The following is a 144179-nucleotide window of genomic DNA, read 5'->3' as shown; positions in this document are numbered from 1 at the left end:
CATCTAAGGGCTTGGACAGTTCTACCCACATATTGTTTGCCACAACAACAATCTAAAAGGTAGATAACATATGATGTCTCACAGGTTAGATGATGTTTGATAGGGTGAGCGTTCCCATAAGTTCGAGATGTGACAGATGTTACTTCGTGGCTTATCTCATGGCAACATAGGCAACGAGTCTTGCCACATCTAAAGCTCCCTTTTCTGGTTCCGGTGGTAATTATATGTTTATGGTGTTTTATCTGGCTCGGTGCTAACAAGTTTTTTAATGTGGGGGCTCTTCTGAACGTCACCAAGGGGGCTGCTGGAAGTATGTCCTTAAGAAATGGATCCATTTTTAGGATGTACCAGTTATTTCTCAAAATGCTTTTGATGTCATTTGCTGATTTATTGTACACAGTGATGAAGTTACATTGATCCCTGAATTTTTTTGGTGAAGGCTTCTTAAGTAGAATCAGACATTCAGCTTGCGTGTGGTTTTTTGCACTTTGGTATGCATGTGTGACCAAGCTGTTAGGATACCCTTTAGCGTAAAACCGTTTTTTTATTTTAGACGCTTGTTGCACAAATGTAGATTCCTCTGTGCAGGTTTCCTAATTCTTTTTAGTTGGCTATAGGGGATATTTTTAATCCACTTGTGATAGTGTCCACTTCTATAGTCCAAATAACTGTTAGTATCCACAGATTTTCGAAAAGTAGAGGTGATGAACTTACTGTCATCATGTGTAATATTGAGATCTAAAAATTCAATTTCTTGATTGCTGGAGGTCATAGTGAAGCTGATCCCCCAGTTCTTATTTAAAGTGCTGAGTAGGATAGATTCTGACCCATCAGGGCCATCCCAAATGAAAATAAGGTCGTCAATATAACGGCGATATAGTATGATGTATTTGGTTAAATCTGTATTTGTCCAGATGTGCTCATCCTCGAAAGCCCCCATAAAGAGGTTGGCATAGAATGGGGCTACATTGGCCCCCATTGCGGTCCCCTTTATTTGTTGGTAAGTATTACCGTTATATAGGAAGAAATTATTATTCAATATGAACCCAAGGCCTTTTAGTAAGAATTCCCTCTGTATTTCAGGGATGGCCTTGTCTTGTGCCAGATACTTCTCTACCGCTTTTAGACCCAGACTGTGGGCAATATTCGTATAAAGCGATGTGATATCACAGGTAATTAGTTTTAAACCTGGAGTCCACGGAATATTCATTAGCAATTGGATAAGTTGGGTGGAGTCTCGCAAGTGACTTGGTAATTTCACTACATAGTCATTCCCTTCACTAATGCACATGAGAAAATAGAAAAAATTTTAAGAAAAATTGGCGTCTACTTTTTAATTATAAGATTCAAGGTGCAACACTTCCCAGCAAACCCCCAATCATATACTCAAGAGCGCCCAACCTCGATATCCAGGTAGCACTATTCATTAAAAACCCAACAAATAGAACAAAAAAGACACATGGATGAGAATAAAAGGTTTCTATTGTTGTGGCACTTGCAGCAATTGCAAGACTACTACCTTCCATAAGAAAACTACAAGAGTGAAGTCCACCTTGACAGATTATGAATGGGAAATCAATGAGCTCCTATCCTTTAATTCAAGTGGAGTGATTTACATAGTTGAATGCCCATGTGGCAAACAATATGTGGGCAGAACAAAACAATTATTGAAAGTGCGCATTGCAGAGCATGTGTACAACATCAAGAAAGCTGTCATGAAACACCCACTGTCAGCTTTACCACATACCACAACAAAGACCCAACTGGCCTGAAGTTCATGGCAATCCAAACCGGAAAAAAGAATTGGAGAGGGGGCAACTATACTACCCAAATGTCTTGTGCCGAAGGTCTTCGATTTGTAAACCACTGATCCTAGGGACCTCAATGCCGGTTGTGAACTGTTTGGCTTTCTCTGATTCCAGGAGGTTCCTGACCCACGGCTGGCACGGTGTCTGGCTGGTTACCACCCGTGCGTTCCCCGGGAGTGCATCTCCCAGAACTTCATCATCTGAACATCACACACCCCTTATATCTATGGACTCTCTGACTCTACATGGTACTTTTATAATTCCATATTTCCCCCACACCTGTTTCTGGGCATTATAACAATTCACATATGAGACACAATTGGCTTTACTATATTTCTTCATGTGTCACTATATTTCATACAAAGCATCCATTCCTTCAGTTATCTGCCATGTCACACAAGCGGTACTTATTCACACAATTTATTTTTATTTCAATTTTATTTCAATTTTATATTGTATTATTTTTTTATATTTATTTTTATATTTATTTTTTTGTTATTCATTTTTTTTATATTTATTTTAATTTTATTTAATTTTTAACTTTTAATTTTATTTTTATTCTTAAATTTTTAACTTTTTTTTCTCATTTTGTGTTTATTATGTTTATTAGTATTTTTACACCCCATCAACATTTATACCACCTTATGTTGTTCACACCTTTATCTCCACCTCCATTCACATATTCACCCCATCCCCACCTTATCTACACATACTATAGAACATTAATTCGCACTCACTTTAATTTATACTGATCACTTTGACTTCATTGTTTGTCTTTATATATACCTAAACACACACATTGCACACTAGCCCCTAATCCTTACATTTACAATACGACTCTTTGATCCCCAGCACATCTGGATGTCCTAAACTAAGAAATATACCATAGGAATAATTCAATGAGTTATATACTATATATAATATATTCCTCCCCCCTCCCCCTTTTTTTTCCTACTTACAATCCCCACTTTCACCCTTGTATTCTACCCTATGTCTATAATCCACTCCGCTTTTCCATGTTACCTATTTTCCATAGTTCTACCGCTGTAGTGCCGCGGATCGAGAAGAAGAGAAGGATGGATCGGACCACACTACAGGACGAGTGAGTGGGTACATTGTCCCCATATGACTATTTCATTACACCTCTCCCATGATCTCCCTACATCTACTACTGAACTATTGGAAATGTTTCTAGTACTTTTTCCATAGGAATACAATAAGTGCCACTTACTGTATTTGGCACCAAATGCCCATTTCCTTTACAAGTTGCCACACAAGCACTGAGCACTTTTTAAAACTGTCTGGATATTTAGAAAATAATATTGTTTTTATACCATGCTTATTTATATTTTTTAAAGGGGACAAGTTTTTACATTTTTATAGTTTTTTATAGTGTGTTATTTGTACTTTGTAACACTCAAGTTTCAGAAGACTGGAACACTCGGACCGTACCAGGGAGTGGAGTCTAAGGTGCCGCTGGTTTTCACCAGAGCCCGCCCCAAAGCGAGGATGGACTTGCTGAGGCCGGCGGCACCTAGGTTGCTACCCCTGGCACAGCTTGACCACACAGGTGGCTGAGGAAATGAGAGGCACAGGAGGGATATGGCAGCTTTTAGTCTGGATAGCAGAAGGTCAGGGCAGTCAGCACAGTAGCATAGTCAACACGTAGCAGGAGTTCAGTAGGTAGGTGGCAGAGGAGCAAGGTCGAAGTCACAAAGCAAGGGATCAGATACATGGCAAGGCAATACTGAGGAACCGGGGCACGTGCGCCGTAGCAGAGAGGCAGAGGCAGGAGAAACGCCCGGAGAGTGACAGACTGGGGCTTGCATGCGGGCGCGTCCTGCGATGCGAGTCCCAGCCCCGTCAGCAGCAGGTAAGGGGACCATGCGATCACGGCCAGTGTGTGTGGCTGGAGTGCATAATGTAACAGCACCCCCCTCTGGTCTCCCCCTCCTTTTACAAGAGAGGAAAGTCCTGAGAAGGTCACGATCCAGGATATTCTCCTCAGGCTCCCAAGATCTCTCCTCAGGACCCTAACCCTCGCATTCGACCCAAAAAAATTGTTTACCTCTTACAGTTTTTGTCGCAAGAATCTGTTTAACTTTGTAGATGTCAGAAGAGCCGGAGACAGGTGTGGGGACAAGATTCTTCTGAGATAATCTGTTTATGACAAGAGGCTTGAGGAGAGAGATGTGGAAGGAATTGGGAAAACGTAACGTAGCAGGTAGACAGAGTTTGTAGGAGACAGGATTGATTTTTTGTAGAATCTGGAAGGGACCAAAGTAGCGGGGACTGAGCTTGTAACAAGGGATCTTGAAGCGGATGTACTTGGATGAAAGCCACACCATGTCACCAGGAGAGAAGGACGGAGGGTGTCTTCTACTTTTATCTGCTTGCGCCTTCATGCCTGAAGAAGCCTGGGATGACGACTGTCGGGTCTGTTGCCAGATGGTGGAGAAGTCACGGACCAGCTCATCAACAGCAGGCACACCAGAGGAGACTGGGAGAGGAAGAGGAGAACGGAGATGGAGTCTGTAGACAACAAAAAAGGGGGACGACCTTGTGGACTCGGAATCCTTATGAGTATATGAGAATTCAGCCCAGGGGAGAAGGTCAACCCAATCATCTTGGCGAGCTGAAACAAAATGCAGAAGATAAGTCTCAAGGATTTGAATAACCCCCTCTACCTGACCATTGGACTGAGGGTGGTAGGCCGAGGAGAAGTCCAGATTGATGTCCAGACTGTTACAATGGGCTCACCAGTACTTAGAGACAAACTGCACACCTCGATCCGAAACGATATGTGGAGGAAGACCATGTAAACGAAAGACATGTAACAAGAAGTACTTTGCCAGCTGCGGGGCAGAAGGAAAATCTGGTAGAGGAATGAAATGAGCCATCTTGGAAAACTGATCTACAACGACCGAGATGACAGTGTTATTATGAGATGGTGGCAAATCAATGATGAAATCCATAGTGATATGGGACCAAGGAGTCTCTGGAATGGGTAAAGGCTGTAAGAGTCCTGAAGGTCTCTGTCGAGGAGTTTTGTCACAAGCACATGTTTCACAGGACCGAACAAAATCAGAAACATCACATTAAGATGGGGCCACCAGTAGTGCAGGGAAATAAGAAGTAGAGTCTTGCATATTCCAGGATGTCCTGAGGTCAAGGAAGAATGACCCCATTTCAGGACCTTGCGTCTCAATCTGGCGGGAACAAAGGATTTTCCCGGAGGAACTTGCTGAATCTTGGCAGAAGCGGCAGGAATGAAATGGTGAGGAGGAATAATATGCCTATTTGTGGAGTCCAAACCAATGACGTCAGAGGACCTGGAGAGAGCATCAGCCCTGAGGTTCTTGTCTGCTGGACGGAAGTGAATGAAGAAGTTGAACCTAGAAAAGAACAGTGACCTTCTTGCCTAGCGGGGGTTCAAACGCTGAGCAGACTGAAGGTATAGAAGATTCTTATGGTCGGCGTAGATGCTGACCGGATGAGAAGAACCTTCCAATAAATGTTGCCATTACTCCAAAGCTAATTTGCTAGCGAACAGTTCACGATCTCCAATGGAGTAATTCCTCTCAGTAGGAGAGAATGTCTTGGAGAAGAACCCACAAGTTACACTCTTGCCCTGGGCGTTTTTCTGAGTGAGAGCGGCACCGGCTCCAATAGATGAGGCATCAATCTCCAAAGCAAAGGGCCTCTCCGGATCTGATCTTGTAAGCACGGGAGCAGAGGCAAAAGCATACTTTAAATGGGAAAAGGCCTCTTCAGCCTTTTGAGGCCAAGATTTTGGATTAGATGCCTTCTTAGTGAGAGCCACAATAGGAGCAACCAAGGATGAAAAATGTGGGATAAACTGACGATAATAGTTAGTGAATCCCAGAAAGCGTTGAATAGCACGCAGGCCCGAAGGACGAGGCCAATCCAATACTGCTGACAACTTATCTGGATCCATCTGCAGGCCCTGATGAGAGACAATGTAGCCAAGAAACGGAAGACTAGATTTCTCGAACAGGCATTTCTTCAGTTTGGCGTAGAGATGATTCTTCAGTAGACGCTGAAGAACCAGACAAACATGAGAACGATGCTCCTCTAGTTTGGAAGAGAAGATCAGGATGTCATCTAGGTATACGACAACACAGGTGTAGAGAAGATCACGGAAGATATCATTGACAAACTCTTCAAAAACGGCTGAAGCATTGCAGAGACCAAAAGGCATTACAAGATACTCAAAATGTCCTTCACGTGTATTGAAGGCCATTTTCCATTCATCTCCCTTGCAGATACGAATGAGATTATACGCACCGCATAAGTCCAACTTGGAGAAGACCTTGGCACCACGTAGACGGTCAAAAAGTTCTGAGATAAGAGGTAGAGGGTAACGGTTCTTGACCGTGATTTTGTTAAGTCCCCTGTAGTCAATACATGGACAGAGTGAGCCATCCTTTTTCCCTACAAAGAAGAAACCTTCTCCAGCAGGAGAATAGGACTTACGGATAAATCCCTTTTGGACATTCTCCTGGATATACTCAGCCATGGCTATGGTCTCAGGAACCGCTAGAGGATATATCCTTCCAAGAGGAGGAGTGGTACCAGGCAGAAGATCAATAGGGCAGTGTTAAGAACGATGTGGAGGCAGAGAATCAGCCTATTTCTTGCAGAAAACGTCAGAGAAATCTTGGTAAGGTGGCAGCAGGCCAGGCAAAGGAGGAAGAAGAGAAACAACTTTACGCAGACCTTGTTAACTTGTTGGAGGCAAAAATTTTGACAGGATTGTCCCCAGCAAATTATTTCTCCAGTTCTCCAATACAGTTGCGGGGAATGGTGTTGCAGCCAATGAAGGCCAAGAAGAATCTCAGAAATACAGTGTGGCAGAACATAGAATTCAATCTTTTCTTTATGCAATACTCCCACTTGCATGACAAGAGATTCAGTACAGGATAGAACACAATGGGATTTTAGGGAAGTAATCCAGCGCTGCCAAACATCCAGGAAAGTAAGAGTTCTTGTATAGAATATATTCATTCATTAAACACACACAACGCGTTTCAAAGCCAAGATGGCTTTTTCATCAGGCCTGATGAAAAAGCCATCTCGGCTTTGAAACGCGTTGTGTGTGTTTAATAAATGAATATATTCTATACAAGAACTCTTACTTTCCTGGAGGTTTGGCAGCGCGGGATTACTTCCCTAAAAGCCCATTGTGTTCTATCCTGCATCGTTACACGCCATCACAGCGTGGGGAGCCTGCAGCAGCCCTGAAGCAATCCATGCGATCTCCATTATCTGTTCTTTGAGCGTTGTGCCTCGTTATTGCACAACTGTGAAAGGTGAGCATAATATTCACCTTCTATATTTATTCATTTGCTGGTGGTCCAGCACATGGAAGCGCTCCTGCCTTCTTTTATTTTCTAAGAGATTCAGTACGGAAGTGAACCTTACAGTCCAGATTTTGTCCATTAACAGAGGAGATGAACAAGGCCTTGGCAAGCCGAGTGACAGGAAGATGATACTTTAGGACTAAAGCTGCATCAATAAAGTCACCTGCTGATCCAGAATCCAAAAAGGCTGTAGCGCTGAAGGAAAACTTGGTTGAAGCGAAGACTTGTACAGGAATAGTTAATCGTGGAGAGGTAGTTTTCACACCCAGTGACGCCTCTCCCACGTACCCTAGGTGCGGGCGAACTCTACAGTCCTTGAGAAAGTGCTCCGGGCTAGCACAATACAAGCACAAATTTTCATTGCGTCTTCGTTATCTCTCCTGTTGCGTAAGACGAGAATGATCTCCTTGTATAGCTCCTTCGGCAAGAGGCGCAGGAAACTGAAGAGATCAGCTGAGCAGGTTCACTCTTATTTATTTATTTTTATTTATAAAACTTTTGTTATTGCTTATTTTTACAGGATATCACACACACACACACACACAAAAAAACATAGACATCCAATATTTTCAGAATGCATACTTTGAATTCCTATTTACCTATAGCGGGCTTCCCCTAAGAAAGAAAAAATCACATAAAGAAAGAGGATAACTACTATAAAAAGAAAATAAGCACTGTTTTAGTAGCCAGTACATTATGCTAAATAAAACACAAAAGGGAAAAGAAAAAGAAGAAAGAAAAAGGGGTAAAAAAAAAAAAAAACTACACCCCCCCCCCCATTTCTCCACACCAAGAACCAACTCAGCCTCTATATGTCCAATTATTCCACATTAACCTGAATTTAACTACTAAGCCCCTTTTTATATAAATTGCTCTCTCCCAGGCTACTAATTTTTTAGCATTAAATAACTATCTACCAACAGCGATTTTTGTGTAAGCTGGTATTGTTAAGCCATCCAAGCATCCCAATATGCAAGTTTTTGATTCCATGGGTATATCAATATCCCATACCTCCCTAATAAAATCTACTATTGATTTCCAGTATCTTTGGATGCATACACACTCCCAAAACATGTGTACAATATACGCGGGCATTTTGCGTCTTCTTACAGAGAAGGGCCGGAGTTCTATATGACCTATACAAAATGTATAATTGAGTTAACCTTGCCCCTTCTCAGAGTGCTTGAGTTGGGGTATTGTCAAGAACGGACTTCCATTGCTCCCCACTGACATTTGTTTCCAATTGCCATTTAAGAAATGCTGGTATCGAATTTGTAACAAGCTTTTCAGCTATTTATTGATATGTTCTAGAAATGTGTCCCTTCTGTTTCTTTGTATTTATTATGGAATTCAAAACTGGATCCTTCCCAACTAACAGAGGGAATTACTTTTGCTGGGCCACAATCGCATGCCGCAGCTGAAAATACTGGAAAAACGCTTCAGCGGGAGCATGGAAGTCCTCTTGAAAATCCACAAACAGCGCATCATCCACATAGAGCGAGATCTTGTTTTGATACTTTCCGTACTGAAACCTCTTACATCAGGGCTCGCTCGAATAAATTCTGCCAATGGCTCCATTACAATAGCGAACAGCAAGGGGGACAAGGGACACCCCTGTCTAGTTCTGCGATGCAAAGGAAAGTCCTTGGAAACCTGCCTGTTAACACTAACCCGTGCAATTGGATCCGTATATAACAACCGGATCCAGGCTATAAACCTCGGGCCGCATTCCATTGCCTCGAGAGTTGCCCAAAGACAGAGTCAGAGGGAACTTGCAAACTGAGAAAAAATTGCCTTATATTTGTTGATGCTGTTCTAGTTAGAATAAATCCAGGTTCCCTCTCTAAGCGCAGTTCCTGTTGTCTCTCAGCAAAACACACATCAATGCGTGTGGCCAAGTGGATAAGTTCTGTCAAAGGAGATGGAGGATCACGTGCTGCTAGGGCATCTTTAATCCTGCTTTTTTGAATGTGGCACACAAGGCCTCATCATTCCAGGCAAGTTCAGAGACTAGAATGAGGAATTGAACCGCGTAGTCAGTGGAGTTGCTAAGGTTGGTGTCATAGAAAATGACCCGGTGCGATAGAAAATGGTGTCACCCCATACCTACCCCCCCCCCCCCCAGTAAGTTTTTAGCCTGTTGTGACAGGCGCCACTGATGTAGAGCAGTGTGAAAAATTCCAGTTTAATAATCAATTATACCAATTACCAAAGAGTGGGAAAGCGCTAAAAAAGGTTTCACCAATTAAAACTACAGCTCCCAGTATGACCTAAGCAGTGGTGAGGTTATGCTGGGAGCAGGCCCGGTGCTGTCATAAGGCAAACCATGCGTCCGCTTGAGGGCGCATGGACTCGCAGCTGATGGGGGCGGAAAAATGAAGACTTTTTTTTATACTAAGACCCCCACCTGTGCGCCCCGCCGCCGCACAGCAGAGGTCACTGCCACCACTCCACCCTCTCTGGTTTTTTTTTGCTGCGGCCCACCGAGATTCCCGAAATGGAGCTTCGCTTGTGTAGGCAGAAATCCTTGCACCAGCCCTGGCTGGCTGTTGTACTTTTACTCATCACAACTGCAGAACTTACAAGTGACTACAGCTCTGATGGGACATAATGAGGAAAATATACAATAATATCAGTGACTACAGGTGACTTCTCTATAGTCTTTCCTTATGCACCCTCATCATACATAAGGAGGATCATCCTCCTGTCAGTGGCACCCCCATCATCCAGGATGGTGGGGGTGCTACTGGCAGAAGGATGATCCTCCCAATGGATTATGAGGGTGCTACGGCCAGGATGATGGGGGTGCTACATTTACAGGAGCATCCTCCTGCCAGTAGCACCCCCATCATCCCGGAGGATGATCTGCTGATGGATGATGGAGGTGCAGCACCCCCATAATTCATCAGTAGCACCCTCATCATACATAAGGAGGATCATCCTCCTGCCAGAGGCACCCCCCATCATCCAGGAGGATGATCCTGCTGATGGATGATGGGGGTGCTACTCACAGGAGGATGATCCTGCTGATGGATGATGGGGGTGCAGCACCCCCATCATACATAAGGAGGATCATCCTCCTGGCAATGGCACCCCCCAGAGCCTCTCAGCACCCCCTTTCTCCCTGTTACATTAAAACATTAAATCAGTGTTTCCCAACCAGGGTGCTTCCAGCTGTTGCAAAACTACAACTCCCAGCATGCCCGGACAGCCAAAGGCGGAGCACATGAGGCAGGGACACGTCGGGGCAGGGAGCAGACGTGCGCACGGCACTTCTGTTCCCAGAGAGCATTGCAGGTCTTAAAGAGGCAGCTTCCTGGGGCTGGGGGATAGGATTGTGTCTGGGGCTGAAACTGGAGTGCGGCAGCCTGCAGGTAATGAAAGAAGCCTCTTCTGTCTGGGGATGCTGCAAATACCGGCTGAGTTGAGTGACGGTGTGCAGATGCGGGGGGGGGGGGGGTGGGTGCTGCCTTCCGTGGTGTCACCCCTCCAGGCTGGTGTCACTCGGTGCGCTCCACACCCCCCGCACCCGGGTCGCAACGCCACTGCGCGTAGTCACCAACGGTAGAATTCCCTTGACAGAGGTTCAGCAACGCCGTCTCAGCTGAAGAGGCACGTGTGGGTTCCTCAAAGACACTGCGAAATTCTGGCAAGAATGCCGACAAATTGGAGGATACTGGATCACCACGGTCCCAACGGGGTGTAGCCCAAGCCAGGGCTTTTCCGGACAGTAGACTAATGACAAAGGCCTCCTTCGCACGTTCTGTCGGAAACAGTTCAGACATGAGCTCCAAGTGCATGGAGCACTGTGTAACAAAGCCTCTTGGACTTGGAATCCCCATCATACTTGGGAGGTAAAGGCAGGCGTTGCTGGGAGCCAGAAGACACTGCAGGAGCTGGAGGTGGGAGTGGGCCAGATTGTGGTACCTGCTGCTTTTGCAAGGCCAAAAGATGTTGCATCATGGCTGAAAGTTAAGAATATTGCTGCGCCTGTCGGGCCAACTGCTGTGACTGACGTACCACAATGGAGGGAAGATCCGCGACTTGAGGCAGGGGTACCTCAGCGGGATCACTCACCTTTCAGAAAACAGGAACACCAGTGGATGTGGATCCGCTGGTCCTGTGTGGCAGATGACTCGGACCGTACCAGGGAGTGGCATCTAAGGTGCCTCTGGTTTTCACCAGAGCCTGCCGCAAAGCAGGGATGGACTTGCTGCGGCAGGCAGCACCCAGGTCGCTACCCCTGGCACTGCTCGACCACACAGGCGTCTGAGGCACAGGAGGGATAAGGCAGCTCATAGTCAGGATAGCAGAAGGTCAGAGCAGGTGGCACAGTAGCGTAGTCAGGACGTAGCAGGAGTTCAGTAGGCAGGCGGCAGAGGAGCAAGGTCAAAGTCAAAGCAGAGAGGCAGGAGAAACACAGAGTGACGGACTGGGGATCTCATGCGTGCGCGTCCCACGATGCAAGACCCAGCCCCGTCGGCTGCAGCAGGTAAGGGGACCGGAGCGGCTAACATAACATACTTGTAGTGTAATATCATTATATATTTACTCCAAGTGTATTTGATAGTGGGAATTTGGCCGCAAGGGCCCTGCGGTCCATATACCCACTAACCCATCCCATAGTTTATAATAAATAATCTTTGCACCCTTTCTTAGTGGTCAAGTGATCTCTTATTTCTATTTCTTTTCTTTCATCTTCCCTCACCTACCCACATCCTTCTACCCATTCCCGCCCCTCCTTTTCCCTTCCCCTCCACCACACACATCCCACAAGAGAGAACTTAAGGACTGTCACCCCTATGGTCATTACACTAATTGTCTGTCTATAGGCACTTGGGGTACAGTGCCCGACAGTTAACCTCAGTACTCTATAGTAGTTGTGAGTTGCACCACCCATCCACTTTGCTCTAAAAATAAATCAAGGCATGAAGATTTTGAAAAAATGTTTGTCAGCGTGGACCCTAAGTATAACTTTAAGAGTAAGTGATGTAGATAAGTCAATTTCATATTTTGATAAGTTTCCTGACCAGTGGCGTCTCCAGCATTCATATTTAGGGGGGGCACATGGGGGGCCAGTGACAAAAGTGGGGGGGGGGCAATTTTAAAACGTGTGTGTGTGTGTGTATGTGTGTATATATATATTTTTATATATATATATATATATATATATATATATATATATATATCATAAATAAATACACACACACTGTGCAGAACATGTTTAATTAAAAAAAAAATGTAAAAAAATGTAATTTAAAATCTTCATACATTCTTGTTGCACAATGATTTATTTTTTTTCCGTTTTTGCCATAGATTTTTGGGTAAAATGACTGATGTCACTACAAAGTAGAATTGGTGGTGCAAAAAATAAGCCATCATATGGATTTTTAGGTACAAAATTTAAAGGGTTAGGATTTTTAAAAGGTGAGTAAAAAACAAAAGTGCAAAAACAGAAAAACGCTATGTCCTTAAGGCGTTAAAACTTTTGGACACTACCATCAACTTTGATAGCGGCATCTAAAGTGTTAATGTCAAACATCAGCCTGATTGGTGATGTCTGGCATTAGCTGAGGGTTCTAGCTAATGATTTATACAACACAGTGGGAGCAGGCACTGTGCGTACACATACGCCTTGTGTCCTTAGGGCTCATTTACACGGATGGATCCCCAGCATATTTTACTCTGGGGATCCCCCGACAATGGACCCTACAGTGCTGCCTCCATCTGTGCCTGCTCATAACGGCAATCCTTGGCTACGAGCAGACACGCTTTGATGTGTATACTCGCACACATCGCGGCTGCTCTCGGCCTAGCTCAGAGAGCAGGAGGAGCGGCCATGATGTGCGCGAGTATACACATCAAAGCATGTCTGATCATAGTGGCGGAGCAGGCAGAGATGGAGGCAGCACTGAAGGGTCACTAAGGGAATTGGATAGATGTTAGTGCAGGTGATGTACTGATGCAGGTGAGAAAATATGGTAAATTACATGTCCAAGGTACAAAACTATTTATTGAAAACTATAGCAGATTACATTTAAAACAATAGATAAAAGTAGATTACAGTTAGAGAGGGTGCACAACCACTGATCAAAGAAGGGGAGCTGAGTAGGGCGTACCTGTACGCCCTACGCCCGATCCCAGTGTTTAAAGCGGGGTCACACTATAAAAATATATCGTTAATTAAATCGCACGGTCAATGGCGTACGCACAAAAAAAATTCCAAAGTCCAAAATAGCGTATTTTTGGTCACTTTTCATATCATGAAAAAAATGAATAAAAAGCTATCAAAAAGTCCGATCAATACAAAAATGGTACCGATAAAAACTTCAGAACACGGCTAAAAAAATTAGTCCTCATACCGGCCCGTACACGGAAAAAAAAAAAAGTTATAGGGGTTAGAAGATGAGTATTTTTAACATATACATTTTCCTGCATGTAGTTATGATTTCTTTCCGAAGTACGACAATGTCCAATCTATATAAGTAGGATATCATTTTAACCGTATGGACCTACAAAATAAAGATAAGGAGTCATTTTTACCGAAAAATGCACTGCGTAGAAACGGAAGCCCCCAAAATTTACAAAATTACATTTAAAAAAAAAAATTTGTCGCACAATCGATTTTTTTCCGTTTCGCCGTGGATTTTTGGGTAAAATGACTGTCACTGCAAAAGTAGAATTGGTGGCGCAAAAAATAAGCCATAATATGGAATTTTATGTGCAAAATTGAAAGCGTTATGATTTTAAGAAGGTGATGAGGAAAAAATGAAAATGCAAAAACGGAAAAACCCTGCGTCCTTAAGAGGTTAAACATTTCTTTTTCTTTCAGTTCTATGTTTATATGTGCAGCTTATTCAATGTTAATGTTTAGGCAGTGCAGCCCTGGGACCGTGATATATGTAGAGTTCCAAGTAGGTGCAAGTGATCGCACTAATCCCCCTTGTCGGCATGGCGGCAACGGTGAATGATAGTAAAACACTGGTACTATGTACCAGTTACCCGTCGATACAATGGTCTCGGGTGAAGAAGTCCTGCGTTATCCTAACAGTGAACTGGTCTTGTCCCGGTTCAGGTAACAGAGTCTGCCTCCCGACAGACAGGTCAGCCAAAATGGGGGTGCCCATTCTGGAGATGGTAATCGCAGGTCCACATGGGAGCGCGTGATCTGATGGTGAAACGGCTTTCAGATTCTAGTTGAATGAGTAAAGAGCACATAAGTACCGTATTTTTCGCCGTATAAGACGCACTTTTTCTTCCCCAAAACTGGGGGGAAAAAGCTGACCGCCGCATCTGAAGGGAAAGTGACACTAACCCGGCTGCTCAGTCGGGCTGTTCGGGACCGCCGTGATTTCACCGCGGCGGTCCCGAACAGCCCGACTGAATAGCCGGGTTAGTGCTTACAGGACACCGGGGGGGACCTTACCTGCCTCCTCGGTGTCTTCTCCGTTCAGGGATCCCCTGTATGGCCGGCGCTCTCCTTCCTCGTCATCACGTCGTCGCGTACGTGCGTCGGAGAGCGAGGATACCCGTCCGGCAGCAGAGACGTTCCAGAGTGACGGGGACACGGCGACAGCGATGGAGCGACATCCAGGGCAGCGGTGATGGGTCCGGAGCGGTGGGGACACGTGAGTATTACCTCCTCCTGCAGTGGTCTTCAATCTGCGGATCTCCAAATGTTGCAAAACTACAACTCCCAGCATGCCCGGACAGCCAATGGCTGTCCGGGCATGCTAGGAGTTGTAGTTTTGCAACATCTGGAGGTCTGCAGGTTGAAGACCACTATTGGGGTCAAAATCTTTATTTTTTAAGATTTTGTCCCTAAAAATTGGGTGCGTCTTATACGCCGGTGCGTCCTATAGGACGAAAAATACGGTATATAGAAATATTCTTGAGATGAATGGGATAATACTGAGTACTACAAAGTAGTGTAAGAAGGTAACATTTATAGATAAATTAGACTGAAATTGATAGAAGAACTAGGCTTTATTCAACTAGAATCTGGTCCAGGTTTTAGTTATGTTCCCAAACAGCATCCATATCCAGGATACATCATCAAGTTTTGAAGAAAAAAAAAACTCCCTGTGTTCCCCCCTCCCCTTTATTATCCGTATTATATAAAAAGAACCTACACAACTAGTCACTAGATCACTGATGAAGGACCAAGAAGGTTCCGAAACACGTCTGATCCAGAGCAGCCACACCTCAAAAACCACTTTACCACCGCTGTGTAACTGCCCAGCAAAAAGGTGCCCAAAATTTACAGGATACAGTATCATCAAAGAAAGCCGTTTCACCATCAGATCACGCACTTTCACATGGACCTGCGGTTACCATCTCCAGAACCGGCATCTCCATTTTGGCTGACCTGTCTGTCGGGAGGCAGACTTCGTCACCTGAACCGGGACAAGACCAGTTCACTGTCAGGATACCGCAGGATTTCTTCACCCGAGACCATTGTATGGACGGGTAACTGGTACATAGTACCAGTGTTTTACTATCATTCACCGTGGCCGCCATGCTGACAAGTGGGATTAGTGCGATCACTTGCACCTACTTGGAACTCTCCATATATCACGGTCCCAGGGCTGCGCTGCCTAAACATTAACACTGAATAAGCTGCACATACAAACATAGAACTGAAAGAAAAAGAAATCTTTAAATTGGCAGAGTGGGCAAAGACTGGGGGACCACAGCGCTTGCTAAACGGGCAGCGCTCTACTCAGCTCCCCTTCTTTGATCAGTGGTTGTATCGTTCATTCAGGAAGACATGCACCCTCTCTAACTGTTATCTACTTTTATCTATTGTTTTAAATATAATCTGCTATAGTTTTCAACAAATAGTTTTGTACCTTGGACATGTAATTTACCATATTTTCTTACCTGCATCAGTACATCACCTGCACTAACATCTATCCAATTCCCATTAATTCACCGAACACTACCAATACATCCTAAAAAACTAAGTCCTTGAGAACCTGACACTTGTTGATAATCATCCCTTGGTTCTTTTGGGTGTATATGAGGATATCACCCACACAGAGTTCTCGGACAAACTGGTAGATTGAGTACCTCCAAGCCCTCCCTTGTTTTCTATTTATTTACAAATCTGTTTAACTTTCTGGCACCAGTTGATAAAGAAAAAAAAATGTTTTCCACCGGAGTACCTAAATTAGCATGGAATCCTATATTTCCTCTGTATCTGCTGCTGACGTGCTTCACCAGAAAGGCTGATCTTTTGTGGCAGTCATATGAAAGGGATCAGATTTACGGCATGTCTGGGACACCTACCTATGGGTGAAATAAGTGTCTGGTTACAGCCAACAGTGGTTGAGGTGGAAAGAGGAAAGTAAACCAGGCCTCTCAGTTACAGAAACAGGTTAGTGGATATGCCATTGAGATGTTTGTAAATTAGGCATTTTGGTGAATGACCCTACTACCGTATTTTTCGCCGTATAAGACGCACTTTTTCTTCCCCAAAACTGGGGGGAAAAAGTTGGTGTGTCTTATACGGCGAATACACCCCTATCGCTGCGGTCCCTGCGGCCATCAATTCCCAGGACCCGCGGCTAATACAGGACATCACCGATCGTGGTGATGCCCTGTATTAACCCTTCAGATGCGGCGATCAAAGCTGACCGCCGCGTCTGAAGGGAAAGTGACACTAACCCGACTGAATAGCCGGGTTAGTGCTTACAGGACACCGGGAGGGACCTTACCTGCCTCCTCGGTGTCTTCTCCGTTCAAGGATCCTCTGTATGGCCGGCGCTCTCCTTCCTTGTCGTCGTGTACGTGCGTCGGCGTGCATAACGACGTGATGGCGGCGACGGAGAGCGAGGATACCCGGCCGGCAGCAGAGACATTCCGGAGCGACGGGGACACGGCAACAGCAATGGAGCGACATCCAGGGCAGCGGTGACGGGTCCGGAGCGGCGGGGACACGTGAGTATTATCTCCTATGCAGTGGTCTTCAATCTGCGGACCTCCAGATGTTGCAAAACTACAACTCACAGCATGCCCGGACAGCCAACGGCTGTCCGGGCATGCTGGGAGTTGTAGTTTTGCAACATCTGGAGGTCCGCAGGTTGAAAACCACTATTGGGTTCAAAATCTTTATTTTTTTACATTTTGCACCTATAAATTGGGTGCATCTTATACGCCGGTGCGTCCTATAGGGCGAAAAATACGGTAAATGTGGTAGCCCTCTGCCATAGAGACTTAAAATAGCCCAAATGTCTCATTCAGTTTGTGACTTAGATTGAGTGTAGGCTGCGGAACCGGCATGGTTATCACTAAGCTGCCACATCTATAATCTTAATTAAACAGAACTTTCCGGAAGCTTTGACTAATGCGTCAATTAATACACTTGGCAGATCCTTCCAGCAACTGAACGCTTCCTGGAGATGGGAAGAGGATATGGGATATGAAATTTCAGGATTGAATATTATGTGTCTGTGCATTGCATTGATTGTTACTCCTAAGACCCTGCAGCAGAAAATAAGTTTTAATAATTCAGCTTAATGGTCTATTCACACGTACAGTATTCTGTGCAGATTTGATGTGCAGGATTTTCTGCTGCAGATTTCAATGCAAACTGAACACAGCTTGAAATCTTGCGCATCAAATCTGCGCAGAATACTGTACGTGTGAATAGACCATAAAGGGGTATTTACTGTAAAATGGAAAGCTCTGCAAATATCTACTGTATATGTCATGATATTAAGTAATTTAATGGAACAGCCTTAGCTTCTTTATATAGAGTGCAAATCTGGCCTGTTTATGGGCTGTTCACATATTAATGTGATATGTCCATAGATAAAACATGGTTGATGAATGGTGGTAAATTGGCACATAGTCATAATTTGAATCTCCTGGGTCCAATTGCAAAATCTTACACCCCATCCCTCTGTTATCATGTGCTTTTTACCATAATGGTATCTTTGTATTGCTCAAAGCATTCCTGCCTGTGTATATAACTGCCACCTCTGTACGCCCTATAGGTATACTGGGAATATTGGTATGAATCTCCAAAAATCAGCAATTTAATAATGTATAATGGATTTCTGGTGATTGCTGTTAGATCGTAGTCACGGTCACTTGGTTAGCAATGCAACCTCATATGACCCATGACTCGTTCGGCTCAACATAATAGTAATATTTGGTCGTGCGACTGTTGTGGCCAAAATCTCTGGAACCCTAAGCCTTATACAGGACAGACAGGTTCTGCAGTGCAACAGGCACTCTTTGTAACCACTCTCATGTCTGACCAAAAGATGATGATCCTAAATATGAGACCTCTCCTTATGCCCTTAATTAAAGGAGTTGTGCCATCTTGTAAAGTTCTCCCCAGCTGATCGAGAGGGTTTTGACCAATGTTTCTCGAGAATTGGGACCCCAGTCTCCCTTTAGAATGGAGCTGCGGGTCGTGCATGCACCCTGCTACTTTATTCATTCTCTATGGGAGTCGTGGAAACAGCTAAGTACAGTGTTTGGCAGTTTCTGGCAGCCCCCATAGAGAATGGGATAGAGGATAACTTTAAAAAATGGCACAACCCCTTTAAACTCATGGATCACTAACACAATGGCCCTCATTTACAAAGACTGGAGTGTCGGTTAGGTTTTTTTTTCAGTGTACTCGTCTTTTTTTCCCCTTCGGGATTTACTAATCTGTCGGCCAATTTCCCTTTCTTTCTGTCGCAGTTTTTTTTTCTGTCCCACAAAATGTATTCTGTGCGACATAAAAAGTCTCTGCAAATTCTGACTACATTAGTGCTTGTACTACTACCCCCATCATGGAACAGGGTCTGTTCCATGTTGGGGGTAGTAGTACAGGGGCTGAGGGATTGATTGCACCGGGTCTCACTTCTGAGACCCGATCCGATTAGATGTTATTAAGCAGGGGAGCGGGCGGCATGTTCCGATCCCCTGCAATGTACTGTAAACTTTCATTTTTAAATTCCCCACCAGAAGCCCTGAGTGGCCGGGGCCGAGGAGCCAATCAGGGCTCCTGGCAGAGTTTTAATATAGAAGCGCTGTGGTGGGCAAAGATGTATAGAATCGCTGGGGGGGGGGTGTATATATCTGGCCCCTCAAACTATATCAAACTTAGTGGCCGCTGCGCTTGAATAAATGTACTGCCCCCCCAGCGCTATTATATAGCTATACTGACCCCCGCTGCGCATTTACTTACCCCCGCTGCGCATATTTATATATATACTGCCTCCCCCAAGCTGCGCATATTAATATTCATCTTCTCCTTCCCCTGGCTGCCAATGAATGAAAACTCTATTAGTGGGGGAGCGGAGGGCTGCTGCCCGTTCTCGCTGCTAAGAGTTTGTCATTCATAGCGGGCAGCAGCTGAAAATCATGTTGTGGGGGTCAGACATATGGATATATGTCTGACCCTCACAGCATCTATATATACAGGTGCCGGCTCACCGCTATGAATGACAAGTAAAGCAGTGCAGGGAGCGGAGGTTCACGCTGCTGCTACCAATAGCTTACTTGTCATTCATAGCGGTGAGCCGGCATTTGTATATGTATGATGTGAGGGTCAGACATATATCCATATGTCTGACCCCCACAGCATGATATGCAGCTGCTGCCCGCTATGAATGACAAACTCTTAGCAGCAAGAGCGGGCAGCAGCCCTCCGCTCCCCCGCTAATAGAGTTTTCATTCATTGGCAGCCAGGGGAGGGAGAAGATGAAGATTAATATGCGCAGCTTGGGGGAGGCAGTATATATATAAATATGCGCAGCGGGGGTCAGTATATGCGCAGCGGGGGTCTGTATAGCTATATAATAACGCTGGGGGGCAGTACATTTATTCAAGTGCATCGGCCACTAAGTTTGATATAGCGCAGCAGGGGGAAATATATATAGAAATGCTGGAGGGGCCAGTTATATAACCCCCCCCCCCCCCCAGCAATTCTATACATCTTTGCCCACCACAGCGATTCTATATTAAAACCCTGCCAGGGGCCCTGATTGGCTCCTCGGCCCCGGCCATTCAGGGCTTCTGGTGGGGAATTTAAAAATGAAAGTTTACAGTACATTGCAGGGGATCGGAACATGCCGCCCGCTCCCCTGCTTAATAACTTTTGATCGGATCGGGTCTCAGAAGTGAGACCCAGTGCGATCAATCCCTCAGCCCCTGTACTACTACCCCCAACATGGAACAGACCCTGTTCCATGCTGGGGGTAGCAGGATTCACTCCTCTTTGAGTAATTTCCCGACAGCTCAGAGCTGTCTGGTTTCTGTGAAGCAAAACTCACAGGTTTTCCTGTGAGTTTTCTTCACACTTGGAGGGTTTTTTCTCTTTTTGTCGGGAACATGCCCCTTTTGTCGGGAAAAACGCCCCTTTTGTAGTTTATTTTTTTTTTCACTCTGAGTGAATTTGATTTTGTCGGGTTGTGCGCCAGATTCTGGTGCAAATTCGGGCGCAGACAGAATTCTGGCGCAAAACCCGACAAAAAGTGTCGGGATCCTGTTAGTAAATGAGGGCCAATATATGAAAATAGGTATTCAAAAATGGACAACCTCTTAAAATGCTTTAAATGGAAGATCTGATTGTGGGTTTGCTGCTGTGGTTCCCTCAAGGGTCTCGGTATGAGCCCCAAGGCATGTCCTGACTGCTCTTACCACCAAAAAAATAAAATGTCAGTACTGTCCCAAATAAGTTGTCTCACAGGTGACGTCTTCTCTGATCAGAGTCCTTCTCTTTCTCTTTTCTTCTATATCCAACTCAGACGGCATGACTATTTCTCCCCAATGTGACTTGTCTCTGCAGAGTATGATGCCCCCATTAGTGTACCATAATAATATAACTACTAATATCCTCACTAATAATGCCCCAAATGTGCCCCCACTTACTAATTATGCCCTGTGCACCCAATCAGTAACAATGCTGCCAGTGCCTGATGTAATGGCCTCACAGTGCCCCATACAGTAATAATGCCTTGTGCCTTAATACAGTAATAATGCATGCCTGATATATTTATAATGCCTCCTGAAGTTCATAATACCTCCTGAAATATGAATAACTTTTCCTAATATTAATAGTGCTCTCTGATATATTTATAATACTCCCTGATATATTAACAGTGCCCCCTAATATAATAATAATAATGCCTCCCTAGCATCAATAATGCCCCCCTAATATTATTAATGCTATATGATATATTAATAATGCCCCCCTGATATTAATGTAGTGTCCCGGTACCGTATTGCATACTGTACCTTGTATGGTGGTCCCCAAAGTCAGAGTAACTACGCTCAGGTAGGGTCCCCCAGGGTGGGACAGCCCCTAGTCGCCTCTCCTCTACTCTAATTTTGTGATGTTTACATGTACATATTTAATAATAGTGTATATTTAATATAATGTATAGTATGCTTTCCTTGTTAGCGTCGCAGGACCTTCGGTCATGTGACCATGTTAATTCCTCTATGGCATGTTAGAGGACCTTTGGGGGGAGGCAAAAATGTATTTGCTGTGGAAATGTGTAAAGTGAGAAGTGAATGTATGCTACGATCCTCTGGTCCGGTCAGCAATGCAAGAGTTAACCCGCTGCCGGAAAAGCTAGCGAAGAAAGCCTGCGCTGCGCCATGAGCCGCCCCTGGGCGTGGCTACCAAGTAAATGTGTCGCAGCCAAAAGGGAACTTAAATTCACTGCTGTTGTTTCTGGGGGACCGGAAGTCGGAGCTGCACCGATGACGTCCTTCCGGTCGGCAGCCATTTTGGAGAAGCCCATTGCAAAAGGAAGAGGAAGAGATGGAGAGTGCGGACATGGCGGGGAGCAGCGTTCCACGTGGTGAAAGTTACAAGATGCCACCGGAACAGGGGAAAGTTGCTGCGGCCGCAGCATGACTTTTCTACGAGCTTCCCGACCGCTTGCAGCAGTTGTCCATCGGCACCTAGGACGACGATTGGCCGGCTACCCCGACAGGGGAATCTTCAGGGACATCCAGAGCGGCATCACCGATGAGATTGTCCTTAGTCACGCCGAGGCTCATCTTAAAGGGCCAGCATACCAAAGTGTCAAGCTGCCTTTAAAGGGCCAGCGCACTCAAGCTCCATTTAAAGGGCCAGCGCACCCAATCAAGGTGACAAGATGTGAGCGTCAACCAGATGTTTCCACACCCTTCAAAGTGCCCAGGTCTACTCTTATCAAAGAGGTGAGGCCTCAACTGCGAGCACCAACCACTGTACCTAGGCCTACTCCCGGCACGGAGGTTTGGCCTGCCCACCAGGCACCAACAAATGTGCTGCGGCCCACTCCCGACGAGGAGGTGGGGCCGACTCAACCAGCACCAACCATCTGTCTTAACCCCACAGTGTCACACTCTACCCTCACTAATGTGGTGTGGGAAAGCCACATCAATTCTTTGCCTGTTGGTGAGCTTGAGAGGGGTAGAGGCTCCAGGAAAGGAGCAGGACGTCATTGCATCGAGTTTCATCTAAGATGTGACACTTATCTTTACTTCAAGTTTTTTTTTTTTGTCTTCACAAACTTTGCTGCAACGTTAAGAAGTGTTCAACTGTAACCTTCAAGCTTTTGTGCATGGTCCTTAGACCAAGAGACTCCTAGCAGTAGGAGATTTGTAAGTGTGTGCCCGGCTAAACTGTGCTAGCTGTGATATTGAGACTCTTAGTGCAGGTGGACTGCTGATCCTTGCACGCTTGTTTATGTGTAAATACCTCGGACTCTTAGTGCAGGTGGACTGCTGATCCTTGCACGTCTGTTTACGTGTAAATACCTCAATAGTAACGTAATATTATTTGGCTCAAATTGCACTTATCAGGTGAATGCACCTGAACCCTGTTGGAGTGTTTAATAAATGTTTATGCTAAGATAACTAAATGTCAATGGTTATTGTACATGAAAGAATTTTGCTTTATGCACGTCTACACAAAAAAAAAAATGTAAATAATAGGTGTTGTAGTAGTTGCTAGTAGGTGGCTCTCTCAGCTCCTCTGAGAGTAACATTTCCATCCCCCATCACTAACACCGTCTCAAAAGGTCTACACAAGTAGTGTTGAGCGGCAAAGGCCATATTCGAATTTGCGATATTTCGCGAATATATGGACGAATATTCGTCATATATTCGCTAAATTCGCATATGCGTAATATTCACGATTTTTTTTCGCATATGCGAAAATTTGCATATGCGAAAATTTGTATATGCAAATTTACACATATGCGAAAATTTGCACGCCACTCTCGCACAGTAGTATTAGAGCATTCTTTACACCACACAAGCTGGAAGCAGAAAGGGATGATCACTGTGATGTGTACTGTGAAAAAAAAAAAAAGAATATTTGTAATTGCGAATATATAGGGCTCTATTCGCAAATTCGAGAATATGCGATATTCGCGAATAAAATTTGCATTGCGAATATTCACGAGCAACACTATACACAAGGGAAACTACCCTTAAGATACCAAGACTGACCTTTCACGTATTACTGTACACATAGTATCTCAAACTAATCCCTCAAGTGTACTTACCTCACTTAAACTTAGTACACCAGACAACAAAAATATCTCACACTCAAGTAAATGCTTTAGGAATTGTAGCCTATGTCATTTTCCAATTCTGCCACTGTTATGTACACTAACTTTCTCTTCTTTCTCCTACGTGTGCGAGATGCCCTGCCCGGCCAGTAGGTGCTCTTGCGAGCTAAAAATAATACACGTAATCAAAAAGGTAACCTAGGTAAGGTTTATCTGTTGTGTTCTAAGGATAAGAGCATGTAGCCAATGGACCCTAGTAGCCAGTTTATTGGTAGAAAGCCTCAGGCAAGCCAGTAAAACCCTCAGTGTACTAAACAGGTAACTAATATGGCAAAAATGTCTGGTGAGATTCAAAAATGTCTAGTGAGATTCAAAAATGTCTAGTGAGATTCAGAAATGTTAAGTAGGATGTATCTCATGTATAATAATATCATCCTGTTACTAAATTCATGGACCAAGTAATCCTGTTCATGAGTTTACCCATGCTTATGTATGTACATCAAAAAAGTTAAATAGCTTTGTAGTGATATACAGCCTGATTAATGGACATTTAAAAAGTTATGCCCAGGACTGTTATAAATCAACCTTCACTTCATCCCTCTGTCTTAGGGGACAGACGTCGATGCCGACTTATTTTAAGTAAGGGGGTTTGTGGTGTCCCGGTACCGTATTGCATACCGTACCTTGTATGGTGGTCCCCAAAGTCAGAGTAACTATGCTCAGGTAGGGTCCCCCAGGTGGGACAGCCCCTAGTCACCTCTCCTCTACTCTAATTTTGTGATGTTTACATGTACATATTTAATAATAGTGTATATTTAATATAATGTATAGTATGCTTACCTTGTTAGCATCGCAGGACCTTCGGTCATGTGACCATGTTAATTCCTCTATGGTATGTTAGAGGACCTTTAGAGGTCCTTGGGTCACATGTTACCCATAACTCTATGTGAATGTGATTGACAGTAGTATTGGACCAATTAGGTCTAGTCTAGCCCCTGCCCATATAAGGGAGCTGTAGCCAATTATCGCTCTCTTGGGTTGCTGCTCTCGTGGATGCCGGACTAGCAGGACGGATCTGCGCAACTTTCAAAGACACGCTAGGCCAGAAAACCTGCCGATCTCAGCACAAAACTAAACCGTGAGTTCTAAACTAATCCCCGCTGAAGCTAGCGTGACTACTGGACCACAACTAATTCCCCTAAATCCAGTGGAACAGCACACATCAGTCTAAGGACTCTAAATTGCTTAAGGTCCCAACCTTTGTCAATCCCTAAGAGAATTTGCATGTACAGAGACTGTTCCTGTTATGAAGCTTGCATAAAATCTTCAGTAAAAGTTCCAACTGTTTTCAGCAAACTCTCCGGTTGTGGACATTCAATTATTCTATACCTCCCTATCGCTCTTGGGAAGGGTGGCAGTAGGACAAGCATTACTACAGAGGAGCCCTCACCCTGGCGTCACGAATAGAAAGGGTTAACTAGACACCCTTTAGTAACCGCACAGCTACACTCCCTACACCCAACTCCCCCAGGCTATCACATTAATAATGCCCTTCCTGATAATATTCATGCTCCCTGATATATTTATAATGCCCCCCCCCCCCCATTATGGCCATACAGAAAAGAAAAAAGTAATACTCACCTAGTCCAAGTTCCCAGAATGAACATAAACAACTCCTTATGTAGTAACCGCAGCAGTCCCATTAAGGTAGTAGTGATAGCAGGAGCCCCCTTTATGTAGTAACAGCAGCAGTCCCCCTTAGGTAGAAGTAGTAATAGCAGCCCCTTAGGTAGGTAAGCAGGCAGGCAGGCAATCTTCCCCTAGCCCATCTCCTCCCCTTTGCTCTCTATTAGCTTAGTAGTTTTCATGTAAAATTAAAACAAAAACAAAAAAACGTACCTTCCTACCGAGCCCACGCAGAGCCATTCATTCCAGTCTGCATCCAGGTCGCACAGGACGTCCATGTCATGGCACCGGTGGCATAATGATATTATGTCATCACGCCGCCAGCGACATGACAAACGTTATGTGCAGCCTCCGGATGTGCAGATACTGGGGTGAGTGCCGGGGCTGGGAGCCTACAGCTCTTAGCTCCACCACTCTGCGGCCACTTCACACAAGGTCCTGGCATCGGCCTACCAGGAATTTTCCCGGTATCAGGGTAGGCCAGTCCGGCCCTGCATATGCCTCAGCAGAGGGTTTCATGACTAACTGATGTTGTCTTTGCAAAGGACTTTTGTAAGATACTTACTTACAAGGGAACTCCAGTGGAAACAAGTGGAAAACAAATGTTTTCAAATCAACTGTTGCCAGAAAGTTAAACAGATTTGTAGATTACTTCTATTAAAAATCTTAACTCTTCCAGTAATTATCAGCTGCTGTATACTACAGAGAAAATTGTGCAGTTCTTTCCAGACTGACAACAGTGCTCTCTGCTGACACCTCTGTCCGTGTCAGGAATTGCCCAGATTAGAAGCATATCCCCATATAAAACCTCTCCTGCTTCAGACAGTTCCTGACACGGACAGAGGTGTCAGCAGAGAGCACTGTTGTCTGACTGGAAAGAACTTCACAAATTTCTCTGTAGTATATCAGTCGTATACAGTAGATGATAAGTACTGGAAGGATTAAGATTTTTAAATAGAAGTCATTTACAAATCTGTTTAACTTTCTGGAACCAGTTGATTTGAAATAATTTTTTCCACCGGAGTACCCCTTTAACCATAGGCTAACATTTTTGCTTCCCCAACGCATGGCAGGGTGTACTGCTAATTTTTGTTTTAACCTGTTGGGGACGAAGGGCGTATGCATACGTCCTTGCGTCCTGGTACTTAAGGACGAAGGGCGTATCCATACGCCCGTGGGAATCTCGGTCCCCGCCGGGCGGGGACCGGGCCGGGGTGGCTGCTGATATCTATAGCCCCCCCCCCCCCATGTCGGCGATCGGCGCAAATCACAAGTGAATTCACACTTGCGATTTGCGCCGATTCCGGGTCATTACAGGTCTATGGTGACCCCGAATAGAAGGGGGATCGCGGGTGTCTAAGACAACTACGATCCCCCTACAGCGATAGGAGTGAGGTGGCAGGGGTGCCACCCGTCCTATCTCTGCTATTGGTGGTCTAGACACGACCACCAATAGCAGATCAGGGGCGGAGGGGTTTACTTTCGTTTTCCCCGTCCTGCCCTCCCACAATAGGCGGGGCAGGACGGGGAAAACGACGGGGACCGAACGCCGAAGGTCCACTTACCCCTCCGGAGGCTGCGGGCGACGGTGATCGGCGGGCGGCGACGGAGATCGGCGCAGGCGGCGTGTGGCAGAAGGACGGCTCCCTGGATCCTACGGAAGTCGGTAAGTTGCCTAGCAACATCTGGAGGGCTACAGTCTGAGACCTCCAGATGTTGCAAAACTACAACTCCCAGCATGCCCAGACAGCTGTTTGCTCTTTGGGCATGCTGGAATATGTAGTTTTGCAACAGCTGGAGGGCTGCAGTTTAGGAACACTATATAGTGGTCTCTAAACTGTATCCCTCTAGATCTTGCAAAACTTCAACTTCTAGCATGTTCAAACAGCTCTTTGCTGTCTGGACATGCTGGGATTTGTAGTTTTGCAACATCTGAAGGGTCACAGTTTGGAAATCACTGGGCAGTGGTCTATAAACTGTAGCCCTCCAGATGTTGCAAAACTGCAAATCCCAGCATGCTGAAACAGCAAACAGCTGTCTCTGCATGCTGGGAGTTGTAGTTGCGTAACCTCCAGCTGTTGCATAACTACATCTCCCAGCATGCCCTTCGGCGATTAGTACATGCTGGGAGTTGTAGTTTTGCAACAGCTGGAGGCACACTGGTTGGAAAATACTGTTAGGTAACAGAACCTAACTAAAGGTTTTTCAACCAGTGTGCCTCCAGCTGTTGCAAAAGTACAACTCCCAGCATGCACGGTATGTTAGTACATGCTGGGAGTTGGTTGTAGTTTTGCAACAGCTGGAGGCACACTGGTTGGAAAATACTGTTAGGTAACAGAACCTAACTGAAGGTTTTCCAACCAGTGTGCCTCCAGCTGTTGCAAAAGTACAACTCCCAGCATGCACTGTCAGCGCATGCTGGGAGTTGTGGTTTTGAAACAGCTGGAGGTTTGTCACCCCATGTGAACGTACAGGATACATTCACACGGGCAGGTTTACAGTAAGTTTCCTGCTTCAAGTTTGGTCTGCGGCAAATTTTTTGCCGCAGCGCAAACTCCTAGCGGGAAACTCACCGTAACCCGCCAGTGCGAATGTACCCTAAAAACACTACACTAGACTACACATAATAAAAAGTAAAACACTACATATACACCCCCTTACACTGACCCCCCCAATAAAAATGAAAAACGTATTGTACGGCAGGGTTTCCAAAACGGAGCCTCCAGCTGTTGCAAAACAACAACTCCCAGCATTTCTGGACTGCCACTGACTGTCCAGGCATCCTAGGAGTTAAGCAACAGCTGGAGGCACCCTGTTTGGGAATCACTGGCGTAGAATACCCCTATGTCCACCCCTTTGCAATTCCTAATAGTCCTCAAATGCGCATGGCGCTCTCTCACTTCAGAGCCCTGTCGTATTTCAAGGAAACAGTTTAGGGCCACATATGGGGTATTTCCGTAATCGGGAGAAATTGCACTACAAATTTTGGGGGGCTTTTTCTCCTTTTACCCCTTATGAAAAGGAAAAGTTGGGGGTTACGCCAGCCTGTTAGTGTAAAAAAAAAAAATGTTTACACGAACATGCTGGTGTTGCCCCATACTTTTTATTTTCACAAGCAGTAAAAGGAAAAAAAGCCCCCCAAAATTAGTAACGCAATTTCTCCTGAGTACGGAATTACCCCATATGTGGGCGTAAAACGCTCTGCGGGCGCACAACAAGGCTCAGGAGTGAGAGCGCACCATGTATATTTGAGGCCTAAATTCGTGATTTGCACAGGGGTGGCTGATTTTACAGTGGTTCTGACATAGACGCAAAAACATAAATTCCCACATGTGACCCCATTTTGGAAACTACACCCCCCACGGAACGTAACAAGGGGTATAGTGAGCATTTACACCCCACAGGTGTTTGACGAATTTTCATTAAAGTTGGATGGGAAAATGAAAAAATGCTGGTGTTACCCTAAATTTTTCATTTTCACAAGGGAAAATAGGAAAAAAGCCCCACAAAATTTGTAACCCCACTTCCTCTGAGTAAGAACATACCTCATATGTGGATGTAAAGTGCTCGGCGGGCGCAATACAATGCTCAGAAGAGAAGGAGCGTCATTGGGATTTTGAAGAGAAAATGTGTCCGGAATTGAAGGCCACATGAGTTTACAAAGCCCCCATAGTGCTAGAACAATAGACCCCCCCCCCCCCCCCACATGTGACCCCATTTTGGAAACTACACCCCTCGTGTAATGTAATAAGGGGTACAGTGAGCATTTACGCCCCACATGTGTCTGACAGATTTTTGGAACAGTGGTAAGTGAAAATGAATAATTTTATTTTTCATTTGCACAGTCCACTGTTCCAAAGATCTGTTAAACGCCAGTGGGGTGTAAATACTCACTGCACCCCTAATTAAATTCTGTGAGGGGTGTAGTTTCCAAAATGGGGGTCACATGTGGGGGGTCCACTGTTCTGGCACCTCAGGGGGCTTTGTAAACGCACATGGCCCCTGACTACCATTCCAAACGAATTCTCTTTCCAAAAGCTCAATGGCGCTCCTCCTCTTCTGAGCATTGTATTTCGCCCACAGAGCATTTTACGTCCTAACATGGGGTATTTCCATACTCAGAAGAGATGGGGTTACAAATTTTGGGGGGCATTCTCTCCCATAACCCTTTGTAAAAATTGAAAATTTGGGGAAGAAACTGCACTTTAGTGAAAAAATTTTTTTTTCATTTACACATCTGATTTTAACGAAAAGTCGTCAAACACCTGCATGATGTTAAGGCTCACTGGACCCCTTGTTACGTGCCTTGAGGGGTGTAGTTTCCAAAATGGTATGCTATGTGGGGTTTTCTGCTGTTCTGGCACCATAGGGGCTTCCTAAATGTGACATGCCCCCCAAAAACCATTTCAGCAAAATTCACTCTCCAAAATCCCATTTTTGCTCCTTCCCTTCTGAGCATTGTACTGCGCCCGCCGAACGCTTGACATACACATATGAGGTATTTCCTTACTTGAGAGAAATTGGGTTACAAATTTTTGGAGGCTTTTTCTCCTATTACCACTTGTAAATATTCAAAAACTGGGTCTACAAGAACATGCGAGTGTAAAAAATGAAGATTTTGAATTTTCTCCTTCACTTTGCTGCTATTCCTGTGAAACACCTAAAGGGTTAACAAACTTACTGAATGGCATTTTGGATACTTTGAGGGGTGCAGTTTTTATAATTGGATCATTTGTGGGGTATTTCTTGCAGGAAGGCCCTTCAAATCCACTTCAAACCTGAACTGGTCCCTGAAAAATTTAGATTTTGAAAATTTTGTGAAAAATTGGAAAATTGCTGCTGAACTTTGAAGCCCTCTGATGTATTCAAAAGTAAAAACATCTCAACTTTATGATGCAAACATAAAGTAGACATATTGGGGGACATTTACTAATCTAGTCTATTCTGGGTATGCTTATAGACCAGCGTATGTGGTAGTCTCCTGTCTATTGTGCTCCTAATTTATCAAAGGTCTCACAGCCCTTGATAAATTCTGTGCTCAGACTTCAGGGTCTACAGCTTAAACTGCATTTAGACCTGCTCCAACATGGTCTGACATTTCAGCGTATTTTGGGCAGATGCGACTTGATAAATTCAGCACCAATGCATTTTCCAATGCATTTCTGTCTAAAATAGACTTGCATGCATCACGTTCTAAAAATTCTCTACAGCAAAAGTCGCAGAAAAGTCGCACATATTTAGACTGCGACTTTCTGTGCGACAAATTTAGACAGGAAAAACCAGTCTAAATCCTTTGATAAATCTCCCCCTTTGTATTTGTGAATCATTATATATATATATATATATATATATATATATATATATATATATATATATAATATATAATTTGGAATGTCTATTTTCCTTACAAGCAGAGAGCTTCAAAGTTAGAAAAATGCATCAAATTTTGAAATCTCGGAATCAAATTTATAAGTAAAAGCATCCCAGAGTTATTAATGCTTAAAGTGACAGTGGTCAGATTTGCAAAAAATGCTCCCGTCCTTAGGGTTATAATGGGCTCCGTCCCCAAGGGGTTAAAGATTTGTTGTATGCGAATCCTCTCATACCACCAAAGTTTTGGTATGCCTCCAAAATAATATCTTAATACTGAAATAGGCGATAATACAAATTAGGCCACTGGTCACCCAGCTCCGGAAGCATAGGTAGAGTAGGCTTGAACCCAGTTCAAAAAGGAACATGGTGCAGAGTGCCGTGTGCAGTATGCACTCCTCTCAGAGAGCCAGGGTCCCACTCAGCAGATTGCGATGGGTCCCAGTGGCCAGACCCCCTACAATCAGACACATACCTCTCCCTGTGGGGGCCCCTTTTCATTCCTTTTAAATCCATTTTAGCTTTGGCTGAAAATGTATAGTGGCAATTTCATAAACAATAACCTCTATGTGTGATAGCAGCATTAGAACAAGGAGAAACATAGTACCTTTTAATATATCTGTCTGTGCTTCCATAACAAATTCTCTGGTACAAAGAGATGTTCTCAAGTCCTTAAAGTGATGCGCCTTACAAGCCCTCCTCACTCCCCCCATCCCTAGCCCTGCTTGATTGAAAGGGTTGGGTAGTTAAGGCACACTCACACTACATATTCGAGGGCAATTTCGCTTGGTAACTCTGGTAAAGCAGCCTCCCATTGTTTTCAATGTGATTCTGCTGCGCCATTCACACTATGGACATTCCGTCAGGGAAATTCTGGATCCCAGACTCCAGTGAAAGAATGAACATGTACATTCTAAGTGTGCCTGTTGTTAACAAAAACTTTGTATATCATATAGATGTAATACCATTATATGTATATATGTAATATACATTGGTTAAAAATGTGTTTATTTTTGTCCCTACAGCTATTGTCTGTGTGTGTCTGTGAGGAGACCAAATACAGGAAGTGTGGGTGGACAAGCGGGGCTCTGTACACTGAGGACAAGCAGGGCTCTGTACACTGAGGACAAGCAGGGCTCTGTACACTGAGGACAAGCAGGACTCTGCACTGAGGACAAGCAGGGCTCTGTACACTGAGGACAAGCAGGGCTCTGTACACTGAGGACAAGCAGGACTCTGCACTGAGGACAAGCAGGACTCTGCGCACTGAGGACAAGCAGGGCTCTGTGCACTGAGGACACGCAGGGCTCTGTGCACTGAGGACAAGCAGGGCTCTGTACACTGAGGACAAGCAGGGCTCTGTACACTGAGGACAAGCAGGGCTCTGTACACTGAGGACAGGCAGGGTTCTGTGCAGTGAGGTTGTCCTCACTGCACAGAACCCTGCCTGTCCTCAGTGTACAGAGCCCTGCTTGTCCTCAGTGTACAGAGCCCTGCTTGTCCTCAGTGTACAGAGCCCTGCTTGTCCTCAGTGTACAGAGCCCTGCTTGTCCTCAGGCTCTGTACACTGAGGACAAGCAGGGCTCTGTACACTGGGGACAGGCAGGGATCTGTGCAGTGAGGACAAGCAGGGCTCTGTACACTGAGGACAAGCAGGGCTCTGTACACTGAGGACAAGCAGGGCTCTGTGCACTGAGGACAAGCAGGGCTCTGTACACTGAGGACAAGCAGGGCTCTCTGCACTGAGGACAAGCAGGTACACTTAAAGCGGAATCTGCTCAGAAATGCATAGGCCCTTATAGGTTTCGTCTATGCCAAAACGGTTGTGCACCATATGCTCCTGATGTATGTACCTAATGTTATCCATGGGGTACAATAAACATTAGCATGGTGTTGTTTTTTTAAGCCCAATATATGCTTTTTGGTTTAAATAAAAACAAAAACAAAAGAAACTTACATTGAACTGAGAGCAATGGTGCTATAACACAATGCGGTTTTACAAACACATTAAAGGGGTATTCCAGGAATTTTTTTTATTTGACTATGCTACAGGGGCTGTAAAGTTTGTGTAGTTCATAATATATTGTCTGTACCTGTGTGTGACAATTTTCTCACAATTCTTCTGTGATTTTAACTCCAATATTTATTTTTTAACAGCATCCAAAATGACTGTTGTCTCAGATTTTTCCCTGCTTGCAATGCGGCCAAGACCTGACACACTAGTCAGCTGATGAGAGGGAGCCTGTCTCCTTCAATGGGTGGAGCGATCGCTTGGTGGGAGAGAGATCAATCTGCAACTAATGCAACAGCTGTAGGCACCCTGATTGAAAACCACAGGTCTTTTGATGTCTTTTGAATGGATGCAGCTCATTTATGTTTCAATGGGTGGGGTGGCTGATGTGTGGGAGGGAGAAAAATGGAATTGTGGGATTTGTAGTCAAAAAGAAAAGTCAAACAGGAAATACCAGTTCACAAAAAGCTAGCCACAGTGTTATGGTAATCTCACAACATAGCCATTTAGCCCCAAGCACGGATCCTTCCTAAGCCTGTCTATTCCTGTTTGCCAAGTAAGTACTAAAATCACCTTATGGCGGATAACCCCTTTAAAAATGCATGTACGTTGAGTTTTTGAGCAATTATCATTGAACAAGCCTCAAAATATTTTATGGAAAAGGCAAAATGAGTGAGTATTCACATAAATTTTACATTTAATGCAGAAGATATATCTTTTAACCTTTTATGTTTTTCCATATAGGTAGGCAGTATGTCTGATATGCATATATGAAGTTAGTACATAATCATTTCATACAATACATACCGTATATGCCGGCGTATAAGACGACTTGACGTATAAGACGACCCCCAACTTTTACAGTTAAAATATAGAGTTTGGGATTTACTCGCCATATAAGACTACCTCTCTACTGCGATGTACGGTACCTTGCAGTTCCCCCCACATTAGGTAGGCATCATGTTCCCCCACATTAGGTAGGCAGTATAGTTCCCCCCACATTAGGTAGTCAGTATAGTTCCCCCCACATTAGGTAGGCAGTATAGTTCCCCCCACATTAAGTTGCCAGTTCCCCCCCCCATTAGGTTGCCAGTTCCTCCACATTAGATTGCCAGTTCTCCCACATTAGATTGCCAGCTCCCCCACATTGGGTCGGCAGTTCCCCCACATTAGGTCGGCAGTTCCCCCACATTAGGTCAGCAGTTCCTCCACAATAGTAGGCAGCTCCTCCACAATAGGTCGGGAGTTACCCCACATTAGGTCAGCAATTACCCCACATTAGTAGGCAGCTCCCCCACATTAGTAGCAGTTCCCCCACAATAGTAGGCAGCTCCCCCACATTTGTAGGCAGCTCCCCCCACATTAGGTCAGCAGTTCCCCCACAATAGCAGGCAGCTCCCCCCACATTTGTAGGCAATCCCCCCACATTTGTAGGCAGCTCCCCCCACATTTGTAGGCAGCTCCCCCCACATTAGGTCAGCAGTTCCCCCACAATAGTAGGCAGCTCCCCCCACATTAGATTGGCAGCTCCCCCCAACAGACATACAGCTTCCAGCCATATACAGTGTATGGCTGCAGGCTATATGTCTGTACTGCCCCCACAGCGTTCCGATCACCGCTTCTCCAGCCCGGGTCACCATCTACTGCTATGGCCTATGGACCATAGCAGTAGGTGGCGGGACCGGGGAGCGGTGACCGGATCACTTAAGATAGCACGGGTGGTCACTCACCAGGCCCCGGTCGGCGCGCGTCCTCTTGCGGTCCTCCTGGTCCTGCGTTCCTCTGCCTCTATGGTTGTAGGCACGTGACGTCACTGACGTCCCGTGCATACAACCAAAGAGACGGAGGACCGGACCGCAGGAAGACCGAAGGAGGATCGCAGGAGGACACTCGCCGCCGGGGAATGGTAAGTGACCGGCGGACATCCTTATGTCCCGAAAAGATTTTTCGGGACACAGGGATGTCCGGCATAGGAATACCTATGATTATCTGCCCGGGCCGGCTCCCGTGTGTGGCTGCAGGCGGCGGCTGGCCAGAGCAGGTAAAAACTAATACTGTATACTAAAAACCAGGGGGCCTCCAGCTGTTGTAAAACTACAACACCCAGCATGCCCGGACAGCCTTTGCCGTGCTGGGAGTTGTAGTTTCACAACAGCTGGAGGCACCCTGGATTTTAGTATACAGTATTAGTTTTTGCCCGCTCTGGCCGGCCCCCGCCTGCAGCCACACACGGGAGCCGGCCTGGGCAGATAATCAGAAGTTTTCCTATCCCGGACCTCAATACCCGGCATATAAGACGACCCCCGACTTTTCAGAAGAAAATTTGGGGTTAAAAAGTCGTCTTATACGCCGGGATATACGGTATATTTAGGAGATTCATATTTTTCAGTACAGTGCCAGCTGTGCCCTGTCCTGCGGTTGGCACTTTGAAGACTGCAGCTGATATGTTGATGAGTGATTTCATAATGGTCAGATGGTTGTGGAATTGTATACTAGGCCTATGGTGATCACAGGTGCAGGCCAGATAATCATAGTCATTCCTATGTTCTGAATGTGTTCCATATTTTAGGTTTGGAAGGAAGCAGATTGGAATTTATGGCAGAGAGGGAGGGTCTGTAAAAAGAATGTTCAAATAGAAGCCGGATTGCTGGCCATAGCAACAAGAATTTATTGGTCTTTTTGTAGGTTACAGGATTAAAACACAGATTTGATTGGTTGATACATGCAACAATGGTGGCTTATTGCTAGGATATAACACTATGTATTTGCTTTGAATGTGCTATCACTGTGGGTCTAGCGGTATGTTAAATGGGGCCATGTTTCAGTTCTCTGTCTGCACAAAACCTGCTACCAAGATACACTTTGAAAAACTGCTATACCATATTTTTCGCCGTATAAGACGCACTTTTTCTTCCCCAAAACTGGGGGGGAAAAGTTGGTGCGTCTTATATGGCGAATACACACCTATCGGGTCGGTCCCTACGGCCATCAACAGCCGGGACCCACGGCTAACACAGGGCATCACCGATTGCGGTGATGCCCTGTATTCACCCTTCAGACGCGGCGATCAAAGCTGACCGCTGCGTCTGAAGAAAAAGTGACAGTAACCCGGCTGCTCAGTCGGGCTGTTCAGGACTTTCACGGTGAAATTGCGGCGTCCCGAACAGCTTACAGGACACCGGGAGGGACCTTACCTGCCTCCTCGGTGTCTGCTCCGTGCCGGGATACCCTGCATGGTGGCGCTCTCCTTCGACGTCATCACGTCGTCGCGCACGCCGTCCCGTCATCCAATTGGAGCGGCATGCTTAGCGACGTGAAGACGGCGACGGAGAGCGTGGATCCCGGGGAAGAAGACGTCCGGAGCGTCAGGGACACCCCGGGGACGTGGCGACAGCGATGGAGCGACATCCAGGGCAGTGGTGACGAGTCCGGAGCGGCGGGGACACGTGAGTATTACCTCCTATCCAGTGGTCTTCAACCTGCGGACCTCCAGATGTTGCAAAACTACAACTCCCAGCATGCCCGGACAGCCAACGGCAGATTGAAGATCACTGTAGAATCTTTTTTTTTTCTAGATTTTGCACCTTTAAAATTGGGTGCGTCTTATATGCCGGTGCGTCCTATAGGGCGAAAAATACGGTAATTGAATAACATTGCATATTTCCCCCTTGGATTAAGCAATACACGAAACACGTGTTGGGGTAATGTAGCGTGGTCTGCTCTGCACAATACTCATTTTGGGGTATGCGTTTCCCATTGTGTTTGCAATGGTTCTTTACTTTTCCAACAGTTGTGCATGGCAACAGGTATAAGTATAGCTATAAGTGGGTGGCTGTCACATATGACATTTGCCAGTGTGAGGCTAGCTTTTCACTTGTTTTTTTCTTTTTACAGATAAAAAAAAAACGCCAGAAAAACTGCCACAGGTTTTTCCTATGTTTTGGCATTTTTTCTGTTGTTTTTTTCTGGTGTTTATAGCCTTTGAGTGAAAATTGCACTTTTGGCCCCTTTGGTGTTTTTTTTCTAAATTTGTTGGGTAACAAAAAAAAATAAACAATTCAGTAGGGATGGAAAAAAATGTATTTAACAAAAATGTTATTTTTTATAGCGAAATTATAATACATTTTTAATAAAGTGTGTGTGTTTCACTTTTTTCTCTCTATTTTTTATTTTTTTTTAGATAGTACTACTACTCCTAGCATGGGACAGACTGTTCCATGATGGGAGTAGTAGTACCTGTACTAATAGAAAGATCGCCCTGGGTGTTGCTCCTGACACCCAATGCAATCGTCCTATCTATTGCAGAGATGCAGAGCAGCTCTATACAGCGCTCGTATCTCTGCACCGACCGGTGATGTGAATAGTTCACATCACTCATTCATATTTTCCGCCCAGAGTGGTGATTGTCCGAATGTTCAGGCAATCGCCGCTCTCAGTGATGTTCTATTCATATCACTGGCCGGCCGGAGTATAGTGCAGAGATGGTGCGCTGTAGAGAGCCGCTCTGCATCTCTGCAATAGATAGGACGATCGCACAGGCGTCAGGAGTGACACCCGCTGTGATCTGCCCTTAACTGCAGGTACAACTACTCCCAACATGGAGCACACTCTGTAGTACCTGCACCTGTTGCTGCAGTACCTGCATTAATAGATAGATAGCACTGAGTGTCACTTCTGACACCCGCTGTGATCCTCCTGTATAATGAATAGATGCGGGTGGCCGCTCTTCTGTGGTCACCTGCACTGACGTATAAATACACATATTCATATTTCCCACAGAGAGCTGTGATTGGCTGGAACCATCTGGCCAATCACAGCTCTCTCCGGGAAATATGAATAGGTGTATAAATACGTCATTGCAGGGGACCACAGAAGAGCGGCCGGCCGCATCTATACATTATACTGGAGGATCGCAATGGACCCCGGGCGATCTGTCAATTAGTACAAGTACTACTACTCCCATCATGGAGCAGTGTGTTCCATGATGAGAGTAGTAGTACTACCTAAAAAAAATTAAAACTAAAAAAAAGGGAAAAACACAAATTTTTATTATTGTCTGCTACATTTTAGTGCCCTGCCCGCACACATAAATTGATCCCTGTTTAACCTCTTAAGGACCCATGACAAATGCATACGTCATCACACCCTGGGTCTTAAGGACCCATGACGTATGCATACGTCATGGTCTTTTCCTGGTCTCTGCCGCTCACCCGGCGGAGATCGGAAGCGGATCCCTGCTGAAATCCTTCAGCAGGGATCCAGGGCAAACGCCGAGGGGGGCCATGTAGGAAATCGCCCTTGCGATCTGCGGCGATACTGGGCTGATCGGGTCTCTGGGACCCGACCTCCCGGTAATTTTGCATGATCCCGGCTGTCACAGACAGCCAGGACCATGCTGAAGGCTAGGAGCGAGATGGCAAGCCTGCCACCTCCTCCGATCCCCTGCGATCCGTTGGTTAGTTAACCGACCAATCGCAGGGGGGGGCAGTTACTTCCTCCCGCCCTGCCCGACCCCTGGAAGTCCGGAGAGGACGGGAGGAAGACCGGAGGACGCGGCGGGGGACGGGGGAGTGCTGGGGACCGGCCCCGGTACTTACCTCATCCCTGTAGACCCGGATCCCGGCGATGAAGACGGCGGCGGCGGCGGTGACAGGTGAGTGGATCTTCAGCCGCGGTCGGGCCCTTTACAGCAATGCACGTCGCCGTAAAGCGACATGCATTGCTGTATTGGGACCCTGTATACTACAACTCCCAGCATGCCCAGACAGCTCTTGGCATCTGGGCATGCTGGGAGTTGTAGTTTTGCAACATCTGGAGGTCCACAGTTTTGAGACCACTGTGCCCTTCCAGATGTTGCAAAACTAAACATCCTCAGCATGCCCTTACTGTCCAGGCATGCTGGAAGTTGTAGTTCTGTAACATCTGGCCCTTCAGAAGTTGCAGAACTACAACTCCCAGCATGCCTGGACAGTTTTAGCATACTGGGAGTTGTAGTTTTGCAACATCTGGAAGGGCACAGATTGGGAACCACTGTATTAGTGGTCTGCAAACTGTAGTCCTCCAGATGTTGCAAACTCCAAGCATGCTGGGAGTTGTAGTTCGGCAACATCTGGCTCTAAAGATGTTGCCGAACTACTACTCCCAGCATGCCTGAGAATGTTTGGGAGTTGTGGTTTTGCAACAACAGGAGGCACACTGGTTGGGAAACATTGTCTGTTTCCTAACTCAGTGTTTCCCAACCCGTGTGCCTCCAGCCGTTGCAAAACTATAACTACCTGCATGCACTCATAGACTGTGCATGCTGGGAGTTGTAGTTTTGCAACAGCTGGAGGTCCCCCCCCTGTGAATGTACAGGGTACATTCACATGGACAGGGGCTTACAGTGAGTATCAGGCTGCAAGTTTGCGATGCAGCAAATTTTGCGCGGCAGCTCAAACTCGCAGCGGGAAAATCGCTGTAACCCCCCATGCCCGTGTGACTGTACCCTAAAAACACTACACTACACTACCACAAAATAAAATAAAAAGTAAAAAACACTACATATACACTTACCCCTACACAGCCCCCCTCCCCTCCCCAATAAAAATGAAAAACGTCTGGTACGCCACTGTTTTCAAAATGGAGCCTCCAGCTGTTGCAAAACAACAACTCCCAGCATGCTTGGACAGTCGATGGCTGTCCGGCAAGCGGCAAACAGCTGGAGGCACCCTGTTTGGGAATCACTGGCGTAGAATACCCCTATGTCCACCCCTATGCAAATCCCTAATTCAGGCCTCAAATGTGCATGGCGCTCTCACTTTGGAGCCCTGTCGTATTTCAAGGCAACAGTTTAGGGCCACATATGGGGTATCGCCGTACTCGGGAGAAATTGCCTAACAAATTTTGGGGGGCTTTTTCTCCTTTCACCCCTTATGAAAAGGTGAAGTTGGGGTCTACACCAGCATGTTAGTGTAAAAAAATAAATTTTTTACACTAACATGCTGGTGTTGCCCTATACTTTTCATTTTGACAAGAGGTAAAAGGGAAAAAAGCCCCCCAAAATTTGTAATGCAACTTCTCCCGAGTACGGAGATACCCCATATGTGGGCGCAAAGTGCTCTGGGGGCGCACAACAAGGCCCAGAAGGGAGAGTGCACCATGTACATTTGAGGTGATTTGCACAGGGGTGGCTGATTGTTACAGTGGTTTTGACAAACGCAAAAAAAAAACACATGTGACCCCATTTCGGAAACTACACCCCTCACGGAATGTAATGAGGGGTGCAGTGAGAATTTACACCCCACTGGTGTCTGACAGATCTTTGGAACAGTGGGCTGCGCAAATAAAAAAATGTGTACAGCCCACTGTTCCAAAGATCTGACAGACACCAGTGGGGGGGTAAATGCTCACTGTACCCCTTGTTACGTTCCTCAAGGGGTCTAGTTTCCAAAATGGTATGCCATGTGGGGGTTAGTTTGCTGTTCTGGCACCATAGGGGCTTCCTAAATGCGACATGCCCCCCAAGCAAAATTTGCTCTGAAAAAGCCAAATATGACTCCTTCTCTTCTGAGCATTGTAGTTCGCCCGTAGTGCGCTTCAGGTCAACTTATGGGGTACCTCCATACTCAGAAGAGATGGGGTTACAAATTTTGAGGGGTATTTTCTGCTATTAACCCTTGCAAAAATGTGAAATTTGGGGGGGAAACACACATTTTAGAGAATTATTATTTTTTTTTTACGTATGCAAAAGTCGTGAAACCCCTGTGGGGTATTAAGGCTCACTTTATTCCTTGTTACGTTCCTCAAGGGGTCTAGTTTCCAAAATGGTATGCCATGTGGGGGTTAGTTTGCTGTCCTGGCACCATAGGGGCTTCCTAAATGCGACATGCCCCCGAGCAAAATTTGCTCTCAAAAAGCCAAACATGACTCCTTCTCTTCTGAGCATTGTAGTTCGCCCGTAGTGCGCTTCAGGTCAACTTATGGGGTACCTCCATACTCAAAAGAGATGGGGTTACAAATTTTGGGGGGTATTTTCTGCTATTAACGCTTGCAAAAATGTGAAATTTGGGGGGAAACACACATTTTATTGAAATTTTTTTTTCATTTTTTTACATATGCAAAAGTCGTGAAACACCTGTGGGGTATTAAGGCTCACTTTATTCCTTGTTACGTTCCTCAAGGGGTATAGTTTCCAAAATGGTATGCCATGTGGGCTTTTTTTTTCCTGTTCTGGCACCATAGGGGCTTCCTAAATGCAACATGCCCCCCAAAAACCATTTCAGAAAAACGTACGCTCCAAAATCCCCTTGTCGCTCCTTCCCTTCTGAGCCCTCTACTGTGCCCGCCGAACACTTTACATAGACATATGAGGTATGTGCTTACTCAAGAGCAATTGGGCTACAAATATAAGTATACATTTTCTCCTTTTCCCCCTTGTAAAAATTCAAAAATTAGGTCTACAAGAACATGCGAGTGTAAAAAATGAAGATTGTGAATTTTCTCCTTCACTTTGCTGCTATTCCTGTGAAACACCTAAAGGGTTAAAATGGTGACTGAATGTCATTTTGAATACTTTGGGGGGTGCAGTTTTTATAATGGGGTCATTTGTGGGGTATTTCTAAGATGAAGACCCTTCAAATTCACTTCAAACCTTAACTGGTCCCTGAAAAATTTTGATTTTGGAAATTTTGTGAAAAATTGGAAAATTGCTGCTGAACTTTGAAGCCCTCTGGTGTCTTCCAAAAGTAAAAACTTGTCAATTTTATGATGCAAATATAAAGTAGACATATTGTATATGTGAATAAAAAAAAATAATATTTGGAATATCCATTTTCATTACAAGCAGAGAGCTTCAAAGTTAGAAAAATGCAAAATTTTCAAATATTTCATCAAATTTTGGGATTTTTCACCAAGAAAGGATGCAAGTTACCAAAAAATTTTACCACTAAGTTAAAGTAGAATATGTCACAAAAAAACAATCTCGGAATCAGAATGATAACTAAAAGATTTCCAGAGTTATTAATGTTTAAAGTGACAGTGGTCAGATGTGCAAAAAATGGCCGGGTCCTAAGGTGTAAAATGGCTGGGTCCTTAAGGGGTTAAAAATGAATACAAATTATGTTATAAAAAGATAAATTTAGTTAAATACAATTTTTTCCTTCACTACTGTATCTTTTGTATTATTTATTTTAAGGGTATCCTATGAAATGTTATTAAAAAAGGTATCTCCATCACTTTTTTGGATCGCTAAAGTCCAAAAAAGAATAAAAAAACGCCGGCAAAAAGATTTTCCTTAAAAAATGCCGAAGTTTCAACAAGAAGTCGTTTTTGAAAAACTGCCAAGGAGCCAAAAATAGCTTAAAAACGAAGGATAAAAAAAAAAGCCAAACTGAAAAACGCCAAGTGGATATGGCATTTTGGAGTTCCCTTGCAGCTAACATCTGGCCGCAGCATTTTTTACAAAAAAAAAAAGCCATGCGGTAGAATGGGCGTTTTTATTGGCATTTTTGCAAAAAAACAAAAAACAAGTAGAAACCTAGCCTGAGGCTGGTTTTACACATAAGCATTTTGATCAGTTGTATCCAAAACAACAGGAAAAGGTGCACAATTTTTATTCAAGTTTTTTTTTTCTCAGTGTGGGTCCTATTTCTGGCTACAAATAATGACAAACAATTATGGGGATTTATCAAGGTTGGTGTGGATGAAGTTGTGTTTTTTGTTTTTGTGTATTTGTGCCAAATTTATCAAAAAAGGCACACACTGTATTATTAATAAGGCGCAAGTGTACACACCTTCGCTAAAGCATGTTTAAGTGTCGTTAAAAGCACTTTTTTTCTGAACCATGCAAAATGATGGTGTCTTGCATTTGTAAAAAGGCACAGTTCTTAAAGGGGTTCTCCGGTGCTTAGACATCTTATCCCCTATCCAAAGGATAGGGGATAAGATGCCCGATCGCGGGAGTCTCGCCGCTGGGGACCACCGGGATCTTGCACGCGGCACCCCGTTTGTAATCAGTCCCCGGAGCATGTTCGCTCCGGGACTGATTACCGCCGGCCACAGGGCGGGCGGCGTGTTATGACACGCCTGCACCCCTGTGTGACGTCGCGCTCCGCCCCCCAATGCAAGCATATGGGAGGGGGCGTGATAGCTATCACGCCCCCTCCCGTAGGCTTGCATTGAGGGGCGGAGCGCTACGTCACACAGGGGCGCAGGCGTGACATCACACGCCGCCCGCCCTGTGGTCGCCGGTAATCATTCCCGGAGCGAACACGCTCTGGGGACTGATTACAAACGGGGTGCCGCGTGCAAGATCCCGGTGGTCCCCAGCGGCGGGACTCCCGCGATCAGGCATCTTATCCCCTATCCTTTGGATAGGGGATAAGATGTCTAAGCACCGGAGAACCCCTTTAAATATCACAGCTGGAAATGTGCTCTACAACACATTTTTAGAAAGCACTTACAGCTACACCTTATAAAAAGGCACAAACTTTTGGTGCAAGTAATCCATTGTGCAAAATTTACACCTAAAAATAAAACTCCACCTCTAATGATAAATTCCCTCCCCATGTGTGAAAGAGTCCAAAAGATATAAGGCTAGGTTCACACTACAGAATTTCCGACTGTAATTCCGCTTAGGCTGGGTTCACATCACGATTTGAGTGTTTCGGAAGCTCAAGTTGTCTGAAAACGTATTTGTGCACGGACATGTACAGACCTATTAACTTTTATGGGGCTAGTGACTACGATCTGGTCATTTTCTCAGCATGTCAGATTTTTGACATGGACTGAAAATCGTGGTCTGCCACGATAATGACTCTGATTTGTTGCTATGGGCAACTACTCCACCCAATAGGGAATCCCATTAGTTGCTATGGGCAGCTGCCCGCTTATTATGGAGTCCAATAGGTTGCTATGGGCAACTACTCCACTTAATGGCAAATTGGTTGATTTGAGAAGCTTCTCATCAAAAGAGGGAATCTGGGTGGTATGGGGAGCTGCTCCACATAATAGGAATTCTGACTGGTTGCTATGGGGAGCTGCTCCACATAATAGGAATTCTGACTGGTTGCTATGGGGAGCTGCTCCACATAATAGGAATTCTGACTGGTTGCTATGGGGAGCTGCTCCACATAATAGGAATTCTGACTGGTTGCTATGGGGAGCTGCTCCACATAATAGGAATTCTGACTGGTTGCTATGAGCTACTGCTCCCATCATAAGGAATCTGGTTGCTATGAGCAACGGCAACCTGCTATTGGTGTCCTCTGTCACACGAAGCGTCTAACTATGATGACGCATTTATGTGTAGTCCAACATAATGTGACGTCATGTATAGGAGCAGCACTGTATATTCTCTGTATATAAAGGTTTAATTACAAGCATGAGGATTTCTAGGAACGGCATTTATTATTCCGCTGCAGTAACGAGGCCAGACTAATCCCCGCACAATGGTTCAGCCCTCCTCCTGTCACTTTAAGAGCTGACACATTACATCATGGCTCGCCGCGGTGCATTGTGGGCGGGGAGGAGAGAACGCCATTTTCATTGGGGAGCAGACAGAGGCGGATACCGGCTGAGCTGCTGCAGGAGGAGGATGAGCTCCGGAACCTTGGCTGTCAGCTAGGAGAGGCCTGGGCCCGGGCCTGAGACAGGAAGACGCCGCCTCCCCGGTAAAGCTCCGGACACCTCCGCTGTCACCACTGAAGAGCGCTGACACTGACCGCTGAACGGTACGAGGGCTACAGGACTGCCGGCAGGGGGCGGTGCGGTGACGGGGGGAGCTGGGAGGATGCAGCCAGGGATAATGTGACCTACGGATGGTGCAGTGCTTTGTGTGTATGGGCTCCGGGCTGGGCTCCTGTCATGGGTCGGGGAGGAGGAGGAGGAGGCCATGTTATCATGTTATGACAGCGGAGACTGCATTGTCATGATGGACCTGCTCGTGTCCTTTAAGGGATGGCTGGGGGCGCTAGGCCTGTCACATTGTAAGGGGGCTGGTCCTCTTATGTAATGGATGGAGACTGCATTGTCAGAGAAGGACCTGGTCCTGTATAAGGATGGAGACTGCATTGTCATAGAGGGTGACCAGGTCCTATAAAGAGGATGGAGGATGCATTGTCATAGAGGAGGACCTGGTCCTGTATATGGATGGAGGATGCATTGTCATAGAGGAGGACCTGGTCCTATATAAGGATGGAGGCTGCAGTGTCATAGAGGAGGACCTGGTCCTATATAAGGATGGAGGATGCATTGTCATAGAGGAGGACCTGGTCCTGTATCAGGATGGAGGCTGCATTGTCATAGAGGACCTGGTCCTGTATAAGGATGGAGGCTGCATTGTCATAGAGGAGGACCAGGTCCTATAGAGAGGATGGAGGATGCATTGTCATAGAGGAGGACCAGGTCCTATAGAGAGGATGGAGGATGCATTGTCATAGAGGAGGACCAGGTCCTATAGAGAGGATGGAGGCTGCATTGTCATAGAGGAGGACCAGGTCCTATAGAGAGGATGGAGGCTGCATTGTCATAGAGGAGGACCAGGTCCTATAGAGAGGATGGAGGCTGCATTGTCATAGAGGAGGACCAGGTCCTATAGAGAGGATGGAGGCTGCATTGTCATAGAGGAGGACCAGGTCCTATATAAGGATGGAGGCTGCAGTGTCATAGAGGACCTGGTTCTATAGAGAGGATGGAGGCTGCTTTTGTCATAGAGGATGACCTGGTCCTGTATAAGGATGGAGGCTGCTTTTGTCATAGAGGATGACCTGGTCCTATAAAGAGGATGGAGGAGGCTGTATTGTCATAGAGGATGACCTGGTTGTATATAGAGGATGGAGGCTGCACTGTCATAGAGGATGACCTGGTCCTGTATATGGATGGAGGCTGCATTGTCATAGAGGATGATCTGGTCCTGTATAATGGATGGAGATTTAGGATTATTTCATAATTCTATCTTATATAAAGGATGAAGGCTGCTTTTATGGGGGGCAGATATCTGGTCCTTTGTAAAGGGTGGAGACTGTTTTGACCAAGGAATGAACAAATTATGGACGGATGTAAAGGACGGAGTCTGCATTCGTATTGACCTGATATAATGGTGGCGGCTCCATTGTCCTGGACACTCGCACATTCCTCACATGCTTTTTCCGGGTTATGACCCCCACAACCATCACCTTCAGATTTGTATGCATATCGCATTGTTTGGGTGGAAAGCATGGTATGATCAGACACGTGTCACACCCCAAGGGTGGGGAGCAGTGCTGGGCGCTCAGGATGCGGTGGAGCTTAGTTGGTCTTGCGTAGATTGTGTGATGTCTGGAGAGGTTGGATCCTGAGCCTCCTGATGGTCAGTCCTGTAATGGATGGCGCCTGCCTTGTCATTGGGTGACCCGTTCCTTAGGATGGAGTCTGCGTTGACGATTTTCCTATCTTGTTCTCTCTGAAGGATGCTTGCTGTATTTCTCCAGAGAGCGTGGTATTACTCTTCCATGGTAGCGCTGTCATGGATACTGGTGTTTGTATGGTTACGAGGGTTCCTGTAGTACTATGCAGGCTGTGGACTGTATCTGATCCAGTAGAGCAGTGCAGGAGGGTCTGTGTTACGGGGGGGAACACTATTTCTCCTCTATGATGGAGGGGGGGGGGGGGTGGCGGATCTCTTAGGACATGTGCTGTACATATTTAGCATTTTCATGGGTGGGGTTCAGTCATGTGCTCCTGAGTAATGGTGGTTGGGTTACTGGGGGGAAGAGGAAATTTGAATGGTTTATTAGATTTTTCTTGGATGCAGTCTAGTTATTGGTATAAGGCAGATAGAGGCTATGATTTTCAGGGGAGACCTTGTTTAGAAGGTGAAGGCTGCATTGTCCTGAAGATGATGGATTCAGGATAGACATATTAGGCCCCTTTTGCACTACATGTATCATTCTGCTTTTTTACTGCTGATATTTTACAAGAACGGATGGAAAATAAACTGGATGCAATAACTGGTAATAACTGATGACATCATCTGTTATTTTCAATTTTTTTTTCTTAAAAAATCTGATGTTCATCCGTTATTAGTTACATCTGTTTTTTTTTTTTTTATCAGGTTTTTGACGCTTTTTTTGTAAAGCTGTACTGAGCATGGTCAGTACAAAAAAAAACAGATGTTAAAAATCCTGACAATAACTGATAACGGCTGTGTTTTTTTTTGTTTGTTTTTGTTTAACATCCTGTTCCCAAATTTTAACGTCTGGTTTTTCACAATTTAAAAATTTTTTTTTTTTTTTTTTTTGCCGGACCAAAAATTAGTGCATGCAGCGTCTTTTGTGCCAGCAAAAATAACTGACATGAGTAAAAAACGGACATAACTGATGCAAAAGGATGTTCAAAAATTCTCATTGACGTGAATGGGATTTTTTGCCGCCCGTTTTCAGGACTTTTTGCTGGGAGTAATAAGGGAGGTTTTTTACAGGATGATACCTGTAGTGTGAAAGGGGCCTTAGATACAAAGGGGTATTCCAGTGCTGAAAAACTTATCCCCTATCCTAAGGATAGGGGATAAGTTTCCGACCGCGATCTCCTGTATGGTGCCCCGCCTCACTGGTCAGATAGCGGCTGTCGACCACCGCACGAAGCGGCAGCTGACACGCCCCCTCAATACATCGCTATGGCAGAGCCAGAGATTGACGAAGGCTGCGCTCCGGCTCTGCCATAGAGTTGTATTGAGGGAGCGTGTCAGCCGCCGCTTCGTGCAGTGGTCGACACCCGCTATCTGACCTGTGAGCCGGGGCCCCGTACAGGAGATTAGGATAGGGGATACGTTTTTCAGCACTGGATATCTCCTTTAAACATGTCATGGCAGCTTTTCCCCTCCCCACCTGCCTTGATCGCTCCGTTTTGAGTATATATAAAGGTCTGCACCTCAAAGGCAAGCGGCTGGGGGCCACCCCGATGGCTTGTGATCCAGGCAGCATGATAGTGATAATATGGTCCCTGTAATACAGTGTTTCCCAACTAGGTTGCCTCCAGCTGTTGCAAAACTACAACTCCCAGCATGCCCGGACAGCCAAAGGCTGTCCGGGCATGCTGGGAGTTGTAGTTTTGCAACAGCTGGAGGCACCCTGGTTGGGAAACACTGCTGTAATAGAAGGATGGTACATTCCTATGGGCAGCACTGTAGACCATAGTCGTGGTTACTTTGTATTATGGTTGGGGGCTATACTTTAAGATCATGGGGGGGGAAATATTTGATTGGCATTATACATTAAACTGCTTACACTGACGTGGTCTGAAATGGCAGGAGGTACTCAACCCCAAGTGCAGTTGTGCACCTACGCTGGGGTGGAGCTCCTGCACTTGTGGTCCATTGCTTTGGGCGATCCCCAGCAGAATATGCATACAATGGAGGATGCCTGCAGACGGTCACAAGTACCACAATGACATCCTACACCAGATAAACGTGTGGATGCGGGAAATTTAAACATTGAATTAGTCGATGTAGTTGACTTGCATTATAGTCTGGTTTATGACTGTGGTGTCATAGGGCAGACAGTCCTGGTAATGTGTAAGCGTATGTGACATGCTGTGCTGTAATAGGGTGCTCATTGTTTGGTAAAATGTGTCCTTGGCAGTGATTTGCTTGCATGTAGGTATAAGGGGTATTATCAGTAGCATTGCTATTATGGAACAATTCTGAATATATGGCTATATATGTGCATAGTGTATTCCAGCAATGTAACAAGCATGCAGGCCTTTTGTTTCTGGAAGTGGAAGGAGCATGGCCCCCTGGTGAGACTGGTCACTGGTATAGACTGATGCCGCCCATGCTAATCCGGAGTCCAAGGGATTGTCATTATGATGAGTTAGTGCAGTAAACCGGAAATTGTTGTCACTAATGCCTATAGTGGGCTGGAAGAACAGAGAACATTTTTGGATTTTGTTCAGGTTGTGTAGTGGACGTGAACAGCCCCCAATTGGTTCCCAGCATTGGACAATTAGGACACGGTGGGTGTTGTAGTTCTACAAATCTCTGGAGCCACACAGTTGTGGAAAACTGGGGTATAAATTGTTCTTACACCTTTATATAAAAATGATACAAAGCCTTTTGGTTTTCATGAATTTCACCTTTATGCTCTTTCATACATAGCTAACACTTTTGACTGGTCTCCTGGATGCTTCATGGTTCCTTTATTTCAATACCTTCCTTTTTTTTATTAAAGGGGTTAGCCAGGATATATAATATATATATATATATATATATATATATATATATATATATATATATATATTAAATAAACTGGCTCCAGAAGGTTAAACAGATTTGTAAATTACTTCTATTAAAAAAAATCTTAATTATTTCAGTACTTATGAGCTGCTGCAGTTGAGTTGTTCTTTTCTAAGTGCTCTCTGATGACACTTGTCTCGGTAATTGTCCAGAGTAGAAGCAAATCCCCATAGCAAACCTCTCCTACTCTGTGCAGTTCCCGAGACCAGCAGAGAGCCAGACAGAAAACAACTCAACTTCAGCAGCTGATAATTATTGGAAGGATTAAGATTTTTTTAATAGAAGTAATTTACAAATCCATTTAAAGGGGTTATCCAGGAAAGAAAACTTTTTTTTATATATATCAACTGGCTCCAGAAAGTTAAACAGATTTGTAAATTACTTCTATTAAAAAAATCTTAATCCTTTCAGTACTTATGAGCTGCTGAAGTAGAGTTGTTCTTTTCTGTCTAAGTGCTCTCTGATGACACGTGTCTCAGGAACTGTCCAGAGTAGAAGCAAATCCCCATAGCAAATCTCTTCTACTCTGTGCAGTTCCCGAGACAAGCAGAGATGTCAGCAGAGAGCACTGTTGCCAGACAGAAAAGAACAACTCAACTTCAGCAGCTGATAATTATTGGAAGGATTAAGATTTTTTAATAGAAGTAATTTACAAATCTGTTTAACTTTCTGGAGCCAGTTGAGATATAGATTATATATAAAAAACATTAAAAACATTTCCTGGATAACCCCTTTTAAGATCCGTCCTGGTTTATTATGTATATATGAAGAATTTGGGAGAAGCAGATTGTAGAGCTATATTTAGCCTGGAAACCACGTGTTCCTTTTATGCGTCAACGTTGCGGCAGTATTCGGATTTGGCTATAACATTTTGGACACTGAGAATCATTTGTCATCTTCATTAATTCCGGATAAAGAAGAAATGTGTTAGACTAGATGTGCCCTGTGCAGAGTCCTGTCTGTCCGAAACAGTGGTCTCCAACCTGTGACTGCCACACCCAGCACGCCTTGACAGTCTGTGACCATGAGGGCATGCTGGGAGTTGTAGTTTTGAAATAGCTGTAGTGGCACAGGTTGAAGACCTAAAATATTACCTACAGTTACCGTATATCTTCTCTAATACACAAGATTGCTCTCTCCTCGAGGCCCTTTCACTTATTTCTCTGCTTTTGAAATGTTACAGTAGTTTTGACACTACTGTCAAAAATTCTGCAATTTCTGTACATTCCTTTCATATAGAGCAGTGGTCTTCAACCTGCGGACCTCCAGATGTTGCAAAACTACAACTCCCAGCATGCCCGGACAGCCAACGGCTGTCCGGGCATGCTGGGAGTTGTAGTTTTTCAACATCTGGAGGTCCGCTGGTTGAAGACTAGTGATGAGCGAACTTGCAGTAAATTCGATTCGTCACGAACTTCTCGGCTCTGCAGTTGATGACTTATCCTGCGTAAATTAGTTCAGCCTTCAGGTGCTCCGGTGGGCTGGAAAAGGTGGATACAGTCCTAGGAAAGAGTCTCCTAGGACTGTATCCACCTTTTCCAGCCCACGGGAGCACCTGAAAGCCGAACTAATTTATGCAGGAAAAGTAATCAACTGCCGAGCCGAGAAGTTTGTGACGAATCAAATTTACTGTAAATTCGCTCATCTCTATTGAAGACCACTGATATAGAGGATTGCAGCTGATGTGTACACTGGCACCAGCGCCAAATGACTGTGGGTGCCTTAAGGTTGCCTTGGCAACCAGACTGCACTGTCTGAAGTTGCATCATCCGATGCCAATTGCACATTTTGACAGGAGATGCCACAAGATGTTAGTAACCTTGTTGCCCTAAATTGGTAGAGAAATATTAAGCTGTGTGCACTGTAAGATGTTACATGTATCTGCAGTCTATGGGGACCACAACAATGTGGCCTGTTACATGCAGCTTTCTCCTCTATACGTTGATAGGATATTATTTGTCTCACTTTCTGCGGATTTGCAATATGGAGTCCGCCACAGATCAGCCATGTCCACTAGAGATGAGCGAACTTACAGTAAATTCGATTCGTCACGAACTTCTCAGCTCGGCAGTTGATGAATTTTCCTGCATAAATTAGTTAAGCTTTCCGGTGCTCCCGTGGGCTGGAAAAGGTGGATACAGTCCTAGAGTCTTTCCTAGGACTGTATCCACCTTTTCCAGCCCATCGGAGCACCGGAAAGCTGAACTAATTTATGCAGGAAAAGTTAGCAACCGCCGAGCTGAGAAGTTCGTGACGAATCGAATTTACTGTAAGTTCGCTCATCTCTAATGTCCACCTCTGAATGGGGTTGATCCAAATCTGCAGCATAGAAGAAGCACATCTGGGGCAGATGTCTGAGGGTATGCCTCCGGTTTTTGCTGTGGATTCTGCAGTAGCTTTGCTCATCTGGCTCCTGGGATTTGCCCAGCCCTGAGAGATATTTGCTTATCTAGTGCTATTTGTTTTTCCAAATGGAGGGGGGATTTTTAAAGCAAACTTTTTATAGGTGAATGTTACGATATGGAAAAAGTCTTAACTCCTCCTGACTGTGCTATACTATCATTACTACATAGGCTTCTGATACTTCTATACTATTATTTAGTACTACATAGGCTCCTATAGCTTCTATACTGCCAGTACTACATAGACTTCTATACTTCCAGTACTACCTATATGCTTTTATGCTTCCAGTACTGCTTATAGGTTTTTATACTGCCAATACCACATACAGTGGGGCAAAAAAGTATTTAGTCAGCCACCAATTGTGAGGGTATACTTCAACTATGAGACAGAATGAGAAAAAAAATCCATAACATTTTTAAAGAATTTATTTGCAAATTATGGTGGAAAGTAAATATTTGGTCACCTACAAACAAGCAAGATTTCTGGCTCTCACAGACCTGTAACTTCTTATTTAAGAGTCTCCACTGTCTACTCGTTACCTGTATTAATGACTGTTTGAACTTATCAGTATAAAAGACACCTGTCCACAACCTCAAACAGTCACACTCCAAACTCCACTATGGTCAAGATTAGAGATGAGCGAACTTACAGTAAATTCGATTCGTCACAAACTTCTCGGCTCGGTAGTTGATGACTTATCCTGCATAAATTAGTTCAGCTTTCAGGTGCTCCCGTGGGCTGGAAAAGGTGCATACAGTCCTAGGAGACTCTTTCCTAGGACTGTATCCACCTTTTCCAGCCCACCGGAGCACCTGAAAGCTGAACTAGTTTATGCAGGATAAGACATCAACTACCAAGCTGAGAAGTTCGTGACGAATCAAATTTACTGCAAGTTCGCTCATCTCTAGTCAAGACCAAAGAGCTGTCGAAGGACACCAGAAACAAAATTGTAGATCTGCACCAGGCTGGAAAGACTGAATCTGCAATAGGCAAGCAGCTTGGTGTGAAGAAATCGACTGTGGGAGCAATTATTAGAAAATGGAAGACTTGATCTGGAGCTCCACGCAAGATCTCACCCCATGGTGTCAAAATGATCACAAGAACGGTGAGCAAAAATCCCAGGACCACACTGGGGGGACCTAGTGAATGACCTGCAGAGAGCTGGGACCAAAGTAACAAAAGCTACCTTTAAACGGGTTGTGCGCTGCCCTGAATTTCGGAGCTCCGCTCACAGCGTCCGGAAGTTCATTACTCCGAACGCTGTGTGCGGGCTTCCGTGTTCGCGGCCGCCGGGCGTGACGTCTCGCCCGCCCCCTCGTGACGTCTCACCCGCCCCCTCGTGACGTCATGCCTGCCCCTCTACCAAAGTTTATGGGAAGGGGGCGTGACAGCGGTTGTGCCCTCTTCCCATAGACTTTCGTTGAGGGGGCGGGCGAGACGTCACGAGGGGGCGGGCGAGACGTCACGAGGGGGTGGACGAGACGTCACGCCCGGCGGCCGCGAACACGGAAGCCCGCACACAGCGTTCAGAGTAATGAACTTCCGGACGCTGTGAGCTGAGCTCCGAAAGTCAGGGCAGCGCACAACCCCTTTAAGTAACACACTGCGCCACCAGGGATTCAAATCATGCAGTGCCAGATGTGTGCCCCTGCTTAAGCCAGTACATGTCCGGGACCATCTGAAGTTTGTTAGAGAGCATTTTGATGATCCAGAAGAGGATTGGGAGAATGTCATATGGTCAGATGAAACCAAAGTAGCTTTTTGGTAAAAACTCAACTCGTCATATTTGGAGGAGAATAAATGCTGAGTTGCATCCAAAGAACACCATACCTGCTGTGAAGCATGGGGGTGGAGACATCATGCTTTGGGGCTGTTTTTTGCTTAGGGACCAGGACGCCTGATCCGTGTAAAGGAAAGAATGAACGGGGCCATGTGTTGTGAGATTTTGGGTGAAAACCTCCTTCCATCAGCAAGGGCATTGAAGATGAAACGTGGCTGGGTCTTTCAGCATGACAATGATCCTAAACACAACGCCCGGGCAACGGAGTGGCTTCGTAAGAAGCATTTCAAGGTCCTGGAGTGGCCTAGCCAGTCTCCAGATCTCAACCCCATAGAAAACCATTGGAGGGAGTTCAGTCCGTATTGCAGAGCGACAGCCCTAAAACATCACTGCTCTAGAGGAGATCTGCATGGAGGAATGGGCCAAAATACCAGCAACAGTGTGTGAAAATGTTTGACCTCTGTCATTTCCATTAAAGGGTATATAACAAAGTATTGAGATGAACTTTTGCTATTGACCAAATACTTATATTCCTCTATAATTTGCAAAAAAAAAATCTTTAAAAGTTAGACAATGTGATTTTATGGATTTTTTTTTCTCATTATGTCTCATAGTTGAGGTATACCTATGATGAAAATTACAGTCCCCTCTCCTCTTTTTAAGTGGGAGAACTGGCACAATTGGTGGCTGACTAAATACTTTTTGGCCCCACTGTATAGGCTTCTGCACTTCTATGCTGCCAGTATGACATAGGGTTTTATGCTTCTATACTGCCGGGACTACGTATAGGCTTCTGACTCTCTTCTTTACTGCCAGTACTACACATAGGCTTTTAATGATTGTGTACTAGTATCCGGTATATCTGTAATGTTGTTAGTGAGTAGATTGCTATGTGCTCAGATAAGAGACTGTTGCCACATCTATGCACCTAGCATAGAGCAGAGGTCTGTGATCTGTGCCCCTCCAGCTGTTATGAGACCACCAGCATGCCCTGACAAGGTTGCAGAGCCTTGCTCTCCAGGATCAGAGTAATTCGCAGGCATTGTCAATTCTCTTTCTGTCTCAGATCAGATGCCTGTGATCTTCCCTCTTGAGAGCGGTGGATCAGCGACCGGGTGTGTCATCTTGAGTCACCTGTTAGGATATTCTGCATTATTACCATATTTACTCCCCCGGTATATGGCAATTATAATGGTGTTTCCACCAGAGCGCTGTTATTTTTGTCCTGTCATTCTCTCTCCAGGGGATGTCGAACTGCGTCACTGATGTCTCCATCACCAGTTTGATGCCTGTCTTTTAGATTGTGCTCAGGCATCAGCCCCATAACTACAGGATCTGCAATACAGTGATCCCTCAACATACGATGGTAATCCGTTCCAAATGGACCATTGTTTGTTGAAACCATCGTATGTTGAGGGATCCGTGCAATGTAAAGTATAGGACAGTGGTCTACAACCTATGGATCTCCAGTTGTTGCAAAACTACAACACCCAGCATGCCCGGACAGCCAACGGCTGTCCGGGCATGCTGGGAGTTGTAGTTTTGCAACATCTGGCGGGCCGCAGGTTGAAGACCACTGGTATTGGAGGTTATACTCGCGTGTCCCCGCCGCTGCTGCCCTGGATTTCTCCTTCCATCGCTTTCGCTGCGTCCCCGTGGTGTCCCCGACACTCCGGTAAGGCCTCTGCTTCCCCGGCATCCTCGATCTCCGTCGCCGCCATCACGTCGCTTCTCACGCCGCTCCTATTGGATGACGGGACAGCGTGCGCAGCGACGTGATGACGACGATGGAGAGCGCTGACAATGCAGGGGATCCCGAAGAGGACGCGCCAGAGCCCCGAGGACAGGTAAGTGATGGTCAGCGGACCACACGGGGCACCGTAAACTGCTATCCGGTGGCAGCTGAAGCAGTCTGCGCTGCCGGATAGCCGTTTATGCGATGGCCCCGACATACAAAAGCATCGTATGTTGATGCTGCCTTCAACATGCGATGGCCTCTCAGTATGTTGAAATGATCGTAGGTCGGGCGGTCACTGTATTGGAAAAAAATAGCAGGAAAATGTGCAAATATCTGTTTTCTCTAAATATTATAGACTTCTCATTGCAATTCTATGAAGTAAATGCAAAAATCATTGTATACGGAAAAGGCCATGGAGGTTTGCATGTACTCTGATAAAATATACTAGGTCATGAGTATACATATCATAGGAAAAACATTTGCCTGCTATGGGGTCCCCTGAATAACTTGGGTTGGCCTCCTCTTTTGTTTAGTACATGGTGAGAACTTGTGAAGGGGTCTCCTCCCCTTAGGCTCTGCAATATTAGCAAACAAGGGTAAAGGTGAGGAGCAAGCACTGATGTCCTCACCTCTATGTATGTCTCTAGTCACGATATGAATTTTTCCCATACTGCAATACCGGTTGGGCCCCTCCCCCTCGGGAATGTATTATCAGCCCAGCGCTGCGCTGTCCCCACATCAGGGAACTAATCATATGTGACCCGCCAGCGCTGTTCTGCTCCCCCCCCCCCAATTTAATTATCAGCCCAGCGGGGTACTACTCACAGATGTCACCCGCAAGCACTGCCCTCCTCCTCTTTGTTGCGGCCGCCGGTGCTGGAACTCTATACTGTACGCCAGTGGTCTCCAACCTGCGGACCTCTAGATGTTGCAAAACTACAACTCCCAGCATGCCCGGACAGCCAGTGGCTGTCCGGGCATGCTGGGAGTTGTAGTTTTGCAACAGCTGGAGGTCCGCAGGTTGGAGACCACTGCTGTACGCTGTATCCCTATGCCCGGGCTGCAAAATATAAACAAAATAAACTTTAACTTCCCTACGTCGGCCACACGCTGGGGATGGGAACGTTGGACAGCCGTCAGCCTATCACCGGCCGGAGCACTGTCATGTAAGAAGCCGGTTTCTTAAATGACAGTGCGTTTAACCTATCACTGGCCGGGGCAGGACATTGCTGTGGCCGGTGATAGGCTGACTCCTGTCCGACGTTCCCATCCCCAGGAACAGTGTGAGGCCAATGTAGGTAGGTTAAAGTTTAAGAGGAGGAGGGCAGTGCTTGTGGATGACCTATGTGAGTAGTACCCCGCTGGGCTGATCATTAATTGGGGGGAGCAGCTGGCGGGTCACATGATTTGGTGGGGGGGAGCAGAACAGCGCTGGCGGGTAACATGATTTGGTGGAGGTGAAAGAAATACTGTTTTATATACCGTGGAACCGCCATAAGTTACAAAAATACCGTGATACACATATTTGGTCATACCGCCCAGCTCTAGTTGGGTATGTTATGTAGTAGGGATGTAAGAAAAAATCGATTCCCGCGATTATCGTGATTTTTCACTTGCTGATACTGAATCGATTCAAAATATTTTTGAATCGATTCTTTTAGTGATGTGGAATTTGTATCTCCTGATCCCCGGAACAGCATGTCCCGGGCATCAGGAGATACAAGTTCCACATTTTGTCAGCCGGATCTGACACAGCGGCGCTCTGGGTGTACGGAGCGGGCTCCGACTCGTGCCCGCTCCATACTCTGCGGCCCCCGGCTGATTTCAGTATCCGGGGGCTGCTGATGCATCACCGCCGCTAATATCCAGCATGCGGTGCTCTGCAGTCTGTATGGAGCGGGCTCCGGACTCGTGCCCGCTCCATACTCTGCAGCCCCCGGCTGTTCTCAGTAGCCGGGGGCCACCGCTAGTAGCCAGCATGCGGCGATCGCCGCGGCTGGCTATTAACCCTTTAGATCGCCGCTGTCAAAGCTGACAGCGGCGTCTAAAGGGACATGTGTATGCTCCCTGGTGGGCTAGATCGCCCCCCCGCAGTGCGATCGCGGGCAGGGCGATCCACTGTGGAGGTAGCCGGAGGGCTTACCTCTGCTTCCCTGCTCTCCATGGCTCTGTCATTGATAGAGCTGCTGGACCAGGCTCTATCAATGGATCACAGATAAATGGAGTTCAATAGAACTCTATTAGTCTTTTAGGAATCATTAGATTCCTCAGACAGATGAATAAAGTGTATAAAAAATATAAAATAAAAATAAAGTTTTAATAAATGTGTAAAAGACATTTTTCTTTTAGACAGAATCGGGATATATCACGATGTATCGTCACCCACCTACACGGTATCGCAATATATCGGGATATATCGAATCGCCACACTGGTATCGCGATTCGAATCGAATTGCCAAATTCTTGGCGATTCACACCCCTATTATGTAGGCCCTTATTTTCTAAGAGTATTGTGTAGGTTTCTTTGAGGTTTTTAATTCCCTACAATTTATTTTCCACGGTATTTACTAAGGTTTCCCTACATTTTCCACTTTTCCCTACATTTAGCTTTTTTTTTTTACACCTGTTCTGATCTGTGGGGTTTTCCTCAGCTCAAATCCACCACATTTTATGTGGAAACCTTAGGAAATATGTTGGGTTTTTGTGAAAATGTCGGGAACACGCCCCTTTTTGTGACCACGCCCCCTTCCCAGATGACCACGCCCCTTTTGGGTTTTCTAAGCAAAATGGAGAGTTAATCTGGGTTTTTTCAATTCTGGTGCAAATTCTGACAGACAGAATTTCTGGCGCAATGCTCCAGAATGTTTTGCAATGCGCCAGAATCTGGCGCAAAGCCCGACAAAACATGTTGGGTTTGCAATAGTAAAGGAGGGCCATAATGTACATATACCTTGCATCATTACTTTCTATATAGTATGTGACTGTACATAGATGCTGCTTTGTTTGCTACGTGTTCTGCTAAGCATGGCCGCACTTCTTCCTTTGCAAGGTTAAACACAGCGATCTTGTCTTTACTGCTAGTTTAGTCATGAGCACTGTGTTCTTATTCTGGGCTGTTCTCGACACACCCTGCCAGTGATGCTTCGGGCACAGTCGCCCTGCTGCGGCCTCAAACAAAGAACCTGGCAACAAAGACAGACAGACCTGCACTAGCTAAACTGTGTGATTTGCCCGATTCCGAGGGAGCAGAATCATATTCTCATCATGCCCACATTGTTATTCAAGCAGTGCCAAGCTCTTAGGGCATACTGAACGGGATCTACATTCACTGTTCTGCAATGTCTGATATTCTCTTCGGCTGCCACAATGATCGGGCTCATAAAAACCCATTAACCCTTTCTTCTGCTTTACATTGTATATTAAAGCACTTGATATTACCATAGTGGGGTCTTAGAGGAGATGTTGCATACAGTGTTATTTTTTTTTTTTTTTATATTAAGATGGCATAATGCTGGGGCAGTCTCAAAGTCCTGGTCCACATAAGGGGTCACATAAGATTAGGAAGAAAGGGACGCCTTACTCCAGACACTGGGCTATGGGCTGTGTTTGTTGTGCTATTAATGGGGCTAAGCTATAATGCTAGACAAAGCCTATGGATCACAGGGGCACTGATTCTCTTTTATCTTAGGCAATACCGCTGCTTAAAGGGGTTGTCCCTAGATAGATGATCACTTATCGCCTATCTGATCGCTAAGGGGTCCCACTAATCTCATGAACATGGGGCTGCTATCCCTGTCAGTCCCATATACACTAATTACAGCAGCCGCATGTTGTTCAAATGGGGGACACAGGACCTCCATTCTTGTGTTCACTTGACCACCCTCCCCCCCCCCCCAAGAGATCAGACACTTAAAACATGTGGACAGATGACACATGTTAGTCTTGAGATAAGTGCTTTGACAAACTAAAAAATATAGTGACAAAAAGTCTACAGAGAACCTTTTAACCCCTTAAGGACGCAGCCCATTTTCACCTCTAGGACGAAGCCCTTTTTTGCAAATCTGACCACGGTCACTTTAAACATTAATAACTCTGGAATGCTTTTAGTTATCATTCTGATTCCGAGATTGTTTTTTCGTGACATATTCTACTTTAACATAGTGGTAAATTTTTGTGGTAACTTGCATCCTTTCTTTGTGAAAAATCCCAAAATTTGATGAAAAATTTAAAAATTTTGCATTTTCTAACTTTGACGCTTGTAAGGAAAATGGATATTCCAAAAACATTTTTTGGGGATTTCCATGTACAATATGTCTACTTTATGATTGCATCATAAGATTTGAGTTTTTTCTTTTGGAAGACACCAGAGGGCTTCAAAGTTCAGCAGCAATTTTCCAATTTTTCACACAATTTTCAAACTCGATATTTTTCAGTGACCAGTTCAGGTTTGAAGTGGATTTGAAGGGTCTTCATATTAGAAATACCCCACAAATGACCCCATTATAAAAACTGCACCCTCCAAAGTATTCAAAATGACATTCAGCAAGTGTTTTAACCCTTTAGGTGTTTCACAGGAAAAGCAGCAAAGTGAAGGAGAAAATACAAAATTTTCATTATTTTACACTCGCATGTTCTTTTAGACCCAATTTTTGAATTTTTACAAGGGGTAAAAGGAGAAAATGTATACTTGTATGTTCAACCCAATTTCTCTCGAGTAAGCACATATCTCATATGTCTATGTAAAGTGTTCGACGGGCGCAGTAGAGGGCTCAGAAGCGAAGGAGCGACAAGGGGATTTTGGAGAGTACGTTTTCCTGAAATGGTTTTTGGGGGGCATGTCGCATTTAGAAAGCCCCTATGGTGCCAGAACAGCAAAAAAAAAAAAAAACACATGGCATACCTTTTTTGGAAACTAGACCCTTTGAGGAACATAACAAGGAATAAAGTGAGCCTTAATACTCCACAGGTGTTTCACGATTTTTGCATATGTAAAAAAAAAAAAAAAAAAAAAAAAAAATTTTCACAATGTTGATTTTCCCCCAAATTTCACATTTTTAAAGGGTTAATAGCAGAAAAGACCCCCCCCCAAATTTGTAACCCCCATCTCTTCTGAGTATGGAGGTACCCCATAAGTGGACCTGAAGTGCACTGCGGGCAAACTACAATGCTCAGAAGAGAAGGTGTCATATTTGGCTTTTTGAGAGCAAATTTTGCTAGGGGGGCATGTCGCATTTAGGAAGCCCCTATTGTGCAGGACAGCAAAATAAAAACACATGGCATAACATTTTGGAAACTAGACCCCTCACAGAATGTAATGAGGGGTACAGTGAGCATTTACCCCCCCCCCACTGGTGTCTGACAGATCGGGCTGTGCAACATTTTTCATTTTCACGGACCACTGTTCCAAAGATCCATCAGACACCTGTGGGGTGTAAATTCTCACTGCACCCCTTATTGCATTCCGTGAGGGGTGTAGTTTCCAAAATGGGGTCACATGTGGGTGTGTTTTATTTTTTATTTATTGCGTTTGTCAGAACCGCTGTAACAATCAGCCACCTCTGTGAAAATCCTCTCAAATGTACATGACGCACTCTCCCTTCTGGGCCTTGTTGTGTGCCCCCAGAGCACTTTGCGCCCACATATGGGGTATCTCCGTACTCAGGAGAAATTGCGTTACAAACTTTGGGGGGCGTTTTTTCCCTTTTACCTCTTGTGAAAATGAAAAGTATAGGGCAACACCAGCATGTTAGTGTAAAAATGTTTATTTTTTTTTTTTACACTAACATGCTGGTGTAGACCCCAACTGTTCCTTTTCATAAGGGGTAAAAGGAGAAAAAGCCCCCGCAAAAATTGTTAGGCAATTTCTCCCGAGTACGGCGATACCCCATATGTGACCCTACACCGTTGCCTTGAAATACAACAGGGCTCCAAAGTGAGAGCGCCATGCGCATTTGAGGCCTGAATTAGGGACTTGCATATTACACTGAGTCTCCTGCTAGGAGTTTGAGCTGCGGCGGAAAATTTGCTGCAGCTCAAACTTGAAGCGGGGAACTCACTGTAATCTGCCGCCAATGTGAATGTAGCCTGTACAATCACATGGGAGGGGGGTCAAAACTACAACTCCCAGCATGCACTGACAGACCATGCATGCTGGGAGTTGTAGTTTTGCAACAGCTGGAGGCACACTGGTTGGAAAACCTTGAGTTAGGTTCTATGACCTAACTCAGTATTTTCCAACCAGTGTGCCTCCAACTGTTGCAAAACTACAACTCCCAGCATGTGCTGATTGTGGAAGGGCATGCTGGGAGATGTAGTTATGCAACGGTTGGAGGCACGCAAGTACAACTCCCATCATGCCAAGACAACCTTATGCTGTTCCTGAATGCTGGGAGTTGTAGTTTTGCAAGCTTAAGAGGGGTTCAGGTTGTAAATCACTGTCCAGTGGTCTTAAAACTGTGGCCGTCCAGTTGTTGCAAAACTACAACTCGCAGCATGCCCAGACAGCAAACTGCTGTCTGGGCATGCTGAGAGTTGTAGTTTTGCAACATCTGGAGGGCTACAGTTTGAGACCACTGCATAGTGATCTACAACCTGAGCCCCTCTAAATATTGCAAAACTACAAGTCCTGGCATGCCCACACAGCAAACAGCTGTCTGGGTATGCTGGGAGTTGTAGTTTTGCAACATCTGGAGGGCCACGGTTTAGAGACCACTGTAAACTGTGGCCCTCCGGATGTTGCTAGTCAACAACTCTCCTGGCAGGACCCGGATGAATTGCTGCCGCCGCCGCACGTGGGGGATCCCCACATGAAGGATCGCGCTCCGGGATCCAGGTAAGGGACCTTCGGCGCCGATAGGTGGGCAAAGCGGGGGAACCGAACTTTAACCCCCCCTCCCCGGTCTGCTATCGGTCGGTCGCTCAGCCGACCAATAGCAGGGATAGGAGGGGTGGCACCCCTGCCACCAAACTCCTATCCCTTCTGGGGGATCGAGGGTGTCTCAGACACCACCAATCCCTCTTATTTTCCGGGTCACCAGTGACCCGTATGACCTGGAATCGCGCAGATCGCAGGTCTGAATTGAGCTGCGATTTGCGCCCATCGCGGTCATGGGGGGGGGGATCTCAGGATCCCCCTCGGCGATGTGCCGGGATGCCTGCTGTTAGATAACAGCAGTCATCCCGGCCCGATCACAGCTACCGGTGACGCGGTGCTCCCGGAACCACGCAACGTACAAGTGGGGTACTTCGCGGCACCGTACATGTACGTCGCTCGTCGTGAAGGGGTTAAAGAGTACCTTTTCATGATCTTGTTAAATTTTATAATCCTCCCAGTTCACTGCCCCCATCATGATAAACCATCCCCTGCCTTTTTTTTAAAATTAGTTTTCTACCTTGACATTGCTCTGTATTTTCTGCTCAGTCTCAGTCAGATTCACAGACTGGGAAGGGGCATTACCCAGCAGGCGTGACATCATCTGAAGCCATACAGGGGAGAACTTCCTCCCTCACTCTGCTACACACAGCCCAGAGCAGTTCAGTGTGAGAGAGAGCTATGATTGGCTAAGGCTGAACACACCCCTCTCAACATTTCCTGATTTTGGCCTTCTGCCAGGCAAGCAGGAGTCCAAAGTTTGTGCAAGAGATGGGGTGAAATGTGCTCTGGACAAGTAGGGATGCACCTAGTGTCAGCTTTTTTTAAACACAAATAAAACATAGAAAACTTTATTTTTTTATTAAAGTACATTAGAAAGATTTTTTTATTTACCATAAGGAGTGCAATAGCAAAAAATTTGATTTAACACCTTAACGACCATGGACTTGTATACAAGTCCAGGAGGGATGCATGTTCCCGCACCAGGACGAGTATACACGTCCATGGTTCTCGTGGGTGCTCCGTGTGATCCCCGGCAGGCGGGGGCCTGCCGCACTGCCGGGACTGAAGTAAACTTTGGTCCCGGCAGTTTAACACTTACAGCCAAGGTCGGAAACAACCGCAAGCTGTAAGGAGTTTTGACAGAGAGAGGGGGCTCCCTCGGTCTCTCTCCTGTAGCACCCCGCAACGATTGCGGGGTGCAGCTGGTTACCTGGGCAGCCGGGGGCTTTACAATGCATATCACGGTATTTTTGTAAGTTATGACGGTTCCACGGTATTTAATGGTATTCCACCTCCCCCTCCTCCTTCTCCCTGGGGAACTAATAATGTGTGACTCTGGCGCTGCTCTGAGATGCCAGCCGCTGCGCTATAAATGGTTAAGATGCCGGCCGCGTGCGCTTTAAATGAATAAGATGCAGCTGCAGTGCTGGAAACGATTAAAGGAAAACTGTCAGATATTTTCTCCCACACTATCCTGATGGATACTGCGGCAGACGCTGATTCCAATGAGCCCTACCTTCCCCGGATCCGCCCGGCTGTTCACCCGCAATTGTAGTTTTAGTCTATGTGTATATCTTGCTGTAACTGGCACGGGCGGGGCTTCTGCACTGACGTCAGCGCCGCTGATGAATATTCATAAGCAGCGCTGATGTCAGTGCAGAATCCCGGCCTGTGCCAGTTACAGGAAGATATACACCTAGAATAAAACTACAATTGCGGGCGAACGGCCGGGCGGATTTGGGTAAGGTAGTAGGGCTCATTTTAATCAGCGTCTCCCGCACTATCCATCAAAAAATATCTGACCGTTTTCCTTTTAAGTTGCGAGCGGAAAGCTGTCAGATCCCCATGCAAGCGCTAAAAGCCTGGCTTTTAGAGCGTGCAGGGGGAGGTGACAGCTTGCTATGGCTGCATCTTTATCATTTATAGTGCAGGCGGCTGGCATCTTAACCATTTATAGCACCGCTGCTGGCTTCTTAACCATTTATAGCGCATGTGGCCGGCATCTTAACCTTTTATTTCACCGCGGCCGGCACTTAACCACTTATTGCACCGCGGCCGGCATCTCATTAATTTAAAGCACGGGCGGCTCACAGGATTATGATGATGATTATTTCCCCGATGTGGGGACAGCCGCCGCGGCTGAGAATTCATTCATTCATTTGAGGGGGAGGGGCCCTACCGGTATTGCGGTATGGGAAAAATTCATATCGTGCAGGGAAAAAATTTCGGTATGAACCGGTATACCGCCCAGCCCTAAATATACTCTCTGTACCCCCCTACTGAATACCTTGAGGGGACTAGTTTTTTTAAATGGGGTCATGTTCTACCACCTTCAAATTTCGGCAAACTTTGCTTAGCACATAAAAAAAAAAATTTACTTTTCAAATGTAAACATTTTTTGAAAATTTCAAGTTGAATTGTTGGGCTTCTAATTCATTTAAAATGTTAATAAAAAATAAATTAAAAAAAAAATAAAGTAGACCTCTGAAAGTATAAGTTTCATAAACTATTTGCCCAGAAAGTATAAATATATGCAACCTATTAGTGTAAAAATATCCAAATCGTAATTTTTTTGGTCACTTTTTATATCATGAAAAAATGAATACAAAGTGATCAATAAGTCCTATCAATACAAATATATATATATATATATATGTGTGTGTGTGTACCGCTATAAACTTCAGATCACGGCTCATAAAAATGAGCCCTCATACCGACCCATACGCGGAAAAATAAAAGTTTTAAGGATCAGAAGATGACAATTTTAAACGTTCATTCATTTTCCTGCATGTAGTTACGATTTTTTCCAGAAGTACGACAAAATCCAACCTATATAAGTAGGGTATCATTTTTACCGAAAAATGTAGTACGTAGAAATGGAAGCGATTTGAGTTACAAAATGGCATTTTTGTTTAGTTTTTTTTTCCAATTTTGTCTCACAATTATTTTATTTTTTTCCCCTTTCGCCGTAGATTTTTGGGTAAAATGACTGATTTCATTACAAAGTAGAATTGGTGGCGCAAAAAAAAGCCAACATATGGATTTTTAGGTGCAAAATTGATAGTTATGATTTTTTAAAGGTAAAAACGAAAATGCAAAAATAGAAAAACCCCGGGTTCTTAAGGGGTTAAGGCTTCTTTCCCATATTCTGATGAACGTAAGCAGCTAAATAATCCTGGCTTCACTGAAGCGAGTGGGGTTGAGCTGCATTACCACACATAACCCATGCACAGGGGTGGTGCAGTGTCCCGTCCCCCCACCCCCCCCCCCCATTCCTAATTCCTGTAACTTGATTTTATGTCTTCTAATGGTGTCACCTGAGCAAGAAAAGGAGTAGTTGCTAGGCAGTCTGCATTGGAGAGGGCTGCAACCAAGATAGCCTACCCCTGCACAATCTAGGTTATGTAATGCGGTGTGTGTGTGGGAGCCACGGTGGCGGTAGGCTTTCATTTCATGGTATGTAATAATCGTGCAGCAGGTTTATTACTTTATAATGAGGAATATCTATTATTTGTCTGATTTCACTGCTCTGAGTTTCTTCTCATCCATATAGAGCACAGTGCATTGTGAGAGAGAGAACCCCGCTGCATACTGAAGAGACGTCAGCTGGCTTTTTTTTTTCTTTTTACATTGCAGTAGGAAATATACATCTGTCATGCTAAACAAGTTGGACGTGTCACACCCCTGAAAATACTTACCTACTGACAGAAATTGTCAGCCGCTCACAAAATACCATATGTAAGCTTACAAGATAATCACAGCAGTGCAGGTAAAAACATTTGGCTGTAATATAAAGAAAGGATAAAAGTAACTCGCTGTGCAACACGTGCAGTCTGAAAGGGAAAAAGAATCCCAATGTTCATTAGCGATACAAAATTGCCCTAAAAATCTTCCATACAAATGAAATATTCTGTAATGATTACAGTGCAGCTGTACATCCTGCGACTCAGTGGTCCCCTCTGTGCCCACATAAAGTTGTAGGCCCCCCATACTGCCCCGCTTCGGTGCTCCACTGCTTTTCTGGTCCAGAGACCTTCTGCTATGGATTTTGGATGTAAGTTCGAGTCATCAGAAACGTGGTCAGGTCGGGACTTGTGTTCTTTATATGAATTCAAAAAATATGCATATAAGGCACTCATGTGCTACCAGCTGTATGCTGGTGGCAGCAAATAGTAGTGTTTTCCTGTGTTTGCCCCATTAATTCCAATTCTCTGTCACTCCTGAAGAAAACTACAAAGATACAATTTAAAGGGAAACTAAACCTAGATAAATGGAAGTTTTTTTTTTTTGTTTTTTTTTTCTTTTCTCCAATCTTCCATTTGACCCTGTTTTTTTTGTTTTAAAAGATAACTTAAACTGTTTGGCTGTAACACAACTTTCTGCAGCAGGAGCCTCCCGGAAAGTTGGACCACTCTTCCTTTGCAAACTGCTCCAGTTCTCTCTTATTGGAAGGGTGCCTTTTCCCAACAGCAATTTTAAGATCTCTCCACAGGTTTTAAATGGGATTTAGATCTGGACTCATTGCTGCCACTTCAGAACTCTCCAGCGCTTTGTTGCCATCCATTTCTAGATGCTTTTTGACGTATGTTTGGGTCATGGTCCTGCTGGAAGACCCACGATCTCTGACTCAAACCCAGCTTTCTGACACTGGGCTGTACAGTGGGACCCAAAATCTGTTGGTAATCCTCAGATTTCTTAATTCCTTGCACACATTCAAGGCACCCAGTTCCAGATGCAGCAAAGCAACCCCAAAACATCATTGAACCTCCACCATATTTTTGGGGTCCTCCTGGGTCTCCCACCATAGCGTTTTATTTTAAATGTCGACACTGATGCTCCTTGAGCCTGCAGGACAGCTTGAATATCTTGGAACTTGTTTGGGGCTGCTTATTCATCATCCGGCTTATCCTGTGTTGACACCTCTCATCAATTTTTTTTTTCTTCCATCCATGCCCATAGAGATTAGCTACAGTGCCATGGGATGCAAACTTCTTGATGTTGCGCACTGTGGACAAAGGCAAATCTAGATGGACTTGTAACCTTGAGATTGTTATTTTTCCACAATTTTGGTTCTCAAGTCCTCAGACTGTTCTCTTCTCCTCTTTCTATTGTCTATGCTCAGTGTGGCACACACAGACACACAATGCAAAGACTAAGTGAACTTCTCGGTCAGCAGTTCCTGCAAGAGGAAGGCATTGATGCTATGGACTGGCCCACCCGTTCCCCAGACCTGAATCTGATTGAGCACATCTGGGACATCTCTCTCCATCCACCAACGCCAGGTTGCACCACAGACTGTCCAGGAGTTGACGGATCCTTTAGTCCAGGTCTGGGAGGACATCCCTCAGGAGACCATCCACCACCTCATCAGGAGCATGCCCAGGCGTTGTAGGGAGGTCATACGGGCACGTGGAGGCCATACACACTTTTAAGGACATTACATCAAAGTTGGATCAGCCTGTAGTGTGGTTTTCCACTTTGATTTTTGAGTGTGACTCCATATCTAGACCTCCATGGGTTGATAATTTTGATTTCCATTGATAATTTTTGTGTGATTTTGCTGTCAGCACATTCAACTATGTAAAGACAAAAGTATTTCATACGATTAGTTCATTCAGATCAAGGATGTGTTATCTTAGTGTTCCCTTTTTTTTTTTTTTTTTTTTTTTTTTGAGCAGTGTGTGTATGTGTGTGTGTGTGTGTGTATGTATATGTGTATAAAAAAAATAATAATAATAATTTATATATAAATAGGAGTCAGTGGGAGATGGAAGCTGATTTAGTGGCATATCATGGAGGCTTCTGTCGTCCCCCCCCAAAAAAAAAGTTATTGTATGATAGGTTGTGGTTATGTGACAGGTTATACGAAGTACAGAGTTAGTATGTCTCACTTTCCATAAAGACCCTCTGATCACTTGAAGTTCTTTGCCTGGCATCTGTGGCATACAGCGTCAGATCCTCTGCTGTGTACTGGAGCCTTGCCGGACATGAGCTCATATTTGTGTGGGCCGGCACCCCATTGACTCATACTTACCAGCCTCTCATCACTGTATCCTCCCTGTATAAACACTTAGTAAACACATGAAATATTTGACTTTCTGCATCACTACATGTAAAAAGAAATGCTTAAAGGGGATTTTTTTTTATTTGACTATGCTACAGGGGCTGTAAAGTTAGTGTAGTTCATAATATAGTGTCTGTACCTGTGTGAGACAGTTTTCTCACAATTCTTATGTGATTTTCACCCCAATATTTATTTTTACCAGCATACAAAATGACTTTTGTCTCAGATTTTTCCCAGCTTGCAATGAGGCCGATACCTGACCTCACTAGTCAGCTGATGACAGGGAGCCTGTCTGCTTCAATGGGTGGAGGGATCGCTTGGTGGGAGAGAGATCAATCTGCAACTAATGCAACAGCTGTAGGCACCCTGATTGAAAACCACAGGTCTTTTGTTTCAATGTGGGGTGGCTGATGTGTGGGAGGGAGGAAAATGGAATTGTGGGATTTGTAAAAAAAAGTCAGGAAATACCAGTTAACAAAAAGCTAGCCACGGTATTATGGTAATCTCACAACATAGCCATTTATCCCCAAGACAAGCACAGATCCTTCCTAAGCATGTCCATTACTGCCTGCCAGGTACGTACTAAAATCACCTTATGGTGGATAACCCCCTATAAAACATATGTAATGTATAGACTTACATGGTATTTATACGGACTAAAGCATAGAGTATATTTGTAGGATGTTTTTAGTATCTGCATCTTGTCACTGGATCAGCCAACAGTAAACAGAGAGGAGCCTTGTTGGGAATCCACTAAGGAATGAGGAGCTTTGTGCCTTCTGCCACTCCATAGGAGGGAATATGTATGTGTGGTCAGCACTTGCATGATAAGGGAATCTCATCAATATGGGGGAGAGTTATCAAAACCTGTACAGAGGCAAAGTTGCCATGTTGCCCATAGCAACCAATCAGCTTGCTTCTTACAAGGCTTATGAAAAATGAAAGAAGCATTCTGATTGGTTTCTATGGGCAACTGGACAACTTTGCCTCTGCACATGTTTTGATAAATCTCCCCGTGTATATATATATAATATATGTGTGTGTATTCTTCTGTCTCCATAAATTACACACACAGCGGTGCTCGGCTTGGCTCGGTTACATATATCTGGCTCCAGCGAAACTGGATAAAAATTGCCACATGCTGCGTTCCCCCGTCCGGCGATCACAAACAATAAACGCCGGATGATGCACAACTGATGCACTTCTGGCATCAGTTGTGCATCATCCGGCGTCCATTGTTTGCCATCGCCGGACAGTGGAATCCAGCATGATGCTTTCCCCTGTCTGTGCTGGTCTGGAGAGTCCAATCATCCGGCGTCTAAACTGAGATTCTGGATGATTGTGAATGGTCCCATTCAAGTGAATAGGATTGGTTCTGGCTTTATGTTCCCTCCGGTGCAACTTTTACAGCGCCAGAGGGAACCGAGAACTGATGTCTGACATATGAAAAGGGGAGCTTATTAATATGGGGTACTCCAGAGGAAAAAAAAAATGTCTGAAGGTGACGCATGTCTCTCTATGGTTATACAGATCTGTCTTGGCCCCACAGTATCCATCACTTAGCTGCTGTTTGTCTGCCCAGGATACCGAGAGAGAGAGAATAAAAACTCATAATGAGGGTTGTCCTCTGAGATATCTGTCATATAACTTCAAGGCCTTGGGTAATCCAATAATGTGCGTGGAGCGTGTGTTCTGTATGTGTGATTGTATTTACACCCCCACTGCAAATGAACATCCCTAAAAAGGAAAACACAATTTTGTTTCTCACTTTTATTTTAGTCGACTGTTTGAAGGTCGGAACAGAATATCCTATTCCCATGTGATGTTTTCTGCTGCAGTGTCGGCTCCGTATTGATATTTTGCCGCATGTTATTGTGGTGGTTTTCAGTTTGTCGTCTTTTAACCCTTACTGAACGTTGCAGTCAATACTACTACAGGTACTAAAGTATTTGCTGTAATGTTCTGGAGCAAAGGACATGTTAGTAAGGTTGTGTTCACACAGTGTGGTTGTGTTGTGGTTCCTACCTTTTGTTTCCAATGTAATTATCTCCTATACCACAAGAATGTGAAAACCACATAGGTGAATAGAAGTCCTTGAGTTGTCCTTGGTTCGATTCCCATTTTTTCTGGAAAAGTTAGTGAATGCAAATGTATCTAGCTGTATCTGCCATATCATCTGCTTTCTTTGAGTGGCCAGTCTGACTCTATATTACTAAGACATAGGGGGAGATATATCAAAACCTCCGCAGAGGGAAAAGTTGACCAGTTGCCCATAGCAACCAGTCAGATCGCTTCTTTCATTTTTGTAAAGGCCTCAGAAAAATGAAAGCGATCTGATTGGTTGCTATAGTCAGCTGGTCGACTTTTCCTCTGCACAGGTCTTGATGAATCTCCCCCATATTCCCTGATGTTGCTGCTTAAAGGGGACCTCTCATCACTTTATTGTTGTTTAAATCACAAGAAATTGGGGAGGTCACCAGAGGCTTCTGCCTGCCCCACCAACTTTAGTTGATTGATCCCTGCTTGGGTATAGGGAGAGAGCCATGAATAAATGCCAGCAGGGCAGGGGAAGCCTTCTGGGACCGACCCCAATTTTTCTTACATTTTTCAATAGATATACTTGAATGACATGATTAAAGATTAAAATGACTTTTAATTTGTAGTTTTATAAATAGAGCTTAAATCCATCGCTTGTTCTTGTGGACCATGTGTTTTGGCAGTTTTTGTGTCCTTATATTCTTTGCCAAAATCTCTGTAGCATACACAGCAAGGACACTGTCACTCTACTGCCCCCTCTGCCCATGTCGAACTCTTGGGGCCCATTTACACAGTGAAATTTCCAAGCAGAATTCCGTGGAAAAACTAAGCTTAAAAATTCAGTTACAGCAGCCGACCATTGTTTTTCAATGGGATTCTGCTGCATCGTGCACATGGCAAAAACCTCTGCTGTGGAAATTGAAATTCTGGACTCCACTATAGATTTGAGTTGTCCTTGTCACATAATTTTTTGGGTGAATATTCGGCCTCCTAATTGGGCTCTTAATGCCCATGTACAATACAAATAATCTGCTTGCAGAAGAAACTCATTGATGTCGATGGGTTTCTCCTGCTCTATTCACACAAAGTGCCATAGCAGAACTTCCGACGTGGATCTGCACCGAAAAGCTTGCTCAGGATATTTCACTGCTGTTTTTCATTGCTGCAATATGCCAATCCCTCGTTCTTCCTGTCATCATCTGTGTCTGGTATTTGTGCCTCATTTTAATCTACTCTGAGTTAAGTTGCAATACCAGACACAGTCCACAGAGGCGCTCTGCAGCTTCATGGTATAGCATACTTTGTGTATTTTCATCACCATTTTTAATATCTCTGCTTGCTGGCAAAGCATCGAAACGTTCTTGTTTACATCCTGTGGCTTAAAACCACTTTCCGCAGAAAAATGTAATTCTAGATGGTAAGTCAAGGACTGTGGATATTTGGGTTTTGGTAGGAAATGTGAATGGAAGTGTGAAAGGTGTAATTCCTACACTAGATTCATGATACTGCTGTATCAAGTCATAGGAATGTCTGCTCAAGACTTGGTATGTAGCATATATGTGGTGTAAGGGTTCATTTCAGGCCTATGTATCTTGATATTGAGTTATGGATCATTTCAGTTATAGATATGACATATTTGTGGCAGGCCTATCCTTGTCACGGACCTACACCCTACTATGTCATGTGCAGAATGCTGTGCTGTGTACATTTCCCTTTTGTCTCGCTGTCATGTGATCCTACAGAACGGACCTGACTTGAGAGCCCTGGCATAAGCATGTCTGTCACATAATGACTGGTGGGATCTCTTAAGTTTTTCTGGTTTTGTTAACCCCCCCCCCCAGAACCTGGGTCATCTTCACGTACCCAGGGGAGAAGTTAGCTCCGCCGGCAAGGTTGGTACAGATAGACCAGTTAGTTGGGTGTATTGATCCTAAGAGCCATGATACTGTAATGTGAGGAGAAAGTTTAATGCTTCCAGCAAATTAAATTTTGATGGAACGGATACGAATAAAAGTACTTTAAGTGTCTGTACATGGTGGTGGGACATTATGGCGTCCTATCCCAGAATGCAGCACATCTGTGATCCTTTCTCCTTGCTTGTTTTACTCCAGTGCTGTTCTCTGACCACAGGATGACAGGAAGGACACAAGCAAGTGGCTGCTCTTTTGTCGAAGAGTACACTGAGGGCTCTTGCACACTGAGCCAATTCGGGAAGTCTGAGCAGAATCTGCTTGCAGCAGCCTGTTATTGTTTTCGGTGGTATTCTGCTGCCAGTGCACACCATGGAAGTTCCCTAGCAGAACTCCAGACACAGATTCAGATTCAGTGGGCGCCCATTTGTTGAATGGGATTTCGGCAAATTGTGTCAAATTCCGTGCCAAATAAGCACAGATTCCATGTCCTTTTGAACTGCGTGGATCTGCTGAGGAATTCCATAAGGGTAATGTAAAAGGGGCCCTAATAAAGGTAGACGGATGCAGGGCTGCCATGTTTCTGGGTGGCATCCTTGTTAGTGGTCACTGCTATGTAATTATAGTAAGTTTATGGGACTGGCACAATACCATAGTTAATCTTGTGATGGTGTTGTACTAGCACTGCTATTTTACCTATACTACATTGTAAGACTGAAATGGCAACAGGCCGAGACCTGTTTTTACATAGTGGCCTAGATTTCCTAAGGCTGCTGCTGCAGAATTGTGGTGCACAGCACAATCGTGACACATATATTAAGCAAAGTGTCTAAAATAATGGTAAATTTACCTGGCATGATGATGAGCATTAGAGATGAGCGAACTTACAGTAAATTCGATTCGTCACAAACTTCTCGGCTCGGCAGTTGATGACTTAGCCTGCGTAAATTAGTTCAGCCTTTAGGTGCTCCGGTGGGCTGGAAAAGGTGGATACAGTCCTAGGAAAGAGTCTCCTAGGACTGTATCCACCTTTTCCAGCCCACGGGAGCACCTGAAAGCTGAACACATTTATGCAGGAAAAGTCATCAACTGCCGAGCCGAGAAGTTCGTGACGAATCGAATTTACTGTAAGTTCACTCATCTCTAATGAGCATGGCTTGTTTTTATTTTATTTTAATTTCTTTTTTTTTTTTTTTTTGCCTACAGTAATCTAAGACCTCTAGGAGACAGCTAAAAAAGTTAGGAGCCAGGATTACGAACGTCACGTGACATAGCAGTCATCAGTGTCCCCTCCCCCTGTCATTTAATGTTTCTTTATCTCCTCCCATGTATCACAGTAATTAATGTCCCATCATCTCTCCCTGTGTGTCCGTTATTAACTTAACCTCTTAAGGACCCAGGGCGTACCTGTACGTCCTGAGTCCGCTCCCGTTCTATAACACGGGGCCACATCGGGTCAGACCCGGCCTCTAACAACGGCGTTCAACTTTGAACACTGCATCTAAAGGGTTAATAGCGTGCGGCACTGATTTCGGGGCCGCGCGCTATTAACCCTTTAGATGCAGTGTTCAAAGTTGAACGCCGCGTCTAAAGTGAAAGTAAACTACCACTGGCTAGCTCAGCGGGCTGTTCGGGATCACCACAGTGAAATCGGGTCATCCTGAACAGCTGTAAGACAGCAGGAGGGTCCCTACCTGCCTCCTGGTGTCCAATCGCCAAATGACTGCTCAGTTCCTGAGATCCAGGCATGAGCAGTCAAGTGGCAGAATCATCGATCAATGGTTTCCTATGAGATAACAATGATCATTATAAAAGATCAGTGTGTGCAGTGTTATCGCCCCCCTTTTTCTATAAAAAAAAAAAAAAAAAAAAAAAAGTGTAAATAAACGTGGTATCGCCGCATGCGGAAAAGTCCAAATTATGAAAATAGACTGTTAATTAAACTGCACGGTCAATGGCGTACGTTCAAACAAATTCCAAAGTCCAAAATAGCGTATTTTTGGTCTTTTTATATCATGAAAAAGTGAATAAAAAGCGATCAATAAGTCCGATCAATACAAAAACTTTACCGTTAAAAAGTTCAGCTCACTGTGCAAAAAATGAGCCCCCATACCGCCCCATACGTGGAAAAATAAAAAAAAAAGTTATAGGGGTCAGAAAATGACAATTTTAAACGTATACTTTTCCTGCATGTAGTTATGATTTAAATTTATTTTTTAGAAGTACGACAAAATCAAACCTATGTAAGTAGGGTATAATTTTAATCGTATGGACCTACAAAATAAAGTTAAGGTGTAATTTTTACCAAAAAATTTACTGTGTAGAAACTGAAGCCCCCAAAATGTACAAAATGGCGTTTTATTTTCAATTTTGTCTCTCAATGATTTTTTTTTCCCATTTCTCCGGAGATTTTTGGGTATAATGAACGTCATTACAAAGTAGAATTGGTGGCGCAAAAAATAAGCCATCATATGGATTATTAGGTGCAAAATTGAAAGAGTTATGATTTTTTTAAAGGTAAGGATGAAAAAATGAAAATGCGAAAATGGGAAAAAACCCTGGTCCTTAAGGGGTTAATGTCCCCCACATGGTGTGTTAGTCATAACCTCTGTTTAAAAAAATTTAAATAAAAATGTTTGCCTCCGTTGACTCGCTAATGCCCTGTTCTGCAATGCTAAACACCGGATGTCTTCAGTCAGCGCTCTGGTGTACAGCAGCTGATGTGTTTGTTTGGGACTTTGGCTGTAACCGTCAAGTGACACCAATCAGCAGCCTCCCGTGTTTCCAGAGCTTTGCTGCTGATTGGCTGCAGCAGTCACCTGACATCCATTGCTCCTGTACCATCGGAGTGCCAAACGTAGGCAGGATGGGGGATCAGCACTGGAGTGAAGGCAGAGGTAAGTTTTGTTTATTTCATGGATTTGTCTAGCCTTGCTGTACCCTAGTAATCCAGTAAACCAAACGCAGTAGGCTAGTGACTCCAGTCAGCTATTTTTCCAACCATATCCAGCTTTTGACCTGGACTGAAGACTGTGGTCTGTTGTGGTTTTCAGTCCGGATCAAATGCCAGATATGGTTGGAAAATGAGCCAACCAGAGTCACTAGCTGACTCCATTACTTGGATTGAATGGAATATGGCAGCAGGTGGTTTTGATACTCTTGGCTGCCAGATGCACAAAAAGTCTTAGTGAATCTGGAATCCTAATATGGTGGCAAAATGGAAAGATCTGTCCTTTTTGCTCTAGGTAGTAAATACTTTATTGTGACTGTCATTATATCTCCTCATCCTGATTATTGGTATGTAATACTTACAGTATTCCTCAACCTGTGGCTTTCCAGCCGTGACAAAACTACAACTCCCTTCATGCCCTGACAGCCAAAGCTGTTGCAAAGCAACAACTCCCATCATGCTGGAGAGTGACAGCTTAGGAAATGCTTAGATGTTAAAATCTGGCTTTCTGGTGTATTAACATACCAATATTGTGCCCATCCCTCACTGTGTGATATAACAACATATCTATATTACAGATATGGAACCATCTCACTACTAGATTATTTTCAGTTTTTTACTGTCAGAGCTGCATCCCCTGAATGTCTGTCTGTATAGCCGAGCTGTCATCTTGCTTATGTAGGGCAGTGACTCAGTCCTCCATCCGCCGCCCTTGACCTCCGGGGTCTGACAGTATTTAATTAAGCAATAAATTAAACAATAACAGAGGCCCAGGCTGAGACAGCAGGAACCTATCCTGGTAATGGATAACTTATCGTTCCGCAATGGTTTCCATCATAGAGACTCAAAACTGGGTTCCTGCATTTAGGTAATGAAGAACCACTTAGCATATGTAGCACAGATTCTATGTTTCAGGAGTCATGACCCATCTGTTAACACTGTGTTTCTCAACCAGGGTGCCTCCAGCTGTTTCAAAACAATTCCCATCAGCATGCTGGGAATTGAAGTTTCATGACAGCTGGAGGCACCCTGGTAGGGAAACACTGTTTACTGTATTTGTGATTTAAATAAATTCAAATTAAAATAAAAAAGTGAGTTGCTCCTTATGTCAAGTTGTTTGTCATTGCTCTTACTTTATTAGTTATTTACTTTATTTTGTTGTGAGTGACAACTAGCATGGCTTCCATTAAAGTTTGTTTTTGTGGATAAAGTAATTCTAAATTGAGCCACGTTTCCTTCCTTCTGTAGTAGATATATGAGTAACCTGTTATGACCTTGATGCATTATTTAATCCTCCCAGTTCACTCCCTTATCCCAAAAAAAAAACACAAACACTCCTGCTTTTTATTTTTCTACATTGATATTGTGGTGTAAATACTGCTCAGTCTCAGTCCGCTCCACAGAGTAGGGAGTTTTGCCCTTAGTCTGCTATGCTGCTTTGAACAGCCTAGAGCAGTTCAGTGAGTAATGAGCTGTGATTGGGTCAGATCGCCCCTCCTCCCCTTATCTCTGAACTCTAAGGCTTTGTTCACACGGGTGAATGTCCACATGGAAAATTTGAGTGAATTTTTTCACTGCTGCTGTGGTGCCATGTGACGTGCATCTGACGTGGTGTGCCATGCTGACGTGAGGGATGCCGGCGCATGATGCGGGTGTAGACTCTGACGCTCTCTAGGGTCGCATGTGTGCAGAAGCGCAATGCTGGTGACCTGTAATGGACTGGGGCGGTGTGTAACGTGGGGTCCCTGCTCACATGTGGAACACTACCAGTCCATTACCCTGCTCGGATGTAAGGTACCATGGATGCTGAAGGTGCCGACCCTGCAGAAGCCCAGAAAATGTCTGTAACTGTGAGTAAGCTGGTTCTCCCACCCCCTCCCCCTTTTTATAGGCCTTTCTCTGTCCCTTTTTTTTCCAGGGGTCAAGGAGCCTTTAAGGTGGGAGGAAGGAGATAGACCCCAGGAATTGTACTATGTGTTTCATTGCTTCCCAGCAAGTATAGGCGTAGAATTTATGCCTGTGTGAGGACCTTAGTTAGCGAACAGAAGTCCACTATGTTTCAGGTCCACGATTAGTGAAGAGATCTGTTTCTCTCTGGCAGGGAAGCATTCTCTTTCCTAACCGGGCTTTGGTGCAGCACCTGCTAAATGCTCTAGGATCTCCTTAGACTCCTCCTGATCCTGATGACACCTCTGCAGCTGTTGCTGTTTCCTCAGAAGTAGAGTTAGAAATGAGGGGGATGGTGATGACTTGATTCTGAAATTAGTAAATACTGTTTTGATTCAAGTAACATAGATCGCCCTCTCTTCCGCGGTCTGTACACCATGGATATTGAGGAGAACCTAATTCTGGAGGAATGGGCTTATGTCAATAAGAGATTCTCTGTTCCTAAACAATTTAAAAATAGACTTCCATTTAGCCCGGAGGATTCTAAGGATGAAATCCCCAAAATAGATGTAAAAGTCGCCAAAGTGGTAAACATACTTTTTATTCCTTTTGAGGATGTCTGTCATCTGAAGGACCCCTTGGACCGTAGGTCTGAAGGGCTAATTAAGAGGCTGTGGGAGACTGGGGCAATTTCCATCAAGCTTTGGAACAGCACCCCAAGAGATCAAATTTCCCCTCCTAAAAAAAAAAGCTACAGGATTTCTGGCCGATGCCTCAGCGGTTTCTGACTATGTCCGACGTACTCTCTGTTTTAAGCCTGGTCTGGTGATTCCCTGTCAAATAATAAGCTTTGTTCTATTCCTTTCATTGATCTTCAGGTGTTTGGACCAAAGTTAGACAAAATGTTAGAGGATGCCTCCAATAAAAAGAAGGGACTTCCGGTTGGGGAAAAAAAATCCCCCAACAATTTTCAGGTCAAGGCACATCAAAAAGTCCTGGGGTGGCAGGTAAATTGGGAAAAGTCTCGATCCCTCCAACTGCAAAGTTTTCCTTTGGAATCTCTTTCAAGATTTGTTGCCCAGACGTCTTTGCTCCCAGACTCCAAGTAGGACACTCAAATTCACAAAGTAGAGGCTCCCCAGCAGATATCTCTGGCTTCTATTTGGGAATGCATTAGGATCCTAGACTTCCTGTATACAGGCAATTTCCTGAAGTCAAGCTTGCTCAAGACTCTTGCCGGCGAATCTCTGCTCCCATTGGGACAAAAGTCAGTCGTCCCTAGACGGCATGATTCCTATCTCCTCAGTCACCAAGGAATCTCTGGATTGGTGGCAGGACAGAAGGAATCTCGCCATAGGAGTTGTTTGGTCCCAATCCCCAGTAGTGATGTTAACTACTGACTCAAGCAGGACCGATTTGGGAGCAGTTTCCCAGTGGGGCTCAGTTCAGGGAACCTGGCTTATGCCTCGCCTCTCCTCCCCCCCCCCCCCTTTTTACCTCCTTACTCCAGCTGTCCTGAGGAAGATGAAGAAAGATCTTCTACACCAGGGTCCCCTATGGTTTCTAGATGTAGGCAGACCTCATGGCATGGACCCTGAGCGGTGAATCCTGAAACAAAAGGGTCTTTCAGACCCTGTCATCCCGACAATCCAGTCAGGGAGCAAATTCTCTACAGTTTTTGTGTACACTAGAACCTGGTTTAAATTTTAATATCTGGTTGCGGGATAGACCCTTTGACATAGACAATCCTAACATTCCTCTTATCTTAGACTTCTTACAGGAGGGTCTACAAAATGGTCTATCACGCCCCCTCCAATAGGCTTGCATTGAGGGGCGGAGTGTGACGTCACATGGGGGCGGAGGCGTGACGTCACGCCGCTGGCCCTGTGGTCGCCGGTAATCAGACCCGGAGCGAACATGCTCCAGGGACTGATTTTAACTGGGGTGCTGCATGCAAGATCACGGGGGTCTAAGCGCCGGAGTACCCCTTTAAGGTGCAGGTAACAACGCCATCTAATTTTCTAGGTTTATCTCTAGCTGAGGATATGCTAGTTTAAAAAAAAATTCATTAAGGGGGCCAGTGTCATCAGACCCAGTTAACCAAAAACCCATCTTTTGTTACAGAGGAGCAAATAATTCTTCAGACACCATCCAGATTTTTTTCCCAAGGTGTCTTCTTTTTTTCATAGAAGTAAAGAGATTATTTTACCTTCTTTTTGTCAGAACCGCAAAAATCTGAAAGAACTAATTTATCATACCCTCGATGTTAAGAGGATTATTCTCAGATACCTAGAAGCTATGGCTGAGTGGAGGTCAGATGAGAATCTTTTTGTTCAATATGGGGGTAAGAATAGAGGCAAGAAGGTTTCTAAAGATACAGTTGATATATGGATAAAATCTGCTATTACTGAAGCTTATAAATCAGAAGGGAAAGATTGTCCTTTTTTCAGTTAAAGCACACTCTGCAAGAGCAATTTCTTAGTCTTGGGCCAAAATAGCAGACTCCTATCCTGATTGGATCTGCAGGGTGGCTACATGGTCAAGTATTCACACATTCATCCATCATTACAGATTGGACATGCTCTTTTGGGTGCAAGGTCCTACAGGCCGTGGTCCCTCCCTAGAGCTTCTTATATGGTATGGCTCCATTTTTGGTGCCGTCATGAAGAGGGATGCGGTGGAAAAAGGGAATTGTTTCCTACTGTTAATTCGGTTTCCACTAATCCTTCTTGACGGTGTGAGGTGTTTTTTTGCGCCCCCGTAGATCCATGCGTCCGCTCCTCCCCCAGCTCTCCGAACATTTCCGAAGCTAGAACTGGGGAGGGCAGAGCAAGGGGAGAGAGAAGGTTCACGCCCCCTCCCTCATCTCCCCTCCCTGAGCTTGGCTGGACGCAGATCTCTACGGCACGCCCCCTCCCTGAGGACATAGATCTCCACGGCAGGTCCCTCCCTCATCTCCCCGGGCTTAGGACGTAAATCTCCACGGCAGGTCCCCTCCCTCATCTCTCCTCCCTGAGGACATAGAGCAGTGCTCCCAATGAGCTCTATGTGTAAAGGGGGACATCCTGCAGGAGCTAAAGGGGGACATACTGCATGGGCTAAAGGGGGACATTTAGCCCGTACAGTATGTCCCCCTTTACACATAAAGCTCATTGGGAGCACTGCTCTACGTCCTCAGCTCGGGGAGATGAGGGAGGGACCTGCCGTGGAGATTTACGTCATCAGGGAGGGGGCGTGCCGTAGAGATCTGCATCCAGCCGAGCTCAGGGAGGGGGCGTGAACCTCCTCCCTCCCCTTGCTCTGCCCTCCCCGAGCTCTAGCTTCGGAAATGTTCGGAGAGCTGGGGGAGGAGCGGACGCATGGATCTACGGGGGCGCAAAAAACCACCTCACAACGGCACCACCGTAACTCCCACCCTATATTGTTGGTGTTGAGTTTACTATATCTCACATCCTGGTAGAAATTTGAAAAGCAATGGGGTGTGTTTGGGGAGTGGCCCTTTTAACCCTCTCTCTCTTTCCTGTCTCAACAGTGATGGGAGGAGCAACCTCCATTTTGGTGCCTTTATGAAAGATTAGTGTAAACCGAATTAACATTAGGTAATAATTCCCTTTTTCTGGGGACTCCGGAATTGGGATTTCTGCAGCAGAGACATCTGCTGAGGAAATACTGCTGTGTGCACAGGGCAGCAGAATCCCATAGAAATCAATGGAACTCCGCACGGAAATTCAATCGTGTGAACATACCCTAACTGAACTCTACAGTGTTCTCAGATCTGCCTAGCAGCTGCAAAAGGGAGCAGAAATATCCAGTACAATGTTTAGCACAATATTTAGCACTATGCACTGAAGGCATCATGACTCAACAGTAGTGTTTCCCAGCTGTTGCAAAACTACAACTCCCAGCCTTTAGCTGTTCAGGCTTGCTGGAAGTTGTAGTTTTGCTACAGCTGGAGGCCCTCTGGTTGGGAAACCCTGCTCAACTGTCCAGCTCAGCTTAAAGGAAAACAGAGCTGAATTATTCAGCTTTATACACTCTGTACACTGTGCTGAGCTCCCACCTGCATTTCCTGACTGTTGTCTCTGTCAGGCTGCTGCAAGAGACAATCTGCTAGCAGGTCTGCAGGCAGTACCAGAAAGAGGACCCCTCGTGGCCAAACTTTTAGGGGTTAATTTAACACATAAAGTTACAAAATTGTATTAAGTATATTAGAAAAGTAATGCAAATAAGCTAATCTATAAAATATTACATTTCATTAATGGTTGACAGATACCATTGAAGTATATGTTACTATGTAATCCTAGATACTGGTGAAGCCTCCTATGTAGTATAGCCCCCTCCCCATAAACTACTCTGCTCTCTTCCATTCACCGGCAGATGTGCTGGTTTTGCGCTTTAATATAGCAGCCTCAATGTCATCCAGGGGATCCCTTGCTGTAGTATTTGCTGTCTTAATGCTTTATATTAAGAGACATTTACTTAACTCTCCATGTTTTTTTTTCTTAGCAACATAATTGCTCTTATTTGCCTGTTTAGTTACATTCTTTTATGTGCTCTTCTCATCCTGCCGAACGCCTCCAACTGCTGTTGACGGACTTGTAATAAATTGTTAGCAAAGTTGTGTTGTGTATAGAAATGGTAATGTCCTAGCCATTTACAATAGTCAGCCTCAGCCCGTGCCATTCCAGTGCTGTACAAAGCGTAGGATGTAGTAGCAGAGGACTGTTCTATAAGTTGTCTTTAGAATAGAGTTGCCATTTGGATTGCAGTTATTCCGAGTGAGGGAATATGGAAGGCAGGGTAGGACAAATCCCAGCCAGGTATTGATGCTGTTGCCAAGCTTTAAATTCCTTGTTCCCCTTCGTACATCTTTAGACGGTAGGCCGTGTTCATACTAACTGAACCACATCTACTTTACACTTTGACTAATGTAAGGGGGTGGCGGTACTTTTGACTGCAAAAACTGTTATTTTTTGCTGTCAAAATATACAGGGTGGCTGGCAGTAGCCCGATGAAAGCTTAGAGTACAGGGCCTTAATATTATTATGGCATCACATTATGATTGGTGGGAATATGACTGATGGGAACCTTCACCAAACCAGAGAATATTGGGGCCGCAGCACTGGTTCAGAGCTTTGTTTGTGTTAACCAGCAAACTGGCTCTGTAGGTAATGCAGCCGACCCCATTCACTTAAGTTGTGCTGCAGTCCTTTGCATAGTTGAATAGACAAGTGACTAGGCACCACTGTACGTGGAAAGACTATAGATAGTCAGCAGAATCGATGATAAAGTGAAGCCATATTTTAGCTATATGCCATCACTTTATGATATGTGAGTAGTCCTTTAAGGGGGTTCTGCTGGTGTCCTAGTCCTTCCTTTCCTCGGGACCATGGTGAGATGTAGTCCTTGTGACAATCCATCATGTGATCGTAGTGGCCATTTGCTGTCCACTGTAATCACTACAGACATGTCACCATTGGTGGTAGTATTGGTATGGTGACATATCATCATGGTCCTGTGTACAGAAGGATCTTAGGGAGTTTTCTACCACTGCTAAAGCAAAAAAAGATGTGAATTGTTGTTTAGCAGGTGATAAGGAAATCCCTCATTACTTTATCAGTCTCCTGTCCCCGTGACCTCCTGATCTCTCTCTATCTCTGGGGTCATGTTGCTGCACACACGCTCCTTTGTATGCTGTGTGGCTTCTGCCGCCTTTTCTGCAGTAATGGGAATTGATGCCTATAGGGCTTAGTTCAGAATGACCATTGATCCATATCGATCAGTGCGGGGTCTGTTCTCATGTGAGTATCCAGGAAGGTATTACATACATTATAGGATAGCTTTCCATTACCAGATCAAATAGTCTGTGCCTATGGACAGGATGGGGGGGGGGGGGGGGGGGATTGTTCATTCAAGGGCTCTGTAAATAAGGAGATATGAATAATACGTGGCAGGGGATTGTGCAGGTCAGTTTCCTGGTATGTTGCGGTATTCACTCATCTTGTAAACAATTTGTTCTCATTCTGATGTCACTATCAGTATATTTTTTTTAGTTGTTTTGCTTATGGCATTAGTGTGTGTTTGTGTGTGAGACTGTATGGACATTATTTCACTGGTTCTGTTAGCTTTTACTTGATTTCTGAATGGCAAGTCTGTATTTTCATATAAGTAACATAGGTAATTCTGCATAATAAGGCCAACCTGCAATTTGGGAGAACTTGGATAATTCCTATAGAAGCTGTAATGGCAGACATACTAGTTTGTCACCCAGCTTTCTCAGAGAAGTCTGCAACTGACTAAAGGGAAGTGGAGTAGGATACATATAAGAGGAGGAAGGAAAGTACATATAGACACGCACTATTGGGGTAATGGTATTTACACAACTTTTTTGTGTACAATAATGGCAACGTTTTGTGCAAACAGCAGATCGCACAAATATATTCGTGATTTGCAGGTATCAAGGTAGTTTGCAGTCTTCTGGAAAAAGGAATATACTGTGACATCATAAGAGCCTACATCTAAAAGTAAACACTATAGTGACATTATAAGCACAGCACAATAGTCCACAGCCTAATAAAACACATACTGTATCATAATAGATCAGTGTGATATCATCACAGTGGATCTCAGCACAGGCATTAACAGGATTACTACTATGACATCGCATGGATCACGTCACATGACCACTTTTAAATGAGAATTACTGTGACATCATGATGTAGATCAAAGCCTTAAATATAGGAGAACACTATTGCTAGATCAACCTAATGAAAATCACACAGTAATGACACTGATAATATAACAATGTGACATTGCTACAATTAGACAAAACCTAAAAATAGACAAAATTTGACATGATCACAGTAAAGCAAAGCCAAGTTGACTAATGTGGCTATAACTCATTGTGGGATTTCCTTAACAAATATCACTGCCTAATAAACCAAAAAAACTGACTGACATAACCATAATATAACAGTGTATAACTAAATAATACCTGGAATGGAGAGAAAATGTTGGATATAACTTCCCTTTTTTTTTTTTTAAACAGTATGTAATTTTTAGGCTGACATGTGACTGTATCTATAAATTCTTTAGCTTACTGAATAGTAGCAACAAATTATATTAGTTTTCGTGTAACTATATTCTATATATTTCAAGTTTTTGACGCTACATAGAGATCCATTTGTATACAAGAGCCCTGTTGAATGCATCAATAAGATTTTAGTCGTTTTCTAGCTGTACAGAAAATTTTAGGTTTCATTTGTAATATGTATTGTGTGACAATTCTTTAGTACAGTTTTCTCCAACCTTTGACTTTCCATCTGTCGGGACTTGATGGGAGTTGTAGTTTTTCAACAGTTGGGGAACTCTGCTTTGGTATATGGAGATGTCACATGTCTTTGGGGAAGACTTATCAAAACTTGTGCAGAGGAAAAGTGGTGCAGTTGCCCATAGCAACCTATTAGAGTATTAGAATTTTTTTTTAATATAAGTAACCCTATAGGGCAGTGATGGCGAACCTTTTTGAGCCCGAGTGCCCAAACCGTAATGCACGCAACTTTTTTTTCCCTCTAAGTGCTATCTCAGCAATTAAATCAGAATACTAAGGTTTAAGTTTAGAAAAAACAACTCATACAGTTGCCATAAGTAATTAAGTTATTTTGTTTTAACTAATTAACATCTTTGTGTGTGTTTTGAGGGGTACTGTGTGTGTGTGTGTGTGTGTGTGAGTGAGGTGCTGTGTGTGAGGGGTGCTATGGGTGGGGGGGTCTGCTGTGTGTGTGTGTGTGTGTGGGGGGGGGGGGGGTTAGGGGTGCTGAGATTTATTTTTACCCCCCCCCCCCCATATGTCTCTTCTTACCTTTGGAGAAGGAGGGGGGAGGACACAGTCAGCCCTGGCATTCTAGTTGTGAGTATGGTTTCTTCCGTGCAGAATGCTGTGTGGCACAGCGACTCTCCACACAGCCTGCTCGCAGAAGGACAGATCTTCAGATCTTTTTTCCTCCTCCAGTCTTCTGGGTAGATTTCCTCCTCCAGATTCCTCCTCCAGTCTTCTGGGTAGCATAGCGGAAGTCTGGCGGCGGTGTGAGGTGGAAACTTGTTGCCCGTGCAGACTTGCGACCGCTCCTCCCCTCAGCTCTCCGAAGGTTTCCGAAGCTAGAGTTGGGGGGAACGAAGGCAGAGCCGAGGATGCAGGTCTGTACGGGAGAAAGAAGCCACACCCCCTCATCTCCCCCTCCCAGAGAACGCAGGTCTGCACGGGAGAAAGAAGGCAGCGCAGGGGAGAGAGGACGTACACTGCTTCTCATCTCCCCTCCCCCTGCTCTGCCTTCGGAGGACGCAAGTTTCCACAGGGAAAAGAAGGCAGAAGAGCAGGGAAGAGAGGACGTACACGGCTCCTCATCTCCCCTCCCTAATGATTTCTATGTGTGAAGGGGGACATACTGCACGGGCTGGGGATAAGGGCGGCGGCGGGGTGGTGGTGGGACATCACAGACTGGGGATGATTTCTATGTGTGAAGTGGGACATACTGCATGGGCGGGGGATAAGGGGAGGGGGGGGGGGGTGCATCACAGACTTGGGATGACTTCCGCCCGTGCAGTATGTCCCCTTCACACGTAGAAATTAGGGATCGACAGATTATCGGTTTGGCCGATATTCACGATTTTGGACATTTACCTTGCCGATAATGCCCCGCCCTGCCCAGAGACCGCCACCGCCGCTGCCCCATTGCCTCCCCCATCCACGGTAGCCGATAACTGATACCGGAATATCTGTATAAGTTGTCGGCTATCGGTCTGAAAGGTCAAAGATTATTGGTATTGGCCCTAAAAAATCAATATCTGTCGATCCCTAGTAGAAATCATCCCCAGTCTGTGCAGTATGTCACCCTTTACGCACAGAAATCATTAGGGAGGGGAGATGTGGAGCCGTGTACGTCCTCTCTCCCCTACTCTTCTGCCTTCTTTTCCCCATGGAAACTTGCGTACTCCAAAGGCAGAGCAGGGGGAGGGGAGATGAGGAGCTGTGTACTTCCTCTCTCCCCTGCTCTGTCTTCTTTCTCCCATGCAGACCGGCATCCTCCGGGAGAGGGAGATGAGGGGGGGCGTGGCTTCTTTCTCTCGTGCAGACCTGCATCTTCGGCTCTAGCTTCGGAAACCTTAGGAGAGCTGAGGGAAGGAGCAGTCGTAAGTCTGCACGGGTCGCAAGTTTCCACCTCACAAAGGCGGAGCACATCAAAAGGCATCCATGGCGAACTATGGCCGCGTGCCCACAGAGCGGGCTCTGCATGCCACCTGTGGCACTCGTGCCATAGGTTCGCCATCACTGCTATAGGGCAACTTCTCAACTTTCTTCTGCAGTTTTGATAAATCTCCCCCATTGTGGCTTCTCCTTTTTGTTTCCAGTATAGCTAGAAACACTCATTTCCTTAATACTTACTGGTTTCCTATTGCATAATGTAACATTGTGTATATTTGCTCTAATGAAGACATTGGATTTAGCTTAAAGGGGTACTCCGTTGCTCAGTGTTTGGAACAAACTGTTCCGAACGCTGGAGCCGGCACCGGGAGCTCGTGACGCCATAGCCCCCTCTTGATGTCACGCCCCTCCCCCTCTACTACTACTCCCATCATGGAACAGACTTGATTCCGTGATGGGAGTAGTAATTCCCTGGCTGCAGGAGTCTGCAGACAGCTGAGGAGGCTACATTAGTGTTTGTACTACTACCCCCATCATGGAGCAAAGTCTTTTCCATGATGGGTGTTGTAGTACAGGGGCTGAGAGATTGATTGCACCGGGTTTTACTTCTGATCACATCGGGTCTCAGAAGTTATTAAGCAGGGGAGCAGGCGGCATGGTCCACAACCCTGCATAGTATCGTGTGTTTTAACTTTCATTTTTAAATCCCCCGCGGGGAGCCCTGAATGGCCGGTGCTGAGGAGCCAATCAGGGCTTTCTGTGGGGTTTTTAAAATGAACATTGTAAGTGTCAGCGAGGGCCATATGTATATTAAAAGCGCTGTGGGGAGACAAGATATATAGCGCTGCGGGGGGGGGGGGGGGCATATATACATAATGCGCTGCAGAGGGGCATATTATAAATGCGCTGGGGGGGCTAGATATATAGGCTATATGTGTGCCCCCCCCCTGCAGCGCTATATACCTTGCCTCCCTACAGCGCTTTTAATATACATATGGCCCCCGCTGCCACTCACAATGTTCATTTTAAAAACCCTGTGGAGAGCACTGATTGGCTCCTCAGTACCGGCCATTCAGGGCTCCCCACGGGGGATTTAAAAATGAAAGTTAAAACACACGATACTATTAAGGGTTGCGGAGCATGCCGCCCACTCCCCCACTTAACTTCTGATCGCATCGGGTCTCAGAAGTGAAACCTGGTACGATCAATCCCTCAGCCCCTGTACTACAACCCCCAACAGGCTCTGTTCCATGATGGGGGTAGTAGTACAAACACTAATGTAGCCTCCCCAGCTGTCTGCAGACCCCCGCATTCCCGTCTGTTCCATGATGGGAGTAGTAGTAGTCCTGGCTGTGGGAGACTGTATGAAGAGGTGTTAAAACGGCCGTACATAATGGATGTTATAATGGGTGAATATTTATTCAGTCGTTAGTACCCGTTATTTCATCCGTTATTATATATCCATTTTTACACAGAAAGCAAACGTTTAATAACGGATTAATTCTCATAGTGTGAATGGAGCTTAGACAGTTTTAATTTTTTTTTTTTTTTTTTTTAGTTCTTTTGATCTTTTATTCAACAAAGTGTATCTAAGACATGACCCTTCGGGAGACATAAAACAATGCAGCTTGTCTTCTGTAATTACACATGAACTAATAGAACCTTCCTAAAAATAGCGCGCAAACAAAGTTGCTGCAAGGTGCATTATAAGTTAGTTTCCTATAATACAAGATGATGTGTGCAGAATTGGCAAATTAAAGTGGTATTCCAGGCAAAAACTTTTTTTATATATATCAACTGGCTCCAGAAAGTTAAACAGATTTGTAAATTACTTCTTTTAAAAAATCTTAATCCTTTCAGTACTTATGAGCTAATGAAGTCAAGGTTGTTCTTTTCTGTCTAAGTCCCCTCTGATGACACCTGTCTCGGGGAAACGCCCAGTTTAGAAGCAAATCCCCATAGCAAACCTCTTCTAAACTGGGCATTTCCCGAGACAGGTGTCATCAGAGAGCACTATGACAGAAAAGAACAAATCTGTTTAACTTTCTGGAGCCAGTTGAGAGTTGATAGATAGATAGATAGATAGATAGATAGATATATTATAGATAGATATATTATAGATAGATATATTATAGATAGATATATTATATATAATATATTATATATATATATAATATATATATATTATATATTATTTTTTATATTTATATTTATATTAATATTTATATTAATTATAAAAGTTTTTGCCTGGAATACCCCTTTAACCTTACTGGTGAAGATACATGAGGCAGGATTTTTTTTTTTCTGTACATTTGGGACACTTCAAATCTATTTCACCCTCCTTTTAATCTTTTTGTTGACTGACTGAGATGAAATGAATGGTTGTATTGCTGATTTGGTGAAATAATCCAATTTTTCTCCAATATTCATGCTTTACATTGTGATTTTGTTGGATCCCTTAGGGAATGTATTTTTTTTTCCCTTTCATTTCGGTTTCTACTTTTTTATTATTATAATTATATTTTTCATAATTGTGGTAGCCATCTTGTCTGAGCTGCTTTAAACAGCATTTAGAAGTACAATTTACAGCAGCCACATGGACCATAGAAACCAATAATATAATAGCCTGTATATATCTCATTGCCTTCTATACTCTGTGAAATGTGCAGGGAGGAGGAGGATGAGGGAAGCAGTGACTATCACCTATTGTGAATGATGGATCTTGTATTATCTATATTTGGTGTTATATTTCAGTGTACACCTGTCTGTGTTATAAGGAGATTGCTGAGAAGTGATCACTACAGAACAGGAAGTGTCAGTCGTATTATTAGGCTTAGTGGCACGTGCAAACTCCAAAATTGCATCTTGCGTATTTATTATGTGGAAAATGTATTTATTTTTGGCATAAAAACTTACTAGATCTTGTTCTAATGGGGTCTCTCATTGCAAATTGATGAACCAGACTTCCTTTTCAGTGCTGATGTTTTTATTTTATTTTTTTCAGAATGTATGACAACATGTCCACGATGGTGTTTCTGAAGGAAGATAAGTTGGAGAAACTCACCCAAGATGAGATTATTTCTAAGACCAAGCAGGTGATCCAAGGTTTGGAGGCCTTGAAAAATGAGCACAACTCTATCCTGCAGAGCCTACTGGAAACACTAAAGTGCTTGAAGAAAGATGATGAGAGCAACCTGGTGGAGGAGAAATCCAACATGATCCGCAAGTCTCTGGAGATGCTGGAGCTGGGGTTAAGTGAAGCACAGGTAATTGCATGGTGCACCACCCTGCCTCTCACCAGGGAGTATGTAGATCTGTAGCAGCTGGTAGGTCACTAAACCAGTTTTACAGATCGTTTGTACTTCTTGATTGTCTTCATCTTACATCATATAATCTATAAGTTCACAGCATTGTCTTAAACGAAAACAAGATGTTTGTTTTATACTTATTATGACATCTGCTTGTGCAAGTTTAGACTAAGGGTGTGTTCACACTTTCATGTTTTTAGATGCAGTTTTTATTTTAAAGACGAGAATGAATTAAAACAAGAATGTAATTTTCTACTTATACGTGCCCTCCTTTTGAGATTTGTTCCTGACTTCAAACCTGAACATGGGACAAGCTCACGTTTCCCGCTACAGGATATTCGCTGAGTTTCACTACCATTCACTTCAACGGGTCTGCCAGAAAACTATATATTTGCTGCTGTTACGGATCTTTCACTGATCCATTGAAGTAATTGGTAGCAAAACTCAGTGAGTTTTCTGTTAACATGTGGACCTACCTGTACCTATGTGTGACGGTGGTCTCGCAATTCTTCTGTGATTTTTCACCCAAATATTTATCTTTAACACATACAAATTACTCATGTCTCAGGTTTTCCCAGGTTGCAGTGTGGCCGAGACATGACATCACTAGTCAGGTGTGCAAAGGGAGCCTGTCCAGCTTCAATGGGGACTGACTGCTGGGTGGGAGAGAGATCATTCTGCAACTAACTGTAATTTTTCAACATGTGTAGGCACCCTGGTTAAAAAACACAGGTCTTTTGAATGGAATGCAGCTCATTTGTGTTTCAGTGGGTGGGGTGGCTGTGTGGGAGGGAGGAAAGTGACCTCACACTTATAAACAAGGATCTATTGGATTTGTAGTTTGAGAGAACAAACTCAAACAGGAAATACCCTGTTTACAAAAAGATTACCATAACACTGTGGCCATCTCACAACATAGCCATTTAGCCCCAAGAAAAGCACAGATCCTTCCTAAGCATGTCCATTACTGTCTGGGAGGTACATACTAAAATCACCTTATGGTGGATAACCCCTTTAAGGGTCTATTCACACGTACGGTATTCTGCGCAGATTTGATGCACAGGATTTCAAGTCATTCAGTTTGCATTGAAATCTGCAGCAGAAAATCCTGCGCATCAAATCTGCACAGAATACTGTATGTGTGAATAGACCCTAAAGCTGGGTTCACTTGTAGTAGTTTCAGCCAAGTAACAGTGTTATGCAAGATACAAAAACAATAAGCCTGCTTTATGTTCTTTGGATTGTGGGTTTTCAGTGGTCAAACCACTTTTGTTTGGAATAGACTTTCAGAATTTTCTGGGAGTTGTAGTTTTGCAGCAGCTCGAGAGCCACTGTTTTAGAGTTACGCGTACAAAAGAAAAAGATACAGAGCGCTTCATGTGCAGGTCTGTTAATATGGTGAATTTTGTTCCTTAAGTAGAAAAGGAGTCTATTATGTCCTGTTTCCTCTTTTTAATAAAGGTTACTGTGATACGGTAACCATATGTTAAGTGACTGCTGATTATTAAAATAAAAGTAAAATCAATGTATTTTGTGTTTAAAACTATTTTTTTTATTTTATTTTATTTTTATTATAAAAGGTGTGATACTAGCGCAAGTTATGGGTCTGTATAGGGATATTGAAAGCCGCCCGGCACTGTACAGTGTCCTGTGTATCTGTACTATAACAATGGTGGTGAGCCACTGATATTAAAATAAAAATAAATATAAAGTGCTGGCGCTAAATTAGGTGACTTATTGCAAGTGGTATAAAAAAAGTGTCTAGTTGCAAATATATCAGCTAAAAATAACTAATTGCAATGGGAATTGAATAAATGATCAGTATTAATGTGCAATTATTTACATAAAAATTATAAAAATTTGTAAAAACAGTATACCTTTACATCTTTTTACAAATTTTTATAATTTTTATGTAAATGCACATTAATAAAATACTGATCATTTATTCAATTCCCAATGCAATTAGTCATTTTTATCTGATATATTTGCAACTAGCCACTTTATTTATACCACTTGCAATAAGTCCCCTAATTTAGTGCCAGCACTTTTATATTCTTTTTAGTTTCTTGTAATTCCAATGTTTTGATGCCCCTAGGTTATGATGGCCTTATCAAACCACTTGAATGCAGTAGAGTCTGAGAAACAGAAGCTGAGAGCCCAGGTCCGACGGCTGTGCCAGGAAAATCAATGGCTGCGGGATGAGCTTGCCAACACTCAGCAGAAGCTTCAGCGCAGCGAACAGTCCGTGGCCCAATTGGAGGAAGAAAAGAAACATCTCGAGTTTATGAATCAGTTGAAAAAATATGATGACGACATTTCTCCATCGGTTTGTATCTTTATTTTTCTCTCTCTTCCCCTCCCTTTCAGTTAGTTTAGTCATAGACCTCCTACGTATAAATCACCAAAATGCCATTGCATACTTATTACAGGATGTGACTGATTTATTCCAAAAACTGCATAGAATGTTTTCAGGTTTTTAATTTATGCCATAGACCAGTATTTTTCAACCTCAAGTTGTTGCAAAACTACAACTCCCAGCATCCCAGCTATTGACTGTCTGGGCATGCTGTAAGTTGTAGTTTTGCAACCTCTGAAGGGCCATAGTTAGTAGTGTTGAGCGCGAATGTTCGCAATTCGAAGAATATATTGCGAATTTCGCATATTCACGAATATGGCGAATATAGCACTATATATTTGCAATTACGAATATTCGTAATTTTTTTTCCCCCCACAATGATCTCATCCTACCCTGCTTGTGGTCTAAAGAAGACTTCTATACTATTTACTATATTAGACTGGAGAGCGAATTTTCGCAAATATGAGAATATGCGAATATTCGCATATCCTCCTATTCGTGAGTATCGTCACTAAAGAATATTAGGGAATAGATAAGGATAGAGAAGGATAGAAAAGGATAGAGAGTTATCCGCATGTGCACTCACGCATTCGAAAATAACCACGAATTTCGCAAATATAGGACGAATATTCGTCCATATATTCACAAAATATTGCGAATTTGAATATGGCATATGCCGCTTATCACTAACAGTTATAATGGAGATAATTGCTACAGACCTTGCAGATTTACATTGACCTTCGCACAGCCAGTCTATGATGCCCGTCATTTGGCTGCTTAGGCTAGTTGCCAAAATAGGGTAGGGGTGCCTTTTATTAGGCTGGATTTACATGGAACCCTACCAACCCCATTGACTTGGTGTCCATGGTGTTTCTGGCATGGTGTCCAGCACTTCATCAGACAAAAAGTGCAGTATGTGGTGCTATGTTGGCAATGGAGTCTCCAACGTAGGTGTTAACCCAGCCTAACATGAACAGAATGCACATGCGCTCTACTAGTTATAGCATCTTTCTTGTACATAAATGATGACTACACTCCTCATTATGGAAAACCAGGTGGTAAAACTTCAAGCCATCCCTAAGCGAATGGTGTGAACCCTAGATTACCTTGCAGCTTCAGGGGACAGAATGAATTATTAATGTATAAAATTCACCAGTTACTCCATTCGGTTCTGCAATATTAACTTGCACCAGTATCTATTGTTAATACAGTAATTTATACGGTTGTGCCTTCCGCAGTAGGCAGAAATTAAGAGATACTGTAAAATATATGGAAAAATACTGCTTTAGGCAGTCTTCAGTATAGAAATCTCCAGTTGTCCAAACAGTGTCCCCAGCTGTTGCAAAAACTCCAACTCCCAGCATGCCCGGATAGCCATTGGATGTCCAGGTATGATGGGAGTAGTAGTTTTGCAACAGCTGGAGACACCCTGTTTGGAAAACACTGTCTTAAAGGCTATTTCCACTTTCACAATTAAACTTTATTGCAACAATCACCCTCTGGTCTAATCTTGTAGTCCTTTTTGCTTTCATTTGTCCCTTTACATTAAAGGAGTACTCAGTGATATGAAAAATGATCCCCTATCCTAAGGATAGGGGATTAGTTTCAGATCGCGGGGGGTCCGACTGCTGTGGTCTCCCGCGATCTGCCGTACGGGGCCCAAGCAGTCACCGGCAAGGGGGTTTGTCCAACCACCGCATGATGCGGCGGCCGACATGCCCCCTCAAAACATCTCTATGGGAGAGCCGGAGCACAGCATTCTGCAGTCTGTATGAGGGGGCTGGTTGGCCACCACATCATGCCGTGGTCGACACTCTATTTCGGCAAAGAGCCAGGGACCCAGTACGGGAGATCGCGGGAGGCCCCAATGGTCAGATTCCCCACGATCTGAAACGTATCCCCTATCCTTAAGATAGTGGATAAGTTTTCATATCCCAGAGTACTCCTTTAATCTGAGGCAAGAACTAAAGGGTCAGCAGCTATTAAAGAACGTGACTGCAAGATCAGACGAAGCAGGGTTTGTTCATTGTCTGTTACCATGGAGACATTAGCCTGCTTAGGATCTTCAGAAGGAAAGCTATAGGAAAGTATTAATTAAAGGTCCAATGAGTATTGTTGTGTGGTTTGTTGTTGCTCAGCTCCACAAACGTCAATGGAGCTGACCTGCAATACCGGGCATAACCAAGGGGTAAGAGTGGTGCTAGTTATTCATATAATGTTAATTAGATTAGTTTGTATTTGGTGGTCTGTTTGGCTGACATTCATAGTATATAAAGAGGCTTTAAAGGGGTACTCTGGTGCTTAGACATCTTATCCCCTATCCAAAGGATAGGGGATAAAATGCCTGATCGCGGGGGTCCCGCCTCTGGGGACCCCCGTGATCTTGCACACCGTTAAAATCAGTCCCCGGAGCGTGTTCGCTCCGGGTCTGATTACCGGCGACCACGTTGTCGGAGAGTTGTGACGTAACGGCTCCGTCCCTGTGTGACTGCCGCCACGCCACCTCATAGACTTGCATTGAGGGGCGGGGCGTGATGTCACACAGGGGCGGAGTCGTGACGTTACGCTCTTTTGCTCGCGTGGTTGGGATCCGAAGCCTCCAGCGTTGCCGGAAGCCATTGAGGTGGGTGCTGCAGCCGAGATACCGGGGGTCCCTAGCAGCGGGACCCCCGCGATCTGACATCTTAACCCCTATCCTTTGGATAGGGGATAAGATGTCTAGAGGCGGAGTACCCTTTTAAGCAAGGGCTACACCATGAATCCGGCTATGGCCAAAGTTCATAACATTGCGCTGCCTGTGTTGTAGTGCAGCGAATCAAGGTCAGTGTGGTTGTGTTGTGGCATGAGACCAGAAATCTATCCTGGATGTTGTGTAGCAGTTATGGCAACTTTCATGCGGCAATGTGACCTCGTTCACTTCTTTACCTGCAATGCAGGCAGTGTGGCACAAACTTTGGCTGTGTGATGTGTTATGGCTAGAGTTGCCCCATAGATCAATGTAAGATGTGTTTCACTTTTGTTTCACTTGCATTTTTTATAGGATGATAAAGACAGTGACAGCTCTAAGGAACCCCTGGATGACCTCTTCCCGAATGATGATGACGATCAAGGGTCAGGAAGTAAGTATCATGTTGTTTTGTAGTAGTAGACACTTAGTAGTCATAATGGGGGAGATTTATCAAAACCTGTGCAGAGGCAAAGTTGCCCATAGCAACCAATCAGCTCGCTTCTTACATTCCTAACAAGGCCTGTGAAAAATGAAAGAAGCAAGCTGATTGGTTGCTATGGGCAACTTTGCCTCTGCACAGGTTTTGATAAATCTCCCCCAATATGTTCTATGGTGTAGTAGAGTAACTTTGGGCCTTATCAGACAATCGTTCCTAATTGTACATGAAACCTCTGGACCTTATGTATTGGCTGGAAATGCACACAGTGATTTCTTTTTGCAGGAGTAATTCTTAGGGCCAGCTCACACAAAGATTCCACCAGGAATGTATTATTTCTGATAGTCCGGAAATAGATTTTAATTTTTTTTTTTTTTTTTTTTTTTGCTGCTAAATTTTCCGCTGCAAAAATTCTTCTTTGTGCATGGAAAACATTAAGAAACTGCTGCACTAGTATTTTCAAGCAGAATTTTTACGCTGGATTCCCCTTGAACAGGAGCAGGGTGAATAGATATTCATTTGCATCCTTTATTATTTATATTATTTTCAATTCTTTGTGGTGTTTGCAGTACAACAACCTCACAGCAGTGCGGCTGCAGCTGCCCAACAAGGTGGCTATGAGATCCCTGCAAGATTAAGAACCCTCCATAATCTGGTGATACAGTATGCCTCCCAGGGCAGGTATGAAGTGGCTGTGCCCCTTTGCAAGCAAGCTCTTGAGGACTTGGAGAAAACCTCTGGCCATGATCATCCAGATGTCGCCACAATGCTTAACATACTGGCTCTGGTATACAGGTAAGGGCTATTCATATTATTAATGATACTTCCTTTAAAATGGTATGTGGGTAAAATCAAACTATCCTATTGCTGTCATTACATACATTACAGCCAAGAAAAAAGTTCACCTTACACTGAGCTATCTGCAAGTCACTCAAAAAGACAGTTAAAGGGGTACTACCGTGCTGACAACTTATCCCCTATCTAAAAGATAGGGGATAAGTTGCCTGATTGCGTGGGGTCCTGCCGCTGTGGACCCCCGCAATCTTGCATGCAGTACCCCGCTCTCATCAGGCCCGAAGCGAACATCCGCTACGGGTCTGATGACGGGGCTGGTGATCGTGACGTCACGCTCCGCCCCCTCAATGCAAGTATATGGCAGGGACGAGACAGCCATAGACTTAAATTGAGGGGGTGGAGCGTGACGTCACATGGCCCCGTGATCGGCAGTCATCAGACCCGGAGCGATGTTCGCTCCGGGGCCTGATGAGAGCGGGGTGCTGCGGGGGTCCCCAGCAACTTATCACCTATCCTTTAGATAGGAGATAAGTTGTCAACACGGTAGTACCCCTTCAAGAGGGTCTATATGTTTAGTTTTTTTGGGACGATTACTTGGGAGTTAGATAACGTCGAACAGATTTGTGCCTGGTAAGCCAGCAGTTGCATGAGTGCCACAGTGTTTTCAGTCAGCTATTCAAAAGGGGTGCCTGTAGCCGGTTCACCACCCATTTGACATTTATGGCCTATCCTAAGGTTAGACCATCAGTATTACAGTCCTTGAACTCCACTTTGATGAAACCTTCAACACTAGAGAACGGTTTCATGCTACATGACTGCTACATCACTGTGGACCAGTGTTTCCCAATCAGATTGCCTCCAGCTGTTGCAAAACTACAACTCCCAGCGTGCCCGGACAGCCAACGGCTGTCCGGGCACACTGGGAGTTGTAGTTTTGCAACAGCTGGAGCCCCCCTTGTTGGGAAACACTGCTGTTTACCGGTCTTATTTCTGGCGAAGTTTTAACCGGGAGAAGACTTTAGAACTGAAGCAGCTGTGCAACAGTATTGCAGCAAATGAGCAGATGTCAGAAATGAGTAAATCCTTCTGTTAAATTTTTTCCAGGGACCAGAACAAGTACAAAGATGCTGCCAATCTGTTAAATGATGCACTAGCTATTCGTGAAAAGACCTTGGGAAAAGATCATCCAGCGGTCAGTAATATATTCCGGTATAATGTGTAATTTTATCCTCCCTGATCATCCTTTCTCATTTGTGCTCAAAGTGTTAACATTAAACTCAACAGGAAAGATTGCTAATGCCTTGGCTGATTCCTAGAAGCAGCAGGTAGGGTTCTCCAGACATCTGCCCTCCACTTGCCAATCATCTCTAATAAGCACTGCGCACAGCGTCCTCTCCATTAAATCAGCCATCCTTATTCTAGCGCTGGGTACTTCATTTTTGTGTTTAATTTTATAGGCGTATTCACATATGGAAGAATCCTTGCTGACATTGTCGTTGAGAGTCCTGTTCATCTGAATGGGGCTTGTAGAAGTCCATGTAATTGCTGCAGAAATACCCCCATTCAGATGAATTGAACTGAATTTTGGTTACAGAAATTTCTGCATCAACTCTTCCATGTGTAAATATACCCTTAGATCAATAAAAGATGAGAATAGCTGCTGCTTAATTTGAACTTTACTGCTGTAAAATTATGTCACACAATCAGATCGGCATGAACATTTTCAAAAGGCTTTCACAATGAGTTGATTTTATAGAATTAAGACCTGCCACCTCTCCTGACATGACTGTTTAGCCCCATTAAAGGGGTATTCCGGGCAAACATTTTTTAGCCCCTATCCAAAGGATAGGGGATAAGATGTCTCATTGCGCGGGTGGGGGAGCTGCGTCTCCAGTTTCGGAAACCTCCGGGTTTCCAGTACTGGGGATGTGACGCCACGCCCCCTCCATTCATGTCTATGAATCACTCCATCACGCCCCCTCCCATAGACATGAATGAAGGGGGCGTGGCGTGACCTCACGTCCACAGTCCCCGAAACCCAGAGGTTTCCGAAACTGGAGACGCAGCTCTCGCATAGAATGCGGGTGTTTCAGGGATATCATGGTGGTCCCAGCGGCAGACCCCCTGCGATCAGACATCTTAACCCCTATCCCTTTCTTTTTTTTTTTTTTTTTTTTTTTATTCCTTTTTTTTTTCTGGTATGTGATCACTGCATCTTAAGGTTTAATTGTGGGCATCAGCATGATCACTTCTGTCAGCTATAAGCAGCTGCTGATATTAGCCAAGACCCATGGTCCATGAAGAGTGTGCAGCTCCTGCGTTTGCTTCATAGTCCAGATACCTCTTAGGACGTGCATGTACATCCTGGTACCTCCTGTGGCATCCCCAAACATTATGACTTTGGGGCATTCTTGTTTTATTAATAAGCCAGTTATAGTAGGTGCATTCGCTCATATGCCAATTTTGCACATGCATATCTGTAATAAAGGTCATTCACCTAAATGACGGCCTTGTACAAATCCACATCCACTTATGGCTGTTCAGTGGCCTCAGAACCAATGGAATCATAGCCCTGAATCTCGTAATCTTCTTCATATCCATCCAGTTGTGTCCAGCATCTAGATTGTATAATCAATAGTTCATTTTTACTTATTGTAATTCTCTATGGTCTTGCTCTCATTTTAATGGTATTTTCATGTGCTGTGATGTCACTTTGTAAAGCCCAAATGAACACGTGACAGATGTGCTTATCTTCTGACCTTTTTAATGCTAATTTCTTCTTTTATCACATCTCGATCTGAATTGATTTTCTTCAGCAGTCTGTTCTTGTCCTTGGAGACTCTTTGTACTTTGATGTGATTGTGCTGATATTAAGAGACGTTTTACAATTTGCAGGTTGCAGCTACCCTTAATAACCTGGCTGTGCTTTATGGGAAGCGGGGGAAGTACAAGGAAGCAGAACCATTATGTAAAAGGGCCTTGGAGATCCGGGAAAAGGTAAGTCATGAAATGTGATTACTGTATATGCAGAACATTGTTATAGGAGAATAATGCTGCTGGATAACTCATGTATGCAGTGTTCTTTCTGGGAAGAAGGTTAAGGTTACCTACACATAAGGCACGAAAAAGCCTCATGTATGTTTAGCATGGTTGAGCTGTTTTGTAGAATATAACCTACAAGTAAGGAGCAATGTGTATATAGGGGTAAAAAAAATAGCCCCAAACAAATTGGCAAGACGCCATCAATATTATAAACCTACAAAAAACATCTGCCCACATTCAATAAAGAAATATCACAGAAAAGATAATCATGAAAAGTTATACTTTATTTATACAAGAAAATTCATATGACAAATAATAGATGATCCCATCTTCCCTTTAAAAAAATATATACACATAAGACAATAAATAACAGATGGGGGATACATCCTGGACAAGTTATGTAATAATAAAAAAAATGTATCCGCACTCAGGGATATATGATTTTCATAGATCAAAAAAAGAGAAATAAGTTCTCCATATTGCACTATGCCCTTAATAAGGGTAAAATAGATCTCATATAATAGATACTCAATATACTAATCCTTATGTGCACAAGAATATATGAATCAGTAAATCACTAATTCTATGATAGTGACCAGTGGATACCGTAGGACTGTTTTGTAGAATAAACAGAATCTCTTTGAGTATAGACCAACAAAATCAGCAGGTAACTAAAGCGTGCCATATAAGTATAAATGCTTAGCTTGGTCGGACATTCATATTTATTTGGTTTGGCAGCGGCTTACTCCCACTGGATGAAAGCATCAAGCATGTTCAAATCCAGCATGCCCCTTCCCTTGTTCTCCTGACCACTGCCAAGGAGAGTGGGAGGCTAGAGTAAACATTGAAATCTGGGAATCTAGCTGACATTTACTTTACGTTCATGGCCAGTATAAATGAAATCTGCAAGCCTTATTTAGCACACAAAACTGCTAACATTTCTAAATAGAAGTCATGTTTTATCATACCGGTGTTGATCATACTGCTAAGGATAACTGATAAGGTAGAAAATAATGTTCTCTTTACTTGGACTGTGATTGACAGGGAGTGCCGCAAGTCTATACTGCTCTCAAATAAACCTGCGGCCACTTTTTTCATTGTTACTAGAGACACATCTGATTATTATTATTTTTTTAACTGTAATATTTATTAGGGTTTTCATACAAACAAAGAACACAGTAGAGCCAAACAAGGCAAATAAATCACCAAATCCAGAAAGAACATCATAAGAAAGGTATACAAATCACCATCAGGCAAAAATGATAGAGTAAGAACAATAAATCCAAACAAAATTCAGGGGAGAAAACCATCATAAAATAATTATCAATAAGTAACTGTGAATCTGTCCCACAGATCCCATATGTACAGAAACAAGGGAATAGTGTTATTCAAGGAGGCAGTGAGTGATTCGAGGGAGTGAATCTCACGAATGCGAGCAATATGATCGCCTCCCGACGAAGGAAAGGTCTGTCTCCAATGTTTAGCGATGAGTGTCTTGGCCGCGAGAACTATGTGCATGAAAAGCTTAAACTGCTTTTTCGATAGGACCCTGGTAGACAGGTGCAGGAGGAATGGGGGAGACCATGGGATCTAAAGGGACTAAAACATCTAGGACTGAGTGAACTAGCTTCTGCACCCAAATGTTAATTATAAGCGGGCACGACCAGAAAATGGGGAAAATAGTAGCCAGGCCCACAACACAATGCAAGCATTGAGGAGGAATATCACGGTTCAACTTATTTAAAAGTACAGGGTATGGTACCAGCCCACGAGCATCTTAAATTGTGTCTATTATATAAGCCGTGCATATGGAAGCCTTGGAGGCCTGCTCACAGATTGTATACGCCATTGTGGGATTGAGATGATAGTTGTATTGAGAGCCTCCTCCCAACGGCTCATATAGCGATGGAAGGGAGGAGGGCCATCTGGAGGGGAGAGCAAGAAAGAATAAATGCTAGAGAGGAGTCCCCTCTCCTGAGGACCGCCTCCACACAGCTGTTCGAAACCAGTGGGCAAGGACAAATTCAGCGAGCCCTGTCTAGAGGACAGATAATGGCAAAGCTGACCATAGTGGGCTTCCTCAGAAGAAGGGAGATCCCAGCGAGCAACTAGCTGGTCAAAAGGAAGGAGAGAGAGTGAGAAGATCAACATCAGCCCAGCAAAACAGACCCCTGGAGCCCCATTCTCTAACCATACCAGAAGTAAGCCTCAGAGAAAAATTAGGATGATAGAGAAAAGATTGTAGAGAATAGAAAGAGCAAAGAAGTCGAAATCGTCTGAAACAGTAGGGACAGTGTCATGCACGTAGCACTTCATCAGGCCCACTCCTCAGGAATCAATTAGCGCTGCTTGAGATTAATACTGAAAGTTCTCATCTCTACCAGGATCATATATTTGCTTCTCTTTGTTCTTGATTGATAACTCCAGCAGTCTTCTGCATCGTGCGATGTCTTAACCAGCAGGAAACCATCAAAGCTGTCAGGAGGAGTGTGGTTGTGGAGTAACATAGGGGGGAGATTTATCAGAACCTGTGCTAATAGCAACCATTCAGATTGATTGATTCTTTTTCTGAAAAATAAAATAATAAATCTATTGTTTTTCATAGGCAACTGGTTAACCTTTCTTTAAAGGGGTACTACCGTGGAAAACTTTTTTTTTTTTTTTTTTTTTTTTTTTTTTTTTTTTTTTAATCAACTGGTGCCAGAAAGTTAAACAGATTTGTAAATCGCTTCTATTAAAAAAATCTTAATCCTTACAGTACTTTTTAGGGGCTCTATACTAAAGAGAAATCCAAAAAAGAAATGCATTTCCTCTGATGTCATGACCACAGTGCTCTCTGCTGTCCATTTTAGGAACTGTCCAGAGCAGCATATGTTTGCTATGGGGATTTTCTCCTGCTCTGGACAGTTCCTAAAATGGACAGCAGAGAGCACTGTGGTCATGACATCAGAGGAAATGCATTTTTTTGGATTTCTCTTTAGTATACAGCCCCTAAAAAGTACTGGAAGGATTTAAGATTTTTTAATAGAAGTGATTTACAAACCTGTTTAACTTTCTGGCACCAGTTGATTTAAAAAAAAAAAAAGTTTTAAGACATGTTTTGATAAATCTCCTCAATTATTATTAAGGTTGAAAAAAAAGACCAAAGTCCATCAAGTTCAACCTGGGCTGTCAATCAGCAGGGTTTAAACTGTTTTGCAAGGATAGGGTGAACAGAAAGGTGGTGGAGTATGTTTGTATGTTAGAAGTAATATGAAAGTCAGTGTGAATGATGCAATAGCGTGTAAAGATTGTGAGGATGTGGAGTGCCTGTGTGTGTGTAGAATTACAAAAGGGGATAAACACTGAAAATATAAACTTGTGTAATCTATAGACCCCCAACACCACGGAGGAGATAGGTCAGATGCATGAACAAATGGTGAGGCTGCCCGGGTACAGTGGTAATAATGGGATATTTTAGGGGTCAGGGTTCAGCTAAAACTGCAAAGGGGAGACAATTCTTAAATTTATTACATTATAGTTTTATGGCCCAGTTTGTAGAGGACACAACAAGAAGTGATGATCTGGTCATTTCTAACAATGCAGAGCTGGTTGGGAATGTAACTGTGTATGTAAACCTTGGTAACAGCGATCACAATATAGTCACTTTTTGCTTTAAAGTATAAAAAACAAAAACATGTTGGGCGGGTGACAATACTTCTTTACCATGAATTTAAACTGTGAATTTATGGAACAGTCTACCTCAGGAACTGGTCACAGCAGGAACAGTTGTGGGCTTCATAACAGGGTTAGGTACATTCTTAAAACTAAATATTAATGCATATGCATATGCAGAAGCATAGCCTCCCCTACCATCCCCTACCCTAGCATCCCCTACCCTTCATCCTCCCATACCCCTTCCCTTTAAAAAGACAGATGTGTTTTTTCAACCATACTAACTATGTAACCTATAATCCTACTGTGTTGATCCAGTGAAATGCAAAAACTCCCCATGATCCCCATGAGGCTGATGCCAATTGCCTAATGACAGAGGAAAAATTCATTCGCTATTCCAAATATGGTGATCAGAATAAATCCCTGGATCAAAGTTCTATCCACATAAATCTAGTATCCATAAACTGCAATATTATTATATTTTTCCAGAAAAACATGCAGGCCCCCTTTAAACATGTTTTATTGATTCAGACATCATAACATCATTTGGCAGAGAGTTCCATAGTCTCACTGCTCTTACAGTAAAGAATCTGTCTGTGATGATGGTGAAACCTTCTTACCTGTAGATGTAGAGGATGTCATGGGTATCGGCCTAGATATAAAAATATCACTAGAAAGATCTCTGTACTGTCCATTCATATATTTGTACATTGTGATCAGACCGCCCCGAAGACGTCTTTTCCAAACTAACCCCAATCTTGATAACCTGTCTTGGTCCTGTAATCCTCCCATACCATTCATTATCTTTGTCACCCTCCTCTGCAGTTCAGTCATGTCCTTCTTATATACAGGGGCCTAAAATTGGACACAATACTCCATGTGCAGTCTGACTAATGATTTATAGAGAGGCAAAACCATGTTCCGGTCACGTGCCTCTATGCCTCTCTTAAAACATCCCATGACTTTGCTAGCTTTGGCAGCAGCTGCCTGGCACTGATCACTAAAGTTGAGATTATTATTCACCAGTACCCGCAAGTCCTTTTTGATAGTAGTTTTACTTAATGTTTTATTCTTTGATGAACACCTTACCCAGTTTAGTGTCATCTGTAAATATTGAAATTCTACTTTGTAACCCCTCTACAAGGTCATTAATGAACCTATTGATAATAATTGGAGCCAGTACTGACCCCTGTGGTACCCCATTACGAAAGATTACCCAACCAGAGTAAGTTCTGGTTAAACTTACAGGCCTTTATTTCCCAGGATCCCTTTTTGACCTCTTTTTAAATATTTGATCCACATTTGCTAAGCGCCAGTCCTGCAGAACAATCCGTGTCATTATAGAATTTTTAATGTGATTAATGTTATTAAAGCAGCACCACACTTCTTGTTGGGTTAAACAGGCAATATTTTCTGGAGAATTTACATTATTTCTACTTAAATTAGATTTCCCTGTGTAAATACAGTAGAAAAGAAGGCATTTAGTAGATTGGCCCTTTTTTTCTCATTCTCCTCCATTACACCCAGATTATTTTGTGGGGGGGGGGGGGGGGGCGGCAACATTTTCAGTTTAAGTTGTTTGTTTTTTCGTAGGTGAAGATTTTTTTGGGGTTCTTCTTACTTTCTGTGACAATCATTCTCTCTGTTGCAGTTTTATTATTATTATTATTGTTATATATATATATTTTTTAACAATTTTTTTTTTTCTCCTTATAATTTAATACCTCCCCTACTACCTTCTTGTTTTAGTATTCTGAATGCTTTATTCTTATTATTTACCGCATCCCTGATTATTTGTATTTGCAGTCAAGAAGCCAGGACACTTTACTAGCTTCAGAACTCCTTGTGACTAAATGATTTAGCTTAGACTAGATTGCAGATTTAATTTTAGCTTTAAAACTTTACCAGGGTTGTGTTTTCTAGTCAGCAGAGAACAAGGATGAACTTCCAGCTCCCAGTCGGTAAAAATCCAAGGTTTATTTAGATCATGTTAAAATCCAAGTATAACAAACAAAGGATAAAGGCACAAACTAAACTCTCAAACGCGTTTCGACTTGTTAACAAGTCTTAATCGTTGTGTTTTCTAGTCCCTATGTGCAGGAACAGCTAGCGGACACTTGGTAGCACATATGGCACAAGTGAGTAAAAATTCATTTTTTCTGCAATCCTAACAGGATGATTGGGAACATTGGTATGATTAAACCTGTGTCCTGCAGACCTATTTGTTGAGGTTTGTTGTGGCCAAAGCTGCTGAGAGATTCCCTTTTGATCACTTTTTATATATTGTTTTAAGATAATTCCTTGTGCTGCTTAGTGTCTGTGACACCCCCCACCCCCATATGCACTCATGCACTTGTATACATGGTCTGGGGCATGGTGGTATCTTTTACACAGAATTTCTAGAAACGTCATTTAAAGCACCTGTGCTGCCAGATAAGTCTCTTTTTAACCAAGCCTATCTTCGCAACGCAGTAGAGCTGCCGACTAACATAGCCCTTTGACTAAGGCAGGGATTAGCAGTCTTCAAAATCTGGAGTAAGGGGAGTTTTATTAGGGGCAATAGCACATCTTGACAATGTATTGATGACTGTTTTTAGGTGCTGGGCAAAGACCACCCAGATGTAGCAAAGCAGCTGAACAACTTGGCATTGCTGTGTCAGAACCAAGGAAAATATGAAGAAGTGGAGTATTACTATCAGCGAGCACTGGAGATCTATCAGACCAAACTGGGACCAGACGACCCCAACGTAGCAAAAACTAAGAACAATCTGGTAAGTTTAGGAAGATGCCAACCTATGCGTTCTGTGTCCTGCAAATGATGGGGCTCTAATATTCTTATTGCATTTTCTAGGCTTCTTGTTATCTTAAACAAGGCAAGTTTAAGCAGGCAGAAACCTTATACAAGGAGATCCTGACACGAGCACATGAAAGGGAATTTGGATCTGTTGATGGTAAGGATTGTGCGCTAAAACATTTTCAGATAGAGGTTACTTTTCTGTAATAAAATGTATTAACCGCTTCAGGTCTGGGCCATTGTGTGCCTTCAACCTGCGGACCTCTAGATGTTGCAAAACTGCAACTCCCAGCATGCCCGGACAGCCATTGGCTGTCCGGGCATGCTGGGTGTTGTAGTTTTGAAACCTCTGGAGGTCCGCAGGTTGAAGATCACTGCGGCCTTCGTCATCATCCAGACCCCCCCTTTTGTTTTGTAATCTCCTCCCCTCGGCGGGAAGGAAGGGTGAGCTGGTCCGGGCCATCTATGCTGCATGGACCGTCCGGTGGGGATGGTTAGTCGTTCCAGGCTGGTCATTTTCACCGGGGGGGGGGGGCCCTCTTCTCCGCGCTTTGGGCCCGGCCCCGAACTAGTGACGTAATGTCCCTGTGCGTCGTCGTCAAGGCAGCGTCACTAGTCCAGGGCCGGGCCCGAAGCACGGAGAAGAGGGCCCTCTGGTGAAAATGGACAGCCCGCAACGACTAACCCTCCCCATCAGATGGTCCCTGTAGCATAGATGGCCCGAACCCACTGATGAAGGGATTGACAGGCTGTGATGATTAGGGGGGGGGGGGGGGGGAATGATTACATAGTGGGATGATGTATTTCCCACCCTAGGCTTATAGTCGAGTCAATAACTTTTCCTGGGTTTTTGGGGTGAAATTAGGGGCCTCTGCTTATATTCGGGTCGACTTATTCTCGAGTATATATGGTAATTGGGTTGAGATGACAGGTAGGGGTCTGACTGCTGGACACTGAACACACATCGGGTATTAGAAAGTTGGGAATTGGCTGTTGTACTATTTTTTTTTCTTTTTTTCTTAACCTGCTTTGTAGGCTGTATATATGTGAACTTCTCCTCATGCCTTCATTGCTTTTTGTTTAATCTGTAGATGAAAATAAACCAATCTGGATGCATGCTGAAGAAAGAGAAAAATTTAAAGTAAGTTTTACCATAAATAAAATCCATACATTAGTGTTTTCAAGCAATATAGCAGTAATGTCATAGCAGTACTAGAGATTGTAGTAGGGTCAGAACCACATATCTTTACTGGGCTTTGTTGCATGCTCCAACCACATTCTAATCAATTTTATTTGTATTAGCTGGAGCCAGATTAATTTTAACGAATCATTAAACAGTGCTGGAAACATCACAACACAAAACCCTCTTTATGATCTAATCCTTTACACACATCACATTATCTGACCCTGAATGTATTTGTGTCTTAGGGGAAACAAAAGGATGGCACATTTGGAGAATACGGAGGCTGGTATAAAGCATGCAAAGTTGACAGGTAAGTTTGTAACATTCAAGATCTTGCAGTTATTGATGTCAGAGGTTGTAAAATGAAGTCACACAAACTATGACAGTTCTTATTCTCTAGGACCTTGTCTGTAAGACATTATATTGTCTTTCAATTAATAGCAGGATAAACTACATTGGAAAATGTATGGTATGTGTTTATGAGCATTACTAGGACTCTGCTAAATCTGAAAGTGGTGAAAACACAACTGTCGCTTATAAACATGAGTGTTTGAAGGGTTAAAGAGTTTGTCCATTTAGGACAGTCCATTTTTGTTAGAGGGGTCACCCAACACTAGCAGATCTCAGGGTGATACCCTATTGATCCTTTGGAAGTCAACAGATAAAGTTAAACCATTGCACAATGCCCGTTGACAGCAGTGGACAGTGCTAGATCCTCTAGATTGAGACACTTTGTAGCCGCTCTTTGCTGTAGCTTATAGATGGTGTTTTTCATCAGAGGATTCTTTCCATTCTCCATTAATAAGTATGGACTTACAGGAAAAGCCTCACAAAAAATGTATCCCCTATCTCCTTTAATTGAGAGGGGAATTAAGCCATTCTTATATTATGTAGAATGTCGCCATGTAATACTACATGGCTACTTAGACTTAAAGGGGTACTCCAGTGGAAAACATTTTATTTTATTTTTTATGTACTGGTCCCAGAAAGTTTAAACAGATTTGTAAATTCGTATATTAAAAAAATATTTGTCATTCTAGTACTTATTAGCAGCTGCATGCTACAGAGGAAATTCTTTTCTCTTTGAATTTCTTTTGTCTTGAGTTGACCACAGTGCCCTCTGCTGACACCTGATGCCCGTATCAGGAACTGTCAAGAGCAGGAGAAAATCCCCATAGCAAACCTATGCTGCCCTGGACAGTTCCTGACATGGACAGAGGTGTCAGCAGAGAGCACTGTGGACAAGACAAAGAAATTCAAAAAGAAAAGAATTTCCTCTAGCATACAGCTGCTAAGAAGTACTGGAAGGATAATAATTTTTAAATAGAAGTAATTTACAAATCTGTTTAAATGGGCACTGTCGTGAAAATGTTTTTTTATATGTTGTAGTACTTAAGTACTTCAACATATCTCTAATATAGTTTTATAAAAAAAATGCTTTTAAAAAATTTTAAAAGCAATTTGAAATTCGGCCATTAGGGGTCGCCCTCCTAGTGGCCGAATGCAGTACGGAGTGACATCACTGCAAAATTCTGACTGATTCCGGCAGGGCATCAGTCGTAATTTTGTGCAGGAACATCCAGGGCTGCGCATCGGCTCCCTGCACTCGCCGATGGCTCTGCTGTACGGGGGGGGGGGGGCTGGAAGAGGCTCCCCCGCACCAGTCCCTCCCGCATTGGCTCTCGGCTCACTCCTTCCCCCATGAAGCTCCTGGGCGGCGGCAGCCAGCAGAGCCCCGGGTGGGGTGTGGGCCTGGTGCAGGGAGAAGCGCAGCTGGAAGGGGCTCCGCACGTCCTTCTTCAGCAGCCACCTGAGGGGAGTCCAGGACCACAGGGGCCCCTCCGGCTCCACTCCGGTGTAGCTGCCGCCTTCCATGGCCGGGCTCCGGCTCAGCTCCAGCTCCCCCGCCGCTGTTCGCCCGGTACAGAGCCACGGAGGTTGCCTTCCAATACAGGGTGCCTCCAGTTGTTTTACCGCTACAACTCACAGCATGCCCTGACAGCCAGTAGATGTCAGGGCATGCTGGGAGTTGTAGTGGTGAAACAGCTGGAGGCGCCCTGTTAGGAGAACTAAGGGCGGAAGTTGGCCCCCAGCAGGCATCAGTGACATGGTGCCTGTTGGGGAAGTCTGCCTGGTAGTGAGCACACTACCAGGCAGACTAAATGCCATTTTTAAAATAGTAAAAAAATATATATATATAAAGGCAGGGAGGGGGTTAGGGATAGAAGGGCTATAGGCAGGGACAGAGAAAAGAGCTTCCCTTTAACTTTCTGGCACCAGTTCATTTAAAAAAAAGTTTTTTCCAACGGAGTTTAAACTAGGACACAATATACACATTGCCACATTTATTAAATGGATAACTTAACATAAAAATTCAAAACATCTATGTTCAGCCCCACAGTGACCACAACACTGAAAAACCTTGGAGCACTTTATAGACGTCAGGGCAAGTTTGAAGCAGCTGAAACGCTAGAAGAAGCCGCAATGAGGTCACGGAAGCAGGTAAGTGGTGTTAGCATGGTGTAATCCTGTGCTTTATTTCTGTGATATTGTTAGGTACTTTTGATTTTAGGCTGTAGTATGTTGCCTGAATATTATTATTCCATCTCATGTGGTCTGTCCCAGTCCCCAGGAGGGCTCATAATGTTACACACATAACACAAAGCTCCTTGGGCTCAATACAATATATATGTACCCAATTGTTTTGAACTCTTCTGAATTGCCCGTAGTTTTGATTGAAAAAAATGGCATAGCAAACAGATTGAATCTAAGTGGAGGCTATGAACAAAGATTCCAACTCAGATGTGAACTTTGCCTTACAAGGGCGTTCGGTTACTGTGTGCCATTTTAAATAATAGTACCTTCTTATATGTTGTTGGGGCCTTTGCCCCCCCCCCCCTTAGGTACCAGAGCAGAACCTATAACTACACCCCTCTGCAAACAAGCACTTATGCCATAGAATGCTATATGCACATTATTTATTTTATTTAATATGTAAGGAAAGTAGCATTGTGGGTGTGAAATCCAGATGTTAACATTGTTACCCATACAACTGTTGACATTTGTGAAGTACCCCTATATCTGTAGTCTGAATGCTACTACTTTATTTATCACTGGCACCGGGGACACTTTAAAAAATGTTATAAAAATACATCTCCTAGTATAAAAGCAATAGATCTCTGTGACATGTTAGTTTTTGTATTGTGATATTTCTGTGTTTTTATATTCTAGTCTTGTGGCTGTATTTGCATGCTTTCATCTGTTCGTTTTCAGCGTCACTTGGAGTGTTCTGTGTGATATGAAACACTGGATGGGCCAGCAGAGGTTTTTTAGCCAAATAAATTATGTGACTGTAAGACTAGCCCTGAAAAATTGGAAGATATTTTAACATTAGATGGCTCAGTCATGTGCATTTAAATTATACAGTTAGTTTAAGGTCTCCTAAAAAAAAAAAGGGTTTTTAAGAGCTATATAAAAATTATAAAGAGGCTGAGCATATGTTTAGCTCTATGGTTTTACAGCTGAAGGGCAGCAGGTGTTTTTCGGTACACCTCGCTAGATCGATTAGTAATGGCTGCACACTTGCAATGCATTGTGGGGGCTCTTATGAAAAGTATATAGTTAGGGCTAAACTGTTAAGTCACATCTGTAAGCAGGGTAAAGGTCAACCAATGATCTCTTTCAAGTACGACAAATAGGGGTCCTACATAGCCACTTCTTTTGTGTATATTTAGGCCACTCTCTATTTTTAGCCAGAGAGTGTAGCTGTTAAGAAGGATGTTTATGTCTCTCTCTCTTAGTTTATTTGCCCTCCAGAGGTTGCTGTAGGGTAATTGCATCGCCAGCTGCAGCGATTTGCTGATCACCTTTGTACCACATTGTAAGGCTACATTCACACTATGATTTGGGCATACGTTCGCCCTGTGACTCATTTGAATGAGCCGACTGGACTCAGCTAGTGACTCCAGTCGGCTTATTTTTGAACCATATCAGTTTTATTGCCAGAATGTGTTTTTCAGTCCGGTGACAAAACCGTATATGGTCCAAAATTGTCACTAGCTGACTCTAGCATACATATGGTTAGGAAATCAGGTGAGGACCCTGCGAGCAAACTTATTCTCATCAGTTCTACTTACAGGACCACAGCTATCAGCAATATGGCCATTGCATTGTTTCAGCTGCATGTATCACATTTGTTCTTGTACAAGCTCTGTGGAATGTTAAAATGAAAATGTCAAGGTGTCCGTGTTTAAAGATGCATGCCTCCTGGAAAGAAACAAGCTTTCCTTTCCAGGCCTTGACATTATACGTCATACTCTGCCTTCCTTACTTATATCTCAGGGACTTTTCCTTTTACTTGTAACGCAAGGGTCCTGTCTCACAGGGACTAGACAATGTCCACAAGCAGCGAGTGGCTGAAGTGTTAAACGACCCAGAAAGCATTGAGAAAAGGAGGAGCCGAGAGAGCCTTGATGTGGTAAAGTACGAGAGCGGTCCTGACGGAGGGGAGGAAGTGAGTATGAGCGTAGAGTGGAACGGGGTAAGTGCAGTACACAGTGCGAGCAAATCATGGCTGACATTATTGCCGCTCTGACCAATCCTAAACCACATTAACATGATCTGCATGCTATTATAATCTGCATTGTAATAACCAGAATAATACAGCAAAGTCTCCTGCTTGAAGCATTGATATCTGGGTAATTTCTGACCTCTTCTTCCTCCTGTGATGCTGATTGACTGTCCAGGCTTAGGTTTTCCCTGAATCACTATTATGGTAGAATACCCACATGTATCATTACCACTCAACTCCATCGCTTAGATGTAATTATCATTTAGCTGTATTAGTATCCTTACATGTATGGCATCTCTTATGGGGTTTTTTAAATATAAAATCTGGCACAACAGAGTAGAAATAAAAAGTCCCTTTCCTAACTTTTCTTCAGTATAACAGTAGAGCTCTGCAGGTTTGTCACTAATTGTTACACGTTAAATGGGTTATCCATCCTCAGGATAGGCTATCAATATTAGATCGGTGGCAGTAAGACTCCCATAATCCTGGTGATCAGCTGTTTGAACAGGCCATGCACTGCAGCCTTTGTAATGCTTACAAGTGCTCATACTCGATACACTCTAGAATACCTTGCATCTAGAACACTCTAGAGTACCTTGCATTGTTTTCACGAATAGTACAAAGATTGAAAGTTGTGAGGCTGCAGTGATCACGTGAGGACTGCAGTCTATTCAAACAGCTGATTGGTGATAATGCCGGGAGTCACATCCTAACCAATCTAATCCTGGAAAATACCTTTAAAGGGTACCTCTCATCAAAAAAACTTTGATATATTATAGATGTATGCAGAATAACTTTACAATTGCATGTTATTAAAAAATATGCTTCTTTCTATTTAATTTTCCACTTTGAAGAAATGACCACTAGGGGTCTCCCTACCAATCCTGGCAGCAAGCATTTCAGACTCATGCTGGAGTCCTAAACACTACGAGCTGCCAGTCTGCTTTGTTCACTACGAGCTGCCAGCCTGTTTGGCTGTGAACAAAGCAGGCTGGCAGCTGGCATGAGTCAGAAATGCTTGCTGACAGGACTGATCGGGAAAAATACAATAGAAAGAAGCATATTTTTCATTAACATGCTATTGGAAAGTTATTCAACATTCATTTATCTATAAAATATATCAAAAGTTTATTTGAGAGGTACCCTTTAATGGTCTATTGACACATACATTATTCTGCTGCAGATTTCAATGTAAATTAAATGACTGAACACAGCTTTAAATCCTGCACATCAAATCTGCGCAGAATACTGTATGTGTGACTAGACCCTTAAAGGGGTACTCCGCTGCTCAGCGTTTGGAACAAACTGTTCCGAGCGCTGGAGCCGGGAGCTTGTGACGTCATTGCCCTGCCCCCTCATGATGTTACGCCCTGCCCCCCTCAATGCAAGTCTATGGGAGCGGGCGTGACGGCTGTCACGCCCCCTCCCATAGACTTGCTTTGAGGGGGCAGGTTGGGGCGTTACATCATGATGGGGCGGGGTTATGACTTCATGAGCTCCCGGCTCCAGTGTTCAGAACAGTTCCAAATGCTGAGCAGCGGAGTACCCCTTTTTAAGAGCTTATCAGGCTTTAAAAATTTAGATTGGACTGCTAAATTGAATACCTTATTTTTAGATTTTCTTGAATCAAGAAAATCTGATTTCTTAGGGTATGATTTCAGGTACCTACACCAATCAAGTGATTTGAAGTGTCAAGTGGTGAGTCTCCCTTATTGTTTATCAGGCCCAGTGCTGCACATTTATGGGGTATTCTAGCGGAAACAAAATGTTTTGTTGCTGAGAAAAAAAAGGCATACTTGCCCTGCTTCCTCGAAGGTCTTGTTCTATGCACTTACGGTCACTGCTGCTCTCCGCCACTGCCTGGGTCAGGGAGTTGGAACAAAATGTGCCCGCTCAGCTAGTCGCGGGACAGTGTATGAGTGCGCAGTTCGTGCTCCAACACCCCCCTGGAAACAGCATCGGGTTACTGGGAGTGCATGGAACAGAAGCTATGGGGGACGAAGGTTAGTAGGTATAGCATGTTGTTTTTTTTTTTTTCATAATGCCCATAAACTTATATTTTTTTGTTAGCATACCCCTTTACATAGTGTTTGCTGCTTTGTGCTGTAATCCTATGCACATAGTCTCATAAGAGGGACTCTGCTCGCAGGAATACCACAGTCACTGTGTCATCTGATTGGTGGAGGTGCCATGTGTCGGACCACCACGATCTGACAATCATAGCCTATTATAAGGATAGACCATTAATACGGATAACATTAACATACCCTGAGGTGTTACTTTTCTGAATAAGAGATTACATACATGTATATACATTTTCACACCTTTAAACAGGACTGCTTTAATAAATTCTTGTATTCCTCATGAAATAATAATTCTCCCGCATCTTTTCTTTGCATTATGCACTGTTATTCCTCCTCTTTATAATAATCTAGTATTTTTTTTTTTTCCTGATAGCAATCTGTTCATCAAATTCTTTCCCTTGTTCAGGTGATAACTAGGAAATCTGCATGCTATTTATCTATATAGAATTTCACAGTACACGCTCACAATCCCTTGGTTACGCATAGATATCACAATAGAAGAAAGAATCTTTTCTTTTGACAACCCGTCCTTAAAGGAAATGTATCGCCTAGAATTTTTTCTAACTGATTGGAGCCAAATACCTAAACACTTTATTTTTATTTATTTTTTTAAGATTCTGAGTGTACATTTTTTTTGTACAGTATTATAATTTAACAGCATTCAGACTTATGCTTTACAGCAAGCCCCATGGACATAGGCACACCAGACCCTGCTCACTAAAATGGCAGAGGTGTCTAAGCATGCTCTGTGACCTGTGCAGAGAGGTCATGCTATGGGGGGCCTAGGTTGAACTCTAAGCATCTCCTTTTGTGAATAGATGTGTTATCTATCTGCTGCTGTCGCCTTACACTGTACTCCTTTCTGTGAGAATAAGGACACTGCTGGAAAGTGACTTCTACAAAACAGGAAGGATCTGCTTAGTTTTAAAGGGGTACTCCGGTTTTACTAAAGAGGAAATTTGTTTTCTTTTTGGATTTCTTTTCTGTCTGTTCACAGTGCGCTCTGCTGACACCTCTGTCCATTTTAGGAGCTGTCCAGAGTAGGAGTAACTCCCCATAGAAAACCTTTACTGCTCTGGACAGTTCCTAAAATGGACAGAGGTGTCAGCAGAGAGCACTGTGGACAGACAGAAAAGAAATCCAAAAAGAAAAGAATTTCCTCTGTAGTATTCAGCAGCTAATAAGTACTGGAAAGATTAAGATTTTTTTTAAATAGAAGTAATTTACAAATCTGTTTAACTTTTTGGCACAGGTTGAAAATAAAAATGTTTTCCACCAGAGTACCCCTTTAAGCTTAGTGGGCAGAATGAAAATGTAGATTTCTGGAATGGAAAATTTTCAAATTTTAACTTTATCAGCTTCCCCATGTGGCTTGCATAGGAGTTAGTGGTGCAAAAGCTGGGGAGCACACCCTGGTGTTGTGTAACTCTTGTGAATATGCACTGCAAGGGATAATTTTTTTTATTTTTTTATTCATTAGTAGAGATTTCAAGTAAAGATTTCCTTTAAAAGGGACGGGTTGCTTTAGAAGTCGACATACAATGTCGTATATCACATATACACCATCTGTCTTGTCTTCCTTTGCACCCAGACACTCAATCAGCATACCTACCTTCCACTTTTGCACAATTTCCTGTAATCAAAGCCCTGACCATGTGCAGCATGGGCCTCATGTGATCTGCTGATCTATAAACTGTGTACTGTACTTCTTCCCTTCATTTCTGCTGTTCTTTGCATGATCTGTATTAAACTTGTGTTTGTCAGATGTGAACATTTTACAAGGGGTATGGAAACAGTATTTCTAGGTCTGTGTTGCGGCCCCTTTTGTGTGTCTGGCGTGAAATTAACCCTTAACTTCCCATCTCCCAGTGATGTATTATTAAAAGATGGGGCCGCACATAACATGGTGATAAAGCTGGAAATGACAACTATTCTGTTAGCTGGGGTGAAAGTAACGATGACTATAAAACCAAGCCGTCATTTTATTTGTGACCCTTGTATGACATCCCAATCTTGTTTTATCTTTATTTTGGCAACTCGTTTATTTTTTTTTTGTTTTATCATGTCATTTTGTCCTATGAGAAAAAGTACCACATTCCATATACTTTTTGTGTTGTTGTTTTATTACAGCATTTGCTTGTGATGCATTCTTGCATGACTTTTTAATTTATATGATGCATGATGTATGTCGTCTCCTTGATTCATGCCAAATTTCAAAAGTGAAGTAAAGCTTTAGGAGTTAAAAACACTTTTGGGGAGATTTATCAAACTGAGAAAAAAAAATGGAGTGATTTTTCCACAGCAACCAATCAGAGCTTAGGTGTCACTTTACCAGAGTTTGATAGCTGAGCTGTGTGATTGGTTGCTTTGGAAAAATCACTCTATTTTTTCTTTCACACAGCTTGATAAATCTGGGCCTTTATCTTGTGTTTAGGGCTTGCATTTAGAACAGTTGTTTATAGATGTTGGGTAGTTCTCATACTATAAAGTGACAGATTAGCATTAAGATGTCATGTAAATTAAAGGTATCGATTGATGGATAAGGAGAAGAAATAACGTCAGCCAATCACCAGGTCTTCTTGGATTTTATTCAGAAATACTCACACATTACATTGATGTAACTGAGTGGACGGGTCTCGTGGGAGGGAACAGTAGGCGACAACGGGCCGTGTTTCACACAGGTGTTGTGCTTCGTCTGGCCTCCTTGGAGGCCAGACGAAGCACAACACCTGTGCGAAACACGGCCCGTTGTCGCCTACCGTACCCCCCCGAGACCTGTCCACGCAGTTACATCAATGTAATGTGTGAGTATTTCTGAATAAAATCCAAGAAGACCTGGTGAGTGGCTGACGTTATTTCTTCTCCTTATCTATCAATCGTTGCCTGTTTGCTGACATCAGAGCAGCACTGAACTTCACCTATCAGTACTTTATCACACTCCACTGCAGTATTAAAGGGGTATTACAGGCCAAAACTTTTTTTTTTTATAGATCATAGATCAACTGGCTCCGGAAAGTTAAACAGATTTGTAAATTACTTCTGTTAAAAAATCTTATCCTTCCAATTGTTATTAGCTTCTGAAGTTGAGTTGTTGTTTTCTGTCTAACTGCTCTCTGATGACACGTCCCGGGAGCTGTGCAGTTCCTATGGGGATATTCTCCCATCATGCACAGCTCCCGGGACGTGACATCATCATTGAGCAGTTAGACAGAAAACTTCAGAAGCTAATAACTATTGGACGGATTAAGATTTTTTTTTTAATAGAAGTAATTTACAAATCTGTTTAACTTTCTGGAGCCAGTTGATATATATATATAAAAAAAAAGGTTTTGCCTGGAATACCCCTTTAAGGGTGAACAGAAGTAAGCAGTGCCGAATTACCTTTGATTAAATTAAAGGTATGTGTTGCAGCAACACTGATACATATGTTCAATAAATTACCCATAGGCCAGGGTGCACACCTCACTGGGCTATATCCTAGCCATATAGTCATAAGTATAGAATTGAGGTAGCAAGTCCAAAAAAATGGTTTATTTATACCATATGCAACTTCTCAACTTACAGAAAGCTTGCCTCCGTCCCGATATACCATCACTTTTGATCCATGGTGGTCTGACCTCCAGGACACCCTGAGAATGAAGAGCAGAGAACCTCAGTTCCTTGCACAGTCAAGTGGACATGGTTTCTGCTGGTTAGGGAAACTTTGAAGGGGATTCAGTCCTTTAATAAGCAGTGGGTCTCCCTCATTCTGATGATTGGTGAGGGTCTCAGTTGTCCGTGCACTCAGATGGCACTTGTAATGTAGTTTGGTGGTCTGCTTTATAGTAAATAAAAAGCTATGCAGGCAGAACAGGGCACATATCCATGCTAATGGTACTATTAGTTTTACCATCCAAGGCCTATAGAATGCTATTGGCTTTAGAAAAAGCAGTCTGTCAATTCCCCAAATTGTCACCATTTCTTAACTTGGGCATGCTCCCTCTGCATGAACATTTTAGATTCATCTTTGGTGGTTTCTATATGTGATCCCATGAGATTTATAGATCCTCCACACGCTTTGATGATATCTTATTTTGATATGTTTCTTATCACACCAGTTTTGATCAACATTATCCCGCCTGTCATTTTTTTTTCTTTCATTTACATAACTTTTTTTTCTTTTATTTGTGCATGTGCTTGTGTATTTATTGCATCTAGTCACATATGATGCTTACTATGTGAAATCCCTTATAACAGTCCAAGAGTAGAATTCTTAGAACCTTTGGGTGAGATGAAGCTGTAATATACCGTCATACCCGGCCCAAATAGAAGCCAGTCTGTTGTTTATGTATTATCACCCAGAAACCTGCTTCTAGTTGAATGTATAGCGGGGGGCCCCATACTTGGTGACTCTCCGACCTAGATCATGCTACGGCTCTTTGACACATCCCTATGACTTTCTATGGAACTATTGACGTTCTCTCTATAGAATGCAACCTATAAACTGCATAAGTGAGAAAAAGCTCATGTTCCTTTACATAAAATAAAAGGATCATGTTTAGATGCCAAATGGGGCTATAGCCGAAGCAGTCAATAACACTGGTTACAGTACTTACATGGTGTTAAGTCAAACCTTTTAGTTTTATTATTCGGTGACTCTTAGAAGATAAACCAAACCTGTGCATAAGTAAAAACAAGTAGTGGTATCTGCTTTTTTTCAGTGAACAATATATAAATGCTTATGCCAGGTTCATCTGTCCGATTAGTAAACAAATCTATAGATACAGTAATGTATCCCTAATATGGCTGCTATAAGTGATTTGCATCAATTGTTTTTATCAATCTTTTCTACTTTTTCTTTTTGCCACTTAACTCTTTCTCCTTTTGCTAATAGAGTAGAGTAAATCTATTTCTAGTATATTAACTTGTGTACCAGGATATCTCCTGAGGGAATTGTTGTTGATTCCGGTATAAGACCTCAGAGATGACCTTGTAAACAAGCTCTTAAAGGGGAAAGCAATCCTGAGGTAGTCACATTTGGTGAAGTCTGTGATCTCTGACCATGAATTATTTACAAAACAATAGGGCTCTTGGTACTGTCCAGAGGTTTCGCTTATAATCTTAAGCTGGCCGTATAAATAGCGGTCACCCAACTGCTATTCCTGTGACCCCTCCACCCCTTAATACCTATGTATGCTGTGCTCAGCCCAGCATGTCTGTGTTCTGAATGAAGGAGGGGACTAAAGGGGGTCCTACACTTTAGCTGATGGCTTATCAAACAGCTATGTGCCCCATTGGTCCCCATTAATCCTTGACTTGGCCGGAAATTCATGTGTTTCCCGTGGGGAAGAGAAAAGCTGATGAAGCCAGATGGTTTTGGCGGTACATTCTCTAGGAAATAAACTAAAGGGGTAAGGCGTTAAAGAGATATTATGGCGCTTTAAAGAGGACATGTGGTCAGTATAAAAAAATGTTGTTTTTATTTTGTAGTCTCTGATTCCCTGTTCTCATCAGGGAACTTTATTTTGGTGCCAAGCACCTCTGATATGCGGGTTTTAATATTTCTTTTTCACTTTTCACTAAATTTGGAGGGGCAGAAACTTTATTTCCAAAAGAGTCTTGAGCTAGGTTTAGCGACGATTGAACAACACCCCCTCAGCCTTGTATTTAGACCCCCCCTTCACCCCTCTATAGTAAATAAAGTTCGCAACCATCTGACTATTCATGGAGAAGGGTTGATCGTCAACCAAATTGTAAAATCCCTGTCTCTTGAGAACTGGGCATAGCAGGAAAATAAAAACCACTTTAGAAACAGGACACCTAAGGTCCACAATATAAAACAACTTTCTTTTACCTTGACTACAGTTCTTCTTTCATAAAATGAATATAATGCTGAGAGGATATTGCCTAAACCCCCGCTGGTCCTGCCACAGCTCCCCCTCCTCCCCTCCCAGGCAGATGTAGGGGTAAACTCTAGACATCCCCATCTAGATGGTCATTAGGTTTGGCAACATTAATCGGTATAGCCAGCTTAAGGGGAATCTGTAAAGGAATCCACAAAGCAGGTAATTTGCTAATAAAAAAGAAAAGGGATAATGAAGCATGATTGGGAAGTAACATTGTCATCAGTGTCACCCGCACTACAAGTCTATACCTGCAGGTTAGTTCTGGTGATACTGATGATAGATTCCATTTAAGCAAAGGGGCCATTCATTGTAATGACATTGGGGAAGATTTCTCAAAACCTGTTTAGAGGAGGAAGTTTCTGAGTTTCCCATAGCGACCAATCAGATTGATTCTTTAATTTTTCAGAGGCCTTTTCAAAAATGAAAAAAAAAAGCAATCTGATTGCTATGGGCAACTGGTCTACTTTTCTACTGGACAGGTTTTGATAAATCTCTCTCAAATTGTCCTTATGGGTCAGAATTTCTGTGCAGTGCCAAAGGGTTGTAAACTCTATAGAGCCCATTCATTCTGTGTATAAGAAGTGGTCCAGGATCATACCCAAACATAGAAGGTATGGATTTCCCTTTTAAGAAAAGATATTTAGTTAAAGCTTTTATTTCTTTTCTATGACCAGACCATAATGTCTTCTGATGGTTTGGCCATGTGACCTAGAAATACTGTGAAAAGATCTGTCTGAAGGGGGAAACTGTGAATCTCCAGCGTTTTCATGGAGATGTTTTTTTCTTGTGTTTCCATTTCCTTTCCACAGGCGTAGATGCCTTGTGTGATTCTAATTCTGTCTCCTGCATGACGGACGTGCTCCATCTTCAAGCTTTAACCTCTCTCTCCAGTACTGACTGCAGTGTTCTAGCACATCTTCTGTAGAATTCCTGTCCAGGCTGTCATACACACTTCCTTTGTAAATTGACCATTTACACTACCAGAGCTGATATTTTTTTTTCTTTTCTTAACACTGTATATCTGTAGCTTTGTCAGAACTGTAATCTAGTAATGGAGAATTGTAACCTGATCATGAAGCCATGTGTTATTATAATGTATTAAGTCACTAGGAAAGCACTTCTCAGCTCGCCGCTCTTTCATGGAAGGTAACTAATACCCCTGAGGTCGGCATGAACTGGACCTCGAAACAGACAACCTGTATGCTGTAGAATCACTAAGCATGTTCTGCAAGTGCTTGAACCTAGATGTGGAGACCCATCGTGTGGTTACCATCGAATGTCAGAGTGATGGATCTCCAATGTTGAGTCTTAACTGGATTTAGAGCTCTTTCAGTCTTTAGTGTGACTTTATGGCAGTTGTGCTTCTTCTACTAATCCTAAAAGTGTATGGTGATTTGTGTATAAGTCTTTCTAACTTCTAATAAACTCTCTCCACCTGACCTCTGTCTGCGTCTTCTTGTCTGCTTGGTTTTCTTTCCTTCTAACATTCCTGGACATATCCTGGGGTGCACTTTATCTGCAACCAGTCACCTATATGCACTTAGATATGCAAATATTCTTTTGTGGGAAGTTCTGGAATTAGCTACTATAATCACTAACATGGGCACCCACAGAATATGAGATGCAGATGTCTTTGGTGCATGTTTCTGCCTTTTACATGAACATATTACATTTTTTTCAGACTGCAATAGAAAGCTAATGTTATCTATGGGGATTGATTTATGAGTGTTTAAAATTAAGCACTTTTTGCAGTTTTGCTTGATGAAACCACCACTACAATTCATGGGCTTAAAATACGATTGCATCAGTATTTCCATCTAGTTTGCATTTGTTTTTCTAAGTGTAGTTAAAAAACATCACATCAGTCTTTACTGTACAGAAATATGAATGCACTGCTGATGACATACTGATGGTAGTTCATCCATTGATTCATCTGTATTTCAGAGCTGTAAAAACATATGTCAATACACTCGTGGAAAACAGGCCTAAAGCTTGACATTTGGTATCCATTGAATGGCAGTCAGCTGGTCCTCATGGTTCTTCCCTCCCCTTTTGTGACCTGTCAAAAGCTTTGATCGGTCAGGATCACCATATTAGGACTCCCACCTATTTCTAGATATAGCCAGAAGCATACAGCAGCACTCTTAACTCCCCAGCTCGGTGTTCAATCCATCACGTTGCAGGCATTAGACTCCATAGACTTCAATGAGACGAGTGAAATGTGCTGCTGCGCATTTCTCCCAGCTGTGACCCAAACCAATCAGAACATATCTGCCTGATGTGCCAAGTCTTTCTTTCCTCTCTGACTGTAATACTATAAGAGCAGAGTAATCTGAGACAGTCCGGTTGCTAGGGGCATGCTGCCTGGAAACCTGATTATGGCTGGAAATCAGGGTATCCCAAGCAATCCATACTGTCAGTCACGACTCTGTCCTGGATTGGAAAGCTAGGGGATAAGATGCCTGATCGCAGGGGTCCCGCTGCTGGTGACCCCCGTGATCTTGCACGCAACACCCCATTAGAATCTGTCGCCGGAGCGTGTTCGCTCAGAGTCTGATTACTGGCGATCACGGGGACGTAGAATTGTGACGCTACGCGGGGCCGTGACGTCACAATGCTCTGTCCCCGTGATCGCCAGTAATCAGACTCTGAGCAAACATGCTCCGGGGAAAGATTCGAATGGGGTGCTGCGTGCAAGATCACGGGGGTCCCCAGCAGCGGGGACCCACGCGATCAGGCATCTTATCCCCTATCCTTTGGATAGGGGATAAGATGTCTTAGCGCCGGAGTACCCTTTTAATACCACACGTAGCCTGTGGACAGGTGTGGTCCTGTTTGTGAAAGAAAATGGCCATGTTTTTCTGATCACTGCGATAAAATCAGGTAGGGGGAAGGAATACTGCTTAGCAGCTGGTAAGATATAGCATTCCCATTTTTGGGCTACATTATTAAATAGATTTAGTGGACACCTACAGACGATGGTATTTATGGGTTTCATACAGCTAGTACCGTCAGCATTCACTAAAATGAAGGGGTTGTAATACACTCACTCCTATTGTACTAGTATACATAGTATATACATCTTAAACAGTTAGCAACTGTAGTATTGGTCTTGGCTACAATCAAATTCCATATTTATTGTTTACAAATAAAAGTAGGGACATGAAAACTGGCCCCTGGTTGTTTTTGGCGCTACCTTCTGCTCTCTGTATATTCTATATAGTTGTAGCTAAGAAAAACCTTTCCAAATGATCTACTAAAAGTATATGTACTATAAACCTAACAATGTATATGGATGTGGTACATTTTCAAACAGTTAGATGAAACCTCTTTCTAGGTTTCGGTTAGCTTGACATGAAACTGGTGACGTATGAAAGAGTAATGTATGGTAAAGTAATGACTGAAGTTCATAGGAAATAACCTTCTCCAAAATGAGTTCCACTAATCCCAATGTCTGCTTGATAGGTCTTTTGATGTACTATTATCCCTCCATGTACCTAGACTAGTATAGTTACTATATAGATACGTGTTGCTGAGCTGAGTTTGTCATTGAGGTTTTGCATCCATGGGGCCTGCAGCACTTCAAATGAATGACTGCCCGTATAATAATGGACAGGCTGTGTCCCTAAGAGCAAAAGCTTGGATAACCACAAAGGGCCGCATGACCCATCCAGCAGTCATTTATGTGGCCCTCTTAGCCTGATGCTCTGAGACCCTTATTTATCTGATCTTTGCTCTTTTTTAATAGATGGGGTACCAAGCTGTGCACCCCCTCTCTGAAACCTTATATGCTGCAAAGCATTGCTTTCACAAGACAGCCACATTTCGTTGAGTATTGCCCTAATAAGGTGGCAAATTCAGCTCCGCTACATCTGTGTCTCAAGTCTGTCGATCACCACATGTGCCTGCTCCTGAATGAATGATTTGCATTTTCATGTCTTTTGACCTTCTGTTCTAGGATGGCACTGGATCTTTAAAACGCAGCGGCTCCTTTAGCAAACTCCGAGCTTCCATACGACGCAGCAGTGAGAAGCTGGTCAGGAAGCTGAAAGGAGGCAGTTCACGAGATGGTGAACCAAAGAATCCTGGGTAATTATCCAAATCTAGCTGAGCTACTTTGTTGCCAAGCTTGTAGCCTATAGCACTTAGCACCATGGTGGATGGAGAAGGAGTATGCCAAGTGTGCTGTGCATATTCCTTCTACAACTGTGAGTTTATGAACCGCACTGTTTTAATTCATTTTCAGGGATCGCAAATCTTTGTGAAAATATATAAATCCATATAATATACTTTTGCACAATTCCAGCTGTGAAAGCTCTATTCATTGTCTAGAAAGTGTTTCTGTAATTTTGGATGGGGCCTGCATGTGAAAAATGTGTAAATAGCGAATTGATTCATAGATTTTATATTTCTGTATTAAAAAAAAAACTTGTTTCAAGACCTTTCATTCATATATTTGGAGTATAATGACTGACACCACTAAAGTTCGTAAAGGGGTGGAAAATAATAATTATTATTATTATTTTTTTATCAACTGGTGCCAGAAGGTTAAACAGATTTGTACATTACTTCTATATAAAAATCTTAATCCTTCCAGTACTTATCAGCTGCTGTATGCTCTAGACGAAGTGGTGAAGTTATTTTCAGTCTGACCACAATGCTCTCTGCTGACACCTGTCACATGTCAGGAACTGTCCAGAGTAGGAGAGGTTTGCTCTGTGGATTTGCTCCTACTCTGGACAGTTCCTGACATGGGCAGAGGTGTCAGCAGAGAGCACTGTGATCAGACAGAAAGGAAATTCAAAAATAAAGAACTTCCTGTGGAGCATATAGCAGCTGACATGTACTGGAAAGATTAAGATTTTTATATACAAGTAATTTACAAATCTGTTTAACTTTCTGGCACCAGTTGATTACCTCTTTAATACCCATACAATAGGTAGGTGATAAATTGGTTATTTAAAGAATACAACTTAATATATAAACTAGGCAAACCAGAGTATAATGACCCTATCTTAAATCTGTTCCCCATAGTCCACTCAACTAAGCACTGGCTGCAGTATCTTAGAAAAGGGGATCTGTAGCAATAATGTATAGACATTTTTTGGTCCTGGGAAATTAGTTTGGTCACTATGAGTAGTAACTCTCCACCTTTTTAACACCATGTTTCGGGTCCAGAACTCTGATACAGAGCTTCAGATGACCTTCAGGGTATTAAACACAACATTTTGGTTGCCTACAGTCTCTCCTAGGGAGAGCTGAGGACATTACTACATACTTTGCAAATGGGATGATACCAGGTACAGCCACTTTCGAGTGCATGGAGCATAGTCTGGTATGAGGCTGTAATGCTTTCGCCTGTGCGGTTACCTCCTTCAATTCGCCGATCTTTGGGGGTGCTGGGAGATGGACCTTTACCCATTTGATATTGCTGGCTTATCTGAAGAATGGGCCATTAATATAAAAGTTCTAAAAACTCATTTAACAGTATTCAGTATGCTTCTACACTCCGAACAGAATATGATTTTGTAGCCATCGGAAGACAAGAAACTGAAGCTTCGATAGGTCCGTTATAGTCAACCATTTTTATTGGAATGAACACTTAATATACTTGTGTCATTTAAATTAATTTTATTTATACTTTTGCAGAAGTCACCACCTGTGAACAGACAATGTCATGTTTTATTTTCCTTTTTACATAGATTTACATTATTAAAAGAAGGAACTTGAATACTCAACAAAGCTAAATCTGTTGTGTTTTTAATATTATTATTTTTATTTAATATCTTTCGAAAAATCTTATATTATTTTTTGCCCTAACAAGGTCAATATGAATGTGTCTCTTCCTGTGGAACGTTTGTAAAATTTCTTAATAAATTGACAAAGTTTTAACTGTGGTTCATTTATGTATTTTATTTTTTTTTTGTACTTTTGTGAGAAATGTAAATGAAATCAGCTTCTAATAATCCAATGCACTTTGACTTGTTCACTTTTAACCTCTTAATGGTTTTGTTCCTAACAAGCGTTGATTTCAGCTCTTCGGCCGCATTGTCCTACTAATGCAGACTGTTCATGTGAATACATTTGTCTGTTCTTTGTATGTTCTCTTTGCTTACAGCTTTACTTCTAACCAGATAACCAACATAAACTGAGTTCCTAGGCTCTAGTCTTTCATAGAAGTTTGTGATATGAAATGTTAAAACCTGGTTTAGTCCATTTGGTACTTTTAAATGGTGGGATCTGGGTGCTTAGATCCCCACCGATTTCTAAAATGGACAGGCAGAAGTACTGTGCTTAGTAGACTGCCTATAAATCTGTACACCTCCAGCTTAGCTTTTCAAGGAGAGCCAAGTAATAACTAATTGATACAGCACTTCTGCCTATCTATTTAGGCAACCAGTGGGGGTCTCAGCACTCGGACTATGACCATCAGTGACATGTTAGACATTTATGAAAGTAATTGTTAGTCTTTAAAGGGGTACTCCGGTGCTTAGACATCTTATCCCCTATCCAAAGCATAGGGGATAAGATGCCTGATCACTGGAGTCCCGCCGCTGGGGAGCCCGGGGATCTTTCACGCGGCACCCCGTTTGTAATCAGTCTCCGAATCGAACACGCTGATTACCTGATTACCGGCGACCACACGGCCGGCGGCGTGTGACGTCATGCCTCCGCCCCCGTGTGATGTCACGCTCCGCCCCTCAATGCAAGCCTACGGGAGGGGGCGTGATAGCTGTCACACACCGCCGGCCATGTGGTCGCCAGTAATCAGACCCGGAGCGAACATGCTTCGGGGACTGATTACAAACGGGGTGCTGCGTGCAAGATCCCGGGGGTCCCTAGCGGCGGGACTCCCGCGGTCAGGCATCTTATCCCCTATCCTTTAAAGTACAGAGATCAAAATGTTCTGTTTCCCTTAAAATGTGCATAAATAGCATTTTGGTTGGCTGCAGCCATCACTGGGGGCTTACGGAATACAAATTTATTAAGGAGTTTATTGGGAGCACTAATAGTCCTTATGCAGTAAGCTCTCCATTGTGGTGGCTGCAGGCAGCCTGATTTTACATTATTTCAGGGAAAGTGAAAGCCCAAGCATGATTTTAAACACTTAATTGTTGACCCATTTATTTTTGTTGACCACAAACCCATGGGTCGAAAGGAGTTGTCTGGTGGCACAATGTTTTTGTCAGGGTTTTGGCTGGTATAAAAATAAAAGCTTACTCACCTGTGAGATCCCCTTCTCTGCCATCCTAAGAGTACCCAGTCCTTGTTCATCCACACTTCCTGCAGAACACACAGGAAATGCCCACTCACAACCCATGGCAGTGATCCATTTCAGCCAGTGAACGGCGAAGCGGCATTTCCTACATGTCAAGAGGAAAGCAGAAAGCATTGATGAAAGGCGACTGGGCACTATTGATTCTGTAATAGTGGGGGATCAGCAGATGAGTATAACCCCTTTTTATATTGGCAGCCTGAGCCCAGACAGAAAATTTAGGGCAATCAGACTAACCCTTTTAAGACTATATTCATGCAGACTTGTTGCAGCTGGAAGTCTTTCATACATCTTAGGCTGGATACACATATGGCAAATGATTCTGAGCTGTTCCAAACGGGAACCCAAGATGCAAAAAGCATCCAGTGTGCAATAGGCTAAATGGGATATAGTGCCAGTAAATCTGATGACCATCTGCTATAGACAAGTCACTTTTTGTCTGTTCTAGTTTCATTTTTGAGGCCTATTGTACCAAGAACAGGACACGATCTGTATAATGTGATAATGGTACAAACTGCTCCCCCCAAAAACAAATGTATTTCTTGTAGTGCTAATGGCCCTATTACTTCTCCTTTATAGATCCCCATCCATTTTGTTGAATGAAGGCTATGGAAAGATTCCACACGTTTGTTCTATAGCTTCTGCATTTATGTTGACCCTAAGTAGGGGTCTCAAACTGGTGACCCTGCAGATGTTGCAAAACTTCAACTCCCAGCATTCCCGACAGCCGTTGGCTACAGCCAAAGTCTAGGCATGTCCGGGCGTGCTGGGAGTTGATGTTTTGCAACATCTGGAGGGCCACAAGTTTGAGATCCCTGCCCTAAAGGAACAGAGGTGTTTTCTTACCAGAACATAGGAAGAGGCATATTTCTTGTATTACTGTGTCTAGATCTTCAGTGATTCTCATTGGTTTGTCCTTGCATGTCCACTACCCTGGTTGCAGCATGAAGCGTGCCAGTTCTCTGAATGTTCTTAACACGGGCGGCAAAGCTGCTGAGGACCACATGCAAGTAAGACGCCCAGTCATGTTCTTACATCATCGTTTAGTGCTAGTATGTATGTATGCATGAAGTGTGCCAGCTATGCCAGTGTGATTACAACTTAGAATTATCTAGATGCCTTTCTCACCTACCTAGCATTTAGGTCCATATTTAAATAATGCTGAATAGTGCCGTTATCTTAGTACTAAACATAATCTGTAGGCAAAGAACTAAATGTGCTTATTGTTGTAAATTGTTGTGCTTATGTGCTACACATGTCCACTATTTACTAACCTAATAACGGACTAACCTGATCTTACTGTACTTCTTGTTTTATTTATTTTTGTAAGGACAATGGGGGAGATGTATGAAAACTAGTGCGAAGAAAATGGAAATTTAGATGTTATGCTAAGGACAACCCCCTTCCCTTTCTTTATCATTTTTGATACATGTCATCCAATGTCACCAAACAGTCGTTCATATAATACACACATACCCAAATTATAATAGTGTACTGTATGCCAACGAATATTCAGGTCAATAAGGAATTGTCTGGTTTAGAATCCATATCAAATACTTTATCTAGAATTCAGAGCTAAAGTGTGCGGGGGTCCCCCCATTTAAGATCCCTAACTATTAGCGGGAGTAGAGAGTGACTACAAAGATCCTCTCTAACTGTGGAGCACTTGACCACGTGTTACATTGGCAGACCGTTTATCTCAGTGGACACTAATGTGTAATGTTTAATTTCTCCAGTGGTGGCACTGTGGGTGGAATTAAACACTTGCTGCCAGGTTTTCCCACAGCAGCAGCACATACTGATCAGCTTATCTCTCGGGAAACCTTCTTTAACCCCTTAAGGACGCAGGACGTAAATGTACGTCCTGGTGAGGTGGTACTTAACGCACCAGGACGTACATTTACGTCATGTGCATAACCGCGGGCATCGGAGCGATGCCCGTGTCATGCGCGGCTGATCCCGGCTGCTGATCGCAGCCAGGGACCCGCCGGCAATGGCCGACGCCCGCGATCTCGTGGGCGTCCGCCATTAACCCCTCAGGTGCCGGGATCAATACAGATCCCGGCATCTGCAGCAGTGTGCGATTTGAATGAATGATCAGATCGCCCGCAGCGCTGCTGCGGGGATCCGATCATTCATAACGCCGCACGGAGGTCCCCTCACCTTCCTCTGTCCGGCTCCCGGCGTCTCCTGCTCTGGTCTGTGAGCAGAAGATGACCGAAAACACTGATCTGTTCTATGTCCTATACATAGAACAGATCAGTATTAGCAATCATGGTATTGCTATGAATAGTCCCCTATGGGGACTATTCAAGTGTAAAAAAAAAATGTAAAAAAAATGTAAAAGTAAAAGTAAAAAAAATGTGAAAAATCCCCTACCCCAATAAAAAAGTAAAACGTCAGTTTTTTCCTATTTTACCCCCAAAAAGCGTAAAATTTTTTTTTTATAGACATATTTGGTATCGCCGCGTGCGTAAATGTCCGAACTATTAAAATAAAATGTTAATGATCCCGTACGGTGAACGAAAAAAAGTCCAAAATTCCTACTTTTTTAATACATTTTATTTAAAAAAATTATATAAAATTTATTAAAAGTTTTTTTATATGCAAATGTGGTATCAAAAAAAGTACAGATCCTGGCGCAGACCCATACCGCCACTTATACGGAAAAATAAAAAAGTTAGAGGTCATCAAAATAAAGGGATTATAAACGTACTAATTTGGTTAAAAAGTTTGTGATTTTTTTTAAGCGCAACAATAATATAAAAGTATGTAATAATGGGTATCATTTTAATCGTATTGACCCTCAGAATAAAGAACACACGTAATTTTTACCATAAATTGTACGGCGTGAAAACGAAACCTTCCAAAATTAGCAAAATTGCGTTTTTCGTTTTAATTTCCCCACAAAAATAGTGTTTTTTGGTTGTGCCATACATTTTATGATATAATGAGTGATGTCATTACAAAGGACAACTGGTCGCGCAAAAAACAAGCCCTCATACTAGTCTGTGGATAAAAATATAAGAGTTATGATTTTTAAAAGGCGAGGAGGAAAAAATGAAAACGTAAAAATTTTATTGTCTGAGTCCTTAAGGCCAAAATGGGCTGAGTCCTTAAGGGGTTAAAAAAAAAATGTATTAAATGACCACAATGGAATAAAATGTTTATAAGACTTTTTTTTCCCCCTGTGAAGAAAGCAAGTACAGGAATGTGATTCATATGTATAAATAATTTTTAAAGGTTTGTTTTTTTCAGGGAAATATTGATTGCCTATCCTGTGGATATGCCACCAATGGCTAATTGGCACTTGAATTATGTAAAGAAGTGAGGTGGAAGCAGTTGGCTCTGTACTCTGTGGTAGCATCACTGCGTTACCGCATCCTTAGCTTCTATTACCTTCAATAGGTTCTAAGGCTGTAGGAACACAGAGCCATTACTCCGAACAATACTGAGCCAATTGATTTAGGCTTCATTCTTTCTGTAGTGCAGGAGCCAAACAGCTGATCGGCAGCGGGTGCTTGGGGTTGGCACCTGCCAATTAATATTTCTCTGTAAAATCTCTTTAAAGTTTACCCCTCATATGTCATAGACCTGTCAAAAGAAGTGAGGTTACTCTATTTGAGTGCCATATATCATTCTTGTATGACCTCATTCAGGTGATCTTCACATTACCGGTTTGCTGTCAGTGAATAGAAACATTAACATTCAAAAGTTTGAAGCCAGTCCTGACTAAGGGTGGTATTAAAGGGAACATGTCACTAAGTTTTACCCTATATAATGAGTTGCAACATATAATAGAGGTTAATATCATGTGTCCTATACTGCCTGTCTTCTGGCACGTCCGTAAATGTGGAGAAAACAACTTTTATAAATGTCACACACAGTATGTATATGAGACTCAAGTAGTCACTGCACCCCAGAATGTAATCATGCCTATTCTGGCTCTAATCACACCTATCCTGACATAGACAGCTGTGAGCAGTGATACCAGGCCCTGACTAAGCTGTTCAGTCATACCTAGGCATTATTTGAGCCTGTGTAGGTGCGTTTACATCCTGGGGAGCCATGACTACTTCAGCAGCCGCATGCCCAACGGACTACTTGAGCCTCATTTACATATTGCGTGTGACATTGTTGTTTTCTCCAGCAGACATCAAGCATGGTAGAACATGTGATATTAACTTCTATCGTGTGTCACCACTCATGATATAGGGTAAAACTTGGTGACTGGTTCCCATAATACGAGACCCTACTAGACTGCATGATAATTGTGCAGGCAGGGCCCACTTCTGTCTTTGCTGCACGTGCTCTATTACACGGGATGCTGTGCATCTGACAAACAAGGATTTTTTATTTAAACATGTCAAGGACTGAGGAGCATTTGCTTCTTCGGCTGCTGATCACTGGGTCTATTACACAGGGCGGTATCTTCATGTGTGGCCAATAATTGTCCCAAGTAATAGGGGCTTTAGTCCAGCTCAAATAGCTGCATATGTGGCAGGACAGATTTTCAACTTTTGGATGCGAAAAAATGTTATTGTACAATTAATACATTTTATTTACATAAATTTGGACAATCTCTGTAGAGAATGTATCACTCTATACCCCAAGAGAGCACTGCCAGTTAACAAGCTGAATTATTTAGGATCTAGGAAAGAACAAATGCTCAGGTAAACAAATTTAGGCTGTGTGGCATTACTTTTTTATTTTAGCTGCAAAAACTATTTTTGGGTATGTTTTGGGCTACAAAATACCAAAATACAAAGTACTAAAATACTTCTCATATTTTGGGCTATAGGTTTTACTGTAACCTAAAAAACTGCTCCATATATGCCCGAAAAAAATGGACTGAACAATGAGTAAACCTGTTGTAAACTTCATCTTAAGGCTAGGTTTACACTTCTTTACACTAAACAAAGCATGTAAAAAATTGTCCAGGATTAGAAAATCATGGCTACTTTTTTCAATATCAAGTTGTGAGTGGTATTACAACTGCTGGAGTACACAAACAACCTGGATATGTGCGGCACACCTGTCCTCCAATTCGGTCAAATCTTGAGACCTGTTTTGATTCATATCCTTGGTAGAGAGGTTAAGCAGACTATATACAGTTCAGCCCATTAGGATAGCAGAACCGAACAGTAAGGAACCCAAAGGTGGCCATAAACATGATATGAAAGAAGAGTACATAAAGGTGAACCTACTTTGGTGGCACAAGTCTACTCTTGACACTCTTACATGTGGCAGCTATGGCTGTTGCATTAGTTTTTTTGTTTTTTTTATACAGCAGACAGCTTTAAGGGTGTGTTCACAGGATCCTGTGCAGATTTGATGCTCAGGATTTTCTGCTGCAGATTTCAATGTAAACTAAATGACTGAGCACGGCTTCTAATCTGCAATTACAAATCCTGCGCATTGAATCTGCGCAGGATCCTGTATGCATGAACGCACCCTAAAGGGGTATTCAATCATTTATTTTTCTTTAACCTTTGAACCCATGATTCCAAGTTATAACCCTGTGTAATATGCTTCTATTACCTCCGTGCACTGCTTTGTCACATTTTCATGCACGAACCTACACACAGAAGTGCTAGTCTTTCATTTTCTTTTTGTCTCTGACCTTTCCCAGCATTCCATGTGGCCAGAGACAATATGTCATGAGTCACATGGTCTCCATGGAGGCAGGCCTATGCTGCAGTGGGTTGGTGGATGGCACTACTTCAGTAAATCCCTTCCACCTTGCTATCCACACCCACTGCAGCATAGCCACACCTCCTGGAGACCATGTGACTTATGACATATTGGGGAGATTTATCAAAACCTGTCCAGGGGCAGAGTTGCCCATAGCAACCAATCAGATTGCTTCTTTCATTTTTGAAAAGACGATTGATTGGTTGCTATGGACAACTCAGCGATAAATCTCCCCCATTGTCTCTGACCTTTCCCTGCATTGTGTGCAGCCAGAGACAACATCTCCTAGTATTTGCTATTCACCGATAATTTCGAGCTACACCTGACCCTAGGACTTAAGCTGTCACATGTTTCCTTGTGAACAGCTCCTAAACTTGCTGCTTTATGGCACAAATCACTTATTGTCCATAGACTGTTTCCATATTGCAATTCCCCCTTTTTCACTTGAATGATAAGGTGCAGTACCACACACAGTGATTGGCACTTTCCTGGAAGAATACAGTTTTGTATTTTAATTTGATGAAACCCATTTAAAGGGGTACTCCGCCCCTAGACATCTTATCCCCTATCCAAAGGATAGGGATAAGATGTCTGATCGCGGGGGTCCCGCCGCTGGGGACCCCCGCATTCTACCATGTGGCACCCACCTGTAACTGCTTCCGGAACTGCTGGAGGCCCTCAGGCTAATACCATCCCGACCACGGTGGCACGTCACACCCGCCCCCTCAAGGCAATTCTATGGGAGGGGGTGTGAAAGCTGCCACGCCCCCTCCCATAGACTTGCATTGAGGGGGCGGGGTGTGACATCACATGGGGGCAGAGTCGTGATGTCACAATCTTGGTCAGGATGGTATTAGCCTGAGGGCCTCCAGCGGTTCCGGAAGCCGTTACAGGTGGGTGATGCATGGTAGAATGTGGGGGTCCCCAGCGGCGGGTGGAGTACCCCTTTAAGTGTATTCTTGGTAAGAAAAGCAAATGTAAAATAACCTTCAAATTTACAAGGTGTCACCCAGCCTAACAAAGGAAAACTCGACAACAACCTCATAGGAGCTGTAATGGCAGCCTTATTAGTTGTCAGTTTTCCCATATGCAGATTGCAGGCTCACATACAGAGGCTCTATTTGGATACCTCGATGCAATTTCCATCAGATTTGACAGAAAGAATAGTGCTGTGTGTGCAGAAGTATTCTTGCTGTCAATATGAAGGACACCACAATGGAACCTGATGGACCCCCATTATAAGACTGTGGGGTTTGGTGATGTGATGGTATGGTGTAGGAAGGATCCAGCACAACATTGTGGTTTAGTATAGGGGGTTGCTGTAGTGTGTGAGGTTAACTAAGCTCTATGCATCCTGTAGTATCTGTGGTAACATAATATTGATGTCTCTCCTCTTCCTTTGCTTCTTTTTTTGCAGGAGCGAAATAATTGTCTGACCGAAGCCCGAGGTTTGAGTGCTAGTCACACTGACCTGGCTCATTGAGCTGCGCACAGGGACTAGCCGCCACGAAGAACGCACTGAGACTAAGCTTCCCCCTCCCTCTCTATACATGAAGCTTATTCCTGTTTGATAATGGATTGTTTTTACTTTTTTTTTTTTCTCTTTCCAAAGGACAGAAAACAATTTTTAAATTTAGTATAATTTTAGATTTTTTTTTTTGTTTTATTTTTAAAAAAGAACTTCTTATTTATAGGTGTGTATGATGTATATAATTTGCTGCTTGCACTGTTGTCTGTAGAAATATAATATATAAAATGCCGAAAGCGCATAAAGGGGTCACTGTTACAGCAGCCGAACAAATGGCAGAAACTTTGTTGGATTTTTGTCATGTTCATGGGTTGAGGAGGACTCAAAGTTACAATGAAGACCACTCTGGGGGGGGGGGGGATATAATTTTTGTTGTAAATAACTGTTTACATTGCCCGGACTGGAACTGCGCATGTTTTTATGTAATGGACCATGGAGCACCGACAGTGGGGCAAATTTATCAAAACTAGCTCTGTTACCCGTAATAACCAGTAAGAGCTTAGCTTTCATTTTACTAGAGAAGGTTTAAATGAAACAAAGGCTTAAAGGAGTAGTCCAGTGGTGAAAAACGTATCCCCTATCCTAAGGATAGGGGATAAGTTTGAGATCTCGGGGGGTCCGATCGCTGGGGCCCCCTGCGATCTCTGTACGGGGCCCCGGCTCTCCGCCGAGATAGCGGGTGTCGACCCCCGCACGAGGCGGCGGCCGACACGCCCCCTCAATACATCTCTATGGCAGAGCCGGAGATTGCCGAAGGCAGCGCTTCGGCTCTGCCATAGAGTTGTATTGAGGGGGCGTGTCGGCCGCCGCCTCGTGCGGAGGTCGACACGCCCCCTTCCAGCGGGCTGTCGGGGCTCCGTACAGGAGATCGCAGGGGGCCCCAGCGGTCGGACCCCCCGCGATCTGCAACTTATCCCCTATCCTTAGGATAGGGGATAAGTTGCTCACCACTGAATCACCACTGGACTACTCCTTTAAGTTGATTGTTTGCTATGGGCAACAAAGACAGGTTTTTCTTCTTTTAGACAGTTTTGAAAAATAAAGCCCAATGGGTTAATTTATCATCAGATTTATCTAGTTAAAAGAAAAACATTTTTGTTGCCCATAGCAACCAAATTACAATGTAACATACATGTTACCAGATCATTTTCAAATGAAATAAAAGTTCTGATTGATTGCCATGGGCAACAAAGGCAGAGGTTTAGTTTTTAGACTGCTATGATAACTGAGGCCCAATATGTTTTATTAAATCTGAGATTCCATTGATACCATGATATTACTCGAGCATTCACAGCTCGGGATAATAGAACGGTGCTCAGGAAAACAAATTCATAACTGGTGTAGACACAATGGAGCTGCTTCCCATAGCAACCAATCAGATTTAATTTTCAAACCTTTTTCTTTCAAAAATGTAAACTGTAATCTGGTTGTTGTGGGCAATTGCTCCATTTTGTAAGTACTCTGGCTTACCTGCAGGGGGCCCAGCACTTTTATGAAATGGAAAGTTCATCTCTTAAGTGAAATTTTTATTTTCTTGTGGATTATTCACAGAAAAGAATGAAGACCTCAATACTGAAATAAATGCTTACGTCTAAACCCTTTGTATTGTATGTAATGAAATAATCAACGCCGGATTCAAAATACACCAGTTGTAAGGTTGTGTTCATACAGCGCTGTTAGGATATGTTCACATAAGGAGGATTTGCTGTGGGTTTTCCGTGAGAAGAATCGGCAGTGTTTACAGTAACAGCAAAGTTGATGAAACCTCATTGATGTGCTACAGAAAAACGATTTGCTCACAAATCCCAAATTGCTGTTATTAAACAGACTGGGGTAGAGCCCTGCGGGGGACTGTTGTTTTGAGCCCCCTCCTGATGAATTTCTGACCATTACCGTGCACTCGCACAACGTGTCGCGCCCCCTCCTATAGGCTTGCAATGAGGGGGCGGAGCATGACGGCAAATGGGGGCAGAGCCGTGACTTCACAATACTCCGGCCCTGTGATTGGCAGTCATCAGACCCGAAGCGAACATGCTCCGAGGGCTGATGGTAACTGGGTGCTGCGTGAAAGATCACGGCGTCCCCAGCGGTAGGACCCCTGCAGTCAGGCATCTTATACCCTATCCTTTGGATAGGGGATAAGATGTCTTAGTGCCGGAGTACCCCTTTAAGTACTACAACCACCCATAATTTACAGGGACTTTTATGACTTGTGAAGTGTACCTGTGCATAAAGTGATAAACCAGCAGATATGTCATTGAGGAGCATAGAAAAGTTAGGTGAGCGTCTCGCCTAGCGGTTCCAGGCTCCTGAATGGCATATCTGCTTATAGGTGTGTCACTTTATGCACAGGCACACTTCACAACTCATACAGTAGTCCCTGTAAGGCAATGTTCACACAGCAGAATGCCCGTGCTTTCCACAGCATCAAAGTCCCATGGATTTCAATGCACTGTTCACATGCTAGAATTTCCGCATCGGATGCAATGATGCAACCTGAAATTCAGATTCTGGTGTTCCCAGAAAGAATAGTCATGTCTATTCTTTCTGGGGAGTCCCCACCGACATGCATAGCAGTCTGAGATGGAGCATTTGCGAGCAGTCCTAGCACTGGCATGTTCTGCGGGCGCTCAGCTGTCGGTGGAATGTCAGCACAGAGATTTTCCATGTGGAAATTCCACCATATGAACATAGCCTGATTGTGGCCAACTGGTCGTGTGGTTGCCAAGCAGATATGCCATTCAGGGGCCTGGAAAAGCTGTGTGTGTGTGTGTGTGTGTGTGACAGTCTGACCCTGTAATAACTCATGACCCTGTTATCATTACAGGGTTTGACTGTCACACACAGCTATAAGCTGATACATTATTCAGGAGCCTGGAAAAGTTAGGGGAGACACTCTGCTAGCTTTTCTATGCTCCTGCATAGCATATCTGCCCCCTTAGATACTATAGAAATGTCATGCAGTACTCTACATGCCATTATGTGTGCACAGGGCAATATTAACTCTGAGTGCAGACACTATATGGCGGCATCCTCAAGTATTATAAGTAGAGGACTTAATATTTGTACAGGGCACTGCTGGGCACTAAGGTGGCTGTGTATCTGGCGGCCCTTAAGTTCACTATTGACGGAAGTCCTGCTAACTATATAAATAGCAAAACGGTCAAAAATGAAAGCGTTGTCCCTTGAAGAAATTATAAATGGGGATCAGGAAAAAGCAAATATATTAAACAAATTCTTCTCCACTGTATTCACCAAGGAAAATGAAATGCCAGGTGAAATACAGCGAGATAAGGTAAACTCCCCAGTACAGGTCACCTGTCTAACCCAGGAAGGAGTACAGTGCCGCCTACAAAAAATCGAAATAAACAAATCAACTGGTCCAGATTGCATTCACCCCCGTGTTCTAATGGAATTAAGTGTTGTAATAGACAGACCCCTATTTTTAATATTCAGGGACACTATAGTAACAGGGACTGTTCCCCAGGACTGGCGCATGGCAAATGTGGTGCCAATATTTAAAAGGGGGACAAAAGGTGACCCTGGAAATTACAGACCTGTTAGTTTAACCTCTGTTGTATACACAACCTACAAAAAGTAGCTGAAGCATATATATATTGCAACACATTTTATTAATTAAAAAGACGAAAAGGCGTCTGATAAACGACATCCCACATATCTCACTCTATTACAATATTAGAAATTTGTGACCCATTCTACATTAGGACATGGTAACATAAGTAGCAGCATAAGAGTTTACAACAAAGTGCTATATCAGAATAAAGTGCATGAAAAGTTGCATGAAAGCAGTATAACTAGCAGCAAACACCTATACCTACATGTACAAGCAAAGAGTGTGATATGGAGACGTCCACCCCTACGTCCGTTTCAGAACTCTGTCCTTCTTCTGGGAGCCATTGCCCAATTGCCTCTTGACAAAGCCACTTCAGTGGCGAAATGTTGAGGGGGGCAGTGTTATGGTTTTAATGGCTGTGTGCCCTAACAACTAGTAGTCAAGAGACGCCAACTTAGTTGTGTCTCCTACAAATTACGAACCATGATGGAGCTGTCTGAGCCCAAAATAAGTCTAATCTCTTCAGTTAGGCGCACACAGTGTTTTTAAATGTGTGATTTTTCCTCCTTTTGCACTTCATTATTATTATTTTGGACCCGCAAGTCCTGTATATAGTATAGTATATTTGGTTGGGATCTCCAGGGCCTTTATTGGATTGCCTTTGGCGATCTATTAGTAATATACTAATGTAGAATGGGTCACACATTTCTAATATTGTAATAGAGTGAGATATATGGGATGTCCGTTTATCAGATGCCTTTTCATCTTTTTATTGTTGTCTTTTTAATCAATAAAATTTGTTGCAATATATATCTGCTTCAGCTACTTTTTGTAGGTTGTGTGTTTATATGCTGAGTTAGCAGTCATTACTAAGTTCAGTACCAATATCCAAGGAGTACATGTGGTAGCCAAATTAGCACCCCTACAATACTTAGGATTTATACTGTTGTATGTAGTTTGTTTGAGGGTTTTCTAAGAGATGCTATTTCGAAGTACATTGATAAAAATAAATGTATGACTCCATATCAGCATGGCTTTATGAGGGATTGATCCTGTCAAACTAACCTGATCAGCTTTTATGAGGAGGGGAGCTCCAGACTGGACCATGGGCAATCGCTGGATGTCGTATATCTGGATTTTTCCAAAGCATTTGATACGGTGCCACATAAAAGGTTGGTGCATACAATGAGAAGGAACGGGCTGGGGGAGAATGTGTGCAAGTGGGTAAGTAACTGGCTCAGTGATAGAAAACAGAGGGTGGTTATTAATGGCACTTATTCTGATTGGGTGACTGTTACTAGTGGGGTACCACAGGGGTCAGTCTTGGGTCCTGTTCTATTTAATATATTTATTAATGACCTTGTAGAGGGGTTGAATAGTAAAGTAGCAATCTTTGCAGATGATACTAAACTCTGCAAAGCGGTAAACACAATAGAGGACAGTGCACTGTTACAATTGGATCTGGATAGTTTGGGCTGAGAAGTGGCAGATGAGGTTCAACACTGATAAATGTAAGGTAATGCACATGGGGAGGAAAAATCTGGGCAGGGATTATGTATTAAATAGGAGCACACTTGGGACGACTGATGTGGAAAAGGACTTGGGTCTTAATTAATAGTAAACTTGGCAGCAGCTACCCGACACTGGTCACTACAGCTAAGGCAAATAAAATCATGGGGTGCATCAATAGGGGCATAGATTCCTACGACAAGGAAAGAATTCTACCGCTGTACAAATCACTAGTCAGACCACACATGGAATACTGTGTACAGTACTGGGCACCAGTGTACAAGAAAGATATAGTGGAGCTGGAGAGGGTTCAAAGACGGGCAACCAGAGTAATACGGGGAATGGGAGGACTACAGTACCCAGAAAGATTGTCAGAGTAAGAGTTATTTAGTTTAGAAAAAAGAAGGCTTAGGGGAGACCTAATAACTATGTATATTATATCAGGGGGCCATACAGAGATCTTTTCCATGATCTATTTATATCCAGGACTGTATCTATGACAAGGGGGAATCCTCTACGTTTAGAGGAAAGAAGGTTTTTACACCAGCACAGACGGGGGTTCTTTACTGTAAGAGCAGTGAGACTGTGGAATTCTCTCCCGGAGGAGGTGGTCATGGTGAACTCTGTAAAAGAGTTCAAAAGGGGTCTGGATGCTTTTTTGGAGAATAATAACATTGCTGGTTATGGATTCTAGATATTTAGGGACAGCATGTTGATCCAGAGATCTATTCTGACTGCCATATTTGTACTCGGGAAGGAATTTTTACCTCTAGTATGAGGGTTTTTTTTTTTTTTGCCTTCCTCTGGATCAACTCAGTAGGGACTCATTAGGGATACAGGTTGAACTAGATGGACTCTGGTCTTTTTTCAACCTTACAAACTATGTTACTATCCCTTAGGGTATGTACACATGGCAGAAAATTAGCAGAATTTCTGCCAGAAAACACCGGCTGACATTCCGCAAATTCACATCTTTGGCCAGTGCTAGGACCGCTCTGAAATGTGACATCTCTGTAGAATCGGGCAGATTGTGCCAACACATGTTCATTCTTTTGGCAGACATTGAAATCTGAAATTCCGCTGAAGATATTTATTATAAACACAAGAATCCCTTTAAAAAGCCAAAAGGAACTTGCTGGATGTTGTCAGCACAGCAGAGGTGAGTTATCATGTTAGGGTCCCATCTGATATGAGGCCACCTCCGCGTGGTGGATGGGGGGACACATTTTGATCAAAAAGTGCGCTGAGAGCCTCCATTTTTTGACCTAGAGTGCTGTTGCAACTTTCTTGTTTGTACATGTTGTCAGCTCTCATGCTCAGAGCTAGTGTGCCAAGGAGGTGGTGCCGAGCTGTAGCATGTATGGCTCCTACCTTCTCAGGTAGCTGATTGACATACACATCAATTATTCAGGGTGGGGAGGGAGGAGGCATGCATGCTGTGACTTGGCGCAGCCTCCTTGACACTTAGCATTAGTAGGGTAGAGCTGTAGATACTGAAAGATACTCTGAGGCCAAGTTTCTCCTTTTTTTTTTTTTTTTTTAAACGCCAAGAAAGACGCCAATTCTGCCGCATGGCGTTTTTTCGGCCCAAAAAAACGCTGCAGCCAGATGTTAGCTGTAAATCAATGAGAAATCGCAAAATTCTTATTCCAATTGGCGTTTTTCAATTTTGGCATTTTTTTTTATCCTTTTGGAGTTTTTTCACTCTTTTTTGGCGTTTTTCAGCTCCTTGGCGGTTTTCCAAAATCGCAGCATGTTGAGCCACTGGTGATTTATTTTTTTGTCAAATTTGTGGCGTTTTTCTCCCATAGAAGTCTATGGGAGTGAAAAAACGCCAAGAAAAACAATATGTGGGTTTTAACTTTGGCGTTTTTGCAGGCGGTTTATATTCTTTTTTTTTTTTTTGGACTTTAGCGATCCAAAAAAGTGATGGTGATACCTTTTTTTAATAACATTTCGTAGGGTACCATAAAAAAATAAAAATCATACAATAGTAAAGGAAAAAATTGTATCAAATGAAAATTTTTCTTTTTTATAACAACATTTTTAATACATTTTTAAAACAGGGATCAATTTATGTGGGCGGGCGGGGACCTAAAAATGTAGCCGACCAATAATAAAAATGGTGTGTGTGTTTTTCCCACTTTTTTCTTTTTTTTTTTTTTTTAGGTAGTACTACTACTCCCAGCATGGAACACACTGTTCCATGATGGGAGTAGTAGTACCTGTACTAATAGATCGCCCATTGCGATCCTCCTGTATAATGTATAGATGCGGCCACTCTTCTATGGTCTCCTGCACTGACGTGTGTGTGTGTGTGTATATATATATATATATATATATATATATATATATATATATATATATATATATATATATATATATATATATATATATATATATATATACATACACATATATATATATATATATATATATATATATATATATATATATATATACACATATTCATATTTCTGTGGGAAATATGTGTATATATACGTCGGTGCAGGGGACCATTGAAGATCGGCCACCCGCATCTATACATTATACAGGAGGATCACAGCGGGTGTCAGTAGTGACATCCACTGTGATCTTTCCTTAACTGCAGGTACTACTACTCCCAACATGGAGTATACTCTACTCAATGCTGGGAGCTGTAGTACCTGCATTAATAGACAGATCGCAGTGGGTGTCAGAAGTTACACTCGCTGTGATCTGTCTATTAATGCATGTACTACAGCTCCCAGCATGGAGCAGAGTGTGCTCCAGGTTGGGAGTAGTAGTACCTGCAGGTAAGAACAGATCACAGCGGGTATCACTACTGACACCCGATGCGATCATCTTGTCTATTGCAGAGATGGAGCGGCTTTCTCCTGCGCTCGCATCTCTGCACTATACTCCTGCCGGCCACTCACTCATTCATATATTTCCCGCAGAGAGCTGTGATTGGCTGCAACCATCCGGCCAATCACCACTCTGGGCGGAAAATATGAATGAGTGATGTTCTATTCACATCACTGGCCGGAGTACAGGACAGAGATGTGAGCGCTGTATAGAGCTGCTCCACATCTCTGCTATATTATGGATGATCGCATTGAGTGTCACAACTGACACCCAGGGCAATATGTCTTAGTACAGGTACTACTACTCCCATCATGGAACAGTCTGTTCCATGCTGGGAGTAGTAGTACTACTTTAAAAAAATAGAGACAAAAAGTGAAACAAACACACTTTATTAAAAAATAATTAAAATTTAGTATTTAACGAAATGTATAATTTTTATATCACTACTGCATCCTTTTTTTTTTTTTTTTTTTGTTACCCAACAAATTTTACCAAAAAAAAAAAAACTGCCAAGGTGCAATTTCCACACAAATGAAAAAAATGGCTGAAAAAATGCCAGACGCAGGAAATTGCACTGCCATTTTTTTTCAACCCTAAAAACACAGGACAAAAAAAAGTAGAAACTTAGCCTGAAGGGTAGCGTCACATGTGACATATTTTGCTGCATATTTTCCTACCCATTGAAGTTAATGGGTAGCAAAATCAGCTGCAGAAAATAAGCAAAATATGGCAAATGTGATGCTACCCTTAATGTGATGCTACCTCTTTTCTGTCTGACCCATGTACACTCTGCTGACACCTCTGTCCATGTCAGAAACTGTCCAGAGCAGGAGAGGTTTGCTATAGGGATTTTCTCCTACTCTGGACAGTTCCTGACAGACAGGTGTCAACAGAGAGAACTGTGGTCAGACAGAAAAGAACTCAACTGCTGTATGCTCCACAGGAAGTAAAGTACTGGAAGGGTTAAGATTTTTTAACAGAAGTAAAAAAAAAAAAGAAAAATTCCACCGGAGTACCCCTTTTAAGGCTGCTGGTTGTATGGCTAATGTAGTCTTTAGGACTTGTGTCCTAAAAATATGACTCCTTTCAACATCAACCTTACTAAATGCCTTATATTGCAGAACTTTACTAAGGTCATGCCACCCAGAGGCAGTCAAGTATTCACTATTATATGAAGTAGGGATCGACCGATTATCGGTACGGCCGATAATCACGATTTTGGGCATAATCGGTATCTGCAATTACCTTGCCGATAAGCCGATAATGGCCCCCCCCCCCCCGCAGCACTGCGACCGCCCCCCCGATCCACCGCACCGCGTCGCACCCCCCCCACCGTAGTGCTGGGCGGTATACCGGTATGGATTTTTTCCCATACTGCTATACCGGTCGGGCCCCTCCCCCACCCTCCGAGTCAATAAAAAAAATTAAACTTACCCGTAATGGGGGTGGTCCGGGCCATCCATCGTTCCTGTAGTGTCCGGGGGCGTTCCGGGTGGAGGGTGAACCGGTCCGGGCTGTCGTACTTCTCCGGCGGTCATCTTCCCCACTCCGGGCAGGCTCCGGCCTAGTAGCTGCATAGACGCCACTACGCCATGACGTCAGGTGCGTCGCTGCGCACGGGAGTCACTGCGCAGCGGCGTCTATGCAGCGTACTAGGCCGGAGCCTGTCCGGAGTGGAGAAGATGACTGACTGAGAAAGACAGCCCGGACCGGTTCACCCTCCACCCGGAAGCCCCCGGACCCTACAGGAAGGATGGATGGCCCGGACCAGCCTGACAGGTAGGGGGAGAGAAGCGGGTGGTGGCGGCCTATGGCACAGCAAAAGCCACTGCAGTGCATTGATTTAAAGTGCCCGCTTTAAATCAATGATCTGCAGCGGTGTCGCGGGGGGATAAATAGCCGATCACTTATACCGGAATATCGTTATAAGTTATCGTCCCTAACCTCTACCGATTATCAGTATCGGCCCTAAAAAAACGATATTGGTCGATCCCTAATATGAAGCAGTCTGATTTGCATCGGTCTCTACATCTCTCTGATCTTCAGGCATTGTGAAACTACAAACCTCAAAAATACCTCCATGCTGGGGGTTGTAGTTAATCCACAAACACAGGTTGGAGATTAGTGCTACAGGGGGCCGGAGCGAGCAGCAGCCTGAACTGATCGGACAGGAGATGTGTCTCAGACTACCTATAGGTGCTGTACATACATTGCAGTCCTTCTGTAATCCACATGAGCTAAAAAGCAGCCAGCACTATGGAAAATAAATAGCATAAGCATCCATTTATAGATACTGGCTTATTGATTGGTTTTGTACTCTTGACTAGACAGTCTTCTTAGTATTTGTCTACAATTTACATTTGTCACCTATGCATTGGATATGTGATATATGTCTGATGACCCCATGTTAAAGGGGGACTCTGGTGGAAAAGAAAATCAAAATCAACTGGTGCCAAAAAGTTAAACAGATTTGTAAATTAATTTAAAAATCTTAATCTTTCCAGTACTTAGCAGCTGCTTTATGCTCCACAGGAAAGTCTTTCCCCTTTGAATTTATTTTCTGTCTGACCCAAGTGTTCTCTGCCGCCACCTCTGTCCATGTCAGAAACTGTCCAGAGCAGGAGCAAATCCCCCTAGTAAACCTATGTTGCTCTGGACAGTTCCTGACATGGAAAGAGATGTCAGCAGAGAGCACTGGGGTCAGACAGAAAAGTCTTCAGAAAGAAATACAACTTCCTCTGTAGTATACAGCAGCTAAGTACTGGAAGGGTTAAGTTTTTAAAATAGAAATCATTTACAAATCTGTTTAACTTTTTGGCACCAGTTGATTTAAAAAAAAAAAAACTTTCCACTGGAGTACCCCTTAAGGACTCATGACGTACTGTTACGTCATGAGTCCGCTCCCGATCTATAACGCGGGGCCACGGCTAATAGCGCACGGCACTGATCGCAGTGTGGCACGCTATTATCCCTTCAGACGCGGCAATTAAAGTTGAATGCCACGTCTGAAAACGAAAGTAAACCGTTCCCGGCAGCTCAGTCGGGCTGA

General features: G+C 43.6%; 1 protein-coding gene and 1 long non-coding RNA gene across 9 annotated transcripts; one reads left to right on the top strand and one right to left on the bottom strand.

The window, feature by feature from the left end:
- Window positions 1-44164: 44164 nt before the first annotated feature.
- On the top strand, window positions 44165-133557 carry KLC1 (kinesin light chain 1). Of its 8 annotated transcripts, none has more exons than XM_056546763.1 (16): window positions 44165-44484; window positions 88872-89133; window positions 91271-91501; window positions 94572-94650; window positions 95265-95490; window positions 96595-96682; window positions 98386-98487; window positions 104784-104957; window positions 105038-105137; window positions 106072-106121; window positions 106409-106473; window positions 108557-108665; window positions 110548-110676; window positions 122661-122791; window positions 126922-126988; window positions 133090-133557. In XM_056546763.1, exons 2-16 carry the CDS (start codon window positions 88873-88875, stop codon window positions 133153-133155), a joined length of 1878 nt encoding a protein of 625 aa, XP_056402738.1. In that variant the 5' UTR covers window positions 44165-44484; window position 88872; the 3' UTR covers window positions 133156-133557. The 8 variants fall into 8 exon arrangements, with proteins under 8 accessions (XP_056402738.1, XP_056402735.1, XP_056402733.1 ...); XM_056546760.1 differs by having other exon boundaries at window positions 110548-110703; XM_056546758.1 differs by having other exon boundaries at window positions 110533-110703.
- Window positions 123492-130651, bottom strand: LOC130295724 (uncharacterized). The gene is made up of 3 exons (XR_008848966.1): window positions 129999-130651; window positions 125928-126066; window positions 123492-124361 (listed from the first exon to the last, which is right to left on the bottom strand). It is a non-coding gene; the product is annotated as an uncharacterized LOC130295724 (long non-coding RNA).
- Window positions 133558-144179: the final 10622 nt, after the last annotated feature.

The sequence above is a fragment of the Hyla sarda genome, chromosome 11, assembly GCF_029499605.1.
Source record: "Hyla sarda isolate aHylSar1 chromosome 11, aHylSar1.hap1, whole genome shotgun sequence".
Lineage (NCBI taxonomy): Eukaryota > Metazoa > Chordata > Amphibia > Anura > Hylidae > Hyla > Hyla sarda.
The sequence above is the reverse complement of the archived record's forward strand: the minus strand, read 5'-3'. Positions and strand labels throughout refer to the sequence as shown.

Coding starts and splice junctions, on each gene's coding strand:
- KLC1 (XM_056546758.1), top strand. CDS start 88,873: ATGTATGACAACATGTCCACGATGGTGTTTCTGAAGGAAGATAAGTTG. Junction 96,683..98,385: donor TGGGAAAAGATCATCCAGCG/GTCAGTAATATA, acceptor TACAATTTGCAG/GTTGCAGCTACCCTTAATAA. Junction 108,666..110,532: donor CAATGAGGTCACGGAAGCAG/GTAAGTGGTGTT, acceptor TTGTAACGCAAG/GGTCCTGTCTCACAGGGACT.